General features: G+C 41.9%; 3 protein-coding genes across 18 annotated transcripts in view; 1 reads left to right on the top strand and 2 right to left on the bottom strand.

Moving 5' to 3' along the window:
• Positions 1-41,797: 41,797 nt before the first annotated feature.
• asrgl1 (asparaginase and isoaspartyl peptidase 1) lies at positions 41,798-99,527 on the bottom strand. 2 transcript variants are annotated; one of them, XM_074675872.1, is made up of 8 exons: positions 99,326-99,527; positions 98,337-98,510; positions 97,835-98,030; positions 97,432-97,574; positions 51,113-51,267; positions 49,606-49,727; positions 44,164-44,316; positions 41,798-44,064 (listed from the first exon to the last, which is right to left on the bottom strand). In XM_074675872.1, exons 3-8 carry the CDS (start codon positions 98,019-98,021, stop codon positions 43,850-43,852), a joined length of 975 nt encoding a protein of 324 aa, XP_074531973.1. In that variant the 5' UTR covers positions 98,022-98,030; positions 98,337-98,510; positions 99,326-99,527; the 3' UTR covers positions 41,798-43,849. The 2 variants fall into 2 exon arrangements, with proteins under 2 accessions (XP_074531973.1, XP_074531974.1); XM_074675873.1 differs by having other exon boundaries at positions 41,804-44,064; positions 44,164-44,274.
• On the bottom strand, positions 57,923-79,632 carry LOC141795160 (uncharacterized). Its single transcript, XM_074675949.1, has 14 exons — positions 79,458-79,632; positions 78,698-78,785; positions 69,000-69,102; positions 68,799-68,902; positions 68,432-68,704; positions 68,199-68,292; positions 67,977-68,044; positions 67,656-67,877; positions 67,429-67,563; positions 67,280-67,342; positions 67,091-67,159; positions 65,300-66,988; positions 59,312-62,389; positions 57,923-58,006 (listed from the first exon to the last, which is right to left on the bottom strand). Exons 3-14 carry the CDS (start codon positions 69,100-69,102, stop codon positions 57,923-57,925), a joined length of 5,982 nt encoding a protein of 1,993 aa, XP_074532050.1. The 5' UTR covers positions 78,698-78,785; positions 79,458-79,632.
• Positions 99,528-142,404: 42,877 nt separating the features above from the next.
• Positions 142,405-144,179, top strand: part of LOC141795659 (regulating synaptic membrane exocytosis protein 1-like) — a 261,446-nt gene continuing 259,671 nt past the window's right edge. For 8 of the 15 annotated variants that reach the window (XM_074676630.1, XM_074676634.1, XM_074676637.1 and 5 more), the window contains exon 1: positions 142,405-143,259. In XM_074676630.1, the coding sequence (XP_074532731.1) occupies positions 143,099-143,259 (161 nt within the window). In that variant the 5' untranslated portion in view covers positions 142,405-143,098. The remainder of the gene's footprint in view (positions 143,260-144,179) is intronic. The other 7 variants (XM_074676638.1, XM_074676641.1, XM_074676640.1 and 4 more) reach the window with 2 other exon arrangements.

A 144,179-nucleotide genomic window follows, 5' to 3' on the forward strand; every position in this document is an offset into this window, starting at 1 on the left:
TGTGACCAGTGCTGTTTTTTGGAACATGCTTTGCAGGTACCTTCAGCGGTTCTTGCGGGTACCCAGATGCCCACGGGTTTACCGCCAGGGCTCAAGACTGCGACGGAAATGGTCGCATATGCAACTATTTTTTTAGCGTGTGCGAGTAAAAATTTCACATGGTCGCGTTCGTGCTACTGCATATATCTCAATGCTTCCTCTTTCACAGTAACTGTACAAGACATTGCGGATTGAATTCTCCCTCTCTTTCACTGGCTCAGTCAGTCTCCTCCAGAGAGAGCGCCGTCGCGAACACGCATCTACGTATGCGCGTCACACACCGAAGACAGACAACTTCACAACGACCAGTGTTTCACTATTTTAGAGTCAGCCTTCTTCTTATAGTGATAAGATTCACACTGCTCTTAACTTTCCTTATTGAAGAGAATGCTACGTTAGCTTATGTTAGATAGAGAGATCAGGGCAACCACAGGATAAATCAACTTTTTAACCAGCACAAAAGTGACTCGTGACATGTCGTGCCAACACGAAAAGAAAAAAAAAAGAAAACAAAAAAATGGAAACAGCACAGGCTCTGATAGAATCCCTCTTGACAAGTGTTGCACAGTTATCCGTCTCTGTCTGTCTCTGAGGTCTCCTGCAGCGTCTTTGGATTGAACCAACTAAGAGAGAGGAGGTGGATGGTTTTTGAGTGTCGATATAACGCCCAAGTACAGGACTTGCTCTGACTTTGAAAAATATTAGAGATCACAGGAGCATACTTAAAGTTGGGGGATGATCAAGAGAAATCACAAGCCAGGAGAACAGTGGGAGAAAGAGTTAAAAATGGGAGACTCCCTCCATATTCACGAGTGTTAGCAGCCTGCCAGCACCCCCGATTGGTAAAAGTGAATTCATGTATGACACAGACTGACAAAGACAAAAGCTAAAGACATTTTATCCATCATTTCAGGTTATTTTAGGAAATTCACTGAAGAATTTTAGTTTTTGTTTTATGAAAAGCCGTGTTTTTATTTTTTATTTCAACAAACATGTTTTGTTAACCAAAATAACTCTGCGTGCTTTGTTGTCTTTCTTTAAAGTTACATAAAACATATAACCTGTTTTTTCAACTAGTGCTTGTTGCAAACTTCATATATACAATAAAATATTTTGCAAAATCATTGCTAGACCCCCCCCCAAAGTAGTAAATGGTGCGACCAAATCATGTGCTAGTGTGACCAACTGAGAAAGTTGGTCGTACCAGTGCTAACTAAAAGTTAGTGTAGAGCCCTGGGTACCGCGACCTCTGCTTTGGAGAGACGAAGGCATCGGTGAATGGCTGGAATAGATGGCTGGGGTGATGTGTGTTTCAGCTTGCAACGTCTGGACCTCGTGATGGGTTGGTTGCCGGACCAGGGAGTACAGCAGAGAGCAGAAGAAGAAAAAACAAAAAGCGAAGAGAGGCGCAGGCAGACTGAAGGAATTAAGAGAGAGCCAGATCCACACCCTTCTGTGGCATTTTTAGGGTTCTCCTTTCTCATAAAGTCAGTGAAGTCACCTCTTATCTCATCTATCCTTGCATGTGGATCAAACTATCCCAGAGACCACTAACTGATTCTAATTACATTATTATTACTGACATTTTTACCCATTACTGATTAGATTCACAGTACTTAAGCCCTATGCTTCACATCAGACTAAACGTGACAAGTTTTTTTCCTCAAGAACTTAGTATAACAAAAATCCAGATGTTTAAATGGAATATACTTCATAAATAACAGCATTCACAAACACGTCAATGATTGTCATTACATAGGCCAAGTTTACAACAGTGGAGATGTACATGTGAATCTCAGAGTAAAGACATCATTCCTGTGATGTCCTTAACTATGAACAGTTTGCTTAACTGACTTCTTGATCAGGCCCCGTTTACACGACAATGTTTCATCTGAAATTGCTTAAACACAGTGAAAAAAAATCAGTGTTTACACGGAAACACAGAGGACATGGAAAACGCTGTAGTAAGCATGCCAGGCCAGTAGGTTATGCTATAACTGTCTTGTCCAAAACCCACTTTTGGTAGATCTCTACCAAAGTAGAGTCGAGCCCATCATCTGGTGTATTGGTGAATACTAAGAGCAAAAGTAGAGCAACAGGTGCACATTTTGTTGAAAGACAGTCAGCAGATTCAGCAGATTGATCAGCACATGCACAACATGGTATTCATATCCATCATAACAACGGTACTGTTGAACTGTTTTTTGCACTCACACGAAGCAGAGTGTGACGTAAGCGTTACCACTGAAAATGCTGGTTTACTCTTTACACAGCAATGGCGTCAGCAGCGTTTCAGAAAAATCTCACTCTGGAGGCTGCTTTCAGAATTTTGTGTTTTAGATCGGCTACAACGCTGTTTCTGTGTAAACGCGAGGCCGAAACACAACAAAACTTTTGCATTTTACCCTAAAACCATTGCCGTGTAAACGGCCCCTCAGACAAATAAGGAGGGGGAACAGATCTCCCCCCTCCCCGCACTCTTTTCTCTCTTCACATTCCCAGAGAGAAAGGCTGAAGGTCATGGGATGCTAGACGGAGACTGTCAGGAATGACAGCCTCTCCTGGAAAGAAGGATGTCTGTAGAGTTTCACATGTCCGCTAGGTGTCAACCAAAAGTCTCCAAATTTACAACAGTGTCTCAATGTTTTATAGTTTCACAGACATTAAAGGAAGGGATGGAGCAAACATCAGGGGAAACCACTTTAGCAGAGGCCTGTTGTTTGGACAACTTGCTTTAATTACCTCTCTTTCCTTGGGGAGTAGGGCTTGGGGTGAAACCGGACCTAAACGTGCCTGGTACACGCTACATCTCTCAGGGCTGAGAGAAACTGGTCCATGGTGATCTTTGGGATTCAAAAGTGAATGTTGTCATTTTAAGCAGCTGCAATGAAGTTGTTGCAAACCGCAATATACACAAGACACATATCAAAGCTATCAAATGAATTAACAAATGTTTGATTACATTTGACATTACACTGCAACGTTAATGGTTGCCTACATTTACGTTACCTTAGCTTAGCAGAAGCAGCTGGATAGATAGGAGTTTGACAGCCTCTCATCTGCTCATCTCTCAACTGGTAGGCCTGAACAAACCCAGTCAAGTAAACAAACTGTGATTCACCCCTAAATTCCATCGCACGCGCCACGCAGTGCAGCGGAGCGCAGTGGCCTTGCTCCGATTGTCAAACCTCACTGGAAGCAGCACCCTGCGCCGTGCCACACCGCTCAGTCCGGAGGGGGAGGGCTGGTCCTCTGAGAGTCACAGGCTCTCATGTGAATAGTGATATCACACAATCACCATCTATAGTGGCAAATCCTGCCTTGTGTTTTAAAAGCCAACTGAATGAGAGGAGCCAGCTGTTGTCCTGAGATGCAAAAAAAGTCTTTTTTCTATCTCATGGTCACAAAACGTTTGGCATAAACTCCCCTCACCCTGCATGAAACAAAAGACTGACCCCCACACCTGCACTAACTGCCCTAATAAACAAAACTCCAACCACAACCAAGCACTTCAAACGGTCTAAATAAATCCATGAATCAATATACACTACCTACTTAATTGTTCCACAGCTAATATATTTAAATGAATTTGATCCCTAGAACTTAAAACAAAACAATCATATGAACTTAAATTTGTAATTAATTTGCTCTGCAAGCAACAATTTAAAATGGCCTCTACACCATCCACTCCCATAACTTTTGATATGTCAGTCCAAACCTTGTTCTTTCTGCCTGTATCCTTGTAAAAAGAATTTTTGGGATCTTACAGAATGATGAGTCGTGGCTGACACGACTTTGCAACATCTCCTGGACATCAGGGGCAGCGCCTCTGGATTGGCAGACCGGGGTGGTGGTCTCTCTTTTCAAGAAGGGGGACCGGAGGGTGTGTTCCAACTACAGGGGGATCACACTCCTCAGCCTCCCTGGTAAGGTCTATTTGGGGGTACTGGAGAGGAGGGTCCGTTGGAAAGTCGAACCTCGGATTCAGGAGGAGCAATGTGGTTTTCGTCCTGGCCGCGGAACTGTGGACCAGCTCTATACCCTCAGCAGGCTCCTCGAGGGTGCATGGGAGTTTGCCCAACCTGTCCACATGTGTTTTGTGGACCTGGAGAAGGCATTCGATCGTGTCCCTCGGGGGAGTCCTGTGGGGGGTACTCCGGGAGTATGGGGTGTCAGGCTGCTTGTTCCGTTCCCCGTACGGGAACGGTTCCAGTGAGGGTTGGACTCCGCCAGGGCTGCCCTTTGTCCTATTCTGTTCATAACTTTTATGGACAGAATTTCTAGGCTTTCTCCCTTAGAGATAGGCTGAGAAGCTCAGCTATCTGGGAGGAGCTCGGAGTAGAGCCACTGCTCCTCCGTGTTGAGAGGAGCCAGATGAGGTGGCTCTGGCATCTGATGAGGATGCCTCCTGGACGCCTCCCTGGTGAGGTGTTCAGGGCACCGGGAGGAGACCCCGGGGCAGACCCAGGACACGCTGGAGAGACTACATCTCTCAGCTGGCTTGGGAACGTCTTGGGATCGACCCCGGAAGAGCTGGACGAAGTGGCTAGGGATTGGGAAGTCTGGGCTTCCCTGCTTAGGCTGCTGCCCCCGCAACCTGACCCCGGATAAGTGGAAGAAAATAGATGGATGGATGGCATACAGAATGTTGAACTTCTCCACTTCCAAGATCAGCTTCTCTTCATCCATGGCGTCGTGTTGCGTCTGGGACCCTCTGACCCACTGTTTACCTGATGCCCGTGCCTTCAGATGTGATTTATTAATAACATTTGGAGGAAATTTACGTTTGAGAGTTTGTGCATTGTGTTTTATTGTGAATCTTGTCCGGGTCCTGTCTAGTGCTTTCTTATCGACAGTGAATTTACAAGGTTTGGAAGCGGCCGTGCAGAAAATAGACCTGAAGTGTATTTCTCACACCTGGGTGCGCGCCGCCGCTTCAGCAGCGCGTGCAGTGGAATTTGCCTGATAGATTAAAATGGGAGCTAAGTGCTCCGCAGTACGTTTCAAGGGCGCAGCGCCAGTGGTGGAATTTAGGGGTTAGTGGTAGGCTACAGCTACAACTAGTGGCTGGAAGTCATTTGTGGCAGCTCTTGGAGGTTGAAATCAAGAGGAACATAACATCAATTAATTCATTATCACGGGAAAATGATCTCTGTCATGTCAAGATAACATGGAAAAGTAATTCGTTATCATGTGAAAACAATCTTTGTTAAATCAAGATAACAAAAAAAAATTGTCATTGCATTATCATATTGAGATAATGTGATAATAAGTAGTTATCACAAGATAACAGTGCATAGGAAAAAGAAAAATCAATGGTCGTTTTCAGCATCCAGACATCAAATATTTTTTTTCCAGGCGCCAAATGACTAACACTAGTTCACCTAACTAAAATAACTGGTATCCAGACCATCCCATCCTTTGGATGTATCTTTACCTTGGTTTATAACCCCTTTAAACTCATCTAATGAGAAAATAAACAATGTGTATTTGAATGTTCTTCCACTACTCTCTGCTTTTTTCACTGTTAATCTCTGACTATTCTACGTCATCAAACTTCAGCCGATTTGCCCTTAAAGAGCTGCATCTTGCTAGGACTGGATCATCTTACCTGAGGAGCTAACTGACAGTGCCCAGCTTTCCCTTCAGGTAGTACAGAAAACAGGTACACCATTGACTATGTACACCTCTGATTATTTGCCGGGAACAAATATATAAAACACACATATGCTGACGCCCCAAAGAGAGAAGTAAACTTTATGTGCTACTGCTTGTGTGTACTCCTACCTTAGGATAAACTGATTACAACCTGATATCATGGTAAAGGGTGAAAGGGTATAGATAGTTTAACATTTCAAACACCTGGGCCCCGTCTTAGACTCACAACTGTCCTTTTGAAAACGTGAAAAAGCTCTGTAACACTGTTACACTTAATCTCAGGAGCTTCAGGTTCACTGTTGATGCAGTACAGCTGTTCATGCGTTCAGTGTTGTTTTTCACACTTTTCATACTGTATCACAACCTGAGAAAATACTCCTCTCATCACTGAAAATACTCATCACTGAACGAGCAAAGACTAAACATACAAGACATGAAGCTAAATGGTTACCACCAGTGCTTGACATTAACTTTTTTGCTTACCAGCCACTGTGGCTAGTGGTTTCCCAAATTAGTAGCTACTCAGCATTTTCACTAGCCACAATTTTGTTGTTGGATAATCATGCTTTATGTGATTAAAGCCAGTAATGAAATGCTTACATTTCCTTGAACTAAATTTACAGCCTTTTTAAATGTGAATGACCCCTGTTTGCACTCAAATAAAGACTACATGAATGTTTAATGCCACAGGTCATTATTGTTAAATTCTGTCTCTTTCTCAGTCCAATAACTACAGAATTTATACTTTTAACCCAACTGGGTAATTGTTTATTAACAGTTTCACATGCGTGCATATATCGTTGCAGCTCAGCCCATTCATTCCGGGTCTCACACTCAAATCGGTCCGTAAAGCAACCGCTTGTAAAGAACATTTTGGTTCCTAAAGAACATACACATTAACAATAACTCCTATTGTTACAATTATCAGGTATTCACTTTTGAAACAGTCATGTGGAGGGTTGTGCTTCTTTAATATGAAAGTATGCAGTCCATTAAGACAAAGTCATAAAAGGAGTAGTTTATTATTGCATTTAACAAAAGTTGTGAGCGTTGGAGATAAATATTTATGTATACATATACAACATAAGTCACACTGGACTAGAAGTCTTATTTATTTAGAATGATTTGGTTTGTTTACAGTGTAGCAGGATGAGTCCTGCAGCCCTTAATCATTCTGTACTGCTGGCCTATCGCCACCTGGGGGCAGTGTATAAAAGGGAGGCAGAGACTATTTTGCTCCCTCTTGCTCTCCGGTAGGCGGACCTTCTTTCTTTTTCCGCTCGCCTAACGTCCTTGCCATCACCGTTCCAGGTATGTTAGCAGCCAGGGTAGTTTTTACGAGAATTAACCGTCAGCATGCTCCATTGTTTGTATTCTCTGCCGTTTTAGCCATAAGCTGTAGGAGCAGGAAGCATGCCTCTCCCTCAAAAGCACAGTGATGATCGGAGGGTATGCTGGATGGCGTCAGATTCGTTGATAACTGTAACATCAGCTCTCGCTAGCACAGCCTTTTTGTATTTGTTAGGCACCTAACTAGTGTGTGCTATGTGGGCGGGAGAACCGGATCTTAATGCTGTTTTGCTCCACTGCTGTTTTGCATGACTGCTGTCTGCCTCTACATTGTGTTGCTTCACTGCTGCCGTTACATAGCTGTTAGCACCACACTGCTATGTGCTAACGCTGCCTCTTTGCTGGCCACTGCTTCACTGATTGTCAGCCATTCTGCCTGCCTGCAAGCCTGCCTGCCTGCCTGTGTGCCTGTCTGCCTGCATTACACACTTTTGCCTGAGCCCTGTTTGATAGCCCGGCTTTGGTTCTGGGTGGGCGTCTTGACTGCCAGGTGGCTAACGCGGCCTGCCCTGCATATCTGCTCACTCTGCTAGCCTGCAGAGTGAGCAGATGTTGCTAGCTGAGGGCTAGCAGGGCTGTTTCTCAATTTAGAGTTCGCAAGTTCGAACTCGCGTACTTTGGAAGTTCTGACTTGGCAAGTTCGTCTCTGAGTTCAGACTTCAGAGGTCGGGAGTCCGCAGAATGGTCCTACCACTTTTGGAACAGCAGCAGACTTGGGTCCCCTTCTCTGTACTTCCATGTCACATCCGGTTTTCTTGCTAGCAGTTTGACAAAAAATACACTAATAAAAAGCATAAATTATAACGTAAATAAATCATGTCTCATGTTGGGTGATGCTCATTTATTTGTATCTCCGAATTCTAATAAATAGCAAACCAGTGGCAGGAAAAAACTAGCGAAGTTGGGGAGGAAAAAAAAAACATCGGTTCTACTGCTTGGCACAAATTCAATCATTTTAGTCATAAATATTCACAAAAAATGAACGAAATCTACTTGACTATTGCTGTTGTCATCCTTTACATCGCCGCTGAAGAGGGGGCTGTGTGATTGAGGAGGCAGATCCATCAGAGGAGGGCCAGGATGAGGCGAAGGATGGCAATAAGACACGCCCTGCTGGGCAGTTTCGCTGTCTTTGTAAGTTCATTTCATGTCATTCAGATTAGGAATAGACAATTATATATAGTTTGAACTTACTTACATTAGCTCTATCCCGGTGAAAGACAAACTGATATCCTAAAGGGCAACTCCGTTTTTTTGACACCTGGACCTTATTTATAGGTAAGTGCCGTAGACTGTAAAAAAAATGGACAAAGCATTGCTGACGTCACCCATGCGTTCTGAGACACGATTTTGAAGCCAATCCATGGCTGCGGCCATCATGGAAATGCAGCCTTTCGGTGGAGCCAGGCTCTGGTTCAGAGGCAGAGTCTGGGCGGGCTGAATTGTGGTTGGGCGATGAAACCGCGCCCATTTAGCTCGACGCTACGGCTAAGCTACGCTAAATTCCACTTAGCGGATCTAAGGTAAGCTAACTGGCTACTGAACGGCAATCCCCTTCATCTCAGAACCTCCGCACCCCTTGATCGCACTTTTTGAGGTAAGTTGAGCCAAAACTTTAGAAAAGTTGTGAGAAACTGTCATCTTGTATGTCAATATACAATTTTATTATTTAAATATGCAAGTTATTTCTTAGTGTACAAGTATAGTACAAAATGATGACAGTAATTAGATATTATCCTGACCATATACTTATCCTGACTATACTCCTAGCTTGAAAAATTACTTCATTACTATTTTAAAGTATGTTTCACTGTCTACATTACTTATCAAATGGTTAATATGAAAGAAATTCAAAATTTCATAATCACATTGATACGTGTTTGATTTGAGTACCACTGGGTGATAAATACATAAAGTTTAGGTTTCGTAAGAGAAGTATTTGTAATTATGTGGTGCTTGTGCTTGCTCTTTTTTAAAGTTTGTAGGAGGAGCATAATATATAATAAGATGAAAGTTATGAGACTAAATAAGGAATACACCTAAGGAACAAGCCATGGCTGCCTGCCCTTCAAACACCATCCCTGTGGATTTTGAACCACCTGTGGCACCTGCAGCAACCTGAGATGAAAGATGACCTCCAGCAGCTCCCTGTCCAGCACCCAGACATGAAATTTTTTTTGTCTGGCATTACCCAGAGATGCCAGTGGAAAGTTAAAACTCAGCAAAGATGGAAAAGAGCAGAAAATGTATAAACAGTGGTGTGCTTATTGAGCACCCTCACATTAGACATGACAGCCCTGGACTATTTTTGAGGAATGGAGTTATTTCACACCTAGGGGAAATGATATATTTTTTAAAATACATTAGCAGTGTCTTAAAGAAGCAGTGAACTGTCTCTGCCTTTGGAGCTGGTCTTCAGGAACTTTTTATTTGATAGTCCATCACTTTCATTTCAAATGTTGAGTTTCAGGTTAATTTTCAAAATAATCCAAAGCCATGTCACTGTTTTTTTTCTGTGCTTTTTCATCTTTCCAAAACTATTTTCATGTTCGTATCTGTATCTGTTCCTGACACAGTATGGATTGCAGACCTAACTGGCAGGCTTTGTGAGACTCTCACTGACAGCTAGTGTGCTGGGTTCCAGTCTGCAGTCAGTCTTAACCAGACTTTTAAAGAAGTGACACTTTAAGCACATCTACATGGACTTCATTTTTTAAGACTTTTTGTTTCCAAGCCAGTGTGTTGAAGTAATTTTTTTAAAGTTTGTGTTAGTCTGTACAGTTTTGTTTCTTGTTACGACAGTTTAAAAATATGTTTGCACTGAATAAATTATTGTTTTGTTTGAATCACTTTGTGTTTACTACTGACAGCAAGTTTTGGGCTTCAGATACCCTCAAAAGCATGAACTATCAACTCATTCACTCATTGAAAGGGCTTTACTAACACAAAGCTTTGCTGTGACGGAACATTAATAAGAAAGCATTATATTTCTGTTTGGAGTGAGTTACTTTTCTATACAGAATAACTAATGACTATTGCCCCCAAATTGCAAGTTTGGTTTAAAGACAGCCCTTTTTTTAAACAACATTCTGATCAAAGTCAAGATTCAAAAGGAATAATGCACTGGAAAAATATGTGCACATACAGCACAAGTAAAACAGTGGGTCAGGTGCTGGATAAACTCTCAGATCAAGAATAAGATACCTGCCAGCTGCACATAGTTTTTAAGCTTAAGTGATAATGTCCTTCCACCCACTCACAGGTATTGTCTGGCTATGATAATGGGAATTTAGTAACAATCAGATATTGGATCCAACTGTAGGCAGTTCTGTCAACCTGATTTGTTTTTGTGGACACTTTCACAGTTCTGCCACTTGGCCGCAGTATTTTTCCCACTCACCACCGTTTTGGACATACTCACCTGTACATCAGGTAACACAGAGCACCTGAGCACCCAGTTGCAGCTCATCTGCCGTCAGACCTGTTTTTAAACCAGACTGTACTCAGCATTCCCAGAGTACTTTCCAGCATTTAATTCTGTTTTGGTTTCCTGTACTGATCCTCTGCCTGTCCTCAGCCATGGCCTTTTGGGGACTTATTGCTGTTTTGGACTGATTCCTGTTTTTGATCCTGCTGCCTTCCTTAAAAACTTTCCCTTTTCCCTTACAGTACTGTTGCCTTGTTTTGAAATTTTAACTGTTTAAGTTTCTTTCATCCAAAGACATTTCTGGTCTTTTTTGTGCTGGGCTTGAGTCCAAACTACACTTCTTACTATCACATTACAACACTAACTATACATTTCTCATATAATGACAGCAATGCATGAGATGATTTTAAGAAAAATGAAGGAGGCCCATTGAGTTTTGAAAAAGTCTTAAGTTAGCAAATATCCCTGATTACAACAGAATTTTAATTTAGTTATCCATTAAGTCACTACATCTACTTAACAGTCAGCATCGAGTCTTGAACCCCCACAAGTTTACCCAAAAAGTATGATTGGTTTAACAAGCCAAAAGGAAATACTAATACTACCTTCTTAAACACTTTCAATTGGATCAAGGAGAGCAGTTTATGGGTTTTATTGCACAAGATGTATGTTGATCCAAAGTCCAGAGATCCAGATCCGCAGAGGATGTAACAGAGAGAGCTAGGCAGTGTGGACGAAGGGCAGCAGGGCAGGAGCTCAAACAAAGACACACAGGGTAGGTCACAGGTAAAATCACGGAAATTAACTTCAGAAAGTTTTGCAGTCACTAATATCATCGACACTGAAAATGCTGCAATTACATCTGAAAAAAAGATATTTCTAAACTAACTGTCAGAAATTTTATGTATAAAAGCCATTACCCTTCCATTACCGCTCTATGACAAAAGAACTCCCCACAAATGACTGGTTTGATAAGTATTTGTATAAGTATTTGGCCAGGACCAAGAGCCTGCCAGGATGTATGCTCAAGTCAACCACGGTGTACCCATCCTGGCTTTGTTTTATTCGGATGCAGACACCAAACCAGCCTTCAGGCTCTCCAGGGACAGCATCAATATGCTTCTTCAGATGCTGCCCTTGGAGAGGACCCATGGATGGGGTGCAGAAGTTGTGGTGCTGGTGACCCTGTACTGGCTGGCTTGTGGGGCATCCTACAGGGTTGCAGGAGACATTTTCTGCATGCCACTGGCCACTGTCTGCAGGGTGGTCCATCGCACCAACAATAAAATGATGGACACCCTGCACAGAGCCATCCATTTCCCCAAGGAAGAGGAAATGGTGGGGGTGGGTGCCGGCTTTGCCCGCCTTGCTGGCCCTGAGGTGTTTTGCTGGGCTGCTGGTGCCATTGATGGGTGCCACATCAGGATCCGGCCCCCTGGAGAACCATAAAAGCAGGCCTACATAAATAGGAAGCTATTAGCTTCCATAATTTTGCAGGCCATTTGCAACTCCAAGGGGCTTTTCCTGGGTTTCTACATTGGGAACGCGGGGTCTGTGCATGATGCCCTAGTCCTGCGAAGGTCCCCGATGTACTGGCAGGCCCTCTATCCACCAGAGGGGTATTTCCTGCTGGGTGATGGAGGGTACCCATGTCTGGAGTACCCTGTGGCCATTAATACCCCGTATCGGCAGCCTGTTCAAAGTAAGGGCATGTTCTTGCTAAACATATAAAAAAAACATTTTTTTTTTTTTTTTTACAATGATACATTTTAATATATTTTTTTAAAGAATATTAATTACCAGGTTGCGTTGAAGCAAGGTTCAACAGATTGCATGCCAGGGCTCGAAATATAATTGAGCAGACTTTTGGTCTCCTCAAGACTCGCTGGGGTGCAATCTTTCTCCGAGCCTTGGAGATCCAGTCTCAGTTTGCCCCAAAAGTTGTTGGGGCTTGCTGCATGTTCCACAACATTTGCATTGCAGCAGGGGACATCCTTGATGAGGAGCAGCTGGAGGAAGAAGGCCCAGACCAGGGGGACATCGAGTGCCCAGATGCCATTGGGCGACACACTTCTGGGAATGCTCTCCGAAGCAGGCTTGCTGCCCAGACATCCGCTCCAGGTGTTCTACCACCATATCAAGCATGACTACCTGTGAAAACAATTGTGTTCATGCCAAAGTGTAGATAGTTTTTTTTTATTGTCGTAATTAATCATTTTGAATAAGTTATTTAATCATTTCTTTAATCATTTACTTAAGTTCTTTAATCAGTTCTTTAATCAGTTCTTTAATCAGTTTTTCAATTAGTTCTTAAATCAGTGATTAAATCAGTTCTTAAATCAGTTCTTAAATCAGTTCTTCAATCAGTTCTTGAATTGGTTTCTCAGTGTTAAATGCTTAATAGAAGTAAATGTTATTGCACACTAAATGTTTTGAGTTACAATCACAATGAATGTCTTGTATTTGTTTTCCTTTAACTCTGACCTACTTAGTTTGCACATGGATAAATAGATGCACCGGTATAAGTCCAAATGATAATGAATATTGTGAATAACAACTATCTTTTATATTTTTCTAAAACAGTCCGACATGGTTTAAGACTACATAAATGTCTAAACTATTGGGAGACCATATTTGAATGAATCATGGATTGAACTCTGAACAAAAACTACATTTATTTACATTTTATGTATTTATTTACAAGTTTCTCAAACAAATTTAAAAAACGGTCAGCCCTCTCTGCTGCTCTTCTCTCTCTCTCCCTCTCTCTCTCTCCATAGCCCTCCTCTCCCTCTCCTCATCCCTTTCCGCCTGCTCCCTCAAGAATTTCATCAAGCTCTCCTCCCTGGCCCTCTTCCTCCCTGGCTGCACAGCTCTGGAAACCTCTTGGTCTGGGTAGAGGCTGTTGTGCAGACTGAGCCACCTGTAGTGGCAATCAGACTGGAAGCAACAACCAGGGGCGGACTGATTGAGTGCTGCATCCATTTCTGAATACCACTGCCAGGTGGCAGCAGTCACACTTCCAGCCTCTACCCCTCTGCCTGTCGGTGGGTCCCTAAGCTCCTGAGACAGAAAAACAACTTCTAGCTGATACTGTATTTATATTTACAGTCTTCTATGCATCATATACACTGCACCTTCATTTTTCTTTTGTTATATTTAATATATGGTTTTTGTAAACTACACTTGTTTAACAGGAAAGTACCAGAAAAGGTTTCAGTAACCATAACAAACAGAGGCAGGTCATTACCTTGTATTTATCCTTTAAATTGGACCACTTCTTCTTGGCTTGCCTGGCCGATATCGGCAGGCCAGAAGTAGTCACAAAGTCCCTGGCAAAACAGGAGAAAATAAATCAACCTTCATATATATATATATATATATATATATATATATATATATATATATATATATATATATATATATATATATATATATATATATATTAGGGCTGTCATTTTAACGCGTTAATTAGATTAATTAATTACACGGCGAATTAACGCGTCATAAAAATTAACGCAGATTAATCTGGATCCTAAACCCGCGAGGCGTTCAAAGACGCACTTATTTTCAAATGTCTAGCATTTACAAACCTTTTGTCCTACATGAAAAAAGTGGTGTTCTTGTCAGATTTTCACATTTCCGACGGTCCCTGAATGTATCACATCTAACAACATGCTTTGAACCGGGGGGCGCTGTTAAAGGATAAGTTCAGTTTATACAGCTTTTACATTGTTTATAGAATGAAATAGAACAAAATACTCACCCAGAAGGCTTATCTGATCCAAGCAGTGTTTCGGGAGATATTTAGATCTAAAATCGTGCAGCGGACGTCCATATAATGGGATCCATCGGAGCATAGACAGCGCCGCCCCTAAAACTGCGCAGTACTCTCTGGAGCACTGACTCCTTTCTTTGAGGGGCAAGCGTAAACAAAGTCTTCTTCAGTTCAGAGGTCAGTACAGTCGCACAGCGCTGTCTGGAGTGACACAGCCTGCAGCAGAGGACTATCTCGGAGCTGACCATGATGGAATATTGGTGAAAAACACGAGTTTTTGGACGATTAATGCCGTTTTAAGGAGCGGCGCTGTCTCTGCCCCGATGGATCCCATCATACGGACGTCCGCTGCACGATTTTGGATCTAAATTTCTCCCGAAGCACTGCTTGGATCAGGAAAACCTTCTTGGTGAGTATTTTGTTCCACTTCATTCTATAAACCAGGGATTCCCAAAGTGTGGTGCGCGCACACCCTGTGGTGCGCGAGCTACCGCTAGGGGGTGCGCGACGTAAGAGTAATGGCAGCTGAGCATCAGTAAATAACATAAATAAATAATTTAAACACATTTTAAAGGGAGTTAAAAGTTTAAATATTTAAATTCATTCATGAAAATGATTTTCAGTTTTTCATTAAAACGTTTTGTGAACAATTTAAATTTTTTAAAAAAATATACCCAAAATGCACTTGGTTTTCTCCCAGTGCTAGCTTGTTGTGATAGCAACCACGGTAATGTACCAAAATGCACAACTGGTTAAAAACGGGGAGTCTGTCGGTGGTAAAATCTGTGAAAAATGACAGAGGATCTCGTACACTGGCCACAGAAGAAACCAAAAGTGAGAGCTGTGCAGAGGCTGAAGAAATCGAGCAGGAGAAAGAGAGTGATGATGAGACAGGGGAAACTGAACGCGAGGAGCACAGAACACAGACAACTCACTGGGGCTCTTCATCGCTACAAGGGGGTAAAGAACACAGTGAGACTCCAACTCGAAAGAGAAAATATGATGACTCATATCTGGGTCTGGGGTTTACATGGACTGGTGATGTTGGCTACCCAAAGCCACAGTGTGTGGTGTGCGGTGAAGTTCTGTCCAACAGCAGTCTTAAGCCCTCATATCTACGCCGCCACCTCAATTCCAAACATCTGTCTGTAAGTCACAAACCCCTTGCATTTTTCAGAGCTAAACTGGAGGAATTAAAAAACAGCAAAAAACAACTGCACTTTCATGCATGCGGTGGATCTTCAAAAAGTGCTCTACGGGCTTCTTATCTTGCCAGCTACAGAGTGGCAAAAAAAAGGACTCCCTCATACAATCATAGAAGATGTATGCTTGCCAGTTGCAAAGGATATGGTTCAATGTATGATCGGAGAGAAAGAGGCAAAAATGTTGGACACGATCCCGGTGTCCAACAATACTGTGTCACGCCGCATTGATGCGATGTCCGAAAACATCCTCACAACACTGGTCAGTCGTGTGAATAAAAGCGAGTTTTATTCAATCCAGGTAGACGAGTCCACAGATGTGGCGTCTGGTGCTTTTTCAGAGTACATTTCAGAGTATATTTCCCGTGTCCTAGGACACGGGAATGTACTCTGATTTGCTCATTTCAGTAATACTGTCACAAAAGCTTAATGGTGTTACATTTCCTATGAAATTGCATCGTAGAGTAAAGCACCAGAACGCTTTGTTTTGCAAGAATAACCTGTTAATAACACATTATTTAAAATCATACTTTTAGCTCTGGGTTCACTCATTCGTGATTGTTTCCTTTTGAAATCAAAAGTTTCTCCCGTTTTGGGAGTCAAATATCACAGCTTTTGCAGGAAAAAGCTAAAGAGGACAGAGAATACAGAAAGGTGAAATTATCCCAGAAAGCACCATGCTGGATGCCAAAACAGCACCGACAAGGCTCAGGACATGGAATTACGTGGATTGTACTCTGATTTGCTCATTTCAGTAATAGTGTCACAAAAGCATAATGATTCCACAGTCTTTCTTGTACCTGCATCAGAGAGCCATGGTAATGAACCAAAACGCTTTGCAGAGCGAGAAACACCTGTTAATGACAAATACTCTAAAATCACAATTTTAAACTATGAGTCCCACATTTTTGAGTATATTTTCCTGAATTTGAATGAAACTCGTGTTTTGGGTCAGAAATTTTTCAACTTTGCCGGAAAAGCCAAAGAGGACAGAGAATGCAGAAATGTCCAATGATCCCAGAAAGCACAGCAACATGCTGTATGACAAAAGAGCACCGAAAAGGCTCAGGACACTGGAAATGTACTCTGATTTGCTCATTTCAGTTATTATTTCATAGAAGCATAATGATTCCACAGTCTTCCTTGTACCTGCATCAGAAAGTCTCGGTCATGAACGTAAACACTTTGCAGGGCGAGAAACACCTATTGATGACAAATACTCTAAATCACAAATTAGAACTATGATTCTTACATTTTGGAGTATGTTTTCCTGAATTAAGTTGTAACTCTTGTATTGAGTGACAAGTTTTTCACTTTGCAAGAGCAAAGGAGGACAGAGAATGCAGAAATGAGCAATGATCCCAGAAGGCACAGAAACATGCTATATGACAAAACAGCACCGAAAAGGGTCAGGACAAGGGGAAAGTACTCTGATTTACTCATTTCAGTAAGTGTCACACAAGCATTATGATTGCACAATTCCCATGTACCTGCATCAAAGAGTCGGGGTAAAGCACCAAAAATGCTTCGCTTTGGCGAGAAAAACCAATTAATGACATATTATTTAAATCATACTTTAAACTCTAGGTACACTCAATCTCGATTGCCTTCCCTTGGATTTGAAATTTTCTCACGTTTTGGGGGTCAATATCACAGCTTTTGCAGGAAAAAGCCATGATGCCATGAATTGTGCAGTGACCACTGTAGCCATGACACTTATGGCAAAACAGCATGGAAAAGGTTCAGGAAACGAGATTACTTGAATTTTTACTCTGATTTGCTCATTTCAGTTATTATATCATAGAAGCATAATGATTCCACAGTTCTCTTGTACCTGCATCACAGAGTCGCGGTAATGTACCATTACCAAAACGCTTTGCAGAGTGAGAAACACCTAGAAATGACCTATAATTTAAAATCACTATTTAAAACTATGATGCTCACATTTTTGAGTATTTTGTTTCCTGAATTTCAATGTAACTCATGTGTTGGGTGACAGTTGTGGAAAAACAGATTGAGAAACAAACAAGTTAAAAATAAAACATCAATGAAAATCATACCGTTAGCTCTCACGCAGTTGCTTTTGTTTTTTTTCATGTGTTTGTTGTCAAGTGTGACAGCTACTGCAGGAAAAAGCGAAGGAGAACAGTGATATCCGATCTGAATTTCTGCACAGTGATCCTTCTAATAGTGATGACATTAAAAAAAAATTAAGATTTTGCAAATTAACCTAAATCACAGTGTTTGTTTGAACAAAAATGATTTTTAGAGCGAAACGAACTTATGTATGACAAAATATTAAAAGCATTATAAGATGACACTGATTTGTACCTTTTCCTGTGTTTGCTGTTAGATATGTGTATGAGTTTAACATGGTCGCTAGATGGCGCCCTTGATCAATTAACAAATTGAGTACTGTTCTGAGAAAAGGTTGCACTGTGCGTGCTTGTACTGATACGCTTGTATACACCCTGTTTGAGCAGTGTTCATGGAGTGCAAGAGCAGGGCGGCAAGACACCTGCAGTTCACGTGTCAGATTAAAGTCTTAAAAGTCTAATCATAAAGATTAAGCTTGTGGTGTCACTGAATAGGGTTTTATGGAGCACCCAGAGGAGTAATGAAGAAATATATTGTTGTACAGTGAGGAATATGTTTCAGTTAACACAAATAAGATAAATATAGATAACAAAGTACAACATATTGCTTGGCGCCGCTCTGTTGGTTATGGCTGCCTTTGCAGCAACTCTCTCTTCTCTGTGTGTTTCTAGTAATTTTTTCGTCTCTTGTTTTGCAATCTTTGTATTTGGAGTGGATTATTACTTTGTGTGGCTCATTTGTTGGTCGTGGACACCAAACTTTTTGTGGCTCAGTGATAATTTTACTACTTTTTCTTCTGTGTTTGTCTGGAGATCCTAGAAGAGCTTCACCTGCTGTGAGTAGACAGGATACAGAAGACAGAGATGGAGCATGACTGAAAGAAGGTCAAGTCCGGACCCTGTGGAGTTGGAGGCTGGCTGAACTGGAGAATGATAGACAAGCTGTCATCATCTTTTTTCAAACGGACCTTTCTGTACATTCTTACTTTTGTTTTCTTGATTGCTGCTGTGACTTCAATTTCATTGTACTTGTTACAATGACAATAAGTTCTATTCTATGGTGAGAAGTCAGAGTGGCACTGAAAACATACAGACCAAGAATTGCCGGAACTTATATCAAACAAAAAAATTAAAAGCCACCAAAACATCAGAGATATTACTCCATTTTAAAATGTAAGACTTCAAACTTAAAAAATCTCTGTTATTCTTCAGTAAAATTGATTGAGTCTATGAGAATTCAGAGTGGTACTGAAAATATACAGAACAACAATAGTTAGAACTAATGGATAACAAAAAAGTTGAATGCCACCACAACATCAGAGACATTACTTTTTTTATTTGAGGATCCTAGACTTTAACATTCAAAATCTCTGTTATTCCACACTAATTGCTTGATATCTTGTGTATGAGAAGTCAGAGTGGTAGTGAAAACAAACAGAGTAAGAAACGTAGGAACTTGTGGATAGCAAAAAAAAGCGAAAGCCACCAAATCATCACAGCTATTGCTCCTTAATTTTAGAATCTACGATTTTTACTTTGAAAATCTCCTTTATTGTACAGTAAAATTGCTTGCCATTTTGTGTGAGAAGTCAAAATGGTACTGAAAACATAAAAACCAAGAATTGTCCGAACTTGTGTCCAACAAAAAAATTGAAAGCCACCAAAACATCAGAGATATTACTTCATTTTAAAATGTAAGACTTTAAACTTTGAAAATTTTTGTCTGTGAGTAGTCAGAGTGGTAGTGAGAATATAGCCTACAGACCAAGAATAGTCAGATCTATGGATGACAAAAAAATTAGACACCAAAACATCACAGCTATTACTCCTTTATTTTAGGATCTAAGATTTTTACTTTGAAAATCTCCGTTATTCTACAGCAAAATTCTTCAGTAAAATTGACTGCTGGTCAGTCAAGGAGGGGAAGCTCATTTTTTCCAGCCTTCATCATAAATTTGTTTATTTATTTAATGGTAAATTCTACCCTCCATTCCTTCTCAAGAAAATGATCTGTGACCCTGTCGAATCAACCAGGTGTTTTTTCCAGGGACTTTACCAGTGTTCTTTCAATGGCCAGCAGAGGTAGACTGCTAAAAGGGCCTTGGCCCATTGTGTTGTGGGTGTTAGACTTGAGCCCCTTTAAACAGAAGCTCCTCTCTACACCTGCAGGCTGTAAGTGTGAGTGACAGGGGGAGAAACTCTGCAGCTGTAGCTGTAGCTGTATTGGTGAAAAGAGAGAGAATCTTTAAACACAACGCTCGTCGTTTTTAAGAAACGTTAACTCGCTTTTTTTTTTTGGGGGGGGGGGGGGGGGGTTATATAAAACTTTCATCTTAGGTTAAAAGGTCCATGTTATTGATCTTGTCCTTAGCAATTAGTCATAGTAATGACTAGTCCAAAAGCCTTTGAAAATATCAACAATTGTAAATTAATATACATCAATTATAAAATAATGTTTTTTAATATATAAAACAATGTATTAGGGGCCATCAAACAATATTTCAGTAAAAATCTGCCTATGAAAGTTTTGTCCTTAGTTTTTGTCAACTCCGTCAGATTTTTTACAAAACCTAATTAAATCGTGCCCCCGAGGACCCCTTGTCATCTTCCTGCCTGTTCTGAATTTAACACTACCACGCATGCTCTGATAAGTTTTACATTTTTAGATCTTTTAGACCAACAATGTCAATATTCCTATGGTCACATCTGGATCATGTCAACTCCATCTCTCCATTATGGTGCATTTTCTCAAACAATTGTGGATTGAATTTAAGTATTTTAGTGAGGTTACTGAGCAGTGGCGTGGCGTGGGGGATTTTTTTCTGAGGAAGCCAAGTGAGACAAAGCCTCTAATCTGTATTTTTTTTAGGGAGTGGGGTACATAAAAGACTATGTTGCAGCTTGTATATCGCTATTTCATAGCTAACAGGTCGGTTAGAGCGCCCAGAGAGCGCTCATTTTACTTACTTTGAACACCCACACACGCCCTTTAGCTCTCCCACCCTCGGTCACTCATTCACACACGAACATTATCCTCTTGACTTATCTTAAACATCTTATTAATTCATTCAACCGCCCGCTCAAACGCACAACTGGCCACTTCGCGCACACTGCTAACATTGTAATACGGAAGCGCATTGCATTCACTGGATTAAAAAAAAAAAAAAATAGACACCTTATCTCGTAATTACGAGATCCTGATCTCGTGATTATGAGAAAAGATCTCGTAATTACGAGAAAAGATCTCGTAATTACGACACCAGGATCTCATAATTAGGAGATCTTTTCTCATAATTACGAGAAAAGCAAAGTGGAAGTTTCTTCTTCGTGGACTATAGTACGGAAGTACAGAAGCGTAAATCCTATTGCAGTGATGGAGCTGTCCCAGTTGCTATGTTTTAACCACCTTCTCGATTTGAGACACTGGGAAATGTTTCTGAAAAACGAGAACGAAAAACAGAAAAACCATGATTTTCTGTCCTGGTTTTAAAAATGGAAAAAAGAAAAATAATAAATACACATACATATATATACATACACACACACACATACGTATATATGCACATATATATATACATACGCATACATGTATCCATACAGTTTCCCTCCCGTATATTGCCACGTTTGAAGATTACTGCTTAACCAGAACAAGGTGATATCAGGAAAGAAACAGTGATAAAGGGAAAGAGTGTAGAGAAGAGACTAGACAGAGGGGGAGAGAGAGACAACAAAACAACAGTAGAGAGCAACCACAACAACTGAACAAATGTCTACAGACAGGAGAAGTAAACAACCAGCTACTGAGCCTGAGAAGAGACAGTATCCTGAGGTCTTTGACATCATAATCACAAGAAGCACCTGTGGAGAGATGAACTGGAGAAATTATGAGTAGCAGTGAGCACAACAACGACAATTGTAAAAAGGTACATATACGTATATAGGAATATACACAGAAGCATATACTCACCTACACATATAGGGGACAGGTGGCAGTACAGAATATTGGGTTTGATTTAGGTCAGGTGATCATGCCAAGGTGTGATCATGCAGATGTGGCCCCGCTGCTCCCAGAGGCCAAACATGCACTGAGATAGCCCTCATCCCCGGGCATCCTGCAGCCACAACGGAGCACAGGGCCCAGACAGACCACCACGGAGACAGCAGCACGCCAACCCAGGAGGAGGCAAGGAGGGGGCGTCCCGAGAAGGCTAGAGGCAGGCCCCCGACACTGCGGAGGGAGAACCCCAGGGGGCCAGGGACTGAGGTCTACAGGCCCCGCTAGACGCGGGGCCCCCGATTGAGTGCAGGGGGTAGGACCCGGGGGTCACCTGTGCCCAAGGGCCACTCACCCCCGAGGAGGGAGGGTTTGGCCAGGTACCCGGGAGGACGGACCCAGCCCAGGCCACCACCCATCACAAGTTGGTGCCAGCCCCCAGCGCACCCGGCCAGACACCAGAGACCACAGATGTCCTCTCCCCAAAAATCCAGTGTCCCCCGTATACAACCCCCTGTCCCAACCCACCCCTATCCCCCTCTCATTTGTACCCCAGCTCACCAGCCCTCCACCGTGGACCCTGACACCTGCACATAAACATTCTGTCCATCCATACCCATACGTTGACACAACAGCACAACAACACCACAGCACCACAAGACGACCACACAACAACATCACAACACGGCAGCACCATATCACAACTCAGAGCCTCCAGCCACTCAGGTGGTGAAATACCCCTCCTTTTCCTCCTCACTCACCAAAAAAAATAAAAAATAATAAAAATAAAAATAAAAAAAAGGATTAAATAAATCAATAAATAAGTAAATAACTAAATATAAAGCCATGGGCATCCCCCGGGGCGCCGCAGGACCCCTGCTGTGCCACTCGCCCAGAACCCAAGGCAGCGGATCCTCTTTTACCCCATGCCCCAGGGGGCACCGTAGAAACAGGGGTGTGAGAAGAGCCCCCTACCCCACCTCCCCCGCTCTGTAGTGTGTGGATGTGTAGCTCATGGGGCAGTGCCCTTCAGGTGGTTAGCTCAAAGAGCCCTGCCCACCATATACCACTTGGCCTACCCCCAGGGGTCTCTGTATTATTATCGTCAGCCCCCACTCACCGCTGCCGGGACAGCCCCAACCCTCCCAACCCCCCCGGCCACCCCCACCCACCACCCTCACCCAGCCAGACCCACCGCTGCCCCCACGACAGACAGCCCAGCCCGGCACCCCATGTGTGACCACCAGAAGCCCGGGGAATCTCAGCCCTCCCAGCACCCGTCCAACCACCAGTAGACACGGAATCCCTGCCTATCACCTGCCTAAGTGATGGAGCTAATCACAGGGGACCAGAGAGTGTAAACATCTTCCGATTTGTGCTTAGAGGAGGAGGCAGACATCATTTCATTGCTGATGTAGTCTAATAGAAGGTTCTTAAACTGATTGGTCGACAGATTTTTTTTTTGCTTTTCCAATTCAAGAGGATTGTTTTCTTTGCGATGCATAGGGCAGTGAGGACCAAATATGCAGAGTTATAGTTCAAAAAGGTGTCATCCAGGTCCCCAAGAAGGCATAGTCTGGGGCATACAGGGATATTACACTTAAACCATGTGGAAAGGTCTTCACACACGCGGAGCCAAAAGTTCTGAACAGGTGTACAGGACCATACAGCATGTAAATAATCATCTGGTGCGTTACTGGTGCAGTGTGAACAAATGTTTGATTGTGTTAGACCCATCTTGAACATCCTGTGTCCTGTGTAATGGATTCTGTGGATAATTTTGTATTGTATAAGTTGTAAACTTGAGTTTTTAGTCATTTTAAATGTGTTTGAACATATTTGCGACCAGCTGTCATTACTGAGACTAGCAGATAAGTCTGTTTCCCACCTTATTGTTGGGAGTGAGATGGAATCCTCTATCTTGACTAGTTGTCTGTATATTTTTGATAACAGTTTTGGGGCACTAAGATTAATAAATTCAGCAACCCCAACAGGAAGTTGTAAATCCAGCTGGTCAGAATTATATTTCTTGCTAATTATGGATTTCATTTGTTGGTACTCTAGGAATTTGGCGCTACTGATTTCATATTATTTAGTGAGTATCTCAAATGATATGAAGTTTCTGTTTTGAATGATATGTTCAAAATGTTTAATACCTTTAATGTTCCACTGAGTAACGTTGATCATTTTCTTATTTTGTAGGATGTCAGGGTTGTTCCAGATGGGTGTAAACTTACACGGAATGAGTGAAGACTATGTTAATTTAAGAAACTCCCACTAGGCTGTAAGAGTGGAATTAATGTTGATTTTTTTGAAACATTTATGATGTCTAACGGTTGAGCTGATGAATGGCGGATTAGAAATTATTAGGTCATCACATAGTGCTTGCTCTACATCAAGCCATGGTTCATCTAGTTGGCTGGGATTCAGCCATTTTGAGATATATTGCAATCTCTTTGCTAGGAAATAGAGATGAAAATCAGGCAAATCCAAACCACCATTGTTTTTAGTCTTTTGTAGAGTTCTTAAGCTGATACGTGGAGGTTTGGCTTTCCAGAGGAACTTATTGATGACTGAGTCTAACTATTCAAACCAGGCGGAAAGGGGTTTGGTGGGGATCATTGAGAACAGATAGTTTACTCTAGGTAGAACCATCATTTTTTTGGTGGCAACTCTCCCCATGAGTGATATGGGTAAGGATGTCCACTGTATGAGGTCATCCTCTATTGTTTTAAAAAGCTGGACATGATTTAGTTTTATTAGTTCAGAAAGACAGGGGGAAATGTTTATTCATAATATTCCCTAAATTTAGATTAATATCCTGATTATTCTGGAAAGTACAGTTGATGGGGAGAATAGTAGTTTTTGACCAATTTATGGAGTAATCAGAAATTGATGAAAATTTCTTAATGAGTGTGATTGTATGAGCGAGAGACGTTTGTGAGTTCTGGAGGAAAAGTAATACATCATCGGCATAAAGACTTGTCTTGTGTTCTATTCTTTTACCGTGAATACCTTTAATGTCTTTGTTTTGTCTGATACTAGCTGCTAAAGGTTCAATAAAGATAGCAAAAAGTGAGGGAGAGAGTGGGCAGCCCTGTCTAGTACCCCTTTGCAGATTGAAGCTTGGAGAAGTTTGATCGTTTGTCCTGACGCATGCATTTGGGTCATTATATAAAATCTTCAACCAATCAGTAAAGGATGGGCCGAATCCAAATTTGTTCAATGTTGCAAATAAGAACTTGCAGTTGACTCTGTCATATGCTTTTTCTGCATCTACAGAGATGATTGTGGATTCTAGATTCTGTGTGGTGGCATAATCTATCAGATTTATTAGTCTGCGTGTATTAGTGGAAGAATGTCTACCCTTTATGAAGCCTGTTTGGTCAGGATGTATGATAAGAGGAGTAACTGTTTCTAATCTTCTGGCGAGGGCTTTGCAGATTATTTTGAGGTCGGCGTTTATTAACGATATTGGCCGGTAACTGGATGGGAGTGTGGGGTCTTTCCCTGGTTTTAGAAGTAGGGTAATGTTTGCGGAATTCATGTTTTTAGGTATTTTCCCTTTTCCCTTGATCTCTAAGACCATTTTATAAAATGTAGGTCCCAGCATGGTCCAGAATGCCTTATAAAATTCTGCTGGAAAACCATCTGGACCTGGGTCTTTATTACTGGGCATGTCTTGTAGTGCTTTATAGAGTTCTTCTGTTGTGAGGGGAGAGTCCAGAGCCATTCCCTGTTGCGGTCGCAGTTTTGGGAGGTTAATGTTGCTCAGAAATTCTTCATGCTGCTGTCGGGTGGGTCAATTTATGATGAATAAAGTGTCTCATAAAAGTCCCTAAAGATGTGATTTATTCTGTCAGGGTCATGGGTGATATTTCCAGCTGAATCTTTAACAGAGTTGATCATTGTTTTTTCTTTGTTTGTCTTCAATTGATTAGCTAGGTATCTACCAGATTTGTTACTATGTTCAAAGTTCTCCAAGCGTAGTCTTTGGAGCATAAAATGAGTTTTCTTTTCAATTATTTCATTCAACTCAAGTTTAGCCTTCCTAATACTGTTCAGTATTTGCTTGTCGGGGGATGCTCTGTAAACTTGTTCTAGTGATGTGATTCTCAGCTCCAATTCAGTTGTTCGCTGCTTCTCTTCCTTTATCTTGTGTGACGAGAATGAAATTATTTTTCCTCGCATTACTGCCTTTCCTGCTTCCCAGAGGACACAGGCTGAGGTCTCTGGTAGGTCATTATTTTCTATATACAAAGACCATTCCTTTTCAAAATAGCTAACAAAATTAGGGTCTTTAAGTAATGATGAATTTAATCTTCTAGCTTCTTGTTGGTGGTTTTATTTTCTTATCATTTAAAGTCAGTGAGACTGGTGCGTGATCACTGATGGTGATGGGATGAACTCTAGTGTCTAACATATCACTCATTTTTGAGTTGTTTACTAAAAAGAAATCTATTCCAGAGTATGAGTGGTGCACTGATGAAAAATATGTGTATTCTTTAAGAGTGTAGTGGAGTGAACGCCAAGCATCGCAAGGCCCAAAATCCTCCATGTATTGTTTAACAACCTTAGTGGACTGCCAGAGCCAATGGTTCCCTGTTGTACTCAGCCTGTCCATTCCTGAGTCCAAGGCCATGTTGAAGTCTCCTCCTATGATGAGCGTGTTATCTAAGTGGTCATAGAGTGAAGTGAACGAGGAGTGAAAAAAAGAGGGGTCGTCAACATTTGGCCCACATATGGTAGCAATGCATAGCTACATACTTTGGATAGTTAATGTGATAATTAAAATTCTGCCTTCTGGGTCAGTGATTGTGTTTTCCACATTAAAGTTTACCCTTCTGTTTATTAGTATGGCTACACCTCTTTGTCTGGAATTGAGACAGGCTGAATACACATGAGGAAACTGTGCAGTGGAGAGTGAACCCACTGCTGTCTCTGATAAATGAGTCTCTTGTAGCAAAACAATGTCTTCCTGTAGATCTTTCAATTTATTAAATATTTTTAGCCTCTTTTCCCTGGAACCAGCTCCACGTATATTCCATGAAATAAACCTGACTGGTGTCATGTCTAGGCTAGCAGAGTAAGTCAACTAGGAAAACTATGTGTATGTGTGCAAGCAGTTATGTATGTATGTGTGTGCCTGTATGCATGCATCCTTGTGATCATGCATTTTACACTCATGTGCGTCAGTGAAATCCCCTGTGTGATGATTCTGTATCTGTTTATGTGCATTAAATCCACATGCTGTGAGTGTGTTTTTATACATGGTGAGTGTTGATATGTGGCCAAATGCTGTTTGAAGTGCAGAGGTGCTTTAAGTGACGTGTTTTTGGTTGTACTTGTCAAAGACCCAGCTGCTTTTGCAGCATAAAAGAATAAAATTCATGTTGCAGTTAGTTGTGGAAGGGAGAAAAGGAGAGAGAAAAAAGAGAAAAACAAGGAAAATAGGGGAAAGAAAAAAACAGAAACAATGCAAACGTTCAAATAGAAAAAACATCGAAAGATACAACAAAACAATAATAGTGATAGTAATAAAAATAAACCCACACCTGGAGACTAGCAGTGAGCATTCTATTATCTGTTACTGGTTACTTAGTATGTTAATCATGTTTATTTTGTTGATGAGTGGTGAGTAGTGTTATTTACCTGATGTTAATACAGCCAAGGAGTGATACCTGGATGGCGATAAAGTTGGTTGTTCACAAACAGCTTGTCAACAGAAATTACAGCTCGGGCGCCTCCTTCCATGAACCTCCGCCTGATTGGGAACAGGACCTTGCGTCTCTCCAAGATCTCTTTAGGGAACTGGTCGTTGACGCTGAAGTCCGTCCCTCTCAGCTCCCTGCCCCGGCTCTTGACCTGTTCTTTCTGTTTGAAATTGACAAACTTAGCAACAATAGGTCTAGGTCTGTTTGAATCAGTCCTCTTACCTCCCAGACGGTGGACTCGGTGAAACAAGATTTTACTTGCGGTTTCCTCGGGAAGCTTCAGCTGTTTCCTGATAAAGGCTGTGATCGTTGCTTCTGGGTCCTACTCAGCCTGCTCGGGGATGCCTGCAAAAACCAGGTTATCTCGCATGCTACGTGCCTGTAGATCAAGGACTGTTTCCTTGATCTTCTTGTTTTCCACAGAGAGTCGGGTCATCCCATCGGAGAGAGATTTTACCGACTCTCTGAGGCTGTTGTTCTCTGCCGCGAGCGTCTCCACCTGGTGTTGGCTATACTCCAGCGACTCGCGCAGCCAGCGCCTGGAACTCCTTGTGGAGGACCTCCAGCAAGCTCAACCGGCCGTCCAGGGTGGTTAATTTCTGTTCAATAGAAAAAAGGATATCGGTTGTGTCGTTACCTGGAGGCGAGATAGCGCCAGATGATTCCCCGTTGCGTGGTCTCTTCACTTTGGATGAGGTGGACAGGGTTGATGTCATGCTAGGCTTCCCCATGACGATCCTTTCGAAGCACCGATCGATGTAGTCCGTTAAGCTGGCCAGGTCCTCCTTGTTCTTCTCCAGAATGACCCTGTTGAGATATGAACTACTTTTCGACAGATTAAGTTTGTATTGGCGAATGTATTAAGTTCTGAATGAATGTTTTGAGCGCGCCTAGACTGAGTTTGCCGTCTCACGGAATCAATGTCACAGCATATGCGTCACTTCCCTGCGACCTGACCTGAGGGGTGGGCTTAACTGTAGTTTTCAAATGGCTGTGTAAACATTGTGGAGCGCTGTCCGAGCATTTTCAGGTAGTGTCACCAAAATCAAAAACACAGACAAAATAAAGTATCATAGTGAAATCATGACTGAGCCTTTTGACCGTCTTGTTTAAAACAATGAAGTCAGAACTTTTCATTTTGATGACACTGACAGTTTCATTGACATTAAGATTTGCTTTTAAGGAATGGACTATTTATTTTATGCAAGTGACATGCTTTTGCAGGTTATCAACTAGGTTTTGCAGTTTGCACTAATTGTTTTGAGAAATGCACTAACAGTTGTGAGAAACATAATTCTGTTGTGAGTAACATAATTCTGTTGTGAGAAATGAACCAAAGTGACAGAAAAAATATAAGAAAACAGTCAACACTATAACATAAAATAAGGAAAGAGAGGAGAGACACAGTTCTGTCAGGTTCAAATATAATTCAGTATAAACACTTTTACATAATACATAAACATTTAAAGAAAGTACCGAATTAACTTGTGGTTCCCATCAATGTGCCATATTGAATTTGGTGCTGGGACATAGTACTGCCTCCGTCGAAGTGTTCGATTGGCTATGGCTCGCAATGCTGTACCATCAGGGTCCACTCTTCTCAATGAGTCCCGAACTCTTGCCACTATTTGTAAAAAAAAGTGAGGCATTCTATCTCAGAGAAAAGTTTTACATGATATATTGTTGTGCTTGAGCTCTTGTATGAGTTGACTCCTTCATCGGGATGTGCGTGGGTGGGAAATACTTCACACAACAAGGAAGGTCCGCTCATTAACTTTACTGAACGTCACTTGGTAAGTACAGAGCATATAGTCATGTACATAAATCTGTATGAGTGGTTTAATGCCGGCTTCTGGCCTCTAGCTCGAGCACAGAACAGCAATCTAGCCTGTCCATGCAGTGAGCCACGAGCACCATACAACAACCGGAAAAAACAGAGTACACACATAAGACTCTCTTGCGCGTCCCAGTGCGCGCTCCCGTTACTCACACGGACCAATCAACACGCAATTCAACAAACACGTAACATTGCTTATTTAGGGAATAAAGGAGGGTCAAACTTGGCTATTGATAACTGTCTGACACTACCCTCCTCCTGGAGTACTGAGACCCTTCAGTACAGGTTACTCAATTAAAAATGTTAACAAACCAAAACGATGAAAATCACAGTAAGCTTACATCATACATAACCTTAGCAACTGGAGACTATTAAATGGCAGTGAACATTCAATTTCTGGAACTACTCTGTAACAGTTTTTTTTAATTATTTTTTTTATTTTTTTTAGTAAACTCAGTTCAAGATAACTTGGCAGTCCCCTTTAATGTCTAGTTCCGGTACCTCTCTGGCTTATGGACCACTTGTTCCCTGAAAGTCCTCACCGTGTTTTCTGGAATGTCCCTGACTTTCTGTTCTTCCTCCTGTTGGTACCTTGGAGCTTCGGGCTGTGGTGTTTCCTCTTGATCACATGACCTCAGAAAAACTCCATCCTCTGCTGAAGTGGTGTCTTCTCGTAGCGGCAGCTCTGGCACCAACGAGGCATCAACTTCGGGTGACTGCATAGCTGGATCTCCACACTGCTGCAGCACTTTGCTCCTTAGACGATGCACCCAAACGGGGACCATGTCACTGTCATATGGCTTGAGGCGGTCATGATGCATTATCTTCCCATGTTTCCTCCCTTGTATCTCATAGAGGACAGGGCTTCGACATGTAGAAACAATCAGGGGGCCCTTCCAAGGTGCTTGAAGCTTGGGGCTTTGTCCCTTCTTCTTAGTGTCGTCCTTTACATAGACCAAATCTCCAACACTGTAGGTATATTCCAGTGCTCCAACATCACAAGTCTTCTCCTGGCATTCTTGTGCAGTGCGGAGATGCTCTCTTGCGGTGTTTTGTGCCTCTTTCAGCCCTTCTTCCAGGTTATAAAGAAAATCTGCTACCTCCATCCAGTTGGATTTTAACTCTGCTGCCCCAGACTGGATATCCTGGGGTTGATGCACTTCCCTTCCCAGCATCAGCCTGTTAGGTGTGAAACCTGTAACTGCGTGCTTTGAGCTGCGGTAGGCTGTGGTGAGTAGTGGCAGATGTTTGTCCCAGTTCTTTAGGTTCTGATCCACATAGCACCGGATCATTTGCAACAGGGTCCGGTTGAACCGCTCCACCTGTCCATTTGAGGCAGGGTGGTAGGGAGTGGTCCTTTTTTTTGTGATCTGCAGGAGCTTGCATACACTCTGGAATAGTGAACTCTCAAAATTGCGGCCCTGGTCAGTGTGCAACTCAAGGGGGGCTCCAAAACGGGCAACAAAGTCATACACCAGCCTCCTTGTTGTCGTCTCTGCCCCTTGATCTGGAACAGGGAAAGCTTCGACCCACCTAGTGAACTGGTCAATGATGACGAGGATGTACTTGTTTCCTGAGCCAGATATTGGAAATGGCCCAAGGATATCTGGATGGAGACGGTCTAGAGGTGCTCCAGCTTGATAGTTCTGCAGCTTGGCTCGTTTTGCTGGTCCTTTAACTTTGCATGAACTGCAGTGTCGGCACTTCTGTATGAACAGGCAGACATCTTCGCCCATTCCATACCAGTGATAGTCCTGACGTAGGCGCTCAAGGGTTCTTGCCTCTCCCAGATGACCAGAGTGAGGAGGATCATGGCAAGCTCGCAGGACCTCTTGCTGCATGGATGCTGGGACCAGTAGCAGCAGAGATGGGAGTTGAGCTCCTGCTCTCTCCCAGGAATAGTAGAGAACTCCTTGTTGCAGCACAACCTGGGACCTGCAGAGCCAGAACTTCCTCACTGCAGGGCTCTCTAGTGCCACCTGATCTTTAGTAGGGAGCGTCCCAGACTCTTTCCACTTGTGGAAAATGGAGAGGATAGGGTCAGCCTTCTGGAGCTCAGCTAGCTCTTCTGAGCTGAAAGACTGCAGCCAGTTAACCACAGGAGTCTCTAGCACAGGTGCTGGTGACGAACCTGTCTCCTTCGGTTGAATTTCAGCACTTGCCTCACTGGTCTGAATACACTTCACTGCGAGTGGTACCACATTGTCCACGTCATCTTCAAACCTTGCCCACTGCTCATGAAGTCTTTGGCAATATTGCATCCTTGGCATGGCAGGTTGGACAAGCTCCTCCCAGCTTGGTAGCAGTCACATTTGTTGGGATGTGCTGTGGCTTGCCTGGACATGGCATCAGCATTCAAGTGCTGGTGGCCGGCTCGATGCTCGATGCTGAAGTCGTACTGGCTTAACTCTTCCAGCCAGTGAGTCAACTGACCTTCTGGGCTCTTGAACCGAAAAAGCCAGGTGAGGCTGCCATGATCTGTCCTCAGCAAGAATTTCCTGCCCAGCAGGTAATGCCGGAATTGTCTGGTGAAGCGAACGACAGCAAGCAGCTCACATCTGGTCACGCAGTACCTCTGCTGAGCTGGTGTAAGGTGGCTACTGGCATACGTGAGGACTTGCTCTTCCCCCCACTGCAGTTGTGACAAAACGGCCCCGATGCTATGGCTTGAAGCGTCGGAGTCGAGAATGTACTGGCCTCCAACAGTGGGGTATCCGAGCACTGGTGCACTCGTTAGTTTTTTCTTTTAGCTTAGTGAAAGCCACCTGGTGCTCATCCATCCACAGGAATGTGACACCTTTCTTTAGAAGTTGGTGGAGGGGGCTTGCCAGTTCTGCAAATGCTGGGACAAACTTGCGGTAGTAATTGCACAACCCAAGGAAAGCTTGTAGCTCCTGCACATTGCTTGGGGGCTTCCAGAGCTGTACATCCTCCACCAGAGCTGGGTTTCGGCGGATCCCATCACCACTCACAATGTGGCCAAGAAAAAGGACTTGCTCCTGAAGCAAGTGACACTTGGATGGTTTCAACTTCAACCCGTACTTATGGAGACAGCCGAAGACTTGTCCGAGCCAATCCAAGCTTTCATCCACTCCTCTGCCTAGGACAATGACATCGTCTAGGTAGATTAGCAATGTTTCCCACTGGAGTCCTCGTAGGACAAACTCGATCGCCCTCTGAAATGTGCTAGGGGCATTGCAGAGCATGAATGGCATGCGGGTGTACTTGAAGAGGCCCCATTTGGTGATAAATGCTGTCTTCTCGCGGTCTTTGTCAATCACTGCTATCTGCCAATAGCCAGATTGTAGATCAAGTGTCAAAAACATGGTGACTCCCCCAAGAACATCAAGACACTCTTCAATCTTAGGCAAAGGATATGCATCTTTGACTGTCAGGCTGTTTAAACCACGGTAATCTACACACCAACGCACCCCCCCATCTTTTTTTTGCACTAAAACAACTGGAGCAGCCCATTCTGAAAAAGAGGGGGTAATAACACCTGCTTTGAGCATAGCCTGAAGATGCTTTGCCTCTTCACTTTGGGAACTGAGAGGTGTCCTTCTCACCGGCTGGCGTACAGGTTTTGCCACTCCTGTGTTAATTTTGTGTGTGACAGCAGACATATATCCCAGGTTGGAGTCACTCTTGGCAAAGATGGATTGGTAAGTCAACAGAAGCTCAAGAAAACGCTGCAGCTGCTCCTCACTGAGCTCCACACTTGTAGCACCAGCCAGTTCCCGGAGATGTTCGGGATGATCTGAGACTGGTGCTACTCTTCCGACCCTGAATGATATTGCATTCTCTGACTCCTTCTGTGTGCTAGGCCCCACGCTCTGCTCAGGTGAACCTGATGGTTCCTCAGGATAGGCTTCAACTAAGAGTCTGAGACGTGCTCCTTTTGGTAGTGCTGTTTTGCTGCTAGAGAAGTTACATAGCCTGACTGGTACTCGCTTCTCCATGGTGACAGCAACGCTTCCAGAAGCTACAGCCTCTGTGATGGTTAAAGGCTCTTGCACAGCTGGAACACCTGGCCTTGGGTTCTCCACCTCATCCCACACCACACACTCAGATGCAGTTAGTATGGTAATGGTCTCTTGTAGAGTCAATCTTGCGACACTATAGTCTGTTCCATCTGTCACCACCTTAGAAGGCACAAGTTCATCACCAATGAAAACTTTACCACGTGTGTAGACAACAACATCATGGGCCTTCATCAGATCATATCCTGGGAGGACAGGGTCATGTACGGGGGCCACGTGTACATCCCAGTCAACCATTTTGGATGGAATTTTAAAGGTGACCTTCAGTCCACATTTTGCCCAAATATCATCTCCTACTCCTGCATTAAGAAGGTAAGTCTTATGTAAGTTGTTTGGACTGTCCCCCGAAAGACTTTGGTACAGCTCTTCAGAAATTACAGTGGTCTGAGCCCCGGTGTCCACCACAGCCTGTGTGGGGATGCCATTCACAGTCACAAGAACCTGCAGACTCTCACCTTTGTTTTTGGTGCAGCCAATCTGTAGTCCCCGTGATTGCTGATCTGGATTTAGTGTCACTTCTGACTGCAAGTTTTGGCTGAGTTCTTTGTCAACAGGGTGATGTACATTTGTCGGACTTGGTGACCTCATGCAGTCCCTCCTGAAGTGTCCTGATTCTTCACATTTGAAACATGGGCCAGCAGTCCCACGAGTTGGGCTCGGTGACTGAGAGCGCATCCGGTTAGACTGCACTTGAGGATGGTTCTGTTTTCTCTCCAACAGTGAGAAGTTGTGGTGTTGCTCTAACCTGTTGATGTTCCTTATAGGTAGACTGGAAGTGCTCAAACTGCAGCTGTAGCTTCCCTACTGTATGAACAAGTGTCCGGACTTGGTCTGTCAGTGCAGTGAACTGATCTGCAGTCACATACTGAGGGGTCTGTACCCTACGAGCAGTAACAGTGACATCTTCACAGGCCTCCCCATCACTGGCCCAAGACACACGCCTGGCTTTGTTCTTTATTTCTGTCTCACGCCCCATAGTGGCTTTAAAGTTGTGTTCATGATCCTCCACACGCTGTTGAGCCTCTGCCAAGGAGCATGGATCTCTATTCATGACTTCATAGGCCACCTTTTGGTTTCTTAAACCCTTTAGGAAAGCATCGGTTGCCAGTTGGTTTTGCAGCTGGAGGTCTACGTCTGGGTATGCAAGCGTTATGAGGTGTCGCACCTCTTCTGCAAATTCAGCAGATGTCTCTTTCCCTTGTCGGAGTTCTCCGAGCTTTCTCCTTACTGTGGTAGAGGGGTCTTTTCTCCCAAAACGCTGAGTGAGCTGCTCCACCAAGAGAACATAGTCCTCCCTTGTGAGTGCAGGTAGTGAGCAGACATACCGTATTGCAGCTCCTCTTAAACACTCATGCAGCCAGTCTACCCTTTCTGCAGCAGTCCATCCATACTTTCTGGCTTGACGCTCAAAGGGCAGCAAGAAAGAGTCCCAGTCATCATTCCCGTCGAACGTAGCAAGTCTAGGCTTATGGACCTCCTGCAGGGTGAGCTGACTGTTGTAGCTGGAGTTATTAAACCTCTGCTCATCACGGTTAGAAACTGGGTGTAGAGTTTCACGCTCAGGCTCTCTACTTTCTCTCCGTCTGACATCAGTTTCAGGATTGGCATTCCTTCTGGTGGGACCACTTGCTGCAGCTCGCCCGTTTATGACGTCCAGCTCGGCTGCAAAAGGTCCACCACCTTGATCTCTTGGTCGTACTGGCATCTCCCAAGAAGCCAAAGGTGCGGCGTCATGTCTGTCCAGTGCAGGCAGCTGTAAGTCTTCACCCCCATCTCCATTGGAAACGGCAAGTGGTGGTGAGATATGCCGTGCAGCTGATTTTTGTCCTGATATATGTGTAAGGACTGGAGCCAACATCTTCTGCAGGCTTTGATTTTGGTGATCTAGCAAAGCTTGCAACCATGTTGGGGCTCGATCAGGCTCAGGAGGTCCAGCTGTAGCTCCTTCTTCAGTCATTGTATTATTTCCTCCGCTGTAATTTCTCTGCACTTTTATTTCTTTGTTTCTTTGTAATGGTCTCTTAAGTATTAAAGTCTTTATTGTTTATTTGTCATTAGCTGTTATGCATTACCATTATCGAAGATCGCTCGAAGATCCTCCCTGCAGCCATCAGAGTGTACAATTCTTTGCTTGGAAGAGAGCCCAAACAACATGAATTTCCCTTCGGGGATCAATAAAGTATATCTTATCTTATCTTATCTTTACAGCCTTTATTCTATGGCTCATTTGTTGTTGTTGTTGTCACAGCACCTTAGGTAATGTACTTCAACCTCCTGCAGATGGCGGTGTTGCTCCACAGCTGATGAGTGATGACAACAGGGCAGCGGCTGCTCTGATTATGCCGTGCACAGTCTGGCCTGGCGATCTCTGTGCTTAACAACAGTCACTCGTGTTAGAATATTTAGCTTGTGTATATGTGCTTTGCTTAAATATTATTAAAATGTGCTCATATGCGGTCATGAATTAACAAGTTTCTTTATAGATGGTTTTAAGCTCCTGAGAGACTACGGATCACCCAGAAAAAAAAGAATTAAAAGTCTTAATATGAGGAATTTAGCTCAGAGCTGTGACAGAGAAGAAATCTTGTGTGTGTGTGTGTTTTTCAGATAAATGATGTGCTTTCAGTTTTAACATAAGTGAGCGTGGGTTGCAGATGTAGATGAAAAACAGGAAGTTCAACTGTGGTTTCAAGAAACACAGACACAGAATAGAGGAACTTAAAGGTTTATCTTTACAAAGGTCATGAGTGCATGCTCTGCAAGTGTCTGTCAAAAAAAACATTTCCTTTGCAGAAGACATATCGATGTTGCTGTGTCCTGTAAGAAGAATAACGACGAGCTCAGAGGCGGATATGTGACGCATACCAGAAGACATCTCAGACTAGGAAATGATGTCTAAACTAGGCGGGGCCATCATATTTTTATTGGTTCGAGGGAAAGATTAGATTGTTCTTTGTACCTAGGGACCTGAGGGAGAGGTATTGAGAACCACAGATCTGTTGCACATTTTTCGACTTGTAATCAATAAATCTCAGTATCAATTTGGAAACTGAGTCGTCTTTGTCCACTCTCATCATCATAACACCAGGAAACAAGGTGAGGGTAAAACACCTAAAATTTTTTCTAACATTTGTGATAGGGAACCCCAGCCAGCAAGCAACAGCAACTTGACAGTGGCTCCCTTCATCGCTTGCAGTCCACTTGTGCGCCGTTAGCTTCTGCTAGCTCCAGTTAGCCCCCCACTAGCGCTGATTAGCATCGGCTAGCGCCGATTAGCATCGGCTAGCGCCGATTAGCAGCGGTTAGCTTCGATTAGCTTTACTGGCTTTCTTCTCTGCCAGATGGATGTAGGCTACTCATGGTTGGGAATGTCTGCAGTTGATCCCACTTCTGACACCAGTTGTTGTGCTTGAGCTTTTGTATGAGTTGACTCCTTCATCGGGATGTGCGTGGGTGGGAAATACTTCACACAACAAGGAAGGTCCGCTCATTAACTTTACTGAACGTCACTTGGTAAGTACAGAGCATATAGTCATGTACATAAATCTGTATGAGTGGTTTAATGCCGGCTTCTGGCCTCTAGCTCGAGCACAGAACAGCAATCTAGCCTGTCCATGCAGTGAGCCACGAGCACCATACAACAACCGGAAAAAACAGAGTACACACATAAGACTCTCTTGCGCGTCCCAGTGCGCGCTCCCGTTACTCACACGGACCAATCAACACGCAATTCAACAAACACGTAACATAGCTTATTTAGGGAATAAAGGAGGGTCAAACTTGGCTATTGATAACTGTCTAACAATATTAACAAAAAAAACCCACATTTTATAAAAGGGTTGGTAATCAAGAACAATTCATTCAGAATTTTATATAGCTTTTTACTTAAGAGACAAGTGTGTGTGTGTGTGTGTGTGTGTGTGTGTGTGTGTGTGTGTGTGTGTGTGTGTGTGCGCGCGTGCGTGCGTGTGTGTGTGTGTGTGTGTGAGTGACACACTTACTCTGCACTCGCAATCCTCTGGTGCATAAGAAAGATCCCATCATCCTGTATCCAGTGTTTCTATGACCTAAGTGGATCTCTAAAATGATGTCATCCAGCTTCCTGTCACTTATGGCTGAGTACATGTCCGATACACTGGAAAAAAAATTAAGATTCATAAAAAAAAAGTTTCTGACAAAAGACCAACTATAAACAGGGCTAAAAAAATATATATAGGGTAGTACTTGAAATATAAATCTCTCTCTCTTTGCAGTGTCCATTGAAACAAAAAAAAGTACATAAAATACATTTGCTTGCTTGACTCTTTTCTTTTTTCGGACTGAATGCTCATTGTTTCACTTCTAACCGATCCGCTTAAGAATGTATGAGAGAAACTCAGGGGTTTTTAGCCCATTAACTGTCCCAGAACAATGCACATGGAATTTATTCTAAGTCAGCAATTCAGAGCTGAGGTTACCTCTGTGACTGCATGGAATCCTGTTGCTCTGAGTTTTTGCCTGAGCGTAGCAGAAAGCAGGAGAGAAGAAAAAGCATTTACATAAACTGCATAACAACCTGATTGAAGCCAACCTGTTGACTCCTGGCCTGGTTCCAATCATTATTATGTCATATTTATTATAAAATAATATGTAATATTTTACGATTTTATTAATGAGAGAGACAGAAGAGAAGAACATCAGTTGTTTTCTGTCTTAAAGGTCATCTTAAGACTGGTAATAAACGATTCTTCGGTTAGATAGATATATTCTTCACACAGAATGAGATAATGACGAACGTAAACAAACACCTTTGGTTAAGTTCTGTGAAAATATGCCTCGGCCATAAGTACAAAATCTATTCAATCTATGATTTAAGGAAGCTTAATGAATTTGGTTTCACAGGGCTAAATTCAGTTGTCATCTCAATATCCAGGTTCAAAAGGGTGATTTTTAATTGGATTAACCTGCAGCCTGGGTTGCTTTTTCGGGCAGGTAGCATACAATAATACAAACAATAACCATTTGGTCCCGATTATCACCTCAAATGGAAAAATAATGTGGTCTGCCTATTTAGTAAAGTATACACCTGATAAACTCTACAAGGTTCTCATTGTTAAAGGACCTGTCGCTATAGCAAAAACTCTGGTTTTTAAGCAACGAATGTTTTATGGTTGCTGTTTATGATGAAAACATAACAGTGTAGAAGTGTTAATAGGTCTGACAATAGAATATCAGTAGTAGATCAGGATTTATTTATTGTTTTTCATCATACCTTGCAAGGGGTGTTTTTTTCAGCACAACACCGGCAGCACCGGCCGCTGGCTGACCGGCAGTACCGGCAGTACCGGCCGTTCTGGTATTAAGATGATAACATGCCTCTTTAAACACTGATAAATGATCATAGAAAGCACGGAATTAAATTTTCTCTTGTAGTTGTGCGTCTTATACGCGCGCAGCGGGATGAACTCTGCTGTTCTGCAGAGTTGTGAATTGTACACATACAACTTGAGCGAGAGTGAACAGTACCACGGTCAATCAGAGGCAAAAACATAAAAAGAGCTCTATCTCTGGTTGGTTTAGACCACGATCCTTCATGAGGGTGCGTTTAGTCAGCGGAGGATTACAGAAAGATGATGATGCGCAGCTATAAAAACAAGTCAGGCGCACCAGCACGACCTCGAAAAAATGTCGGCCGCACTGTTATGATATTTCCTCTCATATATAAGATCCAGCCCGCCAAAGTGGCTAATGGGGGTGATGGTGGTACCCGCCACTGCTCAAAATCACCCGCATTTGACGGGTTGGCGGATATTAGTGTCAAGCCCTACACAAAAGTAATAGTTTTTACGTTTTGAATAGTGTAAGCAGAGACGGTACCTCAATCCGGAGTTCTGCATCCTTCGGAAAATGGTTCTGACGCTCACACCAAAGAGCTCTGCTATCTCCTGAACTTTTAACCCGCTCAGGAGGTAGCTCTCCAGTGCTTGTTCTGGGATATGGATGGCTGGCCGCCCCACTCCAGCCACCACTGGAGCCGCCACCAGCTCCATAACTGCAGAAAGCGATGCTGCCGTCACCTCGTTCACCTCTGTATCAGTGATCGCAGAGTATTCTGCCAAGTTTTCCATTACCATTGACACCCGGTCGTGGACATCTAAGTTGTGATTTCATTCTGCTCTGTCAAAAGAGCCAATTCCTCAAAAGAATGTTTAAATCTGCCCAAGTATACCAAATTTTGCTGCTGGCTTGCCATCTCTCTGCCTGTTGTTTTTCCGCAGTAGAACTTGGCACTTCTTTTTCTCCTCTTTTGGTAGGCTACTTAATGACAGTGCCGTACATACACAGTGCCATCTAGTGTTGAATATGATACACAACCACTGAGTCATTTGAATTTTCATTTGAATTTTGTCACACTTAATGCACCCTTGATCCTAAAATGTAAATGTGAAGTCAGTATTGCATTTTAATTTTCATGTTTGCATTTGCATTTGAAGTATGTCATGAATATACCGGACCATTTCATGAAAATTAAAATGCAAACACCCTTTTTTATTTTAATTTGAATTATGTCACACAGTTTGCAGTCTTGAAGATGAAAATGAAAATGATAATGGTATATTTGACATTTAATTTCATTTTGACGCAAATAATACACCTTTGATCCTGAAATGTAAATGTAAAGTCAGTATTGCATTTTCATTTTCATGTTTGCATTTTAATTTGAATTATGTCATGAAAATACTGGACCATTTCTTGAAGATTAAAATGCAAACACCCTTTTAAATTTTAATTTTGAATTATGTCACGCAGTTTGCAGTCTTGGAGATGAAAATGAAAATGATAATGATATATTTGACATTTAATTTTCATTTTGACTCAAATAATGCACCTTTAATCTTGAATTGAAAATGCATTTAGTGTATTTCATTTTCATTTTCATGATTGTAATGTCATTTTAGTTTTGGCAGCAATACGCTTCCATATTTATGTTCCGTTTGGAGCACATACACTTAATCTAATGGTTGCAGATTCAGCAAAGAAGTCAACAGATGCCCTCAGCTTCTTTGGCATTGTACAGAAGCTTTACAACTTGTCCTCTGCTGCTCCTCAGAGGTGGGCCATTCTTAAGCAGCATGTCCAGATTACACTGAAGTCATGGAGTGAGACAAGATGGGGGAAACCAGAATCAACAGCATTGAGCCGTTACGGTACCAAGCTGACAAAGTCAGAGAGGCATTGACTGATCTCAGAGACCAAAAAAATGATGCTGTTGGGAGAATTGAGGCCCAGTCTCTGGCAGAAGAAGTGGGATCATTCAGATTTCAAATCTGTACAATGGTCTGGTTTGATATCCTCTCCAACATTAACATTGCAAGTAAACTCCAGCAATCTGAAGACATGCAGCTTGATGTCGCTGTCAATCTTATTGACAAGACAAAAGAATCCCTGTTGAAGTACAGGGACACTGGATTCTCTGATGCCCTGTCAAAGGCAAAAGAATCATGTGAGAGTATGAATGTGGAGGCAGTGCTGGTGCAGAAGAGGATTCGAAGCTCAAAAGGGCAATCTAGCTATGAGGCAGCAGATGAGACTGTGAATGATGCAGTAAAGAGAATGGAGGTAACATTCTTTAATGTTGTTGTGGACACTGCCATCCAGTCACTGGAAGATCGTTTCACAACACATAAGGACGTGAGAGATAAATTCCGGGTTCTGCTTAGTTTCACTGAAATGGATGATGAGTCTCTCAGAGAGCACTGTGAGCTACTTGGGAACACACTGATTGATGGGGAGCATACTTACCTTGACTGGCAAGATCTGACCATGGAAATCCAGAGCCTTCCAAACTTACCAAAAGCAAGCATGACAGCCTTTGAATTACTCACCTTTCTCAACCAAAATGGCCTGACTGGGCTTTATCCCAACCTTTGGGTGGCACTGAGAATAGCCTGCACACTGCCAGTGACAGAAGCATCTGCAGAAAGGAGTTTTTCCAAGCTCAAACTGATAAAAACTTACCTAAGGTCATCCATGGCACAAGAACGTCTCAGTGGTCTGGCAGTCATCAGTATCAACCATCAGGTTGGAAGCAAGATGTCATATGATGACATTAAAGAGGACTTTGCTTCTAAGAAAGCAAGGAGACAGAAATTCTGAAGATGTCATCAGTACCACCATCAGTGTAATAAAAGTTTGCATTTAAAACTTTAGTTTTTTTTTTTTCTCTTTTCTATTTTCTCAGGTGTTTTTGATATTGAAGATATAATATTTAAATTATTATAAATTATTAATGATTATTATTTCTTAATTTTTTTTTTTTTATTTATTTATTGCATTTTCTACCTTTTTTTTTTTTTTTTTTTTAACACATTTTACCAATGCACCTTGTATTTGCACTTTTTGATTATTATTGTTTGTGTTAAATAAATGTAAATTCAAATTTGAATCATTTGTAGAATCTTTGAATCTCTGCTACATCACAAGAATAAGCTTTCATTGCTTAATGATTAGTAAATTAGGAATTTCGTGTACAACTTCCCTGTTTTTTTTCAGCTTTGGAGAAGCAAAAATCAGCATAAAAGGCGAAAACAATGTTTAGAGCCACCTAGTGGACAAAAAAAGCAGTGCCGTTTTGGCGTTTTCACATTTATTAGGGATTTCGATAGTAACAAAGTTGGAGTAGAAATGTGTTAAGTCTGCAAGCTTTACATTGTCTACGCAGCAAAATTACCGTGTCCCAGCAAATTCAAATCAAATACAAACAAAATGTGTAAGGTTTTCCATACAGTTGCTGGTTCGCGATGGCAATAATCTACTAACCACCACAAGGCAGCGCCACAAAGTGATCCTGCTTAGGGCCCCCTGATGTCCAGAGCCGGCCCTCTGCAGGTACACTTTTGTTAGCTTCCCACCATTTAGCATTAATTAAGCATTAGTTAAGAATTAGTAGCCTACTGAAGTCATCACCTATAAAGCATGAGTTACAAAAGCAGTAGTAAGATTTAAGACCAGCAGCACCTGAAGACACAAAATCCAGACATTTATTCAACAGAATACAGAAACTGACACAACACAAACTCAAACTGAATGTATAATTTGTTGTATTTTTTTTTTTACAAAAGAGGTAACATCCTCTGTACGAAGCAATTGAAAAAAAAAAAACAATTCTTGATTCAAACTGAAAATTACTCAGCAATCAAATAAAACCCCCTAAAACTTAAAGTCCCTCATAGCTAGTGGCGAAACCCAAATGCATTACTAAATATAAATCATTTAAAAATACACAGTAACATTTACACAAAAAAATCTGGCTGCATGTTATTATTTATTTTTGATACAAGCTCTGATTGTGTATTTTTTATTTGCACAATTCAAAATAGCTTTATAAATTTGCTTTATAAATATTGAAAGAATAACAGGATGTCGTAATACTATGGGCCTGGGCATTCAGCTTTGTTTTGCTAACTGTGTTTACTTGTGTAACTGCATGAAAAATACTGACATCTAAACCTTTACATTTTCTAATGAATCTTAAAAAGAAAATTGGTGCCAACACTGAGTAGGATAGTGTATATGTGTGTATTGTAAAACTGATTAAGTATTTGTAACAGCAACATTCCTTCTGTAAAGTTAAAAACAAATCCTTTAAAAGGAAAATGGGACACAGACACTTCACTTTGAATTCACATTTTTGGAATTAAGTAAACTTGAACAAACAAAACATTATTTGACAAACCAAAACTCATTGATTTATTTTCCAAACCGCTTATCCTGTTCAGGGTTGAGGGTGGATGGAGCCTATCCCAGCTGTCATTGGGCGAGAGGTGGGGTACACCCTGGACTAGTCGCCAGTCAATCACAGGGCTGACACAGACAACCTTTCACGCACACACTCACGCCTTTGGACAATTTAGAGTGACCAATTAACCTGACGAGCATGTTTCTAGACTGTGGGAGGAAGCCGGAGTACCCGGAGTAAACCCATGCATGCACAGGGAGAACATGGAAACTCCACATAGAAAGGCCCACCGGCCAAGCTGGGAATTGTACCAGTGACCTTATTGATGTGAGGCTGCAGAGCTAACCGTTGTGTCACAGTGCAGCCCTACAAACCAAACCAAAATGATCTCAGATAAAATAAAAGCATTAAATAAAGTAGCACATGCACTGTCTAGTGATTCACAAGCCCTTGAGTTCTTCTCAGCAGTGAGGACGAAAGTACGAAGCATGGTGATGGTTGATAGGCAAACGAATGAGGGAGGGCTCACAGAATCGCAGCAAACTAAAGCTCCTTAAATTAGTAGCCTAAATTAGTAGCCTACATTGGTGTTACCTAAGGGATATATGTGTTACATTTTACAGTAAGGGTTCAAAAAGCATTCAGTAATGGTTAACTATGGTTAAGTAATGCTGATAAGGCCCTGACACAACATTACATTACCTGAGGTTCATGTTCCTGAGGTTACTGATGTTAAAGGATAACTAAATACATAATATAAATTTTGTTACTTAATAGTGTATTAATTAACTCTGAATAGTAGACATGAACGAAATGCTTATTGATGTTTAACTAATATGTAAAATAATGTGAGGTAACACATTATAATCCAGAATAAACTTAGAACTAATGCTTAGTAATGCATTAATTAATGTTAATTAGGGTACCCTTATTGTAAAGTGTTATCTCTAATCTTATGGTTTAAACTTTAAAATCATGATGCATCTCTTGGTCCTGTCAGTGAGGATCGTCCAGGCTCTGTGTGAAGTGTTCTCCGGTATACAGGCCATAATGCAGGGTGTCTTTTTGGGCTGCTGCCCACGCCATCTGCAGGCTGGAGAAGCGAGCAGCCCAGTTACCCTGAGGGTCCACTGTCACCACCCCACCCAGGCCCCCTACCCTGGTCTTCATGTAGGCCAGAGCTGAGTCACTGGCTGCTTCAGCCGACTGACCTGAGAGGAGGAAGCAGACAGCGAACACAGAAAATCTCATGACTTTTCATAATCATATCTGATTTTCTGTGTATGTGTGTGTGTGTGTGTATGAGATACCTTGCTCCATGTGGAAGAGTATAAGTCTGGCTAGAACCACCTTCATGATGGTCTCTCCATGTCCTGTAGTTGACACAGCTCCTGAGCTGTTGTCAGCATAGCCTCCGCAGCCTGAAACAAACACACATACACACACACACATACAGGCACGCGCTCACACACAGACAGAAAGACACAAATAGAAAAAATATAAATAGTCTTTCATTCTTTTTGATCCATTGGCAGATTTTTTAATCAATCCAGGCATAATTTTTGTCTTTAAATATTTGCATGAGACCTTTTTTACTGGACTCATCAGGTAAATTAAGTCTAACTATACAACTTCTTCAAAAATTGAGACATTAGCGCTTGCTTAGATGTCAGTTTTTGTGGTGGGTACCTTTAGTGAGATACAGATTTCTATGATTTCTTTAGATTTGAGATTCACATACTCCTCTTAATTTGGATCAAACACATTGTATTTGATTTTATTGCTCCTCAATCAATCAAACCAGCCCCAAAGATATCCTTTAAACCTATTAAAAGAGATCCTTGGGGCTGACAACATAAAAACAGTGTATTATTGTCAGAGTAGCATCAAGATATTCACAGAGACATGGCTAACGGAGCTCGCACCAATCAGACATCAGCACCAGATTGGAGGATTTCACCTTTTGCAGGCAGACAGGGTACAGGAGAACAAAACTGAACAAAGTGGTGAAGGAGTCCAGCTCAGTCCTGACCCTGTGGACCCTGTGAAGGTGGAGGCTGACAGGAGAATGATGGCCAAGCTGTCATCTCTGACTACATGGCCCAGCCCTTCCAGAAGACAGCCTGTGCACATTTCATACTTGTTTATTGACCCTTTACATATTTCTTGTGGTTCAATAGTCCTGTAGGTATATTTATTTATTTTATTCTTATTCTATTTGATATATTCTTACTGTGATGTTTACACAAAACACTTGTTGCTGCTGTAACTCCGTAAATTTCTTCGCTGTGGGACAATTGATGAAGTTTCTTTTTCATCTTAAAATCCTGATAAATCTTGCAGAATTTTTTAATGAAAACAACAAAAGATAAAATAAGCAATTGCTTATTTTAAACAAGAAGTCTAAAATACTGCTGCCAATAACTTGATACAGAAGAATTTCACAACTTTAATTTAACTTGGAGGACCGTATGCCTTTCGATCCTGGCGGTTTCCTGATTTATAGCAAACTTCAGAAGACGCAGGCTGCACTTTTGGCAATCCACAAGCAGCCCATCATGGAGGGATTGTGCAGGGCTGTCAATACTCAGACTCAAGTGATATGCGAACTTAATCACAGGCAGGATAGGTGGATAACAACTTGGAGAAGTTGTCAGCTTGGCTTGGCTGTAATGGGCCACCAAATTAGGTCATTTGGCACGCCACAGAGATGACCAGTAAAACTCTAAAGCAGGTGGAAAATTACAAGTCTGCCTGACCCAAACAATGTTTATCTCTCTTTCGGCTCCTCTGCGTCGGCCTTGGTAGGCTGATAATGCTCTACTCTCCTGGATGGTACGCAGACAGATGCTCTACCCTGTTCCATCCCTCACCTTCCTCCTGTGAACTTGTCTCTAGATCAGAACTCTTCGAGGTCCTCTCCACGGCAATAGCCATGGCCATGTCATCATCAGACAGCAGAGACATTGTTGAGTCTGGGTGGGGGTGACGTCTATGGGCTTACACATACACACACATGAGGTCACAACACAACCACCCTCTTTGGCTCTGTTACAGTTCAGCTGCAGAGGGTTGATGTGCACATACCCGAGTAAGGTTGCGTGCATGCCCCTCCATGGCAGAGCAGTGACATATGTACAAGTCTTCAAGTTTTTGTCTGTTGTTATCATGTGCTTATATGCTGTGGTGTTTTTTTCTTAATCTTAAACTACTCCTCCTATTGGGGAATAGTCTGGAATTGACGTTTTTTTCCCCCTCTCTTCTCCCAATGTTGTTATTTCATATCTATTGCAACAGGGCGCTGGGTAGCTGGCGGCTCCTAGGTTTATCCCATTCCTGATTTTTTTTCCCCATGTCTAAGTTTGTTTTCTTATACGTCTTGAAAGGGATGTAACTGACATGGAATTTCCCCTCAGGGATCAATAAAGTATTCTGATTCTGATTTGAAGCCGGCCAGCAGAGGGCCTTGTTTTCACCACTGGCTAATGTTTCTGTACCAGGATGCTGAAAATTTGTAGGTCTGCAGAGAGCAGGTCTTGACACCCCCTATGGACAAAATGCTATCCCTGCTATCTTTGCAGAAATGGAAAAAGATTGTGTTAAAAAGGTTCACAACATAAATATAAACAAAAATAATTATTCTGCACTGACACTTATTGATTGGAGCTGTGATTCAGCCTCTTCTTTCAACAAGATTTTATGGTACTTTCACTTATTTCTAAGCTTTATTTATTTAGCTTTCATATTGCTTTTATCTTGGTTTTCACTCTGTTCAACTTCATTTCCAAGAAGTAGCAAAATATAAAATATAATATAATATAATATAATATAATATAATATAATATAATATAATATAATATAATATAATATAATATAATATAATATAATATAATATAATATAATACAACTCTTAACAGTGACAATCATTTTAAACAGGAGGAACAGACTCTACCTGCTGTGACTCACATGACTTTAAGGAGTCATCTGAAAATTATTTAGGATCCACATAAATAAAAGGTTTTAAATGTAAGTTCTTAACTTATATAACCTCAGAAAAAAAAAGAAAATCTAACAATGTTTCATTATGTTATATGTTTTGCTATGATATATTTTTCAATTCAAGTATTTTATTTTATTACTCTTATGTGTGCTTGGCCTCAGTCACCTCTGTGCCCTCACCTGGTGCCAATGTATAGCAAAAACTGTAATCTAATCAAGTGTTTATGTATTTATCATGTGTTTTATTATTTATTGTTAGCAAAAAATTGTTTAGTAAGGCTTAATATGAGGACTAAAATGAATGAAATTGTTTGATTTCTTCAAATAAAAAAAAACTGTCTTAATAATAATAATAATAAAAACTTTTTTTGTTTCTACTCCTTTCAAGCAACCCCCCCCCCCCCCCCCCCCCCCCCCCCAGACATCTTAAAAAAGACGTTTTTGGACTGGTCAGGTGATTGTTGCTAATGTTAAGCCCAATAAAACAGTTTTTAATAAATACTTGCTTACATTTCAAGTTTTCAGTTTTTTGTCATCAACTAAAGAGAAGCACTGCAGAACTTGAGCATTGTCAGGGTCCATTTACTAAAAGGTGTGTGTTTAAGGTGTGAGTTTGAGGTGTGTGTGAAATGTCAGTGAGTTGGAATTGATTGAAATTAAGAAGAAAAATGCATCAATGAATAGAATCTTCAGTTGTGCATTGTGCTCCCACAGAAGGAAGTGTAATTCCCTGTCCCTAAGTTGATCAGGATCTTTTTAGAGAGAAGCAGAAACTTCTCGTCCTGTCTTCAGATCAAATGTGTGACGCTGTCTGTCTCATGACCACCTAATCATTCACAGACTGATAGTGACAGATTAGCTCTGCTCTTTAGACCGACTCAACGACTCAGAGAGGATTCAGCTGCTGTCATGACCCTCAGCATTAGACTACTAAAATACACACTCAGAGGTTAGTGTCTGTGACATGGTGTCAAAAGAAGGCAGACTTTAAAGGAAGAGAGTTTTTTCCAAGTTAATCAGTGTTTAGATGTACAAAACACTGCAGCAAATAAACCATTGGCACAATCCTCAGGTAACTACAGAGTGAAGATTGATTAAAGTTTTTTTTTTCTTGAGATGGTGATCACTGATAGATACAGCTGAGGTCACATCACAGCTTGGGGAGGGGCCCTGCATGAGGAAGGACTTATTTTCCCATCCTGAAGTGAAGTAAGACTCCATTTAAAACTATGACGCCAACACTAACAAGCTGTCAGCCATTACTGACATTTGAAAAGGTTTGAGACAGATTGGGTTGTTGACTATTAACTACAAAAGACCCATAGATACCATTTACTACCTGGCTGAATCAATTTCTATAAAATGAATCAAACTCAAGGGAGTGTTTTAACCACAGATCACCATTTATGATGCACCTGGAAAAAACCCAACATAGTTTGGATAAAGTGAACATAATGGGGCGGGATCTGAGTCTCCAAACTACAGGGTGCCTGCCAGTCACGTGAGCTTAGCTGTGTATCTGGTTGGGAAATCTTGCGATCTTGATACATTCTAAACTGCCGAATTAGAAAAAAATTCACCTCCTGTGCTGTGTGTGCTGATAGAAAAATTAGAGATTCAGAGGAGAGACGTTTTTAGTTCCAGGCTGTAAATGTTTATTTCTGCTGTGAAAATGGCTTTCTTTGGTGTGTTTGTGACTTCTGGTTTTCCTGGAGCCAGCCTGAAGCGGACAGTTGAGAAACAGCAGACTTTAGCACTTCAGCATTGCCATATCTCTAAACCGTAAGTTGCTGCTTGGTTTTCCCCTACAGAGCAAACCTGTTGTTTTTATGGTTGACTATAACCATACACTGTTCTTTAAACTCATACAGCCCCCAGCTTTCATTTTAGAATGTATTAATTATTGGACCAAAATGAATCATGCTCTATATTTACATTTTCTGTCAAGGTCACTAACTAAACCAGTCTATCCCACTAAACTACATGTGGATTAGTCATAGGCTTCACATCAGAGGGCACAGGGTTAGATTAAAGTTAGGAAATGGAGCAAAAAAGTCTTAAAAATATCATGAAAAACAATCCTGATCAAATCCAGATCCTGACCCTGACATAAAACCATCCTGACATATTTCCTCCACATCGCCCACTAATGGAGAACATGTTCCTTGATCAGAAGCAGAGTTTGCTGATGTTTTGGCAGCACGTTACACTGTCAAATAACTGGTATCAAGAGACACCTGAGGGACAGGTAGCTTTGATGTTTGTCTGGGGTTTGTGCTGCTGGGAGTTTATGACCGTCTTTGAAATTCTGATTCTATCTTTCAGATTAGAAAATGTCACAAATAAGGATAAAGTCAAACATTTACTTTGGTTTAAACACAGTTACAGGATGGACAGGCTGTTGTTGATCAGAAACTCTTTGGAGTGAGGTTAAAGTTGCACTGTGGCATGTTCTGGTCAACCATATACAAATCAGGTTTAGTCAATAACCAAACATCCTCTCCTGCTGTTCAAAGGTGAAGACGGGAAAACACTGGAGTTTATTGTTCCTCAGACTTTAACATGAGTTGGTTTATCTCTCAAAGTGACTCTGCTCCTGTCAGACTGTTTGATGCCAGCTGCAGAGTCAGGCTTAATTTCTAAAGTCCATGATCCTTTTGACTTCCAAGATGAGCTCATATTCAGGCTGTGCTGACACTCAGGTCACTTGAACTCACTCTAAGGTTTTTTCTCTACCAGAAGCTTGGACTAACCTATGCAGGGTGTGTCGCCCACACGACCCTCCATCTTGTTCAGGATCCCTCCAGTAGAGGTGGCACAGGCTACCACCCCGTCACAATCCACGGCCACAGCTCCAACAGTGCCCATCTTGCCCCTTCAAACACAAACAGAACATTAATGAATAAATCTGTTTCTTATAGAGGAGGTGGAGAGGTCTGTTTTTTAGCTCCTCTCCTTTTTTTTAACCCTTTCTAATGCTTTACGGCAAACATTTACACCAGAACAAACTGCAGACTACAAGACCTTTGAGACTTGAGATGAGCAACATTGGACTGTCGGACTGTAACCCGACAAGTCCAAAAATGTCTTACTTTCCAAAAGACAAAAATCACACCTGAGCTGCTCGTAAAGAGTAAAAAAGAAATAAACCAGTGCGATAAGACAAATATTCTTGTCAGGGTTCTTGTGTTTAGACGTTATTCTCCTACATAAATTTCAATAAGAACTTTCAAAGTTTCATAATTTTCTTCTATACAAGCAATTCAGGCATCATTTATGCCATTTATCCCCACCCGCTCTCCTTCGTCTTAGTCCTTCCTCTTCCCTTAAAATAGAGGGCCGAGGGGAAGGGGTGAAATCACATCTCTTAGAAAGGAGACACTACCTGATTCCTGCTATGTCATCATCTCTAGACGTTCGCTGGCTGCCGTAGGCAGAGCGACTGTTTCTTCTCTTCCAAAGCGACCACATTGTTACAAAGTGATGATAAACTGATGTCAGATTCGGGTGACACATTCACAGCAAACAGATTTCGCTACCATGTATTGCATTACATGAGTGATGAGACAGCTAAGCTATAAAAAGCACATTAGTTTATCCTAGCCTATGTAGCTGATGCTGCTACTGAATGCAGCTTATCTATCTAATCATTCATGAAATGCAGTTCATTGTAGTGAAGTCTGTTTGCTGTAAATATGCTACCCTGATCTGAAACCAAGGTCTAAGGAGTTGAATTCGGATTGGCCCCAAGTCCAGTGAAACGGTCTTTAATAAAAATTAGACAAAAAAAACTTGCTTAGATTTAGTTCTTGTAGTGTTTCACATAAAAGAACAGGATTTCCTCTTTATCACTGCATTCATAAGTTAAAAAAGTGTCAGAATAAACACTGTTTACCTTCTGTTGTTGTTTCTTTTAACCACAAACTGAAGAACTATACTGGTAGAAAATAAAAGAATGAAAAACACCTAAAAAACAGGGTCTTGTATAAAAAGAAATGAAGACACACTCTTGTATAGGGTTTTTCCTGTGGAATGGATGCAGGTGTTGTCAGCTGGGACTCACTGCAGTTAAATGAATTCCAGTGATGACCTGGGTCACAGCTCAAAAAGTGTGCAAACATCCACTGAGGCTCCTCCAGTGAGGGTGCTGCTGCTGTGATTGTACCTGCTTTTTATTTCAGTGCTCAGTGGGCTCCAGAGCATCCTCACACCTTCTGACTGACAGCACTGATTGCTCTGTTTCTGAGCCTAAAGTCTTACATTTGGCACTCCACAGGGTTGGCGTCAGGGGCCAGGTTCTTCCTCCAGCGCATGCTTGAGTATTCAGTGATGAGGGACTCCATGGGAACCTCTGGGACACCCATGGAGCGGGCAAAATGACTGGCTCCTTCTGCTGTCAGACACACGTGACTCGTCTAAAACAGAGACCACAAAAATTCACATCTCTGCACCCTGAAAGATTTTCCTGCACACTTCTGTGAAACTAAAACTGAACTTAAACTAAAAAAAACTGAAGTTTGCTCTGGAAAGCAGAAAGGGCTTTTGAAGAACAGATATAGCACCAGCTTTTGTTGGTAAAGGTTTTTAAATCCTGCCATATGTGTCAAACAACTGACTACATCTGAATGTTTAGTGCAGTTATATGCGTAAACTTAGAGTGGTAACATTTATCAAAGAAAGGGATCAAAATATTTTTTTTTCTGTTTTAGTAAAAAGTAATTTTCAAACCAATGAAAATGCTTGGAGCAAAACTAGACAAGGTTTCAATTAAAAAAAAAAAATGATGCTAAGGAACTGTTTCAGCTTTCTCTCCTCCTTTCTTTTCCTCATATACCTATTTATTTATTTATTTTTTTGCTTTTTCAAGGTAGCAGCATCACATCAAGTCAGGACCATAAGTGAGGCTTCCTAGCAAACTGAAGCCTTTTTTTCTGGTTAGCCTCACTGATTGCTGACTGACAGCAGTCAGACTCTACCATCATCAACACAAGATCTTGGCAAAAATAAATGAAACACTGGATGGAAATAAAATCTTGTGACATAACAGAAGCTTACCGAAACAATACCACAGCAAATGCGTGCCATAATCAAAGCTAAAGGCGGTCCAAGAAAATATCTTAGTGTGTGACCTTTTTTTGGTGGCGGCTTTTTGTTTTGGCCAGGCAGCGTTTATTTGATCACCAAACTGATGATGACGAGAGAGGTCAGGAGACTGACAGTGAGGATGGGTTACAGGAGGAAGTGTCAAAAGCAGACACTCATCTCCTCTACTGTGACAGTTTGGACCTGATATACAGATGAGTAGGCACTCTTGCTATTTGTCCTAAATCTCTCTGATCACTGCCAGTTTGTCTCGTTGATGACAGCCATAGAATTATTTTATTTTCCCTTATCAGGAAAAACATATCTGTTGGACTGATGATAAATGTATTATTTTTTTGTTAGCTGTTTTGTAATGTTTAAGTCATTGATTTTGGAATTTGTGAAAGTTCTAAGTGTATTTTTGGGATAAATCCCTTTGTACATAAATAAATGTTCACGGTCACTGTTTCATCTGATTATTTTTTATAATCAAAATAAAACAGGATCTATGGTTTTTAAACCTGAGTTTGACTTCTATCAGCTCAGATCAATGAGGTCTACAGGCCATAAATAACAAATAGAAGTTAATATTTCTAATGATCACAAGAACTTAGACATTTTAACACAAGAAGTTATACCACCATTTTTAGGACCGATCATTTTGGATATTTAACATGAAATGAACACAATATTAAGGGTTAAATTAGAAAATTGTAGACTATGAAAACAGAACTTTTAGTTTACACTGTACTTAAAATCTATACGCAGCTGCTGCTGCTACAACAAAGTTTTGGACTGAGGGGGAATTTACTAACAGTAGATTGTGTCAGTGCACCGCACCAAAAATCCTGCATTGTCCCTCCATCTGTTGCATCTGTCTAATCCCCTCCTGAATCAGGTCGTGTTTTTATTAGGGTCCTCGGCCAACGGAAGAGGGCACTTTCTAGCAAGCTAGAAAGTGCCCTCGGCCGAAGGCCGAGGGCACTATTGTATTTCGTCCGTTTCTTTTTTCTTATTATTCCACACCGTCAATGAACGCTAATTTGACCCCCTAAACATGCTCGAAAACTCACCAAAATTGGCACGCACATCAGGATCGCCAAAAAATTTGAGAAAATACCATACATGACCCCTGACATCCCATAATACTCTCTAGAGAACCAAAAAACCTCTAAAAAAAAAACAAAAAAACACACAGAAACGGCCCTAGCCGCCACTAGGAATGTCGTAGAGAGATGAAACCAACACCAAAATTTTCAGCTCAATGAGACGCAAAAATCATACGCTGCTACCCTGGACCTATCTCCAACAGGAAGCCGGCTATTTTGCCTTTCAAAATAAGAGTTTTCTGCATTTTTTCCCTTTCTGCAAAAATTATCTCATCTGAAACCAAAAATGGCACATGCTTGAAAATACCATCACATGACAGACTAGACCCTGCTCTACAAAAGTTGTTCATGAAGTTGTTGTTTCTGGCCCGGTTTTCGAATGGCGAGCCCTCAGAGCCGCCGACCGCTTTTGGCAAATTTAGGATTTCTCCATGTTAGCAGATGAGGAGAAAACGTTTCACGTCAAAACACACATTCTACTAGTGCCGCATTTGGGCCTCTAGACAAAAAACTACAAGTCATAGAGCTTTAAAAATTACATGGTTGGATTCCTGACAAAATTGTCTACAACCATATGATATTTTTACACAGATTAAGCCAACATTGTGACCTACAGGACAAGTAGTTCAAACGTTTCTCATAAATAAAAAATCCATTTCCAGCACTCTTCCATCTGTTTTGTGACGCATTTGTGCTTCTAGAGAAAAAAGTATAACTCGTACAGCTTTAAAAATGCCAAAAATGGATTCCTCACAAGCCCTTCTATCAAATATGATATTTTTGACACAGATTGGGGTAAAATTGTGGACTCTGTGAGGATTTCTTTACATTAGATGGCTGATAAAAACTCCCTCCAGCCTCTAGTCACACTGGTGTCACGCTAATTAGAACTCCAAGCATGCAGCTGGTGATGTCATTCAGCACAGCAGAGGATACGTTGCCATGGTATCAACTGACTCCCCTAAACCCCATAATATTCTCTCTACAGCCAAAAAAACACTAAAAAACACACTTTATCGGCCCTAGCTGGGGCTAGGAATGTCATAGAGAGATTAAACCAACACCAAAATGTTCAGCTCATTGAGACGCATTTAAAAAAAAATTACATGGTTTTGATTCCTGACAAAATTTCATACAACCATATGATATTTTTACACAGATTAAGTCAACATTCTGGCCCATAGGACAAATACTTTGGACATTTCTCTAAAATAAATCCTTCTTTTCTCCATTCCAGGATTTTGTGACGCATTTGGGCCTCTAGACAAAAAAGTAAAACTTGTACAGCTTTAAAAATGCCAAAAAAAAAACAATTCCTGACAAAAATTACTACATACTGATTATATTTTGACACACATTGGGGTAAAATTGTGGACTCTGTGAGGACTTCTTTACATTACATGCCTGATAAACGCTCACTCCACACTCTATTTGTGTCACGCTAATTAGTAGTTCCAAGCATGCAGCTGCTGGTGATGTCATTCAGCATAGCAGAGGATACGTTACCATGGTATCAACTGACTCCCTGACATCCCATAATATGCTCTCAGAGCCACTAGGCACACAGAAACGGCCATAGTGGCCACTACGAATGTCGTAGAGAGATGAAACAAACGCCAAAATGTTTGTCTCATTGAAACGCACGACATGAGAGACTGCTGGGCAGGCAGGGGGGACCCGTAATAGCTCGAAGGAACTCAAAGTCGTACAGCTCTGAAAATGCCATGAATGGATTTCTGACAAGATTTCCTACAAAAAATATTACACAGATTAGGTCAACATTGTGGCCTACATAAAGAATAGTTTGTTCATTTTGGGAATTTGATCCTCCCCCTGGGCTGCTGCATTTCTGTGATGATGTCACACACTAATTAGGAGTTCCATGCAGCTGGTCACTCAGCAGAGGGAATCATAAACTGTATCAACTGTCATAGCACTAAGAGGGCTAGAATGGGATGAAACTCTCACTGTGGAGGTAAAACAGGTATGACAGACCCGTGAGAGCAATCAAAACTCATCCAACACTGCTTCCACCTTTTTCTTCGCACACTTAATGAGTACTGTGCCATCTATCAGCACTTCTTTCTTAAACTTTTCTTTGAATCCTCTAAGCTCTGTAGCAGTTTTGTGATCATATCACGAACACATTTGCAATTCAGTGCAGCTGCTCATTTGACTTACAACTTATAATGACAAAACCAAATACATTTTTGAAAAAATCCTTCACCTATATTTATGCTTTCCAGACCTCTCTGGGGACACTAAAATGGCCACTGCAGCTGGTACATTTTTACCCTTTCTACACTCTTTGATTGCTTTTTACACACCCTGAGCATGCTCAGAAACTCACCAAAATTGGCACACACATTATGAGCGCCAAAATCATTGATATGATACAAAACATGACCCCACAACATCCCATAATAAGCCCTCTACTGCCATTTGGGCACGCTAAAATGGCCCTAGCGGCCACAAGGAATGTCGTACAGAGATCAAACCAACTTCAAAGTGTTTGTCTCACTGACACGAAAAAATTATATGCTGACGCCCCTATTTCCAACAGGAAGCTGGCAATTTGCCTTTCAAAATAAAATTTCAGTTTTCAGCTTTGGGCAGGCTGCTGCATTTTGTCCTCTGGTCGAAAAAGTAAAAGTCCTACACTTTTAAAAAAATGCCATTAATGGATTTCTGACAAAATTTACTACAAAAATATCAGATTTTTACGCAGACTAGGTCAATATTCTGGCCTTTATGACACGTTTTTTTTTGTACATTTTTGTGAATTTGAATCCTCCCTTTGCTGTTTTGTGATGATGTGACATACTATTACAAGTTCCATGTTTGTCTCATTGACACCAAAATCATAAGCCGACACCCTGACCTATCCCAAACAGGGATCAAAACACACATTGTTACCTTTCTACACACTTTGATGGCTTATTTGAACCCCTAAACATGCTCAAAAACGCACCAAATCCTGCACACACCTCAGGATCTGCAAAATTTTCCATAGGATACCAAACATATCCCCCAACATCCCATAATATATTCTCTACTGCCAAAAAGGCACTCAAAAACACACTAAAATGGCTCTAAAGGGGGCTAGGAATGGAGAGATGAAACCAACACCAAAATTTTTGTCTCACTGAGCCACACAGTTCATGTGCTTACACCTCTAACCTATCTGCAACAGGAAGCAATTTGCCTTTTAAAATACAATTTCGGTTTTAAGCTCTGCACAGGCAGTTGCATTTGGGCCTTTAGACAAAAAAGTAAAAGTTTTACAGTTTTAAAAATGTCATGGATGGATTCCTGTCAAAATGTCCTACAAACATATCTTAAACACTAACAGATACCATAGTTATGCAGTTTGGACATTTGTAAGTCCATGGCCTCCTGGGGGGGGGGTCATCCTTAAGGAGTAATGAAAACTCTGAACACTTCTCTGTAATATAGCGAAAACATTAACACATAACAAACATGTAAAGCTCAGGAAGTTCAAAACTTTAGGGTTAAAAAATTGCTTTTCAAACAAGCAAACAAAAAGGCTCATCTCTTCTTAGTATGATCAAATTAAGCCCCCCCCAAAATGCCAAAAATGTGCTCTCTAGTGTCACCCAAGGACACCACTAAAACATAACAAGATGATCAAAAAATTCTGTGAAAGTAAAATGTCACTTAAAAAAGGCAAACCAAAACAGGGCTGTTGCCCTGAGGGCACTGTGAGAAATCTTATTCAGAAACAACTAGCACAAACGTGTAGATTGGAGGTTTTAAAGGCCACAAACTGCTGGATCTACTCACAGCTGCAGCTTCACACATCAGTGTAACTTTGACAAGGTCATAGGGTCTCCACTCAATTTTAATCTAGCATGTGAATGCACACCTTTTGTTTGAAGATACTTTCCATAAACAAAAACACTTTACAGTGGAACTTAACACTTACTGCACAAATTGAAATGAAGTTTTTTGTCTCTGGTTGCACTGATTATTTTCTCCTACAAGGCTGCAAGTGCAGGTGTGAAACAAACATGTTGGGTGTGATGGGGTTGAATGAATGGGCAAATATCACTTCAAATGAAACATTTGTCTGATACTTTTTTCTCATCACATCAATTACGCTTTCACACTTTGTAGCTAATGCCTACAACTTTATTTTGAAAAACTCCCCACTTCTGAAATTGAAATTTTACTTAAAAAAATTACACTTAACAAGGAACATCATTTCTTCTATACCCAAGTCATCGAAAACTTTTAAATTTTCAACTAGACTACGTTACCAGAATTGTTTTTAATGAACTCACATCTGGGTGACTGGTGTGGGACCAAGACAGTCAAATCTCACCTCTTCTCATCCTCACTCAGCTGACACTTTAAAGTTTGACCCACCTACATTACACTGTAAACCAGGACAACAGTCATCACTCACCTTTGTTTTTTCACACTGTATGGAAAACATTTTAAGTAACTATTAATAGCACGACAGACAACACTGATGTTTAGCATTATATAATTTATTTTGAAAAACTGTTTCACATTTAAATGTCTGCTGTCTTGGTCAAATGTATTTCCAGATACTTTAATCGTGTCTATACATTTTGCTTGTGATTCCTCTTTTGAAAATTAAAAAGTTACTCAACATAAAGATTAATAAAACCATAATTTTATTTTACAATTCATCCAGAACTTATTAGGAATCCAGACATTTATTCTTTCCTTGCTGTCAAACTAACATTAAGATATCTCCAATTTTTTATCTTTCATTTTTTACATTTTGATGTCATGGACAGAAACACTTTGACTACAGTTCATCTAAACTAATTATGCTGATGACAAACAATTACATGTGTTGCTGTGAATCCAAAAGTCTCTCGCTGCTTCACCCACATCCACAGCTCATTGCTGGTGAGGAGGTGGTGGTGGTGGTTGGGATCACTGCAGCACCTTCCACCAGACGGTTCACCTCAGAGACACAAAGATTCATTTTAAGAACAAAATCATCTGAGCATGTGCACCGTCAGCTAAACTATCTCTAAACACAGAGTTACATGACCAGAATGTTGTAATGAGGGACAGAAAGAGAGAAAACATAAGACTGAAAGACACAAAGAGGAGGAGGAGACATGGAAAATAACAATAACAATAATAACTATTTCTTTTTAAAGCTGTCCTGTCCTGGCATTCAGGCATGCAGAATGGGGAGTCTGAGCCTTTTGGTGCCAGAACAGATTTGCTCTTACTTCATGTTCACAAACAAACAGTTTTCATATGAACTGTTGAAAGTGAACTTATGAAGATTTAACACAACTAAACTCAAACATACACTCAATTACACATATTTACACTTTAAAACATTAAGAAACTGACAGTGAATGAGCAGCAAGCAAAGACTAACAGCTAAAAACACTAACAACTATAACATACATGATTAACTGAAACACCTGCATACATGATCAACAATATTTAAAAAAACCCACTTTCCTCTTCACTGAGACACCTGATTATTTTGGAAGCAATCAAATCATAATTACTATTTCTGTTTTTAATTACAACTACACAAAATTTACATGACAAATACCTACAACTTGAAAACCTCATCATAAATAAATGAATAAATATATAAATACAATAAATATACCAATATAGAAAACCACAATGGTCCACTCAAAGTTAGTTCAGTTTCCTCTTTGTACCCTACAGATAAACACAAGTAATACGACAACACTAATATTTGCACCCTGACAGAGCGATGTAGCTGTGTTTGACTCAGACAAAGAACTCACACTGCCACTGTGAATCCTTTGTCAAACCAACCACACTAATCATCTAGATTAAACCCGGTATCAAAAAGCTCCTCTAACTCACCTAGATCTAACTGCCCCTGATCATCTTTACCTCTAAAACTACACAGAATTCCTTCATGATCACTGAAGTACGTGGGCATCACTGCACATTCCACATCGTACTGTGCCGTTTTAACGTAAACATGATCAATCAAAGTCCCCTTCTCTGTGGTTTCCTGTGTTACATGCTGTATAAAACCTTTAGTGCCCATGAATTTACAAATTGATGAGTTTTTCAAAATGTTTTCGTTAAAATCTCCCATCACTACAATTGAGTTACTGATTGGATTTAACCAATCAAGTAACTTCCCCAGATTTTCTTTCAGTACTAAATTTGGATAACATGGTGGACAATATATCACTGCCAAAACTACGTTCACTTTTGGAAACAGGCACACCAAACACTCCAGATTCAAATCGGGTACCTGCAGAACGTCACAGTCCAATTGGTCTTCACTATACAAACCAACTCCACCATGTTCAAGCTGCTGAAGCTCTAACAATTTGGCGTGACTGCTGCTGCTGCTGTAACACACACCACGAGGACGACTGTGGAAAGTGTAACCTTCAATTTGGACACTGTCCAATGAGGACTGTGCAGTGAGCCACGTTTCTGTGACAGCAATACAGTTGGGCTGTAAATGCTGTGTGCAAGACACCAGATCCACCAAGTGGCGGCTTAAACTTTGAACGTTCATCAGATACACAGAGAAACTGGGTGCATCTGATGAAGGTTTCTGCTGACCAATCAAAAATGGAGGCATGCCCTCCAAGGCCTCTCTGATGGTGGTCTTGCTGAAAATGGCCTTCTCATTAAAATCCCTGATGATCAGTCCCGACAAAGCCCTGACTCGACTAAGTGCTACATACGCCTGCCCGGGTGCAAACACCTTCTTAAAACACACCACAGCCTGGTCCACAGTCAAACCCTGAACTTTGTGTACCGTACACGCCCATGCTAACCTAAGAGGAAACTGAACACGCAAACCCCCCCACTTTGTGGCCTTCTCCTGCTCTGGATCAATAGCAGTAGAATCCCTGCATTCTACTGCTGCATGTACACGCTGTTTCCTCCTCTGTGAGCCAATTCTAGGATCGTCAAATTTGACATAAACTGTTTGAGGAAACTTGTCTTTCACATTCTTAAACTCAATGTGAGTGACGGTGCCACATGCTCCATTGACCAGACCATCCCCTACATCTACATTCTTACAAAGCATGACGCGCGCGTTCCTCGCTAAACACAGCTGCTCTTGCAAACACGTGTCTGATGCTGCTCTATGATGCCCGGCCATCTTTTCCAATTTGCCTGTTTTGCTACTGTTTTGGTAGTCCTGAGCATCAATAGTCACATAATCAGGACACGAGGCAAAGAGCTGCTTCAGATTGTGCTCAGCCACTTGCATATTTGTCGGGAAAATATGCAAGGCTGAGCTCTCCTCGCCGGTCTCGCGTGACTCTAAAATTTGGATGTCCGTTTCTAAAAGGGGTGCGTCCTTGGAACGCACTCTCAACCTGTTTAACAACTCGGCAAACACGCTATCCTTCTGCCTGACTACCGTTGTGAGCTCCACTACGCTAAAGTTACACCACAGATCAACCCCGATGGGACTGCTATACAGAGGCTTCCCTTTAACAGGAGGCAACTGATAGAAGTCACCAACGGCTATCACGCTCACACCGCCAAAAGGGGAAAAGTCGCCTGTCTGTCTAATCTGCCTCAACCTACCATGAACATAAGCCAGCAGGATGTGATCAACCATACTGATTTCATCAATGATTAGAATTTGGAGGTGACCCAATTCAGCTCTGAGCGAGTTTAGTTTATCTTCACCTAAAGGGGTGTAAGGTAAACTAGCGTGTGTTCCGATGCCAAATGTGTGATGAATTGTGGCTGCATTTAAATTGTATGCAGCGATGCCCGTAGGAGCAGTTAACAAAACTGTGACATCGTCTGGTTGATGACATAGTGCTGACAGAAGCCTCCCTGCCTCGTACTGAATGGCCCTGATTAAATGACTCTTCCCCGTTCCTGCTCCTCCTGTCACAAATACCTGCAGAGGCTCTGGGTTTTTGCCCATCACCTTCTGCAAACACCAATGTCTCACCTTGTAAAAAACAGCTAACTGTGTCTCATTCAGAGACCTAACCAAACACAAACCCTCACTACGAGACATGGTGTTTCTATTCCTCTCTAACCTAACAACCTGTCTAGCAGCACCCATCAAATCTGGAATGTTCTCTAAACCTTCAACTAGCTGTTCTCCCTCTATCTCCTCTGCCTGCTGCTGCCTCCTCTCCTCTAAACACTCGATGCGCTCAGCTTCCTGTTCAGGACACAACTCACCCCACACATCCTCATCAACACCACCGAGCAGCTCAGCAATTTCCTGAGCTCGCTCCAAATCCGGACAATCAAACTCAAATTTGGCCCTATTCTCCTCGACCACGGCCTGCACCGAGTGCACGGAGCCGTCCCTGAACCTGACCTCCCCGACCTCATAGAACTGACTGAAGAACTCAAAGCCCTGAGGTTTGAGCTCGGAGTCAGTTCTATAAGGAAGGAACAACTGCAGCAGGCTCTGGAAATGAGCCTCCTCCTGCTTCTCTAGGTTAAAACGCATGTACCTAACCACAGCAAACTGAGATCGTGTTCTCCTCAGAATGAAGCCCAAATTGTTTTTCAGTTCAATCGCATTTTCTGATTTTTCATTCCTGGAGAGAACACGATACTCAGATGCAAACGTCGCCATACACATGTCGCTAAACACGTTGTCGTCGGGCCTGTTCTTGAACCTGTCCACTATGCTAGTCATCCACATGTCATCCGAGCGAAGATCATGTGATGACGCCCTATCCCGCAAAACACTGAGAGGTAAACTCATCTTGACTATGTTGCTCCCTGTCGGCACAAAGACAACCTTTCGGGAGCATTCCCTCAGATGCATGGACGTTAGCCTATACACTGCCTCCTGGGCGCAGACGTCTCTGTTGTGTAAATATACACTCCCCAGCTTCTTCAAGCTTTCTCGAGCAGAGAGATTTCCTTGTTGGGAAGCTTCTTTTTGGGCATTGCTCAATAAAAGGCCAATTTCTCTCTCTGACTTCGTAATGTACGAAATGATGTAAATGACGACTGCGTAGGCGTCAGTGACAAAGCTAAGGTCCATGTTGGCGTTCCAGCACTTCAACAACTTCTTACTGTACTGGTTCACCCAAACACTGTTTACCTCTCTCCTATACACTACCTTTGTCTTCTTCTCTAAGCGCCGATACGCCTGCTCATAGATGTCCTGATTAATGCCCAAACTTGCAAACAACTCATCGACAGACGCAGGAGGCACCTCATTTTCAACAGCTTTCTTAACAGCTGTTAAAATTGCCTCCGCTGTTTCTTTGGGCATCTCGTTGTCGTCGTCGAAACACTTACAGATTGGCATGTTTTTTGAAGCAGATCTCTCCTCTGTGCTATATGCATCTTTCCCGTCACATTTGCACTCTTTCTTGTGACAAATAAATGTCCGCTTCGTAGCTGGTTTTGGAAAATTGAAACGACATTTGCTCTTCTTTGACTTTCTACAAGTCTTGGCGTGTCGTTTGGAGTGTGTTTGAACCGATGTCACAATGTCCAATAATGTGTCATCGTCAGAAGGCAACTCACACGAGACGTATTTATCTATAAACGCAACTACCTCCTCATCTGTGTTCTTACCAATTTTGGGGGCGCCCTCGATCCAAAACAAACAGTGAACATGAGGAGAACCGCGCTGCTGAAACTCGACCCTATGAAAGTGATCGGCGATTTTGCCAATTGGTTCAGCGGGAGACATAAGAACTGCTTTCAAAAAACAATGCCATCTGTAATCAAACATCCTCGCAGCCGTCACCGGATTACGACGCAACAACTGACACCTGTCTGCCCACTCCAAATCCTCTACCGTCTGCGATCTGCCTTCCTGCCTCAGGATGCTGGTCAGCAGATTCTGCCAGCGCATATCAGCAGACGAAAAGGAGCAAAACCACGTCGGGATCCCTAACTGACGAACGCAAGCCATCACTTCCTTCTGAACAGTCTGCCAAAATGCCGGAGTCCCCCTAATTGGTCTCAGGAACTTAAAACCATCATCAAACTCTAACAACTGCTTTAAAGCCTCCTCATCCTTTAACATACGCTGTGTGATTCGCTGAGACCTCTGACCTAATTTACCCTTACGCAACGCCACAGAAACGTTCGACACTACCTGATCTAACTCCGACATATACTGCGCAAAAAAGATGTACTCGACATTACGCGCAAAACGACCATCTGCATGCATTATCCTATTATTGAAATAACGGGTCAGCGACAGGTGAGCCGATCGCGTGTCATGAAAGGTCTTATTACCCCGAGGAAACAACACTGGAAAACATTTAGCCTCATTCGTTTGGTCAGAAAGCATCTTAACCGGACAATTTCCCTCTGCAGGCGCAACATTAACTATATCCTCAAAATACTGATCTAATGCTTCCTGACCAATATCAACAGGCATAAGACAAGTGTCCTGAAACATGCAGTGCTGCTGCCTGTCATGTAACATTTCATCTTGTATTATGTCTGAAGCTTCCTCTACATCTTCCTCAACAAACTCTGCCTTCACTCTAACCTGATCAGCTCCCTGAGCACTAACAACACTATGCTTGTCAACACCTTGCCCTACAACGTCCTGATCTAAAGCCTCATCCTCACTAGACTCTGCCTCTTCCCTCTCTTCATCCTCTATCCTACAAAACTCATTAACCCAGTCCTCATTAAAGTCTATATCTGCATAAAGGGCATTGGTCCTCTTTAAATAATCTAGCGCCTGTCTTACACGCAGAGTATCTACAAACTGATACTCATAATACCCTTTATAGGTCAGTTTACGCTTTAACTTAACCTGTACCAACGACCCCTCCATACTGGACCGGGGCAACACGCGAGTGGACTGCACAATGTCAGCTGGAACACATGTCACAGGTCCATGTACTCCATTCTGCCCCCCTTTCGGCAGTGCCAACATCTTCATAAACGGAATATGCAAAGCTATCAAATGCTGCTCTAAGCTATTCAGGCATCCCAGTTCAGGAGGAATGGGATCCAGCTCCAGGTTATTGATCCAGCATTCAGCTGGCATCTCACCTTTACTAATCTTACCCTGACAGGAGTGACAAATCCACAGCTGACCCCTAGAAACTGCCAATTGACATGGCACAACACACTCCTCACTACACTGATGCAGGAAACACTCACTGATACACTCCTCAGCAAGTTCAGCTGTTCTGCTGGTTCTGCTGTAAGCGTCCCTGTCACAACTAACAACCTGATTTCTAAACAATAACCTGCCACAAACACAGCAGACAAAATCAGGTCCATCTTTAACCTGCTCCAAAAACTGATTCATGACAAAACCAAAGTCTTTTGACTGCTCTAACCTCTGTTTCCTGCTCAGCCTAACACGACCAATGACCCGCTGCCTGTGCTTTAAACTACCATACTGCCTTTTACTTGATTTCCTACTTCTGTGTTTAACTTTCTCCCTATGCTCCTTACTACCCCTGTATTTAACCATTATCCTGTCTATAACTTTCTCCCTATGCTCAACACTGCCCCTATATTGTGCCCTAAGCTTGGCTTTAACACTATCTCTATGCTCAGCGCTCTCTCTATACCTGCCTACACTCAAATCTTTAACCCTCTCTCTGTGTGACTCATCTTCACTATACTTTTTAACACTCTTTAACTTTTTCTGTTCCCTATAAATCTCATTTTCCTCATATCTCTGTCTAAACCTCAACTGACATCTCTTCCTAAGCAACTTTGTTTTTGTTTTCTGTGCCCACTCCTTACGCCTAATATACTGCGATGATATGGACCGCCTACCTGACTCTGCTTTCCTAGCACCTACAGCCTCTTCATCATCTAAACCTAAATCTGAAATTTCAATGGCCTCACTGCACCAAACTGCTGTTTCCTCCCTCCCTACACCTTCCTGACATCGAGCCCTAAAGCTGTAACCTGAAACCTCACTGACTTTACAATAACCATAACAACTCTGCAGTCCAGGCTCATAAACACAAACTACATTCTCAAAATGACTCCCTGAGACATTCTCTAAATAAATGCACTCTGCCGACAAACAACCACTGCTACAGCTGTACTTTAACCAACGACCATCATGAAATGTACAAACGCTAACGCCTAACATATCTGCTGTAGCCTGAATCTCCACCTCTGAGGCCCAAGAATTTACACTTGCCATCCTGGACTGCTGAATGTACTCTGACACTGAAGAGTACTCACTCCTAATCAAATTAGAATAGTGACGAGCATTCCGCTGGAGATGTTTACAAACCACAAGCCTAATTCTACGATGGTGCTTCTGAGAACCACTCACAGCCTGAGAGATGGCTCTGAAGAAGCAGTTACCATCTGCCACAATCCTCTCATTTCTACAAGGAACCCCTAACAAACCAACACGTGTGGACACCGGTCCACCGAGCTTCACAAACTCCAAGTTAAAGCGACTGCACACAGCCTTGCAGGCATCTACGCTGAGAGGACGGAAAGTTAACTCTGCATTTCTGAGGGTATCGACAAACTCTACATCTAAATTAGCCTCACCAACATCTAAGCGCTTGGATTTCTTCGACGCACGAGGGCCAGAAGAAATCTTACGCTTCCCTGCTACTGAGACACTGCTAACTTTGCTAGCTAAAGACACTCCTGACGACGCTGGACTCGCATCTACACTAACACAAACCTCAGGCTCGCAACTGCCTTCAGAAACATCATCACTGAACCTGCCCTCACTGACTACACTAGACTCTGGTGTTGAAGCAGTGCTCACCTCAGTGACCCGCCTCTCCACGGAAACACCAGACAGCACTGGACTGACATCTGCGAAAGCACTAAGACCAAGCGGAGGGAAATCTTCATCGTACCTAAAACGAAAGCCGGATTGCCTTGATTTCTTCGACCAACAAGTGTCAGAAGAAATGCCCCACTTACTGCCACCAGTAACGCTTGGTCCTGCCGGTGAGCCGCCGCTCAACACACTGGCAAAAGACCGCAAAGAAATGCCTGACAGTGCTGGACTAACATCTGAACTCACACAACGCTCAGACACAACACTACACTCTGGTGCTGGAGCAGCAGTCACCCCTGTGACCCTACCCTCCACAGAAACACCAGGCAGCACTGGACTTGCACCCACATGGACAGTGACGCCACACAGCTCAAAGAGCTTCTCCCTTGAACTGAGACTGTCGGCCAAGCGACAGATGTAGTGGTGCAGGTCATCCAGGCACGCAAAATGCAAAACCACGCTTGTACCGTTAAAGTGTAACAAACCCTCGTTACCCCGTGAGTGACTGTCCACCACAGCGAACTGTCCATCCTCACAGATGATGGCAGAAGTGTTGCCACACATCGTCAGAAGACATGTGTGGTACTGACCGAAGATCCTGTTCAGTGCGTCACGCAAACTGATGAACACACCGCTGTCGATGTGTTCACCCTCAGTCACGCCGACATCGCCAAACGCAGAGTCACCAAAAACAAAGCGAACCACCGCATCATCAATCATCAACCGCTGTGGCAAATCTGGGACAGAGAGCAGATTTGTCATGTGGTTGAAGATGCCTCGATCGCGCAAATTACTGTACAACTCGTCGCCGCAAATCACCGCGCGATCAATTTGACGTCTGTCCCAGGAAAAAACACTGCTCAGCGTGTGTTTGGCTAAGCTGACCAAAGCTATAGCCATACACTGCTGTCCTCCGTAAAAAAAGCGCTCGTCAGCCTGATGAAAAGACCCGCGCACAACCCTGACTGGCCTCCCAGCTCTGCTAGCCTCTGCTGCTACATCACTACTGTCCCAATCTAACCCAACATCAGAAACACAAGCAGAAGAAAAAAAGTGGTCCTTAGCTTTGCTGATCTTCCGTGGCCTCAAGGTTCCCTCAGCGACAGCAGGGCACGGCGTAGCCACCTCCTCCGCAACGACCTGCGGCACCTCAGACTCCAGCGATGTCTCCTCCACGACGACCTCTGGGACCACGGACTCCTGGGCTGCTGCCTCCGCCTGACACAAATCAAAAATTCAGTTTAACTGCATGACAAACCAGGGGGAAAAATGCAGGTGTAAAAACAATAAGTCACATAATATGTTTAGACAAAAACGCACCTGGCGCTGGACCGGACTGGGGCCGGAGGCAGACACGGTCTCCTGGGCAGGTGAAGGTGTTGCCGCCACCTATAAAGAACAGGAAAACATGAAAAAAAAAAAAAGATCAAGATGCAACTCTTATCAAAACATATATCACACCGCATTGGTCACTCTTCAAAACCAGCAAAAAATAAAATAAAAACACACCTGCCGCTTTCCTCCACTGCGCTTCCTGGCAACACCTCGTGGCCGACGCTTCGCACGCGAAGCCTAGAGGAAGAAAAACAAACCTTTATAACAGCTGTTTACCACTTGTGTTATCAACTATTTGGTCATATGGCTTGTGTGCACTTTACCTGGCCAGCTGATGGCTCAGCGATGCAGCCGGAGCCAGAAGAAGGACTGACCTTCTCCATAGCATCCAACATGTCACCGCTGAACCACACAGGGTTGGGCGGGATGACAGGCCGAACCACAGCAGGTGTTCCGGCCTTCAAAACAAAAAACAAACATTGTTTTAAAAAAAACTTCACATGCAGGCTTTGCACAAACTTCTACACACTCAATCAGAAAAACACTTTACCTTGTCCTCCTTTCCAACCACAGTCCACTCCCAGGGGTTGCTGTGACGGGTCACAGGGAGGTGACCTGTCACAACTAGCCTAGGAGACACCGTGGCACGCGGCGATGTCCGGCGGGACACCGCGGGCGTGGGCGAGGGCGGACGCTGGGTCAGCTGCTGGACAGCAGCGTTCCACAGCAGATCCACCAGCACAGGGGTCCCATCGGTGTCGCTGAGGTGCACCTGAAAAACAGTCAGACACAGCAGACATTTCACCTTGTTAGCTGGATGTTTTCTTTAGTGTCACATAAAGCGTCGTGTAAATTTTAGGACAGTACTTACGCCGTCGGGGCACCACAGCTCCAACCGATGGAGGGGGAGGTGCTCAGCCACAGACACGTAAGGGAAACCTGAAATAAGTGTCACAAACCACACACAAAAAAATACTTAAATACTTGAAGTAAACATTAACACATGCATTTACATGTACATGTCCATCCATGCACACACAAATATAAAATTCTCAAATCTCAGATTTTGCAGAAAAACTCGATTGAAACGTACCCATGCGTGCTGCGACTCGGTGGAATTCCTGACGCAGCGCCAACTGCAGGCCCGGGTGGATGTTCAGGCGTGGAGGGAAGTCCAGCACGAACACCTTACAGAAAAAAAACCTTTGTCATCAGATCGCATTCATTTCTCTAAAATAAGTGCATGACAATACAAAGGCTGCCCACAGCAGCTTTGCTGACACAAAACCAAATGGTGAGCAACAAAAACTTGAAACAAACACACACCTTGGGCCAGCGGCTGGCGATGGAGGTCAGGAGAGCACCGAAGTCCAACGCTGCCTCGCCAACCGTCCGGCTGGCCGTGAGGTTGTTGCTCGGGGCGAGCACGCAGACGGCGTCGGGGGTCCACGGGACGTCTGCGTGCAGGGCCTCTGTCCTCAGCTCGGCTGCCGATGCACCTGGAACAGACAGAAAAGCAAAGGACAGAGAACCTACCGGCATGGGCACGAAGCCGTCCACCATGGCCCGGAGGTGGGAGTCTCCAACGACGAACACCAGCTGCAACAACACACACGTTGTTTTACAACAGAGAAACCTACCAACAGACACCTTACTCGCTGCAATTTTTCAATAAATAAAACAAAAATCGTACCTTCTGGTCCGGACGACGCGCTGGAGTGACCAACTTGCAGCTCCGGTGGGTCAGTGCAGAGGTTGGCCATCTCCGCGTTCGGTGGCGGTACCCGGTACCGCGCCCTGTTTAATGGACATTGAAGTTTGTCAGAACATTATTAAGGGACATTACATCCAAACCACATCAGTGAACATTCTGAAATGAAAGTTTGACACATACGAGCAACGAACTCGGGGACAGGCTCGAGGGCAGTCCAGGGGTGGTCCTCTGCCCTCTTCCTCTTCATGGCCAGCGCCCTCCGATGGCCTTTCGCTCTAGGCATCTGAACAGGAAGATAAAATATTTTTTTTGAGTCCACGCTCAGACAAAACACGACAGTCAATTTGTGCCAATCATACTCACAAGGCTTCACATAGCAACGCTTCACCTAACATTACAATGTAGAAATGTTTTAACTCACCTTGGCTGAGGGCAAGTGTGTGTGTGTCTGTGTGTGTGAGTGTGTGTCTGTGTGTGCTTGAGTGGATGTGTATAAAATCAATTAAAGTGCGTGCAGATTACCAGTTACTCTCGGTGTGTCTATTTAAATAGATGTATAAGTATAAAGGTGTGTTCTGGATCAGAAGATCACAGAAATGCAGCAAACAGTCGCAGTTGTTAAACCACAGGGGAGCACAGGGGAGCACAAGATCACACAGCCAAGGAATCTGTAGATCAAAAATATTTAAGACTAATTAAAATCGTGGGAGAAGAAAAGACAAAAACAGCATGAGGTCTTCATGCCCTTGAAAGTTCCCAATTCCACAACACTTTTGAGGCAGACACAATAAAGCCTGCGTATCCTTCTGCCTGCAGCACAGGGCTCAAAGTATTGTTTATCTTTCAAAATACAAATGATTATTTATATTAAATAAAAATCAAATATATTATCGCCGTGTTTTTTTATATTTAAATATCCTGTGTTCACTTTTTAAATACAGCTTAACAGGACTACAAAACTAGGAATATTAATTTCCCTAACATGTCTCAGACCTTTGACATTAATCAAGAAAAGTTATATCACATCCAATCTAATTTACACATTTAGATCATGCCAGGAATGCCACAAAGCACAACTTTAGATGACCCAGTCAATCACTTTGATCCCTCACACATCATGGATCTTTAACGCCCACAAAATGTCAGTAAGTTCTGGCCTGCTAACCAGAACTGTCACACAAGTGATAAACAGCATAAACTAAGATGAACAACATTGGAAGACAAACCTCACACAGAATAAGTATTTTCGCTCAGCATGACCCACAAAAAGGAGCAAAAAGCTACAGCTAAAGTGGCAAACAAGTAACTTTCACAGAAAAAAAGGCTAACACAGCGTAGCTATACCTTTAACCTAAAAGCACATATCCAACTAAGTAATAATCTTCAAAATGTACCAAAAAAGCACAGGAGAGCATGAGATCACACAGCTGAGAATTTTGCAAATCAATACCATTTAAGAGTAAGCAAGATTTAGTGCTGCACGATTTGGGGAAAAGGTGCGATTTGCGATTAGGTGGACAATATTGCGATTGCGATTGCGATTGTGCTTGCGATTTAATAAAAAAAGTTGTGTCATGATGATTCTACAGACTTGCTTGGTTATCATGGAGAAAAATCTGAATTGCATGTGCTGACATTGCGATTGCGATTGCGATAACCTCTTTTGCGATTACGTAATTGCATGTGCTGACATTGCGATTGCGATTGCGATAATCGTGCAGCCCTAGCAAGATTATTGTGGGAGAACAAAAAGCCACAAAAATGCCAATCTAATCTACACATTTACATCACGCCAGGAATGCCACATCTTTAAAAGACCCAAACAATGACATTCATCACTCACACATTATGTATCTTTAACCCTCACAAAATGCAAGTAAGCTCTGGCCTGATAACCAGGACAAATACACACAACAGCTTAAACTCAGATGAACAGGCTTCATAATGTGGCTTACAAGTAGCTAACACAGGGAAAAAGGCTGACATTGTACAGCTTTATCTACAAACTTAAATGCACATATCACACTTAGTAATAATCTTCATAATGTATTTAAAATGCACCAAAAAAGCACAGGAGAGCATGAGATCACACAGCTGAGAATTTTGCTAATCAATACCATTTAAGAGTAACAGGATTATTGTGGGAGAATAACAAGCCACAAAAAAGGCCAATCTAATCTACACATTTAGATCACGCCAGGAATCCCTCGAAACGCAACTTTTTAAGTCCCAAACAAGCACTTCAATCACCCACACATTTTGGATTTTTAACCCTCACAAAATGCCAGTAAGATCTGGCCTGCTAACCAAGACAAATACACAACTGATTAATAGCTTAAACTAAGGTGAACAACATTAGAAGACAAACCTCACACACTCTCACACAACAATAAGTCTTTTCTCTCAGCATTATCCAAAAAAGAGAAAAAAGCTACAGCTAACGTTGCTAACATTTAGCTTTCACAGGAAAAAAAGGCAGACACAGCATAGCTATATCTTAAACCTTGAATCACATATCACACTAAGTAATAATCTTTAAAATGTAATAAAAGTGCAGAAAAAACACAGGAGAGAAAAAGATCACACAGCTAAGGATTTTGCTTATCTATACTGTTTAAGAGTAAGCAAGACTATAGTAGGAGAATTAAAAGGCATAAAAAATGCCAATCTAATCCACACATTTAGATCATGCCAGGAATGCCACAAAACACAACCTTAAAAGGTCCCAAACAAGCACTTCAATCACTCACACATTATGGATTTTTAACCCTCACAAAATGCCAGTTAGCTCTGGCCTGCTAACCAGGACAGATACACAACTGATTAACAGCTTAAACTAACATGAACAACATTAGAAGACAAACCTCACACACACTCACACAATAAGTCTATTCTCTCAGCATGATTCAATAAAAAAAGAGAAAAAACACAATGTGTTACAAGCAGCTAACACAGGGAAAAAAGGCTGACACAGCATAGCCCTATCTCAAACCTTAAAGAACAATTCACACCAAGTAAAAATCTTCAAAATGTATTTAAAATGCACCAAAAAAAGCACAGGAGAGTACAGTAGAGCACACAGCTAAGGAATTTGCAAATCAATACTTTTAAAGAGTAAGCAAGAAAATTTTAGGAGAATAAAAGCCACCAAAAATGCTTGCACATGTAATCTACACATTTAGGTCATGCGCGGAATGCCACAAAGCACACCTTTAAAGGTTCAAAACAAGCACTTCAATCACTCACACATTTTCGTTTTTAACCCTCACAAAATGCCAGTTAGCTCAGGCCTGCTAACCTGTACAGATAAACAACTGATCAACAGCTTAAACTAAGACTAAAACATAGGCAGACAAACCTTACACACTCTTACACAACAGTAAGTCTTTTCTCTCAGCAGGACCCAGAAAAGGAGCAAAAAGCTACAGCTTAAGTGGCTAACAAGTAGCTTTCACAGAAACAAAGGCTGACACAGCGTAGCTATACCTTTAACCTAAAAGCACTTATCAAACCAAGTAATAATCTTCAAAATGTATTCAAAATGCACCAAAAAAAAACCCTCACTAAAGGCCAGTCAGATCTGGCCTGCTAACCAGGACAGATACACAACTCATTAACAGCTGAAACTAAGATTAAAACATTGCAAGACAAACCTCACGGAATAAGTATATTCTCTTAGAATGACCCAAAAAAAAGAAGCACAAAGCTACAGCTAATGTGAATGACAAGTACCTAACACAGGGAAAAAAAAGCAGACACCGCATAGTTATATATCTAAAACCTTAAAGCACATATCACACCAAGTAATATTGTTCAACATGTATATAAAATGCACCACAAAAGCACAGGAGAGCATAAGATCACACAGCCAAGAAATTTGTTAATCAATACTATTAAAGAGTAATCAAAATTAATGTGGGAGAAAAAAAAAACGCCAAAAATGCATGCCAATCTATTCTACACATATAGATCATGCCAGGAATACACTAAAACACATCTTTAAAGGTCCCAAACAATCTCTTTAATCACATCATGGATCTTACATGAACCCTCACAAAATGCCAGTGCGCTCTGGCCTGCTAACCAGGACAGATACACAACTGGTTAACAGCTCAATCTAAGATTAAAGCATTAAAACAACAGGCAGACAAACCTCACACACACTCTCACACAACAATAAGTACTTTCTCTCAGCATGACCCAAAATAAAAGAGCTTAAAGCTACATAATGTGGCTAACAAGAAGCTAACACAGGGAAAATGGTTAAAAGCATACCTATATCTAAAACCTTTAAGTTCATATCACACCAAGTAATCTTCAAAATGTTTTCTAAATCCCCCATTAAAAAGCACAGGAGAGCATAAGATCACACAGCTAAGAACTTAGCTTATCAATACTATTCAGGGCTAGTCAAAATCATTGTAGGAGAGGAAAAAAGCCACCAAAAATTCATGCCAATCTAATCTACACATTTAGATCATGCCAGTAATGCCACAAAACACAACTTTTAAAGACCAAAAACATCACTTTCATCACTCACACATTATGGATCTAAGATGAACAACATTGGAAGACAAACCTCGCACACACTCTCACACAACAATAAGTACTTTCTCTCAGCATGACCCAAAAAAGGAGCAAAAAAAGGAAAAAGGCTGACACAGCGTAGCTATACCTAAAACTTTGAAGCAAATATCAAACAAAGTTATAATTTTCAAAATGTATTCAAAATGCCCCAATAAAAAGCACAGGAGAGTACTGTACAGTACACCACTAAGGAATCTTCAAATCAATACTATTTAAGAGTAATCAAGATAATTTTAGAAAAAAAGCCACAAAAATCCATGCAAATGTAATCTACACATTAAAGCATGCCAGGAATGCCACAGAACACAACTTTAAAAGTCCCAAACAATCACTTTAACCACTCACACTTTATGGATCTATAACCCTTACAAAATGCCAGTAATCTCTGGCCTGCTAACCAGGACAGATACACAACTGATCAACAACTTGGACAAACAACAACATAGGCAGACAAACCTCACACACACACACTCACACAATAAGTCTTTGTCCTCAGCATGACCCAAAAAAGGAGCAAAAAACTACAGCTAACGTGGCTTAAAAGTAGCTTTCACAGAAAAAAAAGGCTGGCGTGGAATAGCTTTATCTAAAACCTTAAAGCACATATCACACCAAGTAATAATCTTCAAAATGAATTCAAGATGCACCAAAAAAGCTCAGGAGAGTACAGTGGAGCGTACAGCTAAGGAATCTTCAAACAATACCATTAAAGAGTAATCAAGATTATTGTCAGAGAATAAAAAGCCATCAAAAATGCCAATTTAATTGACACATTAAGATCATGCCAGGAATGCCACAAAACACAACTTTAAAAGTCCTAAACAATCACTTTAATCACTCACACATCATGGATCAAAACTTCAACAAAATGCCAGTAAGCTCTGGCCTGCTAACCAGGACAGATACACATCTGATCAACAGCTCAAGCTAAGATTTAAAACAAAGGCAGACAAACCTCACACACACACTCACACAATAAGTCTATTCTCTCAGCATGACCCAAACAAGGAGCAAAAAGCTACAGCTAATGTGGCTAACAAGAAGCTAACACAGGGAAAAAGGCAGACACATCATAGCTTTGTCTTAAACCTAATAGCACATATCACACTTAGTAATAATCTTCAAAATATATTTAAAATGCACCAATCAAAAGCACAGGAGAGCATAGGATCACACAGCCAAGAAATATGCAGATCAATACCATTTAAGAGTAATCAAGATTATAGTAGAAGAAAAAAAGCCATCAAAAGTGCATGCACATGTAATCAAAATGTATCTTTTATCAGAACTACCCAAAAAAGAGCAAAAATATATAGGCAACATGGCTAAGAAGTAGCTTTTACAGAAAAAAAAGGCTGACACAGCGCAGCTTTATATAAAACCCTACAGCACATATCACACCAAGTAATAACCTTCAAAATGCACCAAAAAAAGCACAGGACAGTATAAGATCACACAGCAAAGAAATTTTCAAATCAATACTATTTCAGAGTAATCAAGATGATTATGATAAAGAGCCACAAAAAATGCATGCATATGTCATCTACACAATAAGATCATGCCAGGAATGCCACAAAGCACAACTTTAGAAGACCCAAACAATCAATTAAATCACACACACACATTATGGATCTTTAACCCTCACAAAATGCCAGTATGCTCTGGCCAGTATGCTCTGGCCTGCTACCCAGGACGGATACACAACTGATCAACAGCTCAAGTTAAGACTTAAAACAAAGGCAGAAAAACCTCACACACACACTCACACAACAAGTCTTTTCTCTTAGCATGACCCAAAAAAGGAGCAAAAAGCTACAGCTGACGTGGCTAACAAGTAGCTTTCACAGGGAAAAAGGCTGACATGGAATAGCTTTATCTAAAATTCTAAAGCACATATAACATCAAGTAATAACCTTCAACATATATTTAAAATGCACCAAAAAGCACAGGAGAGTACTGAAGAGCATGCAGCTAAGGAATCTTCAAAAACAATTCCATTTAAGAGTCAGTAAGATAATAACAGGAAAAAAAAAGCCATCAAGATGCATGCAAATCTAATCTACACATTAAAAGCATGCCAGGAATGCCACAAAACACAACTTTAAAAGTCCCAAACAATCACTTTAATCACTCACACATTATGGATCTATAACCCTCACAAAATGCCAGTCGGCTCTCGCCTGCTAACCAGGACAGATACACAACTGATCAACAACTTGAACTTGGATAAACAACAACATAGGCAGACAAACCTCACACACACACACATTCACACAATAAGTCTATTCTCCGGGCATGACCAAAAAAAGGAGCAAAAAGCTACAGCTAACGTGGCTTAGAAGTAGCTTTTACAGAAAAAAAAGGCTGACACAGCGCAGCTATATCTAAAACCTTAAAGCACATATCACACCAAGTAATATTCTTCAAAATGAATTCAAGATGCACCAAAAAAGCTCAGGAGAGTACAGTAGTGCGCACAGCTAAGGAATCTTCAAACGATACCATTAAAGAGTAATCAAGATTATTGTAGGAAAATAAAAAGCCATCAAAAATGCCAATTTAATCTACACATTAAGGTCAAGCCAGGAATGCCACAGAACACAACTTTAAAAGTCCCAAACAATCACTTTAATCACTCACACATTATGGATTTTTAACCCTCACGAAATGCCAGTTAGCTCTGGCCTGCTTATCAGGACAGATACACAACTGATCAACAGCTCAAGCTAAGATTTAAAACAAAGGCAGAAAAACCTCACACACACTCACACAATAAGTCTATTCTCTCAGCATGACCCAAACAAGGAGAAAAAAGCTACAGCTAACGTGGCTAAGAAGTAGCTTTTACAGAAAAAAAAGGCTGACACAGCGCAGCTATATCTAAAACCTTAAAGCACATATCACACTTAGTAATAATCTTCAAAATGTATTCAAAATGCCCCGATAAAAAGCACAGGAGAGCACAAGATCACACAGCTAAGGAATCTTCAAATCAATACTATTTAAGAGTAATCAAGATTATTGTGGGTGAAAAAAAAGCCACAAAAACAGCATGCTGTCATTTTCTAAACACAAATGCTGAATGTTGAATTTCAGAGCCCATAACCTCTAATTCTAAGGGCAACAGTCCTATTAATGACCTCTGTTCACTGAATAAAAATGTGAAAAAGCAGGACAAAGAAGACAATACTTCCACATTTAAAAATTTTAAGTTTGAATGTAAACAAACAGAGCCCTTGCCTGCCCTCTGAGGGTTCCACTTCTATTCGGAACCTCTGTCAAGAGTTCCAGAAGCCTAAGCTCAAATCCTTATGACATATTTATTTCACAAATTTGAAGTTAACAGGCACAACAAAGAAGAAGGTTTCCATGGTGACAAATCATTGAATATTTATTTATTAGTTTATTACTACTATCATTAATAATTTATATTAATATCAACTTGTTATTTCATATTTCAATATCCTGTGTTCACTCTTTAAAAACATTTTTCCTACTGTTAAACAAGACTACAACACTACAGGAATATTAAAGCCACAAAAACAGCATGCTGTCATCATTTTGTAAACACAAATGCTGAATGTTGAAATTCAGAGCCCATATCCTCTTACCCTAAGAGCAACAGTCCTATTTATGACCTCTGTTCACTGAATAAGGACACTGCATAGCCATATCTACAACCTTTAAGCACATATCACACCAAGTAATAATCTTCAAAATGTTTTCAAAATGCACCAAAAATGTTTCATAGTGTCTAAAATACATATATCTAATTTATTTAGAAGCCAATCATTGTACTTGGAGGTAACAAGCATTTCTCTCAGTATTACAGAAAAGCAACACACCAACCAACCAAGTAAAACTCATAAAAATCTTGTTAAATTCACCAAAAAAGTACCAAAGTATCTTAAATATATATCTTAATTGTGTTAAGGGCAGACTTTCTAGCATTTCTTTCAATATTACACAAAACCAAGCACTGAGCAGGCCGAGGCTGGCACACCATGGTGGCTAACTAGTAGCTATGACACAGCATTATTAAAGCTAATATCACACCAAGCAATACTCTCCAAAATGCACCAAAAATGTTTCATAGCATCTAAAATTCATATATTTGATTAGTTTAGAAGCCAATTATTGTACTTGGGTTTAGGAATATCAAGCATTTGTCTTAATATAACAGAGCAGGCTAACGTGGCTAACACAAAGCAATTATTGAACAAAGGCCGAGCTCACATTAGCATATGTATGCACACAACCTTTGCCAACCGAGTAAAAGCCATCAAAATGTATTCAAAATGTACCAAAAATGTACAATTCTTTCATCGATATATAAATTTTATTTGTTTAAAGGGTAACCACTGCACCATGATCAAAGTTCATCGAGTATTTGTGTTAACATGACACAAAAGATAGCACAGAGTAGCTAACGTGCTAACACAAAGGCTGAATGCAGATCAAAGGCTAAGATTTCCATAACATTAGCATACGTTTAGCGTCGGAGCACCACCCACAAATGCTGACTAAAAGTCATCAAAATGTTCTTCAAATTCACCACAAATGTAACATAATATCTTACATATATAAAACTTATTTAATTTAGGACAATTATCGTCTTTAAAGCAAAGACTACCGAGCATTTCTCTCAACAGGACACAAAACCACACACGGAGCAGGCCCCGCTAGCGGGCTAACACGCACAAAGGCTGGGATTTCCATAACATTAGCATACGTTTAGCGTCGGAGCACCACCCCAAATGCTGACTAAAAGTCATCAAAATGTCCTTCAAATTCACCACAAATGTAACATAATATCTTACATATATAAAACTTGTTTAATTTAGGACAATTATCGTCTTTAAAGCAAAGACTACCGAGCATTTCTCTCAACAGGACACAAAACCACACACGGAGCAGGCCTCGCTAGCGGGCTAACAGAACAAAGGCTGAGATTTCCATAACATTAGCATACGTCTAGCATTGAAGCACCACCCACAAATGCTGATAAAAAGTCATCAAAATGAACTCAAAATGCGCCAAAAATGTATCACACCATCTTAATTATGTATATCTTATTTGATAGAAAGGCTAACATCGTTTCACTATCAAAGTAGTTCAGAAAACACACCTCACAGAAGCTTCTAGAAAGTTTTAAATCTCACCGCAGAGCAGCAAAATCTTACTTATACGTGATATCGTTCTTCATTTCACCTTAAATCGCGTTTCACATTGCTCAGGTTCAACACAACATATGCTTACATCAAATTAAGAGGCAACGAAATGGGTCTTACCTCCAGAGTCTGTGAGAAGAACGAGACGACGCCAGATCGATCATTTTATACCCCGCTGGTACTTCACGTCACTCTGACGTACATCCCCCTTCGGCAGAAGACGCAGCAGAGAATGCTACCATTAGCTGTGCATTCTAATCACATTGACATTGAATGATACCACACAAAACGTAATTGAACATAACCGAATCGTTTAATCATGCATTTAACGCAACTGTAGTGTTTTTAACGTCTTTAGAGTCAGCTATAACGAATAACAAAGCACCACATCTACAGTATTTGTCCAAGAGTCACCAGTTATACGTCCCGATTAACTCCAAAATACTGGGTTGCTCGGTAGCCGTTAAAACTTGATCAACGTTGCCTCTGTTGTGAAGTACAATCTCTGGTAACTCACCACGAAACAACCGTACATTTTGATGCTGCTACCAGGTTGAATTTATTGTTTAAAAATGCCAACTCGTCTCAATGAATGCAGATTAATGCAGCAAAATACGTGCGCATCTTTATATGTAGACTGATAATCTCCCTTTAAATGCAGAAGCTTGTATAGTCTTGCATTACACCACAATTATATTTCCCACCCCTTTTCTACAATAAATTGCTTGTAGCTAAGTGAGCAACAGACGTTTAGCTACGTTTAGCTTCTGTTAGCTACACGGTCCAACTCGCCTTTCACGTTCAAAAATACTGCTGATAACTAAGATGACAGGTAGTAAAATTAACAGTACTGAAGCCTAGAAACTTTAATTTTCCGTACCTGTTCAATCCACAGACGGAATCCGTTGTTTGAGAGCTCCCAAAGTTAGCACTCTCTCCTGGCTTCTCCCCTGTTTCAATCAGTCTAATCCACTTCATGTCGTCTTGTGGGATCTCCGGGGATACGGTGAATCCTCTCCCTCCTCCCATGTGCTGGAGCAAAGCAGCTGTGTACAATAAGTTGACCTACCGACAGAGAAACAGACTCATATCGTCCTCTGCATCCGCTCGTGTTTTGGTGAGATCAGCTGTCCTCCCAGACCTTATACTGTTGACAGGTCGCGTGATGAATGCTGGGACGTGTGACGTCATCTCCCGCAGCTCCATTGATCCCCGCGGATGTTTTACAAACCGCGTACGACAGTAGTAGTGCCTGCTATTTTGCCCCAAATTCAGTATTTGTTAGGCAGAATGGTAAAAAGTTGTAAAATCTGCCGTATACATCCCAGGATGTCCCACTGATACTAGAGAACGTTTCTATCTGTGTCTGCATCTGACAGGTGTTCTTGGCATACAGTTCCCACAATGCACGGCGCTAACGCCTGTGGCAAGTATTACTGAATTACCGCCATCTACTGGAATGTGTTGCCATGATAAATACAACACAGTCCTTGAAATACAAGGGAAGTGATGCCAAACACTGGTAAATCCTGTAACTTTCATTTGTAAAACAGGTGTTTAATTCTACTAATTTATTAAAGCCCATATAAACCAATGAATACTCGTTTTAACCAAACGTCAATGATATAGAAATGTTTATTTTTGAACCAGCTGTAAAAATAAAAAGTCAATCCCTTCCACATTGTAATTTTGAGTGTAAGATTAAAAAGTAAATTATGATGATTCTACTGTGATATGATAAACAAAATAAATAAGATTTTGACATCTGCCCATAATTTTTTAGTACATTAATAATAATGCAAAAAAAAAAATAAATAAAAAAAAATAACATTTTTTTCTTTTTTTGTAAAAAAAAAAAATTCCATCACCTATAGTGTTGCTTACCAGACCTCTCTGGACACACTAAAATGGCCACCACAGCCGGTACATTTGACGTTCTCCCATCGCTTATTACACCCCCTAAGCATGTTCAGAAATCCTCCAACATTGGCACACACATTATTTGCGTCCAAAAAATGAGAAAAATACAAAACATGAACATGAACCAAACATGACCCCAAACATCCCATAAAATGCTGTCTAGCGCCACCTAGGCACACTAAAACGGCCATAGCTGCCAGTAGGAATGTCGTAGAGAGATGAAACCAACACCAAAATGTTCGTCTCATTGAGACACACAGTATGGCAGACTGTGGGGGGACAGGAGCCGGCATGAGCCCCGAGGACCCGTCTAACGCTGCTTGCAGCTTTAATTAGGGTCCTCGGCCTGAGCAGAGGGCACCTTCTAGCAAGAGCTAGAAGGTGCCCTCCGCCGAAGGCGGAGGGCACTATTGTATTTCGTCCGTTTCTTTTTAGGGTCCTCGGCCTGAGCGGAGGGCACCTTCTAGCAGGGCTAGAAGGTGTCCTCCGCCGAAGGCGGAGGACACTATTGTTCCTGCTGCGTTTCTTTCTTATTAGGGTCCTCGGCCTGAGCCAGGGCACCTTCTAGCAGGGCTAGAAGGTGCCCTCGGCCGAAGGCCGAGGGCACTATTGTTCCTGCTGCGTTTCTTTTTTTAGGGTCCTCGGCCTGAGCCAGGGCACCTTCTAGCAGGGCTAGAAGGTGCCCTCGGCCGAAGGCCGAGGGCACTATTGTTCCTGCTGCGTTTCTTTTTTCTTATTATTATTCCGCACTCCAGTAAATCGCTTATTAGAACCCCTAAACATATTCAAAAACTCACCAAAATTGGCACACACATTATGGGCGCCCAAAATTTTCGTTTGATACCAAACATGACTCCCGCCATCCCATAATAATCTCTCTACAGCCAAAAAACCTTTAAAACACACAAAAATGCCTTTAGCTCGGGCCAGGAATGTCGTAGACACATGAAACCAACATCAAAACGTTCGTCTCATTGAGACGCACAAAAAATATAGGAGGTATTTTCGCGTAGCTCCAACAGGAAGCCGGCAATTTGCCCGCCAAAATAAGAGTTTTCTGAAATTTAAGCCTCTCTACAAAGATTAACTTGTCAATAACCAAAAATGGTACCGGCATGAAAATTGGCTTACATGACAGACCAGACCCTGCTCTACAAAAGTTGTTCAGGACGTTGTTGTTTCTGGCCTGGTTTTCGAATGGCGAGCCCTCAAAGTCGCCAACAACGCAATGTTAACAGATGGGAGAGCAGCCCTCGCTGAGCAGTTGGGCCTCTAGACAAAAAAGTAAAAGTCGCACAGCTTTAAAAATGACATGGTTGGATTCCTCGCGAAATTTCATATAAGACATGTATATTTTGACACAGATTAGGTCAACATTCTGGCCTACAGGATGAGAAGTTTGTCCCCTTTGGGAATCTCATCCTCCTGCACTTCTGTGATGATGTCACACACTGATTAGGAGCTCCACACAGCTGGTCACATGACTCAGCAGAGGAAACAAAGACTCTCTCCTCCATTAAAGTGCTTATTGGACACCCTCAACATGCTCAAAAACTCACCAAAATTGGCAGACACATTTCAAGCATCAAACTCTTCAATAAAATACCAAAAATCCCATAATATGCTCTCTGTCCACATCTACAACATTCAAACAGCCATAGCAGCCCGGAGGAATGTCCTAGACAGATTAAACCTATGTCAAAATGTTCATCTCATTGAGATAAAAAAAATACACCGACACCCTGACCTTTCCCAGACAGGAAGTTGGCTATTTCTCTTTAGCATAGCAGAGGATATTTTGCCATGCTATCAACTGACTCCCTGACATCCCATAATATTCTCTCAGAGCCACAAGGCTCACTTCCACCTATGCACAGCAAAACCGCCCTAACTGGGGCTAGGAATGTCGTAGAGAGATGAAACAAACGCCAAAATGTTCGTCTGATTTTGTTGGACACATTGGAGGGAAAACCGGCAGGAGCCCGAGGACCCGTCTAACGCTGCTTGCAGCTTTAATTTTTTTCTTATTATTCCGCACCGTCTTCGAACGCTAATTTGACCCCCTAAACATGCTCAAAAACTCACCAAAATTGGCACGCACCTCACAATCGCGGAAAAATTCGATAAAATACCAAACATGACCCCCAACATCCCATAATAATCTCTCTAGAGCCTAAAAACCTCTAAAAACCACTCAAAAACACACCAAAATGGCTCTAGCTCGGGCCAGGAATGTCGTAGAGACATGAAACCAACACCAAAATGTTCCTCTCATTGAGACGCACAAAAAAGGGTGAGGGTATTTTTGCGTAGCTCCAACAGGAAGCCGGCAATTTGCCCGCCAAAATAAGAGTTTTCAGAATTTTTAGCCTTTCTACAAACATTAACTCCACTGGAACCAAAAATGGTACTGGCATGAAAAGTGGCTCACATGACAGACCAGACCCTGTTCTACAAAAGTTGTTCAGGTAGTTGTTATTTCGGGCCCGGTTTTCGAATGGCGAGCCCTCAAAGTCGCCGACCACGCAATGTTAACAGATGGGAGAGGAAATTCTGTTAAGCAGTTGGGCCTTTAGAAAAAAAAATAAAAGTTGCACAGCTTTAAAAATGACATGGCTGGATTCCTCGCAAAATGTTCTACAAGAGAATCATATTTTTACACAGATTAGGTCAACATTCTGGCCTACAGGATGAGAAGTTTGTCCCTTCGGAATTTGATCCTCCTGCACTCCTGTTATGATGTCACCCACTGATTAGGAGCTCCACACAGCTGGTCACATGACTCAGCAGAGGACACAATGACTCTCTCCTCCATTAAAGTGCTTATTAGAACCCCTGAACATGCTCAAAAACTCACCAAAATCGGCACACACATTTCAAGCATCAAACTCATTCTATATAATACCAAACATCCCATAATATTCCCTCTGTCCACATTCTGACACATTAAAACAGCCATAGCAGCCAGTAGGAATGTCCTAGAGAGATCAAACCAACATCAAAATGTTCATCTCATTGAGACGAAAAAATTATTTGCTGACACCCTGACCTGCCCCTGACAGGAAGTTGTCTATTTCTCTTCAAAGAAATATTTCCACACATTTTTTCCCCTACCTACACTTTTTGATTGCTTATAACAACCCCAAGCATGCTCAGAAACTCACCAAAATTGCCACACACATTATGAGTGCCCTAAATTTCCATATGATACTTAACATGACCCCAAAGATCCCATAATATGCTCCACAGCGCCACCTAGGCACACTAAAACGGCCCTAATAGGTGCTAGGAATGTCCTAGAGATATGAAACCACCACCAAAATGTTCATCTGTATTCTGTTGGACACAGTGGGGCCAATACCATGATAGTAGGGCAAAACCGGCATGAGCCCCGAGGACCCGTCTAACGCTGCTTGCAGCTTTAATTAGGGTCCTCGGCCTGAGCCAGGGCACCTTCTAGCAGGGCTAGAAGGTGCCCTCGGCCGAAGGCCGAGGGCACTATTGTTCCTGCTGCGTTTCTTTTTTTTTCTTATTATACCACCCGCCCCGAGAACGCAAATTACAACCCCTAAACATATTCAAAAACTCACCAAAATTGGCACGCATATCAGGATCGCGTGAAATTGCGATTTGATACCAAACATGACCCCCGACATCCCATAATAATCTCCATAGAGCCAAAAAACCCAAAAAACACACTTCAACGGCCCTAGCTCAGGCCAGGAATGTCGCAGAGAGATGAAACCAACACCAAAACGTTCAGCTCATCGAGACGCACAAAAAATATAGGAGGTATTTTCGCGTAGCTCCAACAGGAAGCCGGCAATTTGCCCGCCAAAATAAGAGTTTTCTGAAATTTAAGCCTCTCTACAAACATTAACTTGTCAATAACCAAAAATGGTACCGGCATGAAAATTGGCTCACATGACAGACCAGACCCTGTTCTACAAAAGTTGTAGGGGAAGTTGTTGTTTCTGGCCCGGTTTTCGAATGGCGAGCCCTCAAAGTCGCCGACTTCGCAATGTTAACAGATGGGAGAGGAGCTTCAGTGAAGCAGTTGGGCCTCTAGACAAAAAAGTAAAAGTCGCACAGCTTTAAAAATGACATGGTTGGATTCCTCACAAAACGCTCTTCAAGAAAATCATATTTTTAGACAGATTCGGTCAACATTCTGGCCTACAGGATGAGAAGTTTGTCCCCTTTGGGAATCTCATCCTCCTGCACTTCTGTGATGATGTCACACACTGATTAGGGGTTCCACACAGCTGGTCACATGACTCAGCAGAGGCAACAATGACTCTCTCCTCCATTAAAGTGCTTATTAGACCCCTGAACATGCTCAAAAACTCACCAAAATCAGCAGACACATTTCAAGCATCAAACTCTTCAATATAATACCAAACATCCCATAATATTCCCTCTGTCCACATTCTGACACATTAAAACAGCCATAGCAACCAGTAGGAATGTCCTAGAGAGATCAAACCAACATCAAAATGTTCATCTCATTAAGACGAACAAATTACTTGTCGACACCCTGACCTTTCCCAGACAGGAAGTTGGCTATTTCTCTTCAGCATAGCAGAGGATACGTTGCCATGGTATCAACTGACTCCCTGACATCCCATAATATTCTCTCAGAGCCACTAGGCTCACTTCCACCTATGCACAGCAAAATAGCCCTAACTGGGGCTAGGAATGTCCTAGAGAGATGAAACCACCACCAAAATGTTCGTCTTATTCTGTTGGACACAGTGGGGCCAATACCATGACAGTGAGGCAAAACCGGCATGAGCCCCGAGGACCCGTCCAACGCTGCTTGCAGCTTTAATTAGGGTCCTCGGCCTGAGCCAGGGCACCTTCTAGCAGGGCTAGAAGGTGCCCTCGGCCGAAGGCCGAGGGCACTATTGTTCCTGCTGCGTTTCTTTTTTCTTCTTCCCTCCTCCAGTGAATCGCTTATTAGAACCCCTAAACATGCTCAAAAACTCACCAAAATTGGCACGCATGTTCTATGCGCCCAAAATTTTCGTTTGATACCAAACATGACCCCCGACATCCCATAATAATCTCTCTAGAGCCAAAAAACCTCTAAAAACCACTCTTAAACACACAAAAATGGCTCTAGCTCGGTCCAGGAATGTCGTAGAGAGATGAAACCAACATCAAAACGTTCGTCTCATTGAGACGCACAAAAAATATAGGAGGTATTTTCGCGTAGCTCCAACAGGAAGCCGGCAATTTGCCCGCCAAAATAAGAGTTTTCTGAAATTTAAGCCTCTCTACAAAATTTAACTTGTCAATAACCAAAAATGGTACCGGCATGAAAATTGGCTCACATGACAGACCAGACCCTGTTCTACAAAAGTTGTGGGGGAATTCGTTGTTTCTGGCCCGGTTTTTGAATGGCGAGCCCTCAAAGTCGCCGACCACGCAATGTTAACAGATGGGAGAGCAGCCCTCGCTGAGCAGTTGGGCCTCTAGACAAAAAAGTAAAAGTCGCACAGCTTTAAAAATGACATGGTTGGATTCCTCGCGGAATTTCATATAAGATATGTATATTTTGACACAGATTAGGTCCACATTCTGGCCTACAGGATGAGAAGTTTGTCATTTGGGAATCTCATCTGTGATGATGTCACACACTGATTAGGAGCTCCACACAGCTGGTCACATGACTCAGCAGAGGAAACAAAGACTCTCTCCTCCATTAAAGTGCTTATAAGACCCCCTCAACATGCTCAAAAACTCACCAAAATTGGCACACACATTTCAAGCATCAAACTCTTCAATAAAATACCAAAAATCCCATAATATGCTCTCTGTCCACATCTACAACATTCAAACAGCCATAGCAGCCAGTAGGAATGACCTAGACAGATCAAACCAACATCAAAATGTTCATCTTATTGAGATAAAAAAAAATACACCGACACCCTGACCTTTCCCAGACAGGAAGTTGGCTATTTCTCTTCAGCATAGCAGAGGATACGTTGCCATGGTATCAACTGACTCCCTGACATCCCATAATATTCTCTCAGAGCCACAAGGCTCACTTCCACCTATGCACAGCAAAACCGCCCTAACTGGGGCTAGGAATGTCGTAGAGAGATGAAACAAACGCCAAAATGTTCGTCTCAATTTGTTGGACACATTGGAGGGAAAACCGGCAGGAGCCCGAGGACCCGTCTAACGCTGCTTGCAGCTTTAATTTCTTATTATTCCGCCCCGTCAATGAACGCTAATTTGACCCCCTAAACATGCTCAAAAACTCACCAAAATTGGCACACACATCAGGATCGCGTGAAATTGCAATTTGATACCAAACATGACCCCCTACATCCCATAATAAGCTCAATAGCGCCACCTAGGCACACGCTAAGAGCCCTAGCTCGGGCTAGGAATGTCGTAGAGAGATGAAACCAACACCAAAATGCTCGTGTCATCGAGACGCAAAAATCATACGCTGCTACCCTGGACCTATCTCCAACAGGAAGCCGGCTATTTGCCTCACAAAATTAAAAAAATTTTTTTTTAACCATTTCTGCCAAAATTTTCTCCTCTAAAACCAAAAATGGTACAGGTTTGAGACTACCATCACATGACAGACTAGACCCTGCTCTCCAAAAGTTGTGAAGGAAGTTGTTATTTCTGGCCCGGTTTTCGAATGGCGAGCCCTCAAAGCCGCCGACCGCTTTTGGCCGATTTAGGATTTCTCCATGTTAGCAGATGAGGAGAACCGATTTCAGGTCAAAACACACATTCTACTAGTGCCGCATTTGGGCCTCTAGACAAAAAACTACAAGTCATAGAGCTTTAAAAATTACATGGTTGGATTCCTGACAAAATTCCCTACAACCATATGATATTTTTACACAGATTAAGCCAACATTGTGACCTACAGGACAAGTAGTTTGGACGTTTCTCATAAATAAAAAATCCATTTCCAGCACTCTTCCATCTGTCTTGTGACGCATTTGTGCTTCTAGAGAAAAAAGTAAAACTCGTACAGCTTTAAAAATGCCAAAAATGGATTCCTGACAAAAATTCCTATCAACATGATATTTTTGACACAGATTGGGGTAAAATTGTGGACTCTGTGAGGATTTCTTTACATTAGATGGCTGATAAACTCTCAGTCTCCACTCTGTTTGGGGTTCTGTCACGCTAATTAGAGTTCCACTCATGCAGCTGGTGATGTCCTTCAGCCTAGCAGAGGGATACGTTGCCATGGTATCAACTGACTCCCTGACATCCCATAATATTCTCTCAGAGCCATAAGGCTCACTTCAAGCCTACACACACCAAAACAGCCCTAACTGGGGCTAGGAATGTCGTAGACAGATCAAACCAACGCCGAAATGTTCGTCTTATTTTGTTGGACACATTGGAGGGAAAACCGGCAGGAGCCCGAGGACCCGTCTAACGCTGCTTGCAGCTTTATTATTATTCCACACCGTCAATGAACGCTAATTAGACCCCCTAAACGTGCTCGAAAACTCACCAAAATTGGCACGCACATCAGGATTGCGGAAAAATTCGAGAAAATACCAAACATGACCCCCTACATCCCATAATAAGCTCAATAGCGCCACCTAGGCACACGCTAAGGGCCCTAGCTCGGGCTAGGAATGTCGTAGAGAGATGAAACCAACACCAAAACGCTCGTGTCATCGAGACGCAAAAATCATACGCTGCTACCCTGGACCTATCTCCAACAGGAAGCCGGCAATTTGCCCGCCAAAATAAAAAAAAAAATTTTTTAACCCTTTCTGCAAAAATTTTACCATCTGAAACCAAAAATGGTACATGCTTGAAAATACCATCACATGACAGATTAGACCCTGCTCTCCAAAAGTTGTTCAGGAAGTTGTTGTTTCGGGCCCGGTTTTCGAATGGCGAGCCCTCAAAGTCGCCGACCGCTTTTGGCCAATTTAGGATTTCTCCATGTTAGCAGATGAGGAGAACCGATTTCAGGTCAAAACACACATTCTACTAGTGCCGCATTTGGGCCTCTAGACAAAAAACTAAAAGTCATACAGCTTTAAAAATTACATGGTTGGATTCCTGACAAAATTCCCTACAACCATATGATATTTTTACACAGATTAAGCCAACATTGTGGCCTACAGGACAAGTAGTTCGGACATTGCTCTAAAATAAAAAATCCATTTCTAGCACTTTTCCACGTCTTTTCCAGCGGTTTGTGACGCATTTTGGCTTCTACAAAAAAAAGTATAACTCGTACAGCTTTAAAAATGCCAAAAATGGATTCCTGACAAGCTCTACTATCAAATATGATATTTTTGTCACAGATTGGGATAAAATTGTGGACTCTGTGCGGATTTCTTTACATTACATGCCTAATAAACTCTCAGTCTCCACTCTGTTTGGGGTTCTGTCACGCTAATTAGAGTTCCAAGCATGCAGCTGCTGGTGATGTCACTCAGCATAGCAGAGGATACGTTGCCATGGTATCAACTGACTCCCTGACATCCCATAATATTCTCTCAGAGCCATTAGGCTCACTTCCACCCCACACACACCAAAACAGCCCTAACTGGGGCTAGGAATGTCATAGAGACATGAAACCAACGCCGAAATGTTCGTCTTATTCTGTTGGACACATTGGGGCTAATATTGTGACAGTGGGGTAAAACCGGCATGAGCCCCGAGGACCCGTCTAACGCTGCTTGCAGCTTTAATTAGGGTCCTCGGCCTGAGCCAGGGCACCTTCTAGCAGGAGCTAGAAGGTGCCCTCGGCCGAAGGCCGAGGGCACTATTGTTTTCCGTCCGTTTCTTTTTTTTTCTTATTATTCCGCCCCGTCAACGAATGCTAATTTGACCCCCTAAACATGCTCAAAAACTCACCAAAATTGGCACGCACCTCAGGATCGCGTGAAATTGCGATTTGATACCAAACATGACCCCCGACATCCCATAATAAGCTCTGTAGCGCCACCTAGGCACACGCTAAGGGCCCTAGCTCGGGCTAGGAATGTCGTAGAGAGATGAAACCAACACCAAAACGCTCGTGTCATCAAGACGCAAAAATCATACGCTGCTACCCTGGACCTATCTCCAACAGGAAGCCGGCAATTTGCCCGCCAAAATAAAAAAAATTTTTTTTTAAACCTTTCTGCAAAAATTTTCTCCTCTAAAACCAAAAATTGTACAGGTTTGAGACTACCATCACATGACAGACTAGACCCTGCTCTCCAAAAGTTGTGAAGGAAGTTGTTATTTCGGGCCCGGTTTCTGAATGGCGAGCCCTCAAAGTCGCCGACCGCTTTTGGCCAATTTAGGATTTCTCCATGTTAGCAGATGGGGAGAACCGATTTCAGGTCAAAACACACATTCTACTAGTGCCGCATTTGGGCCTCTAGACAAAAAACTAAAAGTCATAGAGCTTTAAAAATGACATGGTTGGATTCCTGACAAATTTTCCTACAACCATTTGATATTTTTACACAGATTAAGCAAACATTGTGGCCTACAGGACAAGTAGTTCAGACATGTCTCTAAAATAACAAAATCCATTTTGAGCACTTTTCCACCGGTGTTGTGACACATAAGGGCTTCTAGAGAAAAAAGTATAACTCGTACAGCTTTAAAAATGCCAAAAATGGATTCCTCACAAGCTCTACTATCAAATATGATATTTTGACACAGATTGGGGTAAAATTGTGGACTCTGTGAGGATTTCTTTACATAAGATGCCTGATAAAAACTCCCTCCAGGCACTAGTCACACTCGTGTCACGCTAATTAGAATTCCAAGCATGCAGCAGGTGATGTCATTCAGCATAGCAGAGGATACGTTACCATGGTATCAACTGACTCCCTGACATCCCATAATATTCTCTCAGAGCCAGTAGGCTCACTAAAGCCTAGTCACCCCAAAACAGCCCTAACTGGGGCTAGGAATGTCGTAGAGAGATGAAACAAACGCCAAAATTGTCGTCTCATTTTGTGGGACACATTGGAGGGAAAACCGGCAGGAGCCCGAGGACCCGTCTAATGCTGCTTGCAGCTTTAATTAGGGTCCTCGGCCTGAGCCAGGGCACCTTCTAGCAAGCTAGAAGGTGCCCTCGGCCGAAGGCCGAGGGCACTATTGTTCCTGCTGCGTTTTTTTTTTTTTTTTTTTTTTCTTATTATTATTCCACCCGCCCCGAGAACGCAAATTAGACCCCCTGAACATGCTCGAAAACTCACCAAAATTGGCATGCACATCAGGATCGCGTGAAATTGCGATTTGATACCAAACATGACCCCCGACATTCCATGATAAGCTCAATAGCGCCACCTAGGCACACGCTAAGGGCCCTAGCTCGGGCTAGGAATGTCGTAGAGAGATGAAACCAACACCAAAACGCTCGTGTCATCGAGACGCAAAAATCATACGCTGCTACCCTGGACCTATCTCCAACAGGAAGCCGGCTATTTGCCTCACAAAATTAAAAAAAAAATTTTTTAACCCTTTCTGCAAAAATTTTCTCATCCGAAACCAAAAATGGTACAGGTATGAGACTACCATCACATGACAGACTAGACCCTGCTCTACAAAAGTTGTGAAGGAAGTTGTTGTTTCGGGCCCGGTTTTCGAATGGCGAGCCCTCAAAGTCGCCGACCGCTTTTGTCCAATTCAGGATTTCTCCATGTTAGCAGATGAGGAGAACAGATTTTAGGTCAAAACACTCACTACTAGTACTTCTACTTGTGCCGCATTTGGGCCTCTAGACAAAAAACTAAAAGTCATAGAGCTTTACAAATTACATGGTTGGATTCCTGACAAAATTCCCTACAACCACATGATATTTTTACACAGATTAAGCCAACATTGTGGCCTACAGGACAAGTAGTTCGGCTGTTTCTCTAAAATTCAAAATCCATTTCTAGCACTTTTCCAGCGTTTTAGTGACGCATTTGGGCTTCTAGACAAAAAAGTATAACTCGTACAGCTTTAAAAATGCCAAAAATGGATTCCTGACAAGCTCTTCTTTCACATACGATATTTTTGACACAGATTGGGATAAAATTGTGGACTCTGTGAGGACTTCTTTACATTACATGCCTGATAAACTCTCAGTCTCCACTCTGTTTGGGGTTCTGTCACGCTAATTAGAATTCCAAGCATGCAGCAGGTGATGTCATTCAGCACAGCAGAGGATACGTTGCCATGGTATCAACTGAGTCCCCAACATCCCATAATATTCTCTCAGAACCACAAGGCTCACTTCCACCTATGCACACCAAAACAGCCCTAACTGGGGCTAGGAATGTCGTAGAGAGATGAAACAAACACCAAAATGTTCGTCTCATTTTGTTGGACACATTGGAGGGAAAACCGGCAGGAGCCCGAGGACCCGTCTAACGCTGCTTGCAGCTTTAATTTTTTCTTATTATTCCACACGCTCCGAGAACGCAAATTAGACCCCCTAAACATGCTCAAAAACTCACCAAAATTGGCACACACATCAGGATCGCGTGAAATTACGATTTGATACCAAACATGACCCCAAGACATCCCATAATATGCTCAATAGCGCCACCTATGCACACTCTGAGGGCCCTAGCCCGGGCTAGAAATGTGGTAGAGAGATGAAACCAACACCAAAACGTTCGTATGATCGAGACGCAAAAATCATATGCTGATACCCCTGACCTATCTCCAACAGGAAGCCGGCAATTTCCCCCCAAAGTAAAATCCCCCCACAATTTTTCACCCTTTCTGCCAAAATTTTCTCCTCCGAAACCAAAAATGGTACAGGTATGAAAATTGCATCACATGACAGACCAGACCCTGCTCTACAAAAGTTGTGAAGGAAGTTGTTGTTTCGGGCCCGGTTTTCGAATGGCGAGCCCTCAAAGTCGCCGACCGCTTTTGGCCAATTTAGGATTTCTCCATGTTAGCAGATGAGGAGAACAGATTTCAGGTCAAAACACTCACTACAAGTACTTCTACTAGTGCCGCATTTGGGCCTCTAGACAAAAAACGAAAAGTCATAGAGCTTTACAAATTACATGGTTGGATTCCTGACAAATTTTCCTACAACCATATGATATTTTTACACAGATTTAGCCAACATTGTGGCCTACAGGACAAGTAGTTCAGACATGTCTCTAAAATAAAAAAATCCATTTTGAGCACTTTTCCACCGGTTTAGTGGCACATTACGGCTTCTAGAGAAAAAAGTTTAACTCGTACAGCTTTAAAAATGCCAAAAATGGATTCCTCACAAGCCCTACTATCAAATATGATATTTTTGACACAGATTGGGGTAAAATTGTGGACTCTGTGAGGATTTCTTTACATTAGATGGCTGATAAACTCTCCCTCTACAGTCTAATCACACTAGTGTCACGCTAATTAGAACTCCACGCATGCAGCTGCTCATGTCACTCAGCATAGCAGAGGATACGTTGCCATGGTATCAACTGACTCCCCAACATCCCATAATATTCTCTCTGAGCCATTAGACTCACTTCCCCCCTATGCACACCAAAACAGCCCTAACTGGGGCTAGGAATGTCGTAGAGACATGAAACAAACACCAAAATGTTCGTCTCATTTTGTTGGACACATTGGAGGGAAAACTTGCAGGAGCCCGAGGACCCGTCTAACGCTGCTTGCAGCTTTAATTAGGGTCCTCGGCCTGAGCAGAGGGCACCTTCTAGCAGGGCTAGAAGGTGTCCTCCGCCGAAGGCGGAGGACACTATTGTTCCTGCTGCGTTTCTTTCTTATTATTGTTCCCTCCTACGCGTGTCCTCAAATTTGACCCCCTGAACATGCTCAAAAACTCACCAAAATTGGCACGCAAATTCTGCAAGTCCGAAAATTTGATAAAATGAAAAAATTATCCCCTGACATCCCATAATAAGCTCAATAGCGCCACCTAGGCACACGCTAAGGGCCCTAGCTCGGGCTAGGAATGTCGTAGAGAGATGAAACCAACACCAAAACGTTCGTGTCATCGAGACGCAAAAATCATACGCTGCTACCCTGGACCTATCTCCAACAGGAAGCCGGCTATTTGCCTCACAAAAAAAAAAAAAAAAAAAAATTCCCCTTTCTGCCAAAATTATAGCCTCTGGAACCAAGAATGGTACATGCTTGAAAATACGATCACATGACAGACTAGACCCTGCTCTCCAAAAGTTGTTCAGGAAGTTGTTATTTCGGGCCCGGTTTTCGAATGGCGAGCCCTCAAAGCCGCCGACCGCTTTTGGCCGATTTAGGATTTCTCCATGTTAGCAGATGAGGAGAAAAGATTTCAGGTCAAAACACACATTCTACTAGTGCCGCATTTGGGCCTCTAGACAAAAAACTAAAAGTCATAGAGCTTTAAAAATTACATGGTTGGATTCCTGACAAAATCCCCTACAACAACATAATATTTTTACACAGATTGAGCCAACATTGTGGCCCACAGGACAAGTAGTTAGGCCATTTCTCTAAAGTGAAAAATCCATTTCTAGCACTTTTCCAGCGGTTTTGTGACGCATTTGTGCTTCTAGAGAAAAAAGTATAACTCGTACAGCTTTGAAAATGCCAAAAATGGATTCCTCACAAGCCCTTCTATCAAATATGATATTTTTGACACAGATTGGGGTCAAATTGTGGACTCTGTGAGGATTTCTTTACATTAGATGCCTGATAAAAACTCCCTCCAGGCACTAGTCACACTCGTGTCACGCTAATTAGAATTCCAAGCATGCAGCAGGTGATGTCATTCAGCACAGCAGAGGATACGTTGCCATGGTATCAACTGACTCCCAGACATCCCATAATATTCTCTCAGAGCCATTAGGCTCACTTTCACCCTATGCACACCAAAACAGCCCTAACTGGGGCTAGGAATGTCCTAGAGAGATGAAATCAACGTCGAAATGTTCGTCTTATTTTGATGGACACATTGGAGGGAAAACCGGCAGGAGCCCGAGGACCCGTCTAATGCTGCTTGCAGCTTTAATTTCTTATTATTCCACACCGTCTTTGAACGCAATTTTGACCCCCTAAACATGCTCAAAAACTCACCAAAATTGGCACGCACATCAGGATCGCCAAAAAATTCGATAAAATACCAAACATGACCCTCGACATCCCATAATACTCTCTCTAGAGCCAAAAAACCTCTAAAAAAAAAATAAAAAAACACACAAAAACGGCCCTAGCCGCCACTAGGAATTTCGTAGAGAGATGCAACCAACACCAAAATTTTCAGCTCAATGAGACGCAAAAATCATACGCTGCTACCCTGGACCTATCTCCAACAGGAAGCCGGCTATTTTGCCTTTCAAAATAAGAGTTTTCTGCATTTTTGCCCTTTCTTCAAAAATTATAGCCTCTGAAACCAAAAATGGCACATGCTTGAAAATACCATCACATGACAGACTAGACCCTGCTCTCCAAAAGTTGTTCAGGAAGTTGTTGTTTCGGGCCCGGTTTTCGAATGGCGAGCCCTCAAAGTTGCCGACCGCTTTCAGCCGAATTAGGATTTCTCCATGTTAGCAGATGAGGAGAACCGATTTCAGGTCAAAACACACATTCTACTAGTGCCGCATTTGGGCCTCTAGACAAAAAACTAAAAGTCATAGAGCTTTAAAAATTACATGGTTGGATTCCTGACAAAATTCCCTACAACAACATGATATTTTTACACAGATTAAGCAAACATTGTGGCCTACAGGACAAGTAGTTCGGCCATTACTCTAAAGTAAAAAATCCATTTCTAGCACTTTTCCAGCGCTTTTCCAGCGTTTTTGTGACGCATTTGGGCTTCTAGACAAAAAAGTATAACTCGTACAGCTTTAAAAATGCCAAAAATGGATTCCTCACAAGCCCTTCTATCAAATATGATATTTTTGACACAGATTGGGGTAAAATTGTGGACTCTGTGAGGATTTCTTTACATTAGATGCCTGATAAAAACTCCCTCCAGCCTCTAGTCACACTGGTGTCACGCTAATTAGAATTCCAAGCATGCAGCAGGTGATGTCATTCAGCACAGCAGAGGATACGTTGCCATGGTATCAACTGACTCCCCAACATCCCATAATATTCTCTCAGAGCCATTAGACTCACTTCCACCCTATGAACACCAAAACAGCCCTAACTGGGGCTAGGAATGTGGTAGAGAGATGAAACAAACACCGAAATGTTCGTCTCGTTTTGATGGACACATTGGAGGGAAAACCGGCAGGAGCCCGAGGACCCGTCTAATGCTGCTTGCAGCTTTAATTTCTTATTATTCCGTCCGCGCTTTGAATGCTAATTAGACCCCCTAAACATATTCAAAAACTCACCAAAATTGGCACCCATCCCAGAAACGTGAAAAATTTTCGTTTAATACCAAACATGACCCCCCACATCCCATAATAAGCTCAATAGCGCCACCTAGGCACACGCTAAGGGCCCTAGCTCGGGCTAGGAATGTCGTAGAGAGATGAAACCAACACCAAAACGCTCGTGTCATCGAGACGCAAAAATCATACGCTGCTACCCTGGACCTATCTCCAACAGGAAGCCGGCTATTTGCCTCACAAAATTAAAAAAAATTTTTTTTAACCCTTTCTTTAGAAATTATACCACCTGAAACCAAAAATGGTACATGCTTGAAAATACCATCACATGACAGATGAGACCCTGCTCTCCAAAAGTTGTTCAGGAAGTTGTTATTTCGGGCCCGGTTTTCGAATGGCGAGCCCTCAAAGTCGCCGACCGCTTTTGGCCAATTTAGGATTTCTCCATGTTAGCAGATGAGGACAACAGATTTCAGGTCAAAACACTCACTACTAGTACTTCTACTAGTGCCGCATTTGGGCCTCTAGACAAAAAACTAAAAGTCATAGAGCTTTAAAAATTACATGGTTGGATTCCTGACAAATTTCCCTACAACCATATGATATTTTTACACAGATTAAGCCAACATTGTGGCCTACAGGACAAGTAGTTCAGACATGTCTCTAAAATAAAAAAATCCATTTTGAGCACTCTTTCACCGGTGTTGTGACACATTAGGGCTTCTAGAGAAAAAAGTATAACTCGTACAGCTTTGAAAATGCCAAAAATTGATTCCTCACAAGCTCTACTATCAAATATGATATTTTTGACACAGATTGGGTTAAAATTGTGGACTCTGTGAGGATTTCTTTACATTACATGGCTGATAAAAACTCCCTCCAGGCACTAGTCACACTCGTGTCACGCTAATTAGAATTCCAAGCATGCAGCTGCTGGTGATGTCACTCAGCATAGCAGAGGATACGTTGCCATGGTATCAACTGACTCCCTGACATCCCATAATATTCTCTCAGAGCCATAAGGCTCACATCAAGCCTACACACACCAAAACAGCCCTAACTGGGGCTAGGAATGTCGTAGACAGATGAAACCAACGCCGAAATGTTCGTCTTATTTTGTTGGACACATTGGAGGGAAAACCGGCAGGAGCCCGAGGACCCGTCTAACGCTGCTTGCAGCTTTAATTTATTTTTGTTGTTGCATGCAGCTGAACGCATGGGTTAAAACCATAATGACACACTCAACACGACACCAATGTAAACATGACGTATCTGCACCATCACATTTTTATTTACTTTGATTAGTGGTTGAATACTTGAGATTGCACCTTGTTTTGACCATACAGATCGTTCTAAGTAAAATGACTCTAGGTCATTACTTTACAGCTTTTCTGCAGCTTCTGCACAAACCAGAACCTTTCAGTTAAAAATCTTTGATAAAACTAAATTAGTTTTTTGTGAATGCTGAAATGTAAAAATTTCTTATTTGAAATAAGAGCCAATAATGATGGTGGAGCAACAGATGATTGGTGTAATTTTAGTGTGCTTGTTGACTCTAATAACACTGGCTATGAGGGTAAATTTATGATTAGCATTTTTTGTTATTGTTGTTGTTCTGTCATTAGACTCACACACCTTGTCCATAACAAGTCTTGCCAGCTGGATGGGGTTGGCTATGTTGCGTACAGCAGACACCGCACCAGTTGCCAGTGTTTTCCCCTCCATCACAAATGCATCCATCTCTACCTCTCCTTTCACGTTCAGCACCGAGCCACAGCCTGAAGGATCAACAGGGAAAGAAGTCAGGAAGTAATTGATGGGACACTCCTTTGGTATCCATGTTCTGGCTTATGCTTTTATTTCAGTCTTGGCTGATGCAGTTTTAAATACACAGAAAATGTAAACAAAACCAAAATACGCATTCCACAGTGCAGAACATTTGAATATATGTGGATTGTTTGAAAGTCTGCATAAAGAGCCAACCAGCAGAAGTAAAACTGAGGCGCTTTGGTTCTGCCCTGCAAATGTAGTTAATTACCTGCGTTGAAGGTGGGGTTATTTTCCAGCTGCGTCACAGCCTCCACCACAGTGTCCATGCTGCTGCCGCCTCCTTTCAGGACAACATACCCAGCTCGGGCTGCTGCACAGACCCCTGATGTGGAGGTTTCTGAACGCTCCTTTGGGATATGACCCGCCCCTCCATGGACCACCACTACAGGTAGCATGTCAGTCACCTACAGGATGCAGACATGAGTTAATGTGGCAACTCGAGGATTTAGTTGGAGCTAACTGACTCGACAGACAATTACCAAGATGATTTTAAAGTCCGGCAACACCACTTTGGGAATTTCACCCAAAGAATTATTTAGAATAGTCAATTTCTAAGGCACCAGGTTCGTTTGCTTAATGAAGAGCAGGAGACGTGGTTCAGACTTAAAAACCTTCAGTTTATTTTTGACACTTCTTAAAAACAGTCAATAAAACAAACAGAATACACACTAAAAAGGGGAAAAGTGCTGTTTCAGGGCGCTGAGGCTTACCAGAGGTGTAATGGGTCAAGGGCAGGTGAGGGAATCCCAGGAAGGAAAACACCCTAATCACTCGTGCAATAAATCAGAAATATAGTGATCAACTCAAAACCAGGGGGACACTGCACACACAAAGGAGAAACCACCACCAGGACACCAGGGGCCACCACCGTAGGCACTCAGCAACTGAAACAGACAACAAAAGAGAAATTAATGGGTTTACACTCAAAAGAAAATCAAAACATAATTCATGGAGACAATTTTAACCCCCCCCCCCCAAAAAAAAATGTTACCCATGAACCCAAAACAAAAACAGATTATTAAGTAAACAAAATAAATCAGAGAACTAAACTAGAAGCCCAAAGAAAAGAAACAAATAAACAAAAATAACCAATTTGTTAACTACTTCAAACAAAAGAGAAACCAATACTTTTACGCTCAAAAGAAAATAAAAAGAATACTAATTCATGGAAACAAATTTAACCCAAAAAAATGTTTCCCCATGAACCCAAAACAAAAGCAAACAATTAATGTAAACAGGATAAATCAAGGAAACACTGAAGAAAACCTAGGAAAAAGAAAGAACCAAATTTACTAACAAAGAAAACCCATTAGTCAGACTCAATAAAATGTGACGTCCAGCGCACAAGGCTTTGGAGAATCAACATACACAATAATCCAATTACTTGGCCCGGTCCACCTCGTAGACCAACTACAATTGTTTTTAAACTGCTGCTATGTAGCGACAGGTTTAGCCTTATAGCAGAACAGCAGCGGAGCAGTAAAGCGGCAGCTTCAGCCGAGCAGAGCACCAAGGCGTGATAGCCACGCAGAGCCGAAGCACAGGACAGGACAGTAAAACAGCCGCAGAAGCAGGGCGGCTGTAACCGCAGACGCAGGATAGCCGCGGCCAGTTAGCCGTGAGACAGCTAAGCAGTCAGTAGAAGCAGCACAGGCGAGGCAAACAGAAGCAGAGCAGGATCAAAAGACCAATTTCTTACGGTAGTTTAACGCCGCTGGGGCGTTGCACAGTTGCACAGTCCCAGGGAGACACCCGGCTCCACACGGCCCCGAGCGATCACGCAGGAGGGAGAGGAGCGAGAGGAGCACAGTCCAACTGTGCTAAAACGGCAGCAGTCTAGAGTGAGCAACCGGCGATCTGCCCCGGTGCAGCGTGAGGGGGAGGCGTGAGGCGACCCGGAAGTGGTCAGAACGGCCAGAGCAAAAAAAAAAAAAAAAAAAAAAAAAAAAAAAAGGGGGGGGGGGGGGGGGGGGGTGCTGCTACCCCTTTTATAGGGTCATTGAATGACAGGGACCCCCAAGGCAACAGGGCGACACTTTGTGTCCAAACACAGATGAGACACCTCATCGTGCTACATTAATAAATAATAGTAATAAAGAAACATCATGTAATGATAACCAGATGGTAATCAATAACAGCAGAAATCTCACTTCCTTGACTAAATCCTTACCAATGTAATCCTTATCTCCAAAATTTACTATCCTTGACATAGTGCTTACTTTAAACATTAAACTAGCACTCTTTTAAACCTGAATTTTCACAGCAATGAAAACAAGTCAGAGGTTTATTTATAAGCACTTGGGAGCAATGTGGAACTCAAGTGTCTTTTTCAAGGACACTATGGTATGTAGCTGCTAGAGCTGGGATTGAATCATCCACCGTCCAGTTGAGAGACTACAACTACCACTGAGCCTCAGCCCTGTTTTCCGACATTTTTTGGGGGGAGTAACTGAAAGTCAGTTTCTCTTTTTAGAGAAGCATTGAGTATTTCTTGAGAGAAAAACTTTCCCAATCCAGAATTGTAAAATTCTGGGGTCACCTAAACGCACCATTTTAACATGAAATGATGTTGCTTCATTTACGTCAAAATACTGTTTTTTATATATATATAAATGTTTAGGGTGTTTTCTAATGCTTTCATCAAATATAACAAACTGCAACGGTCGACCAGACTGTAAGATTAAATGAAATGTTCATGGGCTAATCTCATATATTTAAAACCCAACGCAGTGCAAATGAACAAAAATATTTTTTTTACATATCCTTACTTTGCAAACTGTGGCTCATTGTTTTTAAATCAAACTGTCACCATTTAAATCTAGGAGGCAGTGATGATAGAGTCAGAAAGCAGAAATTTTTCCTGAATGAGATCCATGAGGACACTGATCGGGTTCTAAGAACCTGCAGGAAGAGCAACATCCGCAGACAAGGAGTACAGCATTAGGCTTGGATAACAACGGAAAGGGTCAACGTACCTGAACTGATGCACCAATTCAACAAATTAGACCCCAATGACGAAAAAATTAAGTATATGTTCTGCGTTTGCTTACAAAGGGTCATGAACGCACTAACCAGTAGCAGTGCTACGTCATTTCCGTTTGCTGTAACGGGCACCCCCAGTGTTTTTACTCTTAAATTATACTTTTTTTATTCATATATTAGTCTCTATTTGATATGAGACAACTACACTGATTAAGTCTGCTGTAGAATATTTGTAAATAGCCTTAAATGTTCCATGTATATATATATATATATATATATATATATATATATATATATATATATATATATATATATATATATATATATATATATATATCCATCCATCCATCCATCCATCCATCTTCTTCCACTTATCTGGGGTCGGGTCGCGGGGGCAGCAACCTAAGCAGGGAAGCCCAGACTTCCTTCTCCCTAGCCACTTCATCCAGCTCTTCGGGGGGGATCCCAAGACGTTCCCAGGCCAGCCGAGAGATATAGTCTCCCCAGCGTGTCCTGGGTCTCCTCCCAGTGGGACGTGCCCTGAACACCCCACCAGGGAGGCATCTGGGAGGCATCCATACCAGATGCCCAAGCCACCTCATCTGGCTCCTCTTAACGCGCAGCAGCAGCTCTACTCCGAGCTCCTCTCGGATAGCTGAGCTTCTCACCCTATCTCTAAGGGAGAGCCCAGCCACCCTACGTAAGAAGCTCATTTCGGCCGCTTGTACCCGCGATCTTGTTCTTTTGGTCACTACCCAAAGCTCATGACCATAGGTGAGGGTGGGAACAAAGATCGACCGGTAAACAGAGAGCTTTGCCTTCCGGCTCAGCTCCCTCTTCACCATGACAGACCTGTGTAGAGTCCGCATTACTGCAGACGCTGCACCGATCCGCCTGTGGATTGCGCCTAGAAATTCTGTCCATAAAAGTTATGAACAGAATCGGTGACAAAGGGCAGCCCCGGCGGAGTCCAACCCTCACCGGAAACGAGTCCGACTTACTGCCAGCAATGCGGACCAAGCTCTGGCACCGGTCGTACAGGGAACGGACGGCTCGTAACAAGCAGTCCGACACCCCGTACTCCTGGAGAATCCCCCACAGGACTCCCCGAGGGACACGGTCTTCCGGTCATATCCCACGTTGCCTCTTTGGGCTGTGCCCGGCCGGGCCCCATGGGAGTAGGCCCGGCCACCAGGTGTTCGCCATCCAGCCCCACCCCCAGGCCTGGCTCCAGGAGGGGGCCCCGGTGACCCACGTCCGGGCGAGGGAAACTTGGTACCATCTTTGTTTTTCATCATTAGGGGTTTATGTGAGCTACACTTTGTCTGGTCCCTCCCCTGGGACCTGTTTGCCATGGGAGACCCTACCAGGGGCATAAAGCCCCGGACAACTTAGCTCCTAGGATCATTGGGACACGCAAACCCCTCCACCACGATAAGGTGGTAGCTCACAAATGGAGGGGGTAACAGAATTTGAGTAGAATATTTTACACTTTACACCCTTGTTGATAACTACAAAGTATTCTGTTGAATAAGTTTCTTATTGATCTAGTTTACAAGGCATCAATAGGCCATAACCAGGACCCATCTTCAAACCATTAGGCGGTCTGATTAAATATTAACACAGTTATATATATGGTTACCATGGGGGCACTCACAATAGCTGCGGCTTACGGCTCTCTCAAAGCAGAGTGTTGAAAACAGACTAATAGACGATCTTAAAACCAGATATGATAGACATAAACTGCTCTGGGTAGGAAAGGAAGTCACACAGAGCGTTACTTCTGACTTAATTTATATATATATATATATATATATATATATATATATATATATATATATATATATATATATATATATATATATATATATATATATATATATCACATTTTCTACAAAATGTAGACATAGCAGATGCAGCCCCTCATATTACGCACCAGTAATTTGCTTTTCTATATTACTTGGTTTGTTGGTGTGTATGTTTGTCTTTTTGTGTGTCATGACCCCATGGGTGGTAACAGTAAGATCAATCCCAGGAAAAGAACTAAGCATAAATAAAAAGGTACCATCCATTTTCATAGTGAGGGAAAACAAACAACTTAAAACAAACCTGTCAAGAGGACACCAATGAAATAAAAGCTTCATTAAGAAGAGTGAAAGAAATCATTTGAGACTAAATAATTCAAACAAGAACCAATCTCAAGGAACACACACTTCTCTTGTCCCACACTGCTTCAGCTTATGTCTTTATTAGGCGGGACCTGATTACCACTCAGGTGCAGATGAGACCAAGTCACCTTCTGCTGCAGTGAAGGCCAGAGCTGCACCTGTGGAAACACGGAAGGGAAGAGATAAATATGTGTCCTCTTTTTTTTTTTGTTTAGCATGTAAGCAGAACCTCCTCATGTTGGACTCCTGATCTTTGATTTGCCCAGGTCACTAGGCCAATGAGTTCCTGTTGTTTCTGACATAACCTGAGGGCAACCTTAATCCCACTGTGGGGGCAAACTTCTGACTGCTACTAAACACAATTAAACCAGAGATTATCCAGTACTTAGGCCTCAGCACAGATTTAATTGATTATAACTTACTCCCTCTGCCTAATCCTAATCCTACAAAAAATATATTCCATAAATAAATTTCAGTCAGGAACACTCTCGTCATAGATTAACCATTTATTGCCAAATGGATACAGTTAGAATTGGCGTTAAAGCTCTGCTTTTCAGAGTACTCCCTGGGTTAGCCGAGCAGCTTGCTCGAGCTTTCCAGGGAGTGCATAGCAAACCCCCTGTATCCATACAGATCAAATGAATGCATACAGATCAATAAGATACATACATGAGGCTAAATAGGAGGAGGCTGGGGTGGAGGTGGGATGATTGTGACAGCAGCAGCTGAGCAACAATGAGGTAGCAGGAATAACTGAGAATGAAGACGTGATTTAAATACACCGCCTTGTTGTTAGACACACGCTGTGATTGGTTGAGAGGGGTAGGTTAGAACATCAGTCTGTCAGCTGATCACAGCTGGGCGTATGACTTCCGTGTCCTGCATGAACTTACGTTAACTCCATTAATGAATAAATAAATAAAAGTTCCAATCCAATGAATCATAATGGAATGTTATGACATTCACTGAATAAATACATGATCTCTTAATAATAATCTTACACCACTTATATCCCTCCCAAAACTTTTCTCTCTTTTTGTTCTGCACAATTTCAAATATTATGCTTGAGTAAGTATGTATTCAGAATACTTTATTTTTTCCTTTTTTTAAAAAAAAACATGTAACTCCTTGTTGTTGGATTAAAGCTTCTTTGAAGAGCTTTCACTTAGTGTTGCTGTTGTGACTTTGTGCTGTGACTTTGAAGCAGCATTTATCAGTGACTCATAGCATCTTATATTTGTCTTTGATGCATCACTTAAAAGCCAGGTAGAATGTCTAACAGTGGGTTCAGAGAAGAGTGTTTCTTTCAGGGAGGAGCGCTTTAGAGTTGGACAGACTGTTAAAAAAAAAAAACAAAGAAGCAAAGAGCCTGCAGCAAGGGAGTGTCTCTGAGTAATTAAAACACTTAAGATGTCATTGCTCGTTTGAAAGACAGACACCAGGAAGTGTAGAAAGAAAGAGAAAAGTCATTATTTTAAAAATCAGTTTCACTCACTTTATTTAAAGCCTGCATGTTTTGAAAGGCAGTGCTGCTACAATTGTTCTGTGCAGCCAAGCCCGATCCAGCACTAAATCAGCACAACAATCAGCTGGTAAATTTATGGGTGGAGACAATCTGGGATCATGTATCCACGGGTAACAGCAGGTGTGATCAAACTGGTCCAACTGCCTTGAAATGGAGACAAAAAATAACACTCTAATAAAACACACAATTATCAAACTGGTTCTACAAAGTAGAGCTAATGAGGTACACAGAACACCAGCCTATTTAACCAGCCATCAAACACACCTGGGAATGATCGGCTCCGGTTTCATCCTAACATAACCTGGTGATTCTGTGTCATTAGAGGGGACTACAGCAATGATCTTAAGAGGGAATACAGTAGTGGAAAAGAGTTATCAGACAGCTCAGGCAGCCCATGAATTTGTGAAATATTGTACTGAGAATCACTCTTTGATCTTCAAGTGCAATTTCTTTTAGCACAGTCACAACTAGAATACTGAACAGATCCCAAAAAGCCATCAAAGACATCAAACTGGATGGTTCCACAAATCTACATCATCAAAAACTTTGCAGATGCTGCTCTTCAGTGGGTGGATCCACTCTGAAGTAATACACTAAGGTTAAGCCAGCACACAACTCGAAACACGTGGTCAAGCCAGCCCACTTGTTGTTTTGCGGTGCGCACATATATGGCACATTACGGTAATAGCAACAAACGCCTCATTTGGAAGTAAAAGCAACAAGAGGATAACGGCTGCGGCCTGCAGGAAGGCGAGGCTGGACGTCCAGCCCCGTCCACAAAGGTCCAGCCCCGCCCAACAATTCCAAATATAGAAATCCTCCCCAGGTTACTCCACTTCTTCCCATCGTGCTTCGGTGTCAAGATGGTTCATGTCGGTGAGTGAAATTACGTTGCTACAATAAATGCAATGAATGAAAAGCTTTATTTATATCTAATGGTGATCCTGTTGCTGTATATTGCTGTTGTATAGCTTTAGGTTGTTTTGGCAGGTTAATGATCAACATTTAGCTTGTGTGGTAACATTATCCTACGCGATATTAGCGTTAGCGCTAGCATTGTTTTTGTAACCATATGGTTAGTTCGAGGCAACCCGTGACTCGTGTGTTTCCCAGTTGAAATCTCGGAGTTCCAACCTGAAAGCGTTCCAGGCAATTTACGACTTCGGTTTGAACGCAAGGATTTGTGGGATATACACAAACCAGCATGGCAGAAATTCTTAGATTTATGCTTGGTCATTTCAATTACCAAAGGAGCCAGCAAGTTCTTCATTTAATTGAAATGGAGGAGGGGAAACGGCGCATGAGGTATTTACTTTATATTTCACGGTATATGTCGTTATTTTAAAGTGTATTTTTTGTTGATTAATGCACTGAACGCCAGAGTTGCTGCCAATGTGCAATGTGTGAACATCAGACCAGAAGTTTACACTTGTAGCCCAGTGATAATAGCTCTCTCTCTCTCTCTCTCTCCCTCCCTCCCTTCCACTCTCTCTCTCTCTCTCTCTCTCTCTCTCTCTCTCTCTCTCTCTTGGCTATTTCGTATTAGCGACACATTTGTCCACCGTCTCGGACACATAACAGATTATAGTACATAATCGTGTGTAAATTGTGATTGCAACGTTCTAATATACTTTACATTGTTGTAAAGTCTATTTCTCACCGTGTGTCACGCGCAGCACCACCGCACCCATAGAGGCAGCCATATTGTTTTGGCACGGATGTGAAGTCACAAGTCGTAACTCGGACTACATCAATCTGGTAAGAGTTCACGGATCGTAAGTTACGAGTTTGACTGCCGTTCCAGGGCATTTTCATGAGTTACAGGTGGGAAATATACGAGTTACAGGTTGCCTCGAATGCACCAATAAGTTCCAACCCCAATCTAGCAGTGTGTGTGTGTGCGTGTGTGTATGTCTGTGTCTGTCTGTCTGTCATTTTCATTGCGTATGTCGAAAGTGATGAACTTGGAACTTGAAATAGTTACGTTAAGTAATGTAACAAAAAAAGTTATCTAGTGTGTTAATGTTGTAGTTAAAATTTATTTGACTTAAACGAATTAACCGGTATGTAAAAGAACACTAATGCTAATAGGCCTTGTTGTAATATAGTAATTTTGCCATGGGGTGGCGCTGTTTTTCACTCTGCCTGTCGGCTGTGTCTGCTTATTGTCTTCTGTGCTTGTTATTAAAGTACACGTTCAAACCTGCAACAGGTTATGGGCCTAGATCGACGCTGAGGAGGCTGTCTTTGCACAGAGTTTTGTGCGCAATAAACAGTGTTGTGGGGTTTCACAATGGATGAGAAGCTATTTATAGACAAGCTGAGCGGACCAGAGAATTGGGCAACGTGGAAGTTTCAGATGGAACACTTGCTAAAGGCTAAAAGACTTTGGGGTATGCTAATGGAGACGGACACGCTAGCGGTCGATGCTAACGCACAAGTTCAAGCTGAATTCACCAAACGGAGGGAGAGAGCATTCTCCATGTTAGTGCTGAATGTAAGTACTCCCCAGCTGAACCTTATAACAAGCTGCCAGACTCCTAAAGAAGCGTGGGATACGCTTAAAGGACATTTTGAGAGAGATACTTTGGCAAATAAACTGTTCCTAAAGAAAAAGTATTTCCGATGTGAAATGAAAGAAGGAGATTGTGTAACTGAACATTGGAAACAAATGAAGGAGATAACTGATCAGCTGTCAGCTATAGGAGCTGTTATTGAAGAAGAGGACCAAATTGTAACACTTTTGGGGAGTTTGCCATCAAGTTATGCCACCATTGTAACTGCACTGGAAACTAAGATTGATAATCTGACTCTTAAGTTTGTTCAGCAAGCTCTGATAAATGAAGAGTAAAAGCGAGTAAATGCTACTGAAAGCCACAGTGTTGTCATGTCAGGGGCAGCATCAGCCATGTCAACACAATTTTGGGGAAATCTGCAGGACAACTCTGGGTCAGTGGGAGCAGAAAGACCAAACTCGTGGCGGTGTTACAATTGTGGGAAAGAAGGTCATATTAAACGTGACTATCCAAGCTTGAAAAATAAAGCAAAAAAGAAAACCCACTAGGCTAAAAGCATGATGTGTGAGGATGCAGAAACTGAAAGGGCTTTTGTCACCAAAGAAGCAAATCCAACAGACAAACATCAACAGGATGAATGGTTGATTGATTCAGGAGCATCAAAACACATGACTTGTGATAAAGAAATTCTTCAAGAATTCCAGCAATTCACAAAAGCACAGTCTGTGAAGCCCGGTGATGGCAGGGTGGTTGATGCCCTAGGAATAGGAAGTGTCAACATGAAAATGACTTTCAAAACAAGTGATGTAAAAAATGTCACAATGTATGATGTACTGTATGTTCCAAAGCTGCCCGGCAACCTGTTTTCAGTGGGAGCAGAAAGGAAATACAGTGTTCAGGATGGCTCACTGCTACGTACGTGAAAAAATGGAAGTCTTCAAGGAATGGGAACTCAAAGAACTGACGGACTATCAGCTGAATGTTGAAAAAGGGTCACCTGTCACTCATAGTGCATCAGTCGCTGTCAGTTTATGGCACACTACCAAACTGAAGGAACTAAAAGATCTGGTGAACAGAGTGAACCTCTGCAGAAACAGAATTTCCTTTCTGTGAAGGATGTGTGGAAGGCAAGCTTTCAAAAAGGCCATACAAGTGGATCGGAGGAGTCCGTTCCAAACACAGGATTCAGCTGATTCATAGTGATGTCTGTGGTCCCATGCAGACTGAATCTATAGGTGGAGCAAAATATTTTGTGACTTTCATTGATGATTACTCAAGGTGCTGCAAAGTATACTTCATGAAACAGAAGAATGAGGTGCTAAACAAGTTCAAAGAATTTGAGAGAACGTTCACGAACGAGTGTGGACAGACCATCAAGAGACTGAGAACAGACAACAGTGGTGGGTACACATCAAAGGAGTTTCAAGAATACTTGAAGGCTCAAGGCATCCACCATGAAGTGACTGTACCTCACTAACCACAGCAAAATGGTGTTGCTGAAAGAAAAAATAGGACATTAGTTGAAGCAGCTAGAAGTATGCTGTCACATGCAAAGTTGCCAAAGATGTACTGGGCAGAGGCTGTTGCCACCGCAGCTTATATACAAAACAGACTGCCCACATCTGTCTTGAAAGAAGAGACACCATACGAGAGATGGTGTGAAAAAAAGCCTGATATGAGTCATATGAAGGTGTTTGGATGCATTGCTTATGCACATATCCCGGATGAAGAGAGACGAAAACTGGATAAAAAGGCTCTGAAGCTTCGTTTCGTGGGATATGCAAACAATTCTAAGGGTTATCGCCTTTATGATGAAGAGAAAAGGAGGATTCTAATCCGCCGAGATGTCATCTTCAACGAAACTTACTTTGATTTGAATCAGGACGCAGAACTCTCCTGCTCAGAGAGCGAGATAACCGTGGACACAGAAATTGAAACACAATGTGAAACACAAGGTGAGGTCACTGCAAATGGCACTGTCAGAACAAGCAGCAGAATCAGAAAGTCTCCAAAGAGATATGGATACGATGAGTTTGCTGATACAGTTACAGTTGATCATCATGCCAACATGTGTCATGTGACAGAGCCACTCGCAATGAAAGAAGCAATGATGTGTCCAAATGCAAAAGAATGGCAGGAGGCGGCTGACTTGGAATATGAGTCGCTGATGGAAAATGAGACTTGGGATTTAGTTCAGTTACCAAAAGAAAGGAAGGCAGTAGGATCAAGATGGGTGTTCAAAGTCAAGCATCACAGTGATGGAAGAGTGGAGAGATACAAGTGCAGACTTGTCGCAAAAGGCTACTCACAGCTGTATGGTGCTGCCAATGATGAGACATTTTCACCTGTAGTACGATTCAGCTCTGTTCATACATTACTGTCTTTTGCTGTTCAAAACAATCTGCATGTGCATCAGATGGACGTCGTAACTGCATTCCTTGATGGACACCTGGAAGAAGAAATCTACATGGAGTAACCAGAAGGCTACATCAAACCAGGACAGGACCACCTAGTGTACAAACTTAAAAAGTCAATCTATGGACTTAAGCAGACTCCTCGTTCCTGGAGCATGGCGTTCACAGAGTCCATGTTGAAACTGGGATTCACACAGAGCACATCAGACCCCTGTGTGTTTGTGAGATCCAGACAAGAGCTTGAGATTCTAGCAGTTCATGTGGATGATCTCATCCTGATAACAGAGTCAGCTGAGAGCATGAACGAACTGATAATGGCTCTCAAAGAGCGCTACAAGATGAAAGACATGCGTGAGCTGTCATATATCATTGGCATCTCTGTGATTCAAGACAAAGAGAAAAACTGTGTTTTTCTTCATCAGAAGCATTACATTGAAGCCATACTTCAGAAATATGGGATGGATAATGCAAATCCTGTCGCAACTCCTGCTGATGTCACTGTCAAACTGAAGAGAAGTGATGGTGTGAGTCAGCCAGTAAACCAACAAAACTATCAGTCGATGGTTGGAAGTCTGCTGTATGCTGCAATGGCCACACGACCAGACATAGCTCAGGCTGTAAGTGCTGTGTCAAAGTTCAACGCGAATCCTGATGCTGCACATCTGACTGCTGTGAAGAGGATCTTTAGATACCTGAAGGGGACAATGAATCTTGCCCTCAAGTATGACAGATCAGAGTCTGGAGCCTTGACTGGATTCTCAGATGCTGACTGGGCTGGTGATCAGGATGACCGTCGCTCAACAACGGGCAACATGTCTCTGCTAAGTGGAGGAGCAGTAAGTTGACTCAGCAAGAAACAAGCAACAGTTGCACTTTCAACAGCAGAAGCTGAGTATGTTGCACTAAGTCAAGCTGCTCAAGATGATATCTGGCTAAGACATTTACTAAGTGATCTTGGAATGAAAGCCACACCCACAGTGATTCAGGAAGATAACCAAGGAGCCATCGCAATTGTAAAAAATCCTGTGGACCACTCCAGAACTACACACATAGACATTCGCTGCCATTACATCCGTGAGTGTGTGCAGAATGGACAAATAGAACTGCAGCACTGTCCAACAAATGACATGAAGGCGGACATCTTGACTAAACCTTTGACTAAACAGAGATTTGAAAAGATTAGGGAAGTGATCAGACTTTCTCCAGTGTGAAAAGGTCAAAGAGTTTGTGCTTGACAGGTGTACGCCGAACACTGCCTGATCAAGTCTGAAAAAAACAAACAAACAAAAAAAAAAAAACGTGTGGAAAAAGAGTTCCAGACAGTGGTTGTGATTGTAAACATGTTTTAAGATAAGTGAGGAGAATTTTAAGGGAAAATGACAAGTTTTAAAGGTGAAGCAAAGCCTTTTGATATTGTTCACAGATTTATTTTCTTTGTCATTCGGTAAAAAAGGAGCAACACTATTATTATTTAAATGTTTGAAATGCCATTGCAAAATTGAGTGGGAGTGTTGTAATATAGTAATTTTGCCATGAGGTGGCGCTGTTTTTCACCCTGCCTGTCGGCTGTGTCTGCTAATTGTCTTCTGTGCTTGTTGTTAATAGAGTACACGTTCAAACCTGCAACAGGCCTTGTGTGTCTTGAATCTAATGGTCAGTTCTTTCTTTTTTTGTGAGTGGATATGTCCACAGCATCCCACCCATTTCCGAGTGACTGAAGAACCTGTTTTTCTTCCAGCAGAGGAATATCATTGTCCATGTTGTCCTTTCCGGAACCAACAAAATCATAAATGTCTTTACCATCTACAGAATCATTTATCTGGAGCAGTCCACCATGGAGGTATGGTCTGAATTTACTGATTAAATTTATTTTACTTTAACATATCACGTAACAACTTTTACTCCTACCCCTCCCTTTTCACCTCCCCATTACAAGTACATGTGCATCGTGTGTGAGGCTGTCAATGGCTCTAATGTAATAAATATTTTGTCTTGCAGAATACCACATCTGGAAATGCAGCCTCCAATGCAGACCTGTTGCACATAGAAAAAATGAAGTTGGGCCTCAAATAAGTACTGTTAGCTAATTAATCTTTTATTTGCCCACAGGCTATGCAGGAAGGGGTAAGGAAGGGGTAAGGGAGGGGAGCTGCAGGGGATCTACTCTGAATGAACACACTCTGGCTTTTCTTCAAAGTTCTGCCAAATTTGTGCTGGTGTTCCAGAGTGAAGACTCTTTGATTGGTCAGTGACTATTTTTATCTCAATACAATTTTTATTTTATTTTTTAGAAATGTTCCCTTTTATACTTTAAAAACAAAATGACTACAAGTTATCAGTTATATTCAACAAATACTCAACTAATACTTATCCTTCCTCTAGTTCTTCCAGACTGAGTAAATGTGTTCATGACTAAATAATAACTGTAGTTATCATTGACAAAAATTCTACTTTTGTATCCAAATTTATTGACATGTTATGCTTTCCTTTTAGGAGTGGACAGCAAAGGAGAATAATCTCAGTCAAATGTTTTGTATTATTTTGTTTGAATAAATTGTTGAAACATCTGTAGTAGATGATATATCAGTCTGTGGTTGCAAGTGTGTTGTTTTATGCTGCAGTCTGTTGGGGAGACTGCATTATACACAAAGATGCAAGGCAGCTGGGTAAACTACTTGGTGGTGGAGACATGTAAACAGAAGGTGTGAGAGGCCGTTCAGAACAACTACCAGGATCATTCACTTCATAACATCTTGATGTATCAAAAAAAGAAAAGAAAAGGAAACACCAGTAGTGGACGTCTTCCCTTCTTAACAGCAGGATGAAAAGATAATAATTGTACATTTTTTGCAGGGATATCGCTCGGTCTGCTTGGAGGCAGCACCCATAGTATCATGTTAAGCCTGACCTGCTATTGCTTCCATATTTTGATCAGAAGAGTCTATTCATTGTTGCTAAATGATAGAACAGCTTTTCCTTAAGTTTCCATTATTTGCTATTACTAACACTTGTTAAAACACTCTGATATTAGGTCAGATACAATAAAAATAAAATTGTACAATAGATGGAGGTGTACTGGATGCCCTCTATAGAAATGTAATTGTAGGGGGAGGGCTGGTCAGGAGGTTGGCAAAGGTAAGTTCTGTTGATAACAATCTGAATAAATAAAATAGTCAATACAAATGCAATTAATACAGTTTAAACAGAGATTATTATTGCTGTGAATGCAGTAATGCATGAGGCTGATTGTGCTCACCTGCTTCTACTCTTCAATCAAGGGAGCTTCAAGACTGTTGCAGACTCCAGCCTCAGCGCCAGAGTATTGTCTCCCACATGAGCGGTAGTACGGCCTTCTACCAAAGAACTAGAGCAAGAAGAATTGCTGAACTTTTTGTGTTTGTGGATTTTGAGATTGACCTTTGTTTTCTCCCTCTTTTTCAGTGCCTCCCTCATTGCCTCACACCAGCCCTGCACCAAGCACTCTCTCACTCACCCTGGACTCTGGATATCTCCTTTCCCCAGCACCTACTCCTCTAAATAAACCCGTTCAAAACTTTCTCTGTCTTCCTGTCAGCATTTTGGGTCCTGCAACACAAATCATCACAATTTTGTCAATATAAAGATTTATAATTTTCTTTTAAAGAAAACTGGTAGTTATAACCGGACCATTCAACTTCAGACTGATAGCAACTGACCTCAGGATGACACTCAGAATAAATCAGCTCATTCTGGTGTGGAAATTCACAATAAAGTGCACATGTGCACCTGTCACTAAATTACAGCTGCGCAGGGTGCGCTCTGCTTTGCGCCTAGAATAGACCAGGTTGGAGCTGGCGAGCTTTCAGCGCACTTTCTGCACTGTTTTTGGCACGAAATTGTCACTGCGCCAACATTAATATGCCGACACCTCCCCCTGGTGCGCCGTCAACTCCCCCCTGGCGCGCAGTGACACCCATCTCTGTGCAGACGGTCTACCAAATTGTCAAATTGGCAGCGCACGGCGGTGTGTGTGCATGATGACAGCTACCCTGTTTTGGACTCAGGCTATACATCCCTATAGGTAAGTGACTATGGTCAAACCTCAAAACCTAAAATGTGATACAACCATTTTTAACAAAAGTAGTGGCATCAAAATAAACATAAACACAAACTGAAACCATAGTTTGCGGAATGTGAGCCGCTTTGAACCATGCTGCTCAAACAATGGTGTGGCTAGCTTACGGATTTTTACGGTCTAACAAGCCTCATACCCTTGTAGCATTAAAACCAATAAATTTCTAGATTACTTTCATCATCAATAAAATGCGTGCCAACGAATCTATGAGTTTTGCCGAGCTTTGACAGAGTTTAGGCATAAATAGCCAGCCCGCTCCGAAGCGTCCGGATGGAGTTTCCGCTGTTTCTGCTGATAGGAATGGTACAACAAGCATCGTGCTAGTTTGCTATAAGTCTGTTTACACTCCTTTGACCAATAAATATGTAGCTGAAAAATACCTTTGATAGACTCTTGTTCTGAGGATGAAGACTGAGCGCTGTCCAGCACCACATCATGTTGTTCCGCTGGGACAGGTTATCACTTTTACTCCATGTGAGTGATCATGATAAATATTTTAAAACAGCATTAAATTATTTAGGAATCCTACCTTGGATTGATAAAGCTGTGGACCGAGCACCTGCCTCAAAAGTTTTTGTTTTTTTTGTCGTGGTTCAGGCTCTGAGTTTGAACCAAGTGGCAACCTCCGGTCTGAGAATATGAGACAATGCGGAAGTGCTAAAATCTGCTGTTTCTGGAGTTTTCGCTTGAGGCTGGCTCCAAAAGTAGCAGAAGTCACAGAGGTTATTAGGATTGCGAGCTCCCCCAATAAGAGTCACAGCTGAGGGTCACGTGACGGCGAAGCCCTTGCCACTACCAATATGGCCGCTATAGCCAATGTGTTTCATTTTCCGTTTCAGAAAAAGACAGGTGACGTCGGCGAGACCTCATCCATGTTTTATACAGTTTATGGTCTGAACTGTTGCTCTCTGTTCTTTAGTCAAAATCACTGATCTGTCAGTATCTTTGTGTATGTCTGTTTGTCCGAAAAACACGATAGCAGTGGAAAAAACACGTCAGTGAAGTGTTCTGTCTCATTCCAAAGCCGCCTGTATTACAGCAGCAATGTTAAGAGGAATAAAAGCTCAGAAATCTTTGGTGCTTTATCAGACAACCTTACAGGCTTCAGAAAACATACAGAACATAGCCTACATTTAGGAAAACTAATGGAACGAAAAACTAGTTGTATTAATTTTTAAAAATTTATTGGCATCCAAAATGTTATTAGTTAATTGCTCACTCTTTATAAATAACATGCAAAACTTTTTTCTTCGCTGTGTGTCAAAGAAATGCATTTACCATAGATAAGTGTTTTTGTATGTTTTAAACTGCTCCCCTGATCATAGTTGTCTACATAAGACCCTCCCCTCTGGGCTAAGACCAGCTGAGCAGGTCATGTGTGTGCATTGGTTTAGGCCAGGATGTTTGTCCATTCATTGGACCTGTCCTCCCAGGTGTAGAGCTTCTGACGTTAACAATTTAGTATCACACATCTTTTATACCACTCTCGCTTTGCTGCACCACCAGGAGCTGACCTTGGTGCTGAAATAAAGATCCAGGTCTAGGGGCTGATTGACCATCCCAGTACGAATTTAGACATATGACAATAACTCTATTTATTCATTTATCAATCAAAGCTTCATGCGGACCAGTGGTTCCCAAAGTGGTGGCAGCAAGACATTGGTGAGGAGTTGTGGGATGCCTTCGTCAAGAATTTTTTTTTTTTTTCACCGTGATTTTTTGCATTTTGTGTGAAACATGTGAAACATCATTGAGTAAATGGGACCTATAGCTTTCCCCAGTGGTGTACAAAGTACTTAAAAGCAACACTTGAGTAAAAGTAACGATATTTCACTTGAAATCTACTCCAGTAAAAGTAAAAGTCACCCACTAAAAAAATCACTTTAAGTAAAAGTCTTAAAGTGGCTCAAATTAAAAGTACTTGAGTATCAAAAGTAAAAGTACAATGAAACAAAACAGCCACAAATAGTTGTTTCTTTCACAAACTTTACCAAGATCACTTCTCCCTCAACTCCCTTAACTCCCTTCACCTCCTGCTTCCTCCCTCTATCTGTCCTTCAACTCTTGCTCCTTCCTTGCCTCCTTCACCTCCTACTCCCTCTCTTCATTCTCCTCCTTGCTCCCTTTTCTTTAAGATTTGAGGGTGAGTTTTGGAACGGGAAAATTTCGTTGTTTTTCAGCAAACACAGGAGGCACTTCATCCTGTAAGATGAACCTTTAAACCTGACAAAATCAATAATAGATATGGTGACAGGTGTCCATCTCCTTCTGAAGCAAAGTTAGCTGGTGGTGGTGGTGGTGATGGTGTGGTGGTATCTCTACTATTGCCAGTGGGCGTGGTTGCTTCCATCATGCTGTAGACACTAAGGAATATTCCCAGGCGCAGTCTCACTGAGATGAGTCTCAGCTTGATATGAGAGTGCCAGTTATTTGCGAGAGAACACCTGATAATCCTTATATGCTCAATTGCATTCACATTATAACAGCAATTGTCATTGCATAAAGGTAGTGGAGTAAAAGTAACTTGTTTTTCTTTTTAATGTAGCAAAGTTAAATTAAAAGTTGCAATACATATAGAAACTCAGGAAAGTATGGATCCTACAGTAAGCACTGTAACAAAGTACTGTAACAAAGTACTTTTACTTTGTTCCTTTAAACCACTGGCTTTTCTTTCACATTTTTTAAGGGTAGCAGTTGTTTTGTTATAAATTCATTGTGTAAAAGCCCAGAAGAAAAATACAGAGGAGCTGAACATTTACAGTTTGACATGAAAAACATAAAAAGTCCTCACAATTTAAGTTCAGCTCTCTTATTTCAGAGCAAAGTACGCAGGTGAGCTCTGATCACAGTTCTGGAAATTTCCACACCACTTTTTAAATACAGTGCCCTCTGGTAGGGAGATATAATAAGTGCAACAGCCAATCCATGTACCAACAAACCCTGTTCTCCCCTGCTGACTTTCCTGTTATTACGTTTCAACTGACCATTTGAATCATACACCAGAAGACAGTGCAAAGTTAAAAATCCTGGATTGTCTCTGCTCATGCCATATGTTGAGGATCAAGATCAGGAGTCAAACCTGCAACTAATGAAACAGAGAGAGTAGCCTTTGTTTATGAAGTTCTTGTGCTTGGATAAAGAAGTGAACAGACATAACTTTGTTGTATCTTATCTTTCAGAAGTGTCTTTAAAATTTTTAAAGCAATCCACAAACACAACACCATACAGCAGAGCCCAAGGCACAAGCAAACTAGGCGCCTGCTTAGGGCCCCATGGCCAACAGGGGGCCCCAAAGATCAATTAACAAAATATAGAATTTGAATATTTTTTTTTTATGTTTTGGGTTTATGAGTAATGATTTCTATACAACCAATGATATTTTTGTTCAAAAACAAAACTTTATTTCAACAGAGCTGCTGCTGCTGCTGATGGAGGCCTCGTGATTCTTACTGTCTCTAAAATGTCAAAACTCCACTGCACCCACACAGTACAGGTGCCTCTTGCCGTGCAGTGTGCACTGTGCATCAAAAGTGCAGGTAGTAAAAGGCAAAAGACATTGATGGGCACAAATAGACATTTAAACACTAATTTGGACACCTAAATGAGCACCTCACTAAAAAGAATGCAGATATTGCTAGGAAAGCACAATTATTGAAGAGGCAGAACAAGATTCAGTCCACATGGACTGTCAGTTGTAAGGTTTTTATCAAGCCAAAGGGTGCTCCTGAGAATGTCAAACTGGTGTTGATCAGGAGCTTGGAACAGTATGAGAATTTAGAAAAAGGTCAGTAGGTTAAGAGAAAGAAATTGACCCTGATCTAAATTTTATTGATAAAATCAACTTGCACTGCAATTACTATTCAGACAAACAATTCAACTTTTTTACAAAGGATTTGGCTGGCATATCGATCATACACTTCAATAGTAGAAGTTTGTATGCTAACTTTGAGAAGATAAAGGAGTACTTAAACCTGTTTGTGAAGCCCTTTAACCTAATAGCTGTCTGAAACATGGATCAAGACAGACGGGATCAGACTTTGTAATACAAGGGTACAACTTTAATAGTATTATCAGAAAGAATGGGAGAGGAGGAGGTCTTGCGCTTTTTGTGGATGATGGATGGTCTTTTATATGATCTTATCGATGAGTTTCCAGATCCTTTTATGATCTGATGGAATGCATTAGCATTGAAATAAGGACTGAAAGAGGCAGAAATGTAATTGTTAGCTGTGTATACAGGAAACCCATATTCAACATGGTTGTCTTCATTGATAAGATGGAAAAGCCTTTCAGTGCATCACAATTGATTAGTTACATTTGTGGTGATTATAATGTTGACTTGCTAAAACATCATAAGCACAGAAAAACGGATGATTCTATTGAAATGATGTCTGGGGCATTTTCCAGTAATTACAAAGCCTAGTAGAATTACAACTGTAAGTGCCCCACTTGTTGATAATATACTCACTTATAATACGGAAAGTAATACAATGAGTGGTTTATTGATAACAGATATTAGTGACCATCTTCCTGTATTTGCTATTTATCAGTGTGAGTACAAGAAAAAGAAACAGACAAAGGAAACTAAACTAAGAAGGATAAGGACAGAAGTAACAGCGGATTAATTCAAGAACGATTTGATGCCATGGCACTAGGGTAATATTATTAAAAAGACAAATGTAAACATAGCTTTTGAGTCCTTTCTGAATACTTCTAAACAACTCTCCTTAACAATAAACCACCTACTCAACCCCCTTCACTCTTCCATTCTGAAACCACAGAGCAGCAACAACACGTATACACATCACTTTTTTCAGACAAAAAGTTGATAGCGTCCGTACACACCTCTGCCACTGCAGCCTCGTCTCCCCAACCTGCTGACCCACCGTCAGAGTTTGTCCAGCCTCTCTGTTCCTTCTCTGATGTTACACAGGAGGAGGTGTCATCCTCTGGACCCTTTTCCTTCAGCTCTGCTGAAAACCAACATCTCTGTCATCTCTCCACTCATCACCAAGATCATAAATCACTCCCTTAAAACTGGCCTTATCTCTTCTGAATTAAAAACTGCTGTCATCAGACCACTACTGAAAAAAGCCACCCTGGGTCCAGAAGTCCTCTCCAGCTATAGACCTTTTTCCAATCTTCCATTTCTTTCTAAAGTTCTGGAAAGAACAGTTGCAGCTCAACTTCAGGATCACCACAAACAAAACAACCCGTATGAGAAGTTCCAGTCCAGCTTTTGCCCTGGCCATAGCACAGAAACAGCTTTGGTCGGGGTTATCAATGACCTTCTGGTGGCAGCAGATACCGGTTCCTCATCTCTACTCATCCTGCTGGACATTACAGCTGCTTTTGACACAGTTGACCACAACATCCTCATTCACTGCTTGCAATACACAATTGGACTATCTGAAACTGCACATAGCTGATTCACCTCTTACCTTACAAACAGAACTGAAGACATTGCCCTAGGCAAAACAAGGTCCCACACCCATAATGTGACATGCAGTGGCCCTCAGGGCTCTGTGTTGGGTCCCACCCTCTGCACTCTCTAAATGCTCCCTCTGGGTAAGCTCATCAGCAGGCATGAGGTCTCCTACCATTGCTATGCTGATGACACCCAGCTTTACATAAGGACCAACCCCATCTCTCCTCTGGCTCCCTGAACCTCTCAGAATTGAATACAAGGTCTCCCTCCTCAACCACCAATGCATCCACGGTCATGCTTTCCAGTACCTCCAGGAACTCCTCTCCCTCCAGACCTCTTCATGCTCCCTCCATTCTGGAAACAAAAAAATCCTTAAAGCCCCCAGAACAAAGCTCTGCACCATGGGTGATCGGGCCTTCTCCACCACAGCTCCGAGGCTGTGGAACGCCCTTCCTGACCACCTGAGGGCCCCACAGACAATGAACGCTGTTAAACGGGACATGAAGACTTGTCTATTTAGAAAAGCTTTTACTTAACCACAGGCTCCCCCTTTTAATTTCAAATCTTGTATCCTATCATTTTATCTGTTGCTCTGTAGCACTTTGAGATTCTTTGAATATAAACTGGTATTCAAATAAAAATTATTATTATTATTATTATTATTATTATTATTATTATTATTATTATTATTATATGTCTCTCTATTACATGAACTATCATTAAGTGCACTTACAGGAATAAATATGCAGAAAAACCATGGGTGACTAAAATACAAAATGCTTGCAAAAAGAAAAACAATCTCTATAGACAATTATAAAATAGAACAGACAAACAGAGCAGAGACATAAGATATACAAAAACAAGTTAATGACTATCATAAGAAAAGTTAAGAGGGATTATTATACCAAAGTATTAGATAACAAAAAAACAAACATTAGAGGTATTTGAAAAATACTGAATGGGATATTCAATAACAAGCACACAGGGGGCACTTAACCTGACCACTTTGTGAATGCTGGGCTCAAACCTAGTAACATGAATGAGGTTGCTGATGAGCTGAGTAAGTTTTTTTTTGTGGAGGAAGGGTCCAAACTAGCTGAGAATGCGAGGACCAATGTATCTTTTTCTCAGGGTGTGCAATCTAGGGGCACTAACTCAGAGTGTAATGACTTTGGGAACTGTGCACAAAAATGATGTTATTAAGATGATTGAAAATTGTAGTAACAAAACCTCTACAGATGGGGATGGTTTGGACCAAGGTACGTTTTATCACTCTGTTTCCTGGGTATAAAAGACACATACAGAAAGAAGAAATCAAGCTTTTTGTCTGTTTTGTACAAAAAACGAAAAAACAGGAAATGGCTTATTTTTTCGTTTTTGTATTTTGCGGGGAAAAAAAACTGCCCGATTTTTGTTTTTACCGTTTTTACACAAAAAAATTATGATTCCACTCAATATTTCATTTTGTTAGTGGGTGGGGCTTTGAAGCCCAACAGTGCTGTGCCCTTCACAATAAAATTCCTCTGGCAGGCTTGGAGAACTGGACTTTCAGTGAACTGCCTGCATTTATCCAAATCAACGCAAGTAGTGTACACAGTACAGGATTTACACAGAAGTAATCTATCTATTGATTGAGCGAGAAGCCTTTTTGTCGGCGATAAAACGCATAAGAAAAGATTGAGGACGCACGAGGAAAGTAGGCATTTAAATGATCCCGAGGTGTTTCATGCCATAACGATGCCTTCAATCCCTAAATGTCCAAGTGATCCATACATGGATGATGATACTTATATGATACTTCATTTTTTAAATCTTGTATCATGAAAAATACATAAATACCAAATAAATACAGATTAAATCAGCACATCTTGTCATAACAATAAAAAAACTAAAAATAAACTATGAATATTGCACTACACTGATTGGTTGATGTCACTATGCTGACGTATCTGGTGTACCATGGATGTAAATCTTGCTTGTTTCACAAAGGTCATCTCTGAAAGAAGTATTAACGCTGAATTTGATACTGTAGTGTTAATGTCATGCTCATGAATCACAGTAGTTTCGGGTACATTTTGGTTACATAGTTTATTATTCATGAATAGAAAATGAACATATACTGGCTATAAGTTACATACAGTAAGTGGGGGACTTTCGTTGGCATGTGCAGCATCTATGCTCTTCCAGCAGAGGTCGTACTTCACCACTACCTTTTTAGGATGTTCAAATGGTGCCTCCGTGTTTAGGTTGGAGGACTAAGCTGTTTTCTGCATTCACGTCAGTTGTGATCAAGCAATGCTGTACGTTTGTCGAATAGGAGCTGCAATGTTTATTTCTGTATTGTTTCATTGAAAATGTAACGTTTGCATTGGTTGCATTATTGTAGTGTTGTTAAAATAGGCTAGATTGTTACTCTACCACTCAATAGTGGAACAAATCAGAGCAGGGTCAGAGGCGGAGAAAATGACCGGGCTCTATAAACACAAATAATAAAGCTCATGATAACATAATTTTACAACATCCACATGCCTGCAATAGTGGGCAAAACAAACCATGAGGCTATGGTCACTAATCATAAAACAACACAAAGCAGTTCAGCACCACGGAGAGTGACTGCATCATTTTGACACCCAGTAAATATGTTGGGGAGTCGTGTGTTTTGGACGGGAGTGGATTCCGGCTGGTTTCAGTGCATTTTCATAAACAACAGCATTCAAATGAGTAATCCATTTGAATACAAAAACGAAAAAACAAGCCATTTCCTGTTTTTCGATTTTTGTACAAAATGGAAAAACAGCTTGATTTCTTGTTTCTGTTCATGTCTTTTATACCCAGGAAACAGACTGATAAAACGTACCTTGGACACAAAAATGGCCAATGGCCTTGGCCAAAAATGAAAAAACGAAATAAAGACTTGTTTCTGTGCGAAGAAATTGAGCTGAATTTCTGTTTTTTGAATTTTGGGGCCAAAAAAAAAAAAACGAAAAAGAAAAACAAACCGTTATTTTGTTTTTGCTTTTGGCCCATATACAAAAAAAACGAAATAAAGACTTGTTTCTTTGTTTTTGAATGTGTCGGTCATGCCCAGAAAACAAACAATTAGAAGGTACCTTGGTCAGACATGTTCCTGAGCTTTTTTTTCCCATAAGTAACGGATTGCTGATGATCCACTCCATCTTATCCGTGCGCATCTGCGCACTCCCGTGTGTTTCAATGAGACAGTCAGTGCACAGTCTGCTGCTTTCTGATCTGGTCTCAGATAAACCAAGACACATCAGAGAAGATGATTACGTTTTTTTCTCTCCCTCTTTTTCACATGTTCCGTGAGCTATGACTCATTTCATGCCTAACGGCTCTGCCCCTTTATTTCTCTTTCGCAGCGCTCTCTCATCAGTAAAGAGGCTGAATTTAGGAAAAACAGAATTAAAGTATACCAATAAGTAATTTTATAATGGCTCACTTCATGCGTAACGGCTTTGTGCCTTTATTTCTCATCCGCAACGATCTCTTACTGGTAAAGGAGCCGCCTTTAGGATCATAAGAAATAAAATGTAGGCCATAATTACTTCAATATTGGCTCACTTACTGTGACATCAGGTGTGAAAACACCAGATTGTATTAGACCAAGGTACCTTTTATCCGTTTGTTTTCTGGGCATGACTGACACAATCAGAAACAAAGAAACAAGTCTTTATTTCGATTTTTTGTTTTTGGGCCGAAAACAAAAAACAAAACAACGGTTTGTTTTTTTGTTTTTTTGTTCTTGGCCAAAAAAATTAAAAAACAGAAATTCAGCTCGTTTTCTTGGCACAGAAATGAGTCTTTATTTCGTTTTTTCATTTTTGGCCAAAAAACTAAAAAATGGAAAAACGGTTTGTTTTTTCGTTTTGTCAACAAAACAAACAAACGGAAATTCAGCTCAATTCCCTGTTTTCTGTTCTATAACCAAAAACAAACTTACCACTCCATGTTTTGTTTCATTGGTGGGCGGGCTCTCTGATTGACAAGTGTGCTTCCTTTCACTCTACTCCTCAAAATAAAAGTTGTCCGGTTTGACACTGTCGGCACAAAATTTACTGTAAATCTGGTCAAATAGACACTTCTACTGTAATAGACAGTACACACTTTAGCTTTTAATAATTGATCATTATTGGCTACCGTAGCCATTTTAAAATTATGACATCAATTTGTCTTTGTTACATTTTTCTATTTTCTATTTTTCTAATATTTAAGTCTGCTGCGCATATAGCAGAATTAAACAGCGACTTGCCACTGTATTAAAAGGAGCGTTTGGGGGACTCTGGCTTGCTAAATCAGCATTTAACCCTTTGTTTTATCCCTGACTGCTTGGATCAGATAATGCAAAAACGTTTTATTTTAGCTGTTGCCTGTTCATGCAGCTGAGTGACCATAACGCATTGTGACTATTCTGAAGATGAAAACACTTCGGCAGGATGTACTATGACAGTCTGCCAACGGGCACTGCACTAGTCATTGGAAAAATAAATGCCTCACATCTCCATAATATCCCACAGCAAAGACGCCAAAACTAGTTACCAAAAATGACCAGCAGATGTCGCACTGTGTGACATTTTAATGCATTACAGCAGCAAGCATTAATATAGAGCAGATACAAAAATAAGAGAGGAACAAAATGGAAACAATTTAGTTAAAATGTACACATAATGTGAGGAAGGTATTAGCAAATTAAAAGAAATGTACAAATAAATAAAGGTTATATAGAACACAACTCTACATGTACAAAATGCTGCATGTGAGGGTAGAGCACTGAAAATCTGTAGGCTACTCAAGAAAAAGTACAATTACTGAAGTAGAAGTAAAATGACCATTTAAGAAACCTATTCAAGTAAAAGTAAATGTACCTGCTTAATAATTTACTCATGTATAAGTTACTTTCTGTTTGAATATTTTATAGGGTGTGCAGACCAGTGCAAATAATGAAAAAACAGCACTTGTTGATAAAACATCTGGTTTACTTAGACTATCAGCTCAAAACTTGAAGATATTTATGTTATCATTATGTTTCAGAAATGCAATTAATCATCACATCTGAGAAGCCAAAAGCTAAGACTAAAACAATTATTCCTTTATCAAAATAGTTGCTGAGTAATATTCTAATGACTTACCTGGCAGTGCTGCAAAGACTTATTTTGTTTTCTTTAAATAACGTTTAGGGGCTTGAGAAGGTAAGACATAAAGCAAAAATGAGACAAAAGCTTGGGGAAAAAAGTCTATGCAAAATGTGTATTGTACCTGTATTCTATCCTGTCCTATCATCTCTTGAACCCTTTTCATTAATCCAGTGACCCCTTGTGAGGGTCCTGACCTCCAGGTTGGGAACCACACTGCCTTTAAGACAAAATCATCTGAATTAGGGGTCCATGGCCTATTGTGCATCTATTGTGGGTGTCCTTGACATGAAAAAGTTTGGGAACCCTTATCCCAAGAGAAAACATGTTTAAATGAAAACATTAATTACCAACATGGTCTTATGGACATGACAGTCAAATCAGAGATGTGGGATATAAATACATATTTCTTGTATAGAATTGGATACGTCATGTTGCAAACAAACAAACAAACAAACAAACAAACAAACAAACACTTTTAAGTGTTTAGGGAATTTATAAGGTCCAGTTAACATCATAAAAACTAACTTACAAACACATTCAAGAAAAGAAAAAAACAAAAGCCAAGAGAAATTTTGCAGTGGAAGCAAGCTTTTGCTTGAACATTATTAACTCAGACCCCCTCTTTTTGTATCTGCTCTATATTAATGCTTGCTGCTGTAATGCAATAAAATGTCCCACGGTGAGACATCTGCTGGTCATTTTTGGTAACTAGTTTTGGCGTCTTTGCTGTGGGATATTATGGAGATGTGAGGCATTTATTTTTCCAACGACTAGTGCCATGCTTGTTGACAGACTGTCATAGTACATCCTGCCGAAGTGTTTTCATCTTCAAAATAGACACAATGGTCACTCAGCTGCATGAACAGGCAACAGCTAGAATAAAAAGTTTTTGCATTATCTGATCCAAGCAGTCAGGGATTAAACAAAGGGTTAAATGCTGATTTATCAAGCCAGAGTCCCCCAAACGCTCCTTTTAATGCAGTGGGAAGTCACTGTTTAGTTCTGCTATATGAGCAGCAAACTTAAATATTAGAAAAATAGAAAATAGAAAAATGTCACAAAGACAAATTGATGTCATAATTTTAAAATGGCTACGGTAGTCAATAATGATCAATTATTAAAAGCTAAAGTGTGTGCTGTCTATTACAGTAGAAGTGTCTATTTGACCATATATACAGTAAATTTTGTGCCGACAGTGTCAAACCGGACAACTTTTATTTTGAGGAGTAGAGTGAAAGGAAGCACACTTGTCAATCAGAGAGCCCACCCACCAATGAAACAAAACATGGAGTGGTAAGTTTGTTTTTGGTTATAGAACAGAAAACAGGGAATTGAGCTGAATTTCCGTTTGTTTGTTTTGTTGACAAAACGAAAAAAAAAAAAAGCTTTTCCATTTTTTTGTTTTTTGGCCAAAAATATAAAAAAGAAATAAAGACTTGTTACTGTGCCAAAAAAATCGAGCTGAATTTCTGTTTTTTTTATTTTTTTGGCCAAGAACAAAAAAACAAAAAAACATCCCGTTATTTATTTTTTTGTTTTCAGCCCAAAAACAAAAAAATTGAAATAAAGACTTGTTTCTTTGTTTCTGATTGTGTTGGTCATGCCCAGAAAACAAACGGATAAAACGTACCTTGGTCGTGTTATGAGAACTTCTCCAACATTGCGCAGCATGTTGTTGGTTTGTTCATGTTATTTAGCCCCTATTCACGTCAGCCTTAAGACTCTTTCACCACCACAGAGGCACCTTGGTTAATCAGACTTAGTTTCAAGATGGCGCCGGTGTGTTTGGCAAGCCGTCTGCTACGTCTGCTGCTCCTAAAATGCTCTGTCTTTTTGTTTTTGTTATTTCTAACCTTTGGCACTGAACAAACCGAGTCTCTGTTGGTATACGATCGCCAGTCTCTATTGTCTCTCCGACACAATGTAAGAGATTTAGGAGTGTTTGTCCAAGGTGGACAGAATACTCTGCCCCCGCTCTTGGCGGGGATCCCGCCTTACCTGTACCGGGCCTCGGCCCTACCTTCCCGGCGGAAACGTCTCCGTCGCCGCGGCAGACGCGGTGGTCGGCTGGTAAAGCTGAAGCTCCGCCTGTTGGATTCTTCGTTTGTCTCGCGGACTAAACTTGGATTATTCCCTCCTTTCTCTGTGCCCCGGCGCTTTCTCGATCCCATAGACGTCTGCCTGGTACCTGTCACCGGTTCACTTGAGGTAGTCCTGCCCCGCCGCCTCTGCTCTCTTAGGCTCGCTCAGCGCGGGATAAACCACCGGCTCCTGAGGACGCTGCCTCGGGCTCCAAGATCCGGACCACGCGCCCCGGCTCCCACCAGGATCGGCTTGGTAAACGCCAGATCTCTGGCAAAAAAAAACTTTTATCCTGAGGGATTTCTTCACCTCCCGTGCCCTGGATTTCCTCTGTGCGACAGAAACTTAGATCGGTACCGGTGAGTGCAGCGCTCTGGTCGAGCTTTTACCCGCCGACTGTTCTTATTTCAACTCCCCGCGGACGTCGGGTCGCGGTGGAGGCACGGCGACAGTTTTTAAAAATGATTTTAAATGCAAACAGCGCACTTATTCCTCCTCATTCTCAAGCTTTGAGGTAAATCTCTTTGAGGTGGGTCGCTCCGATCCCGTGCTGTGCGCTGTCATTTACCGACCTCCTAAGTACGACAAGGACTTCATCAATGACTTCTCTTGTCTCTTGGCTGAAATCATGCCTCAGTACCGTGCCCTGTTTCTTGGGGATTTTAATCTTCATGTGTGTTGCCCCGATAAGCCGTTGGTGAAGGACTTTTTAAGCCTTATTGACTCATTTAATTTGGTGCAGTGGGTGTCCGGTCCCACACATGAACATGGACACACTCTGGACCTTGTCCTTTCTTTTGGCTTAACTGTACCAAATCTGGAGATCTGTGACGATGTGATCTCTGATCATATGCCTGTCTTGTTCAAAGTCGCTTTTTCCTGTGCAGATGTTAAATCTGGCGCTCCTGTTTAAAGACGTCGGATTCTAAACTCTTTAACTGCCAGTCGGTTCTCTGCGGCTTTTGATCAGCTCTGTGTGTGTCCTGCTTCTCTTAACACAGAGGAGCTCAACTCCTGGCTTTACTCGTCCTGTCGAACCATACTGGACTCTGTGGCTCCAATAAAAACTGTGCAGCCAAAGGCTAAATCTGAGCCCTGGTTTAATGAAGAGACCCGAGCAGCTAGACGAGAGTGCCGCAAAGCCGAGCGAAGGTGGAAGAAGGACAAGCTGCAGGTTTCTCTTCAAATCTTAAGGGATAGTTGGCGCTGCTACCAGAACACTGTTAAAGAAACCAAAAGAGTTTACCTTTCGAACCTCATTGAGACCAATCGTCATAACCCACGTGTGTTATTTAAAACCATTGACACTGTTCTTAATGCCCCACAGCCTGTCAGCTTGGAGGCATCTCCTGACTTGTGTAATAGCTTCCTGCACTTTTTTATTGATTAAGTTGCTACTGCAAGGACTCTTATCATAGCTCCTGCATCTGATCCCTCTGACCCTGTGCCTTGTTCTGCAGCTCTTCATGAGTTTGAGCCTGTGTGTTTGTCGTTCTTAGAAGATCTGGTTGGCCATATTAAGCCATCCGGGTCTCCCCACGATGTTGTCTCTCACAGACTATTCAAAGAGGTTTTCCCTAGTATAGGGCAGTCAGTTCTGGCTATCATTAACAGCAGTCTGTCTTCTGGGGTTGTTCCCCTAAGCTTTAAACATGCAGTGGTGCAGCCTCTTCTTAAGAAACCTGGCCTTGATCACAGTGTGCTTGCCAATTTTAGGCCTATTTCCAAGCTTCCCTTCATCTCTAAAATCCTAGAAAAGGTTGTTCACTTTCAGTTAAAGTCCTTTCTGGATGAGCATGAGGTCTTAGAGGTCTTTCAGTCTGGTTTTAAAACTCTTCATAGCACAGAGTCAGCTTTATTAAGAGTTTTTAATGACATCCATCTTGCTAATGACTCTGGTCACTATGTCATTCTCGTTCTGTTGGACCTAACCGCAGCTTTTGACACCGTGGATCACGATACCCTAGTGGCTCGGCTAAGCCATTTAGTAGGTATTGGTGGTACAGCATTGCTGTGGTTTAAATCATATCTGGCTGATAGGAGCATGAGTGTAAAACTTGGTAACTCAGAGTCCAGCCCTGCCCCTCTGCTGTATGGGGTACCACAGGGGTCGATTTTAGGGCCCCTGCTCTTTTCTTTGTATTTACTGCCGCTGGGCTCTATTCTCAGAAAGCATGGCATCTCTTTTCATTGTTACGCTGACGATAGTCAGATATATGTGCCGTTGAAAAAGAGTGACACTTTCTCTGTCACACCACTTCTGGCATGGCTTGAGGACATCAAGGCCTGGATGTCTTTGAACTTTTTAAATTTTAACGAGAAAAAAACAGAAGTAATGGTGTTTGGTCCCAGTGGCCTGTGTGACCCCCCTCCAGTTGACTTGGGCCCTTTGGCAGACTATTTAAAGCCAACAGTGTCAAACTTGGGTTTTAAGATGGACAGTGATTTTAAATTGGATCGTCAGATTAGCTCAGTGGTGAAGTCCAGCTTCTTTCACATCAGGCAGCTAGCTAAAGTGAAGCCTTTTCTCGCACAGCAGCACTTTATTACAGTAATCCACGCTTTTATTACATCTCGGCTGGATTACTGTAACGCACTGTACCTGGGAGTCAGTCAGGGCTCCCTTGCACGTCTCCAGTTAGTGCAGAATGCAGCCGCTCGGCTTCTAACTGGAGCACGTAAGAGGGAGCACATTACTCCCATCCTGGCCTCCCTCCACTGGCTGCCTGTGCATTTTAGAGTCCATTTTAAGATTCTTTTATTTGTTTTTAAATCTTTAAATGGTCTGGCCCCCGTGTACCTCTCTGAGCTCCTCCATCCCCACGCTCCTTCTCGGTGCCTCAGGTCAGCTGATCGGCTGCTCCTGGAGGTACCGAGGTCGAAGCGTAAGCTCAGAGGGGACAGGGCTTTCTCGGTAGCTGCACCCAAATTGTGGAACGAGCTGCCCCTCCACATAAGACGAGCCCCCTCACTGTCCGCTTTTAAAACAAGTCTTAAAACCCATTTTTATTCTTTGGCTTTTAACCCACATTGAGACTCTGCTCATGTTTTAGTGTTTTTACGGTTTGTTTTAGTTTTAGTTTTTAATTAGTTGTTTCATTGTTTTAATTATTTTTAGAACAATGTCACAATTTATTTTACTATGTGCACCTTTGTTTTAATGTTTTATTTGTTTTATTTACTCGTTTATGTCTGCACTACTTTTATGTACAGCACTTTGTTTTCAGCTGAGGTTGTTTTTAAAGTGCTCTATAAATAAAGTTGAGTTGAGTTGAGATGTGCGCTGATCGGTTTCATGACTTTGATCAGGGCTCTAAATTCGTAGACCAGGTGCACCTGCCCTGTGCCGGCCTTCGCCGCGTGGACAGGGTGGCTCAATCCCAAACCACTCCCTACACACTACCCCTTCACTACCGAGTGTCACATCAAATGAAGTCACACTCCTGGCTGTGGAGGGCACTGTAATTGAAGGGGGAGGGTATAAACATTACCGGCAGGAATGGGAGGCCCTCTTCACTTCACTGGAAAACAGAAAACCTCGTCACCATCGAAACAGAAAGATGCTCCCGTGTATGGATGTTACGCTGAGGCACAGATTGCGAGTCGCTACATCGCTGTCCAGGGTTAATAAGAGCTGTATGTTTCCAAAATGACGCTTAGATTGACACAGAGGAAACTTGAAACACGTGGATTTAATTGGATAGGGCAGATACCTCCTCCCATGCCTCTTGTGTGTGTGTGAAATAAGTATCATGCTCAGTGTGGAGCTGGATCATCTATCTCGTTTTTTTTCTTCTTTACAATCATAAAATCAGAAGCCGTTACAATGACAGGAGCTATATTAACCTACTTTTAATAGTTTGAAGTGATCCCACATGTCTATCAATGCTATCACTATATGACATTTCCAATTAAACAAATGAATTAATACTGCAAACTGTGCTCACATTTTAGGTGCCAGGGCTGCATGATCAAATCAAACATCAGCATAGAGTAAGATTTTCTTGTTTTGTTTAATCTCTCTAAACCACGCTTCTTGTGAGTTTCTGTTAGTGTGATAGAAGTGTGGGGAACATATTTTACACATGTGGCACTTATATTTATATGTTGTTTCCTCCTCCATTTTGCCATTGCACTTCCTGTCAAAGTTATCTAAGTGTGCATCGATGCAGGCTCGCTGTTTAAGGGCTGAATGGTCCACTCCCCCTCCACACTACGTGGTTTGGGACGGCCTTTAATGTGGCAGACCCTATGCGGGAGGCAGTTAGGGATTGAGCCGGTGTGACCGGCGCACTTTGCAAGTTTCCTGCAGTGCCAAGAGAGGCGCAGAGGAGTGCAGCCTCCCTAAATGCCAGAGGGGAGGAGAAAAACAGTGAGTGGGTTTAACACAGCCGAGCGCTGTTTTCACCAATCAAATGAGCGCCTCTCCTCGCCTTTAAATGCGCTGCGGCCGAGGCGCAGCTCTGATTGGTCTGACTGATCCCCGACACCACAGAAAGTGTGCTGGGAAGACCCGGTAGTGGAGACGGTCAGGGCCTTTTTCAAACCGCCCCCTACACACTCTCCTTACCCACTACCCCTCTGTTTGCGCGTCCTCGCTGAGGGTCCGCCACATCAAGGGCCATCCCAAACCGATCTGCGGGGAGGAGTAGTGGGCTATAAAACCCTGCACAAGCAAGTCCGCACATGCCGACTCGCTGAACACGTGCAGCGCCAAATTGTGTCCGGTGCGAGTCATGGAGGAAGCAACATACAAATGTAAATTCCACGCATATGTGCCTGCACAAACACTGTTAAACTAACACAAATATTTAATGATTGCACATGTTTACAACTTAAGATGTACATGTCATTGATTAAGGCCTGCCTTGCATTTGTTCAGACAGTTCGTGTTTGTTATAGTGTTTAATATTTACAGGGACTGTCACAAAAACAAAAGAATTCATTCAAGCGAAAGTGAAACATGAAAACTCTTCAATAAAAAAAAGAAATGCAGCCAAAGAAGCGTGGGAGTAAGTTTCTTTTGTATTTTCTATGTTATATTTTCTTTTTTTTTTCTTTGTTTATCTGTTTCCGCCTGAGATCGAGTGAAGTTTCTGTCCCAAAGCTGTATTTATACCCTACACCCTGATGAAGTGAACTTCATTCAGCTGTGAGTGTGACTCCGTGACAGAGTGCACTCCATAATGGAGTGGGAGTGTGTAGGGGACCAGCATATACATTTGTATCTATATTAATTGTCCCGTCACATCTGATGTCAGATTAAAGCCATTTGTCATAATGGAAAGTTAACCTGATGGCAGCTGGAAGTTTGAGGCGCATTTTACAATTAAACAATAAACAGCCTTAACATCTGATACTGAGTATATATCTGGCTTCTCTCATTACATTTCATTCAAAGAAAAGAGGGAGAGAAAAGACGAAGAAAAAAGAGGCAAAATAAATGCATGTCACTCAGGATTTACCCGTGATTTCCCATATTTCTCTGTTTCAGTCTTTATTTTTAACGTGATCTAAAAAGAATAGAAATAGAATAGAATAGAAAAAACTTTATTTATCCCCGAGGGGAAATTCAGGAGTCACCGCAGCATTTAAGAAAACAAAAGTAAAAAAGAGTATAGAAAGTGCAAAAAGGTCCATAAGAAATTAGATAAAAAATTATTGTAAGGAGGATGAGGCGCAGACACCGGGAGAGTATACAGTATATCACCAAAGGTTCTGCTATTTGGCAAAGACAAACCCGAAGTGCAGGTGGATCAAAAGTATTCTGAATGGATAAGCCAGCTGTGTAACTGTCTCTTAATTTTGTACTCCTATTAATGACAAAGGAACAGATTACATCAGTCCCGGGAGCTGACCCACACGTGACACGCTTTGTGTCCTCCGGTGCGCCCCGCTGTCCATTCTCCTGCTGCAGGGACAGCGGCTCTGACCGTCTCCGCTACCAGGTCTTCCCAGCACACTTTCCGCGGTGGCAGGATCAGTCAGACCATTTAGACGCTGCGCCGCAGTGCATTTATATGCGAGGAGAGGCGCTCATTTGATTGGTGAAAACAGCGCTCGACTGTGTTGAACCCACTCACGGCTTTTCTCCTCCTCTCTGCCATTTGCGCAGGGGGAGGCGTGGACGCGCACCTCTGCGCCTCTCTGCGCCTCCTTGCGCCTCCTTGCGCCTTGACTGCACCTCTCTTGGCACGGCAGGAAACTTGCAAAGTGCACCCTGTCCGCGCGGCAATGGCCGGTGCAGGGCAGGTGCGCCTGCGCTTTGTCTACGAAATTAGAGCCCCGAGGCACCATTTGAACATCCTAGAAAGTTGTTGGTGAAGTACGACCTCTGCTGGCGGAGCATAGATGCTGCACATGTCAACAAAAGCCCCCTACTTACTGTATGTAACTTACAGATAGTAGGCATTATGTTTTTATTTTCTATTCGGGATTAACATACTATGTGACAAAACTGTGCACAAAACTAATGCGATTCATGAGCGTTAATACTTCTTTCAGAGATGACCTTGGTCAAATAAGCAAGGTTAACATCCCATATGCCAGATACTTACTTCAGCATAGTGACATCAATTCAGCAAAAATTCTAGCCCAATCAGGTAAAGTCCAATATTTATAGTTTTTTTAGAATAGAATAGAATAGAAAATACTTTATATATCCCAGAGGGGAAATTCAGGAGTCACCGCAGCATTTAAGAAAACAAAAGTAAGAAAGAGTATAGAAAGTGCAAAAAGGTCCATAAGAAATTAGATAACGACATCCCGTCCACCACTCGTTCACCACTCTCCAGCCCAGCCAGTCTCCACCTCCACAGGGTCCAGGACTGAGCCTCCCCAGCATTCTGTTCAGTCTCTGTCTCCTGGATCCTGTCTGCTCACAGCAGGTGAAGCTCCTCCAACGTGGGGCCGGCGTCCAATGTCAGCTCCGTCAGCCACTTCCGTGAACAGCATGATGCCGCTGGGTTAGCACAGCTAGCTCGTCCATCCCCTGGAGCTAGATAAGCCCACGTTCCCAACAACGATGGATGGAAGGACAGGTCCACGCCGTCACCTCCCAGCTCACATCCGAGAACCAGCACGTCGTCCTCACCTCCTCCTCCTCAGCTTGAGGGAAATCATCAAGCCCTACACTAGTTGGCATTGACATGCTACAGGCTGCTAACAGCTAATTTGGCATGTAAACAATGCAGCCATGGTTACATGTAGGATCTCCAGACAAACACAGGAGAAAAAGTAGTAAAAAAATATCGCCGAAGCCACAAAAAGTTTGGTGTCCGTGACCAACAATGAACCATACAAAGTGATGATCCACTCCAAATACAAAGATTACGAAAAAGAGACGAATAAAATTACAAGAAACGGACAAAGACGAGAGAGCTGCTGCAACAGGCAGCTACTTGGGCAGCGCCTAGCAACGGAATGTGAAAATTTATATATTTTTTTAGTTATGTTTTGCAAGATGTGCCTATTTATTCAGTATTTAAAGGGTTATTTTGATGATTGCAAAACTGATTAAAACATCAATATAGGTCAGTTATGATTTAGATAGGATATAAAGGCCTAGGGGGGTTTTATATATATATATATATATATATATATATATATATATATATATATATGTGTGTGTGTGTGTGTGTGTGTGTGTGTGTGTGTGTGTGTGTGTGTGTGTGTATGGACTGTGTACAGCACTTGTGTTGATTTGGAATAAATTCAGGCAATGCACTGAAAGAAGAGACTTTTAGTGTGAAGGGCACAGCACTGTCAGGCTTCAAAGCCCCACCCACTAACAAAATGAAATATATGTAGTTGAATTTTCATTTTTTGTGTGAAAACGAACGGAAATGCAGTCAGGACAACTCTAAAAAGCATGTGCATTTCAGTTTGTGGGGTTTCACCATGGAACAGCCTTGACACCAATCTTAAATTGTGTAGCACCATTAAAAGCTTGAAGTCTGCTTATAAGTAGATATTAATTGAGCAGTACAGAATTCTGGAAATAGATCTGGCGGTTAAATAGTAAAGTGGTAACTTTTGTTTTTTTGCTTCTTCTCCATTTGTCGGAGGGTGTGTATTTTTCTTAAAGTATGTGTTATACACAGTAAGCGAAATCAGCCTATTCTTGTGAGGGTTGATTTGCTTGTAAAGGGTAGTTACTCTGCGTAAGAGGTTTTCTTTGTTGCTTGACATTAATCTGTTTCACTTTTTTTAAATTTATTTTTATTTTTATTATTTTATTTTATTTTTTATTTTTTTTGGGGGGGTGGGGTGGTTGTAGATTGTATTTACTCTATACAAGAGTTTTTTTTAATTATACTAATGTGCGTCACATTATTCCTTCTTGTTTTGTTTGTAAGTTGTCTTTACGCTGTTAGTTTCAGTCACAATACGTTGATGTGCTACAGTAAATAGGGGTAGGTTCATATAAGCTTGAGTTTCCTCCTGTCCCTTCTCAAACATTGTAGGTATGTCTACATATTTATGTAATCATATTGTCATTATTTATTCAATTTTTTTCTTTTATGTATTGTTACTCTTGTGGTAAATGGGAATTTGGATTGTCAATGTTTGGGATAAATAAATGAAATAAAATCATAATCAAATAAAAAAAGCCCCCACATCAGAGGGCAGAGAAAAGAGAGATGAAGAAAAAGGAAGAGGAGAAGAAAAAAAAAAAGAAAAAAAAACCCTCCAAGATAATAGGATGTTTGTATGTCTTGGTGATGGAATGTTCATCAGAGAGTTCTGGATGGCCATTAATGGGAAATTACCTAACTCAGGGGCGTCAGAAGCTTTTTTTAATGTGGGGAGACACACTAGTATGGGTTCGTGGTTAATTAGATGATATTTGCTGCATTCTAATGTATTTTAACAGGTTGTTTAACATCTAATTTTACTCATAAGACACATTTTTCAGACTCAACATTAAGTGAGGACTTAACCCTGTTATAAAACCCTGTTATAAAACTCACTGTTATGCCTAAGATAATGGGATGAATATGACAAAATTTACCACCAACAATGACTTTTTGGTTGCATTTTATTTTTTATTTTGTTTATTCTTTTTTTTTTTTAATTTAGCCTTAGATGTAACACAAAATGCCACCATTCCAAGCAATTGTGACAGTGAACTGTATTGATTTAAGAAAATTCATGATCTCGCTCAATGAACAGGCATGACATGACATAATGTAGCCAAGGATAGTCCCTAAACCATCTTTCCTGAAACGTTAGAGTCTTATTTGGAAGCTGTTGGTGTGGGATGACTCTTGGGTCAGGGTGATTAGGTTTGTTGTAGATTATTTCCTGGCTCTCACCCTCATCTCTTTCAGGATTCCTCTCTTGATTATTCTCATCAGAAATGGTCTCCCTTTCTCTGCTCTCAAGATCTTTGGCCTCTCCTCTGTCTAACGTCTCCTGGAAATAAGATTTAGCAATAAAAAGCCTATCATTTTTATGCAAATGAAAAGGTAACATTAAATAAAGCCCAGTTTAAGTAGCTTTAGATCAGGGGTCTCCAACTTTTTTCCTCCTCAAACAACTTTGATTAAAGTATTGCAGTCTATAGGTATTATTTGACATCAGTAGCCTAATGACAGTGCTACAATTTGTGGTGTGCGATATGACGATATAAAATTGTTAAGGTTTATAATGTGGGGATGATCTCATAAAGCAGAAAGATTGTCAGATCATCTATGTGGGCACAGAGACTTTGACGTGCACTCGACTAGCCAATCGTAGCACATCACGTACAGTGTATGGTGCTACGATTGGTTGGTTATTGCATGAAGCCATGGCAGACAGAGAAAAGTAAATAAAAGCTTGAAGATGTCTGAATAAATCTTTGTTCTAAAGCAGCTGTATTATTCACTCAGATTATAGACATTGCAGTTAGATAACATTTGTTCTAAATTGTTGCACATTAAGAGATAAACAATTACTTGAGTTTGCATTTATATTTGACCTTTTTCAATAAGCTATTTGGTGTGTTTAGTTTTTGTTACAAAAGTGCACTTAATTGATGTTCATTAACTTTTATGCTTTTATTCATTGCAGGTTTTTATAAAAACTGCACTATTTTAATTAAAACATGTTCAGAAAATGTCTTTGGCTTTAACTTCACTTTTTTTCTTTAAGGGTTTTACATGTTTTATATGTTAAACATAAGGAAAAAATGGTCAAACATGCAAATTAGTCTAGAAAAATCAATGAATCATGATAAAATTGCCATTATGAGTTTATATAAAAAAAAAAGTCATTTGATATTTTCGCTATAATGCCCACCCCTAGCTACAATGATTATTCATTCATATATACAGTAACTTTTGATCTGGAGCCCATAGAAACTAAATACAAGAAACTTCAACTAATCAGTAATCATATTAGATGTTAAAGGAGCTGTGTGGAGAAATGTAAAGTCATCTTGCCCAAACCCATCCTGTAACTACCAGCCCAGCACCGTAAATCACTCACCTCCGTGACTGAAGTCTGTGCACTGTCCCTTACGTCACAGGCTGCTGACCTGCTTCTGCTCCTGCCCCTGACTCGCTATCAATCTACTGTCAAACGGCATCGGGATGGATTAATTAAGCATTGTTTTTTTTCTATCAACAACTGAAATAAGTCAGCTAACGTTTCCATAGCAAAACCACTGTATTGTGGGGACATTTTGACTTGCTTTCGGCTTCTTTGTTAAAAATTTTCAAATGTCCATTATGTCTGGGGAAGGAGCAAATATTGCAACAATTCATTAGCTTACTTCTACTTTTAATTTCTAAGCTGAACATTAATATAGCGTGGCCTCGTGTTAATATTGAGGACAAACGTTACCTCCTGTGTCGAGCAGCCTGCTGCTCTCACTCACTGCCTGAGATGCACTGTCACTCACTTCATGCTGCGGTAGTTGAAGATTGTCCGGAAAACACGGAGTGGATTAGGGTAGTCGACTATGTATTTTCTATTAGCTATCAAGTGGAATGGATTCTTTTATGAGGCAATAGAAACGGTGCTGGATGAACCAATATTTTATGTTAAATGTGTGGGGGGGTCCAAATGAAGAATTTTGAAATCTGGGGAGGACACGTCCCCTTCACATTGAATGGTGGCGACGCCCATGAGCTAACTAGTTAAAATTAGGACAACATTATTCTTTGCTAGTTTAATAGCTTCATGTTCATGCTAACCTGTTTGTATTTGTGTAATCAGAGGAGCCCATGGAGGCTCGGGCCAGCTCTGCTGTACAGAGAGAAAACACGCTCAATGCGTCATACTTGAGTCACTCTGTGTGCTCTGTCTGTTTGGTGCAGTGACACTTTTGGCTGGAATTGGTAGCGTTGAAGGCATCATTTCCCATGAGCACCATCACTCTCTATCGTAATGGCATCTGTTCCAGGATGCATTTATCAAAGATGGGTTTTGATGTGTTTGGAGACTGTACTTGACTTTGAATTAGTAACCTTCTTTTTCTATCTTTAGCACAGAGTTTGTTGTTAGCAGCTGATATCAGGTTTTGCTTAAAGATTTACCACTTAACAAGTTTGTTGTTTTGCTGTGATATATGTCTCCAGATGTTCTCTGCTCAGTTGAAAAACAATAAAGTAATCACAGGATGTCTGTATTTTTTTTTTCTAGTTTCACTTTAATTTGGTTTGTTACTTTGGATGGAGAAATGCATTTGTGCTCCCCAACCTAAGTGTGCTGTCAGGGAATTATGGGCTCTGTTTAGAGAAATCTCAGATAAAAACTGTTCCAAACAGAATGAAAATGTTGATGAAAATGTAAAAGCTTATACACAAGCTGACACTTGTTTCTTACACAATGTGCAGTGAACTTTAGGTCAGTATCTGTCTATGGCAAGGTTGTAATAGTTCACTAAAGCGAAACTAAAAACGAAAACTAAAATTTAAAATACATCGCAGTTAACTCGAACTAATAAAAACTAGAAAGAAAACAAAAACGATAAGTAAACTAAAACTGTATCTTGTGTTCACAAAAGTAACTGAATATAACCAAAATTAAAGACAAAATGTCCTTTAGTTATTGTTTTTGACAATATTAATAGCCTTTAGGATTTAAATTAATCTGACACATTTTCCCAACCAATTTTAGACAGTTTAGGCAGTTGTCAGTGCCGCACAGCACCATCATAGCGGTGTATAGGGACGAGCTTGTTTACTGCACTGACTGGCTGTGCGCTGTGCTGCGACGAAACGTAGTGGAGCAATGAATTAGAGCATCTGTAATAGTTTAACTGTTACAGAGTCAAAGTTTTTATTGTATTTGAGTCTGCCTTTATTGTTACAGAGTCCTAGTTTTTATTTATTGAAGCTCATATTAAATTGTTTTTTTTATTATTTATTATTCTTATGTAATTTTTGTCAACATTATTTGACATAATTTACGCTTATATTTTTTATACTAAGTTTATATTATTTTCATGTGTTTAAGGCAGCAACCAACATTTCGGTATCAGCATTGACTGAGCTGTGAGCACTATGTTGGACTTAAAAATGAACAGTATGACAAAATATTTACCCTGACCTTTTTGAATCCTGCACCTGGTTAATAAGGTGTGAAAAACTAAAACTAAACTAAAACTAAGCCTTGTTGCGAAAATAAAAACTAAATAAAAACTAGAATGCCTGCTCTAAAACTAATTAAAACTAAACTGTAATGGAAAATTAAAAGTCAAAACTAACTAAAACTAAACTATAATGACAAATCCAAAACTATTGTAACCTTGGTCTAGGGTTAGTTTCCACTGAATATTCAGCTCTACTAATTATTTTCCAGTGTATCTGAGCAACATGCATATTATTTTCTACACAATTAGGCTTGGTGGCTTAAAATAGTCCATAAAAACCTTCCTGTCTAAATTTAGCAACATGTGCCACATAAATGATGTGTTGTTGTGCTATGTGGTATATGTGTGTGTCTGCATGGTGACATCTGAGAACCCCTCTTTAATGCACATGGTTGATAATTAAAGTGTTGCACACAAGAAGTGTGTGTTTGTGCATGAGTGTGTAGAGAGCATAGCTGCTGGAAGGATGGCTAAGGAGGACAGACAGAGGGACCAAGGGAGAGAGAGTGGGAGAGAGGAAGAAGAGGAAGAAAAAAAAGGGGATGCGCGTCATCCTAACACGCAATGATTAGAGGGAGCGAGGAAGAGGAGGGGGAGAAGGAGAGCACCAACACTCTCACGCTAAAGGGTTTCATACAGACCTACAGGAGGGTTCTGTAGATCTGCTCACACAATTTTTTACATAACACACTCATTTCAATTTGACTTGCCTTGTGCGCCTCACACCACTACGTGCCTTTTAGATGGTTCAGTGTTCATTTTGTTTCTCTGTGTGACCTGATAGCTAATGGACTGTTTGGAAACCTTGGACCAGGGATTACAGCAGCCAAAGCTTAATTGTGGAGCCAGAAGAGACCTACATTGCAAAGCCTCACTGGTTGACTCATCGCTGTAACATCTGTCAGCTAACCTTACAGTCCACTAATGATCAAAACGAGACAACATGATCATCATCATTAAGTGTGGCTGTAACACGTTTTGCTTTAGTATAACTCACTCCATTTTTTAACTAGAGGTACCCTCATTAGGCTCTATAAGCTGTACCATGAATGAGAGTTCCCCAAGAGAGTCAAGACTCAAGGTTAGCAGATGAGTTAACCTCATTTAAATAGATATTTCTGTCTGCAGGGCTGGGCAATTATGGGAAGTATCAAAATCATGATTTGGGTTAATACATGATTATCTCAGTCTCTACTCAGTGTATTCTGTAAATACTTGTATAATTTTAAAACAAGTCACTGAAATGAATTAAAGGCTTTTTTTTTATCAAAACAATGGAACTGAAAACACCAATCAGCTAGAATGGAAATGTCATTGGGGAAAAATAATCCCCCCCAAAAAGGAGAAAATAAAAAACCTGTAATATTTGGAAGAAAAAAAAATCAATGGTGTCTTGTTAATGTAGAAAATAACTTTCTTTACACTTTGCAACACTCAGCTGCCTGTTGTGAACTGCACAGCCAGCAGTTTATTTTAGAGGTCCCATATTATGCAAAAATCACTTTATTCTTTCTTTATCTTTATTCTTTTCTTTTAGTAAAATTTGTGGGTCTTTGGCTTTTCTCCCAGCCCACAAAAAACGATATTTAATGACAGATCTGTACTTAGTAGTGCTCGTGAATGTAAAATCCTGACCTAAAACAAGCTGTTTGGATTTTGGAGATTTGCCGACCTCAGTGATTCTCTTTTTTGACCAATCAGGAGCAAGTCTGACCTGATTGGTCCACCGGAGCAGATACCCCCGAACCCCGTCCCTGCCCACTCCCCTCCCCTCTGCTGGAGAGAGGAGAACGCCAAAGTTGAGGAGCCATCACTGCTTTGCTTTTGGCTGTATACAGCCACATAGTTCCATGCACAAGCTTCCCATCTTGGAAGAAGACAAGACTAAGTGGCTAGAGTTCATTTATCAAGGAAATGTGCCAGCTACACTCAGTAAAACTGTGCATGTGTGTGCTAGTCACTTCACGGCCGACTGCTTTTCCAACTTTGGACAGTACAACAGAGGGCTAGCGAATAGACTGGTCCTAAATCCAGGCGCATTACCAATCATTCGCCAACAAACCTCAGACCCTGGAAATGTGAGTATTTTAAATGCTGTGTGCTGTGGGGCAGATGTAAGACCTTTTCCTCTTTGTCCCCCCTGTCTCTGTGTTAGCTTCAGGATGCTAACTTTAGCTGCGCTTAGCCTGTTGTTTTAGCCTGTAATTTTACTTAATGTTACGGTAAACGAGCTTCGCTGCTTTCTAAACACTGTGTGCACTCGGAGCTCGTCGTGCTAATTTCAGTGACGGGGAAGAGCGGGGCGGTATCAGCGGTAAATAGTAAATGGTAAATGGACTTGAGCTTATATAGCGCTTTTCTAGTCATGGACTACTCAAAGCTGCTGTACACCACAGGTCACACTTACCCATCCACACCCATTCGCTCCCACATTCACACACTGATGGATCCAATCTTTACTATGACAGCTATCCATCAGTATCTCTAACACAGTCACGCCCTTTTTCATACCCATTCACACACCACTGACGCAGCAGTGGGAGCAACTAGGGGTTAAGTGTCTTGCCCAAGGACACATCGCCATGTGTCGCCCAGAGCTGGGCTTGAACCTACAACCCTCCAATCACCGACCAAGTGCATTCTCCAACTGCGCCACCGACGCCCCATGCAGTGGCTCATTTACATATGAAGGTCACGCCCACTAAATCAGAGTGTTCTGAACAGAGGGGCCATGAGAGCCTGGAAACAATGCTGCTGTGCTTGATTTATTGGCGTTTTGGACCAAAACATGTTACTACCATTTCATGAAGACATCAATGATCCATATTAAACTGCAGAAAAGGAGCATAACATGGGACCTTTAAGGGGATGGTAGTATGGTATAGTATGTAAAGAGAGAATTAATGGGGTGTCTAAATAATCAACAGGGCAGTTCTGTGTCGAAATGTTTCAATTAATTTTCAAGTAACCGCCCAGCCCTGTGGGTCAGTGATAGAGTCAGTCTTCTCTCCATCAGAAGGATGGTGGTTTGATCTCAGGCCCTGCTATCCTAAGCAGCAAACTTCCTTCTTAAATTAAGAAGCAAATGTGTTAAAAGCTGCAATTCATCGAGTGTCCACTAGAGGAAGGCTGCACAAACCACATACACACCCATTCAAAAGCCAATCTTTACGGCAGAAACATGTTTACTGCCTGATTCAAAACAAAAATTTTAGTCTGAGACCATTTCTGTGTCAGCACACACTGAAGGTAGGATTATTTTCATGATTTCTTATTTCTGAAGTAGTTAAACTCTGGAATTTTGTCCTTATAAGTGTCATGGCTGTAAGCAAAGAGGCTAAATAACTCTTTACCTCATCCTAGCTCAAAGCCAGGTTGGCCAGATTCATGCAGTGAGAGGCAGGCTGTATTTTGTCATAGTCCTTCATGCTGCATTTTCCTGTCACTGGTTTCATCCAATGGTGTCAAACTGCTGGGAACTGCAAAGACTGCCGGCTGAAAGCTTTGAAGCTTTATATAAGGACAACTGTCTTTAAATACTTCATAAAAGCAGAGGCTCTGTCCTTATTCCTTCAAATTGTGCATTAAAGCTCATTTACAGTGTGAACAATGAGCTGGCTCTCCTCTGAGCCTTTGAAGATGAACATGGCTATTTCCTTTGCATTTCAGGGATGAGGAGCCAAATTACAAAAAAGGTTAAATAAGGTGCTTCTGACCCTATAAACCCCACAATACTTTGAGGAACCCTTCATTTCCTGTGTGTTATCAGCTCACTGTGAGCGCGCATCCTGACGCCGAGTGTAGCCCCTCATTCTCAAATGACGGCCGCACGCTCCCGCCGCAAGAGCAGTGAACGCGCTTGAGGGGCTGCGGTCCCATTGACGGTTCCGTCTCCCTGACAGCAGCATCAGGATCAGCATCAGCGGCGGCGCTGCAAAACAAGAAGAGCCCGCCTCACCCCGCAGACACACGGCCAGCCGGCCCACCGGACCGAGCGGCGAACCGAGCCGCCTCTAGGGAACCTCCCCCCTCTCTGCCCGGCCTGAAGGAAGTCAGCGAGATCCTCTCCCTCCCGTGTGCCAGCATCCCGACCGACCGCCGGAGAGATGGGCTCCCCCTGAAACGGAGGTGGTGGAGGGGAGAGGCGGGCGGGCGGGCGGTGGGAGGGGGGTGGGGGGAGAAGACAGCGGAGAAGCAAGAGGGAGAAGGAAAAGCTGAACGCCGGGACTCACAGCGCTCTACCACCGCCACCATCACCACCGTCACCGCTGCCGAGACTACTACCGGAGCCAGCCGGACACTGCTGCTGCTGCCACCGCCCTGGGCGCCCCCCACCACCGCCATGGGAACTTCGCATCAGTCGCTCCAACCGCTGCTTCATCCGTGGGCCATGTCGTGATCCGTGGGCTCCGCCAGCGGGTTTTCTATCCGTGATCCCGGCGAAGAGGCGAAGAGGAGGAAGAGTAGGGAGGGGGAGCGGGGGTGGAAGGTGGTGGTGGTGGGAAAGATGTTCGCCTCGGTGGGCCCTCGGGGTGGCCCGCGCCCACCCGTCGCCCCGAACATCCCGGAGCCGGACCTGAGCCACCTGACAGAGGAGGAAAGGAAGATCATCATGGCTGTGTTGGCTCGGCAGCGCGAGGAGGAGGCGAAGGAGGAGGCCATGTTAAAGTAAGAGAGATGAAGAAGAATGGTGTGTGTGTGTGTGTGTGTGTGTGTGTGTGTGTGTGTGTGTGTGTGAGAGAGAGAGAGAGAGAGAGAGAGCGAGAGCGAGCGAGCGTGTGTGTGACTGGGCCTGCCTGAGCTATATCCGTTCTGGAGATCCACCTCCATTCTCTCTTATGGTTGAGATGTTTCAGCTCTGTATCTGCCCGTGCATGCATGCATGCTGGGGTGAGAGTGTTTGTGAGTGTGTTGATTCTGCAGGTCCCTCCACACAGAACTCACTTACAGAGCCGTCAGAGCTGCTGTCTGCATTCATGGCTGGCCAGTGTGGACCAGGTTCACCTCCAGTTTGCAGACCCTCTCTACTCCATCTGTTGGTCAGGAGCTCAGGAAGGAGGAAGAGGAGGGTGGTAAAAGGATAAAGAGGTGTGTCATCACATGCCTCATCAACAGCACAAAATAAAAGCTTAACCTGCGATCTGAACTCCTGAGTTCTCCTCAGCCCTCGCAGAGTATCAGGACCTGAATTGAAATATTTAAACAGCAGCTGCAGCAAAAGTCTGGCTGAAGCCTGACACTCAGAGCAGAAAAGTAAAACCCTCCCTGTTGGCTTTTATCTGTGCAGCATCCATCTCAACAGCTGCTGTTCTCCGCTCTGGGGTGCGGTTGAGCCTTTCCCAGCCACATGCACTGTATGTAGGCCAGTGCTCTTGCAACAGACATCACACGACTGTTACAGAACCAGTAGGCCTGGGAAAAGGTGCCTATGTAAAGTCATTTCGAATCAGGAGCTGCATCCACCCCCTCCTCTTTACCGCCACCACCAGCATCTAAACACATGCATGCACAGCTGAAAAGTCTCCTGATTATTTGGCTGCTGCAGAAAAGAGCCCACATCCGGCCGCTTCTGCCTCCTGCAGCACCAG

The sequence above is a fragment of the Halichoeres trimaculatus genome, unplaced genomic scaffold (genome assembly GCF_033239565.1).
Source record: "Halichoeres trimaculatus isolate MK-OKI-2021-1 unplaced genomic scaffold, fHalTri1.1 fHalTri1_scaffold_8, whole genome shotgun sequence".
Classification (NCBI taxonomy): domain Eukaryota; kingdom Metazoa; phylum Chordata; class Actinopteri; order Labriformes; family Labridae; genus Halichoeres; species Halichoeres trimaculatus.

Bases quoted from the DNA above. Each gene is read 5' to 3' on its own strand.
- asrgl1 (XM_074675872.1), bottom strand. From the start codon at position 98,021: ATGCTACCTGTAGTGGTGGTCCATGGAGGGGCGGGTCATATCCCAAAG. The intron at 49,728-51,112 runs GTAAGACTTTAG...TTGTGTTTGAAG, and splicing joins AACCCTGTGGAGTGCCAAAT to GGGCAAGATGGGCACTGTTG. The intron at 44,065-44,163 runs GTATCTCATACA...TCCTCCTCTCAG, and splicing joins ACTCTTCCACATGGAGCAAG to GTCAGTCGGCTGAAGCAGCC.
- LOC141795160 (XM_074675949.1), bottom strand. From the start codon at position 69,102: ATGCCTAGAGCGAAAGGCCATCGGAGGGCGCTGGCCATGAAGAGGAAG. The intron at 67,878-67,976 runs GTAAGTACTGTC...ACTGTTTTTCAG, and splicing joins AGCTGTGGTGCCCCGACGGC to GTGCACCTCAGCGACACCGA. The intron at 67,160-67,279 runs GTGTGTTTTTAT...TGTTCTTTATAG, and splicing joins GCAGTGGAGGAAAGCGGCAG to GTGGCGGCAACACCTTCACC.